The 142,667-nt window shown below is 38.3% G+C and overlaps 15 protein-coding genes and 1 long non-coding RNA gene across 17 annotated transcripts; 9 read left to right on the top strand and 7 right to left on the bottom strand.

The window, feature by feature from the left end:
* The first annotated feature begins 31,361 nt into the window (after positions 1-31,361).
* LOC147859920 (SKP1-like protein 1A) lies at positions 31,362-33,689 on the top strand. Its single transcript, XM_087324961.1, has 2 exons — positions 31,362-31,739; positions 33,332-33,689. Exons 1-2 carry the CDS (start codon positions 31,434-31,436, stop codon positions 33,503-33,505), a joined length of 480 nt encoding a protein of 159 aa, XP_087181087.1. The 5' UTR covers positions 31,362-31,433; the 3' UTR covers positions 33,506-33,689.
* A 10,453-nt stretch (positions 33,690-44,142) lies between these two features.
* LOC147859919 (uncharacterized) lies at positions 44,143-46,825 on the top strand. The gene is made up of 2 exons (XM_087325128.1): positions 44,143-44,522; positions 45,013-46,825. The coding sequence occupies exons 1-2, from the start codon at positions 44,316-44,318 to the stop codon at positions 46,690-46,692; spliced, it is 1,887 nt and encodes a 628-aa protein (XP_087181254.1). The 5' UTR covers positions 44,143-44,315; the 3' UTR covers positions 46,693-46,825.
* A 1,316-nt stretch (positions 46,826-48,141) lies between these two features.
* On the bottom strand, positions 48,142-50,039 carry LOC147859918 (uncharacterized protein At4g28440-like). The gene is made up of 2 exons (XM_087324649.1): positions 49,766-50,039; positions 48,142-48,368 (listed from the first exon to the last, which is right to left on the bottom strand). The coding sequence occupies exons 1-2, from the start codon at positions 49,992-49,994 to the stop codon at positions 48,166-48,168; spliced, it is 432 nt and encodes a 143-aa protein (XP_087180775.1). The 5' UTR covers positions 49,995-50,039; the 3' UTR covers positions 48,142-48,165.
* A 2,606-nt stretch (positions 50,040-52,645) lies between these two features.
* LOC147859917 (uncharacterized) lies at positions 52,646-57,596 on the bottom strand. The gene is made up of 5 exons (XM_087324855.1): positions 57,175-57,596; positions 54,338-54,452; positions 53,551-53,632; positions 53,093-53,144; positions 52,646-53,003 (listed from the first exon to the last, which is right to left on the bottom strand). Exons 1-5 carry the CDS (start codon positions 57,562-57,564, stop codon positions 52,941-52,943), a joined length of 702 nt encoding a protein of 233 aa, XP_087180981.1. The 5' UTR covers positions 57,565-57,596; the 3' UTR covers positions 52,646-52,940.
* Positions 57,597-65,052: 7,456 nt separating this feature from the next.
* LOC147859916 (NAD(P)-binding Rossmann-fold superfamily protein) lies at positions 65,053-80,790 on the top strand. The gene is made up of 12 exons (XM_087324255.1): positions 65,053-65,247; positions 67,090-67,145; positions 67,315-67,423; positions 67,790-67,937; positions 68,033-68,245; positions 69,580-69,714; positions 69,827-69,961; positions 70,422-70,637; positions 70,712-70,836; positions 72,027-72,084; positions 79,289-79,412; positions 79,639-80,790. Exons 1-11 carry the CDS (start codon positions 65,129-65,131, stop codon positions 79,409-79,411), a joined length of 1,437 nt encoding a protein of 478 aa, XP_087180381.1. The 5' UTR covers positions 65,053-65,128; the 3' UTR covers position 79,412; positions 79,639-80,790.
* Positions 80,791-81,534: 744 nt separating this feature from the next.
* Positions 81,535-85,947, bottom strand: LOC147859915 (pentatricopeptide repeat-containing protein At2g33680-like). Its single transcript, XM_087324254.1, has 2 exons — positions 85,484-85,947; positions 81,535-85,372 (listed from the first exon to the last, which is right to left on the bottom strand). The coding sequence occupies exons 1-2, from the start codon at positions 85,716-85,718 to the stop codon at positions 82,452-82,454; spliced, it is 3,156 nt and encodes a 1,051-aa protein (XP_087180380.1). The 5' UTR covers positions 85,719-85,947; the 3' UTR covers positions 81,535-82,451.
* Positions 85,948-86,786: 839 nt separating this feature from the next.
* On the top strand, positions 86,787-89,769 carry LOC147859914 (uncharacterized). Its single transcript, XM_087324258.1, has 6 exons — positions 86,787-86,969; positions 87,408-87,548; positions 87,634-87,700; positions 87,828-87,882; positions 89,195-89,337; positions 89,423-89,769. Exons 1-6 carry the CDS (start codon positions 86,839-86,841, stop codon positions 89,519-89,521), a joined length of 636 nt encoding a protein of 211 aa, XP_087180384.1. The 5' UTR covers positions 86,787-86,838; the 3' UTR covers positions 89,522-89,769.
* A 1,318-nt stretch (positions 89,770-91,087) lies between these two features.
* On the top strand, positions 91,088-94,002 carry LOC147859913 (uncharacterized). Of its 2 annotated transcripts, none has more exons than XM_087324256.1 (8): positions 91,088-91,484; positions 91,727-91,804; positions 92,800-92,849; positions 92,924-92,987; positions 93,063-93,118; positions 93,305-93,385; positions 93,473-93,550; positions 93,632-94,002. In XM_087324256.1, the coding sequence occupies exons 1-8, from the start codon at positions 91,133-91,135 to the stop codon at positions 93,791-93,793; spliced, it is 921 nt and encodes a 306-aa protein (XP_087180382.1). In that variant the 5' UTR covers positions 91,088-91,132; the 3' UTR covers positions 93,794-94,002. The 2 variants fall into 2 exon arrangements, with proteins under 2 accessions (XP_087180382.1, XP_087180383.1); XM_087324257.1 differs by having other exon boundaries at positions 91,337-91,488.
* A 3,464-nt stretch (positions 94,003-97,466) lies between these two features.
* Positions 97,467-102,639, top strand: LOC147859912 (uncharacterized). Its single transcript, XM_087324842.1, has 9 exons — positions 97,467-97,614; positions 98,034-98,410; positions 99,821-99,935; positions 100,046-100,164; positions 100,522-100,592; positions 100,943-101,022; positions 101,193-101,323; positions 101,516-101,662; positions 102,160-102,639. Exons 1-8 carry the CDS (start codon positions 97,572-97,574, stop codon positions 101,654-101,656), a joined length of 1,077 nt encoding a protein of 358 aa, XP_087180968.1. The 5' UTR covers positions 97,467-97,571; the 3' UTR covers positions 101,657-101,662; positions 102,160-102,639.
* Positions 102,640-105,651: 3,012 nt separating this feature from the next.
* LOC147859911 (monooxygenase 2-like) lies at positions 105,652-108,678 on the top strand. The gene is made up of 6 exons (XM_087324407.1): positions 105,652-105,992; positions 106,571-106,717; positions 107,099-107,161; positions 107,242-107,407; positions 107,498-107,723; positions 107,876-108,678. Exons 1-6 carry the CDS (start codon positions 105,667-105,669, stop codon positions 108,406-108,408), a joined length of 1,461 nt encoding a protein of 486 aa, XP_087180533.1. The 5' UTR covers positions 105,652-105,666; the 3' UTR covers positions 108,409-108,678.
* Positions 108,679-110,615: 1,937 nt separating this feature from the next.
* Positions 110,616-113,456, top strand: LOC147859910 (pentatricopeptide repeat-containing protein At1g03540-like). Its single transcript, XM_087324588.1, has one exon. It carries the CDS (start codon positions 110,616-110,618, stop codon positions 113,454-113,456), a length of 2,841 nt encoding a protein of 946 aa, XP_087180714.1.
* Positions 113,457-114,468: 1,012 nt separating this feature from the next.
* On the bottom strand, positions 114,469-117,290 carry LOC147859909 (integrator complex subunit-like protein). The gene is made up of 7 exons (XM_087324674.1): positions 117,131-117,290; positions 116,562-116,759; positions 116,014-116,128; positions 115,377-115,450; positions 115,174-115,254; positions 115,018-115,100; positions 114,469-114,929 (listed from the first exon to the last, which is right to left on the bottom strand). Exons 1-7 carry the CDS (start codon positions 117,283-117,285, stop codon positions 114,763-114,765), a joined length of 873 nt encoding a protein of 290 aa, XP_087180800.1. The 5' UTR covers positions 117,286-117,290; the 3' UTR covers positions 114,469-114,762.
* A 1,952-nt stretch (positions 117,291-119,242) lies between these two features.
* On the bottom strand, positions 119,243-125,161 carry LOC147859908 (uncharacterized). Its single transcript, XM_087324675.1, has 2 exons — positions 124,714-125,161; positions 119,243-119,854 (listed from the first exon to the last, which is right to left on the bottom strand). Exons 1-2 carry the CDS (start codon positions 125,116-125,118, stop codon positions 119,522-119,524), a joined length of 738 nt encoding a protein of 245 aa, XP_087180801.1. The 5' UTR covers positions 125,119-125,161; the 3' UTR covers positions 119,243-119,521.
* A 2,706-nt stretch (positions 125,162-127,867) lies between these two features.
* Positions 127,868-128,895, bottom strand: LOC147859907 (uncharacterized). The gene is made up of 2 exons (XR_015530254.1): positions 128,608-128,895; positions 127,868-127,962 (listed from the first exon to the last, which is right to left on the bottom strand). It is a non-coding gene; the product is annotated as an uncharacterized LOC147859907 (long non-coding RNA).
* A 155-nt stretch (positions 128,896-129,050) lies between these two features.
* Positions 129,051-130,365, bottom strand: LOC147859906 (signaling peptide TAXIMIN 1-like). Its single transcript, XM_087324184.1, has 2 exons — positions 130,201-130,365; positions 129,051-129,400 (listed from the first exon to the last, which is right to left on the bottom strand). Exons 1-2 carry the CDS (start codon positions 130,323-130,325, stop codon positions 129,277-129,279), a joined length of 249 nt encoding a protein of 82 aa, XP_087180310.1. The 5' UTR covers positions 130,326-130,365; the 3' UTR covers positions 129,051-129,276.
* Positions 130,366-133,711: 3,346 nt separating this feature from the next.
* Positions 133,712-135,360, top strand: LOC147859905 (xyloglucan endotransglucosylase protein 7-like). Its single transcript, XM_087324954.1, has 4 exons — positions 133,712-134,022; positions 134,168-134,268; positions 134,394-134,587; positions 134,711-135,360. Exons 1-4 carry the CDS (start codon positions 133,743-133,745, stop codon positions 135,339-135,341), a joined length of 1,206 nt encoding a protein of 401 aa, XP_087181080.1. The 5' UTR covers positions 133,712-133,742; the 3' UTR covers positions 135,342-135,360.
* Positions 135,361-142,667: the final 7,307 nt, after the last annotated feature.

Genomic DNA, 142,667 nt, shown 5'->3' with positions numbered 1-142,667 from the left:
GCAAATAATAGTTATACAAAAGTCAAACCTACTCTTTTCTAGCTATTTATCGAAATATATCAAAATGTAGACCCACTAAAATCATAGTTGTATTTTAAACTGGTTCTTTGAAAGTTCGTGCCATTTTTACTTACAAATGACACATACACACATCCAATGTACCAATATGTTTCTTCTTCGTCATTGTCTTCTTGAAACCCAATATGACCTCATTAGGTCTATCCTTTAGAGAGATAGCTTATTACATATACAATCAAGCAATACCATCATGTCTTCAAGCGTACTTAAGTTTCATCCCCCAAAAACAAATATCATACAACAACATGGTGAATTGACAGTTTTGTTGCAAATGATTTGATAATTTCTTATATTATTTAGTAAAAATCTAAAATTACCGAGGTATTAGTCATTATATAGTAGCTAAAGAATGGGAAACATAGTTGCATTCATCTCCATATAAACACTACAAATGATAACTAAGAAGGATTTAAGATGACAATAAACTTAACCATCGGAAATCACACCATTATCTTAAATGTTCACTAAAAGATTGTAGAAACCATACTACGTAAAATCCGTGTTCGTCTACTATATCATTCGTTTTCCTACATTGGAAAACGAACACGAATGATATTCAAATATTCGTGTTTTTTTTGTTTTGTTTTTTCCCTTTTTTCCCTTTTTTTACCTTTTGTTTTTGGTTTTTTACCTCTTTCCCTCCTTTTTCCTCTGCACATCAACGCTACGCTCTCCTCCCCTTTTCCCCCTTTTCCTTGAACGATCTACTGCTTGCATCATGCACACTAGTCAATAGTGAGTCAATGACCACATCTTCTCCCGGCCATTACTTTATGTAATTTTTCACTAATTTTTGTAAATTTGGTAATTCGTAATTTCTATAATTTCTCTATAAATTCTGTAAATTCTGTAATTTCTGTAATTTCTGTAATTTTGTTGTAATTTCTCTAATTGTTTTGTAATTTCTATAATTTTGTTGTAATTTCTGTAATTGTTTTGTAATTTCTATAATTTCTATAATTTTTGTAATTTCTCTATAATTTCTGTAATTTTGTTGTAATTTCTTTGTAATTTCTGTTATTAAGAAGGTATTTTTTTTTTTGCAATTTTTAAAAAAAAAATTACCTTGAAAAAAATATACCTTATAGTAAATAATTTATCCAAAAGTATGGTATTTATCATTCTTTGAGGGTGTTTACCCTTCTCGAATGATTGAATCATTCTCGAGCACGAATGCACGAATGGTACGCATGGTTCATACTATGGTAGAAACAACAAGATGATATACTATTTTGCACTTACCCATTAACTTGTTGAATATTCTAAGAGGTTATTGGTTGTTTGACAAACATTGTGTAATGTAAATCAAGCACTTATCGTTATAAAGAGATTAGAAAATTATAATAGATAAGGGGGCTTGACCATTGACATTATTGGGTTCACCTCTGAAATGTGTTGCAAATACACACCCAAAAACTCGTGACGAATGCTAACACTTGGGTGGCTTATGTGTATGTGTGTATAGTAGTTATGTGTGGGAGAGACAAGAAGAAAAATAGAGTGGTAGACACACACACACACACACACACAAGAATGTATCAAAGAACAAATATGTATTAGCATATAGGGGAGATTCAAGAATAAACAATGGATGCCCCAACCTTATAAAAGAGGAGAGGGGAACGAGTCTCATTCTCATTAGGTGTCACTTATGATTAATCACTTATGACTAGGAATAACTTGTATAAAAAGAAGGCGGACTTTTAATGTATATGGACACACGTGTTCACACACTGGCCATAGTTTCTTTCTCAACGCTAGTCCATGCATGGAACACTAGGTTTCATGCCAATTGTATGCTACTATAATTTTCACAAGCACTTGATTTGAGCTATTGACCCAAATGTCGGGGTCTTTCAACACCCACTTGAACCATACAACTTCACAAGTGACAGTTGCGCCTCGATACTCTTCTGTGCTCTATAGAGCCACTATAGGTTTCTTTTTGCTACTCCAAGATATGGTGGAACTTCTCAATGAGAATGTGCAAATCTAATGTAAATTGTTGAACGTCGAACATTGACTCACAAAGTTATCAACCTAATTGGTGTCTTTGTGGCCTTCAAGTAAGGTAAGAACCCTTACTTAGTAGAATAAGTTGGCTTCTGCAGTGCCACGCACATATCACATCATATGCGTAGCAATCAAAGTGTCCATCACATGGTGTTTGCAGGAATTGCCTTAGGAGGCCATTTATGTACCTTAGGTTGGGGCAAGTGATTGTTAAGTAGAGATAATCCTTTCCTTTACTTGGAAATACTATGTTGGATTGCTATGATATTGTATTTTAAGATTATGGTTGACCAGCGTCATGATCAACTTGCAATCCTTCATGCCAAATTTGATGAAATAATTTCAAGATGTAATCTCATTGAAAATACATGATTCCACAAGGTTTGTGGATGATATCTCGATATGAAGCAGGTATTGAGCTTGTCCATATCGTTCATTTCAAAAATGGGGGAGAGTGGTGCTTCATTTTCTCCTCCAATGATTAGGTTGTCGATCTGTAAAAGGATAAACTTAATAGTGTCATGAAGACATACACTTTGGCTTACAAGGATTCAAACCCACAACTTCTTGGCCTATGTATTAAACCTTTAACCATTATAATAACATATATGATGTATGGTTATAATAATTATATTATTAGTTATTACAAGATATTTAGAGTATTCTAGAATATTCCATGATTATCTTAAATATCATAAATATTCTAAAACATTCTAAAATACTCCATAAGGACCTATAAATAGGTGTCTATTCATTCATCACAACTCATTCAGTTCAACACTAGTCTTCAGCCCCTTAGCCTACTCTTCGTAACCCTTGTTCTCTTATAATATAAACCCCTTTTCATTTCTAGTTCTCTCTCTCTCTCTCTCTCTCTCTCTCTCTCTCTCTCTCTCTCTATACCTTCTATCATCTTCTTTCCTCTATTCTCTCTCTCCTACTCTGAGTCACGATAGTTTGAACCAAATTCTCTTTTCTTCTTCTCCAACTTCTTCTTATTCTCTTACTTATTCAAGCAAACTATCAATTTTCTTGCATAACTATGGAGTCTGTCAGCAAGCAAGAATATATGCGCGTTCTCTCCGAGCTTGACATGCTAACAACTAAATTCGTGGCATTGGAGCAAGAAAATCAAAGACTATTGGGAGACTTACAACAAGTAAGTGCGGAGAAAGTATAACAATATGAAGAGTTATCTCAACCAATTTATGTCGCGAAGTTTCGCGCACGTGTGTTACTTGGGCAGGACCACGGGGGTCTCGGACTAGGGAGTAGTCAAGGGATAGAGAAGACCCGAGGTTTGCTTTACGACAATACTACTTCCCAACCCCTTCTCGAGCAAGGTCTCGTTGCCCTTTGTTTTGTGAGGCCAGTGGCTCTCATTGATCACAACTCGCGACCTTCCGAGATCACCGTACGAGCCAAGTGACCAAACGGGTACAAGCAAGATGAGCACGCAACATGAACGCACAAGGGGACGATAACACAAACACGAATGTCCGTACGTCTTTATGAGGAGGAGAGGTGCATGGGCGCGCCCGAATGCTCCCTCGTCACAAGACGTCGAACGTACGAGGAAGACACAAAACACATGCACAAAATGCTCATACGCCTTTATGAGGAGGAGAGGTGCATGGGCAAGCCCGAACAGTCCCCTCGTCACAAGACGGCCGAACGTACGAGGAAGACACAAACACACACACAAATGCTTGTACGCCTTTATGAGGAGGAGAGGTGCATGGGCAAGCCCGAACGGTCCCCTCGTCACAAGACAACCGAACGTACAAGAAAGAAACACGAATGATATTGACCAAAGAGATAAATACGTGTTCGATTCTAACGCAAGAGGACCCTTTATAAAATAGGGTTTTGTTTACAATGGCAACTTATAGTTAACCACAAGCTCAATCAAAACATAAATATTAAATGCCCTTAGAGACAAGGCAATACCGAACACGGCGAAGATGAACACACGAGCACCACCAAAATGCCAATCCCAACGAACCACGACCACCCGAACGGCGAGCACACGGGCTCGCAACGACGAACAGGGTGGAGCAACGTCGAACCAACGAAGCTTGGGCTCACAAGCACTTCGAGTGCCGACACGAATAAGACGAGCACGTGGCGATGGGGGGATGAAGGGGTATGAGATGAAGAGAAGTGGTGAATAAGGAGATGAAGAGCTTCGAAAGAAAATTGACGATAGTCTCCTCCTCCCAAAACGTCATCCTCAATGAGCCCCCCTCGACCTCCTTTTATAGGAAAAAAAGAAGGGGGGGTCGCCAAATTTGTCTTCAATGAAAAAGGAATAAAATTCCTTAAATCACGCTACACTGTAAGACTAGATTCGAACCGTACACCTTTAGCTAGTAGTCAATGTAACTATTCATTAGCCCACTAACTCTCTTTTATACAATATATAATTCTATCTCTATAAATTTATAGCATGTCTCCCCTCTACCATTTATCTCTCCTCTCTCTTACTTTTTGCACGAGCTTCTATACCTCCTTTTCACCCTTTCTTTTCCTTTTTATTTTGCATATGCACAATTAATCGCTTTTGTGTGCACACACATTGCACATGCACATTTTTTACCCCCCCCTTTCGCCGGTTTTTCCCACCCTCGAGCACGCCACATCATGACAACGGGTGCATCAATTGGTTCGGCATCAACGGGTGCATCAATATGAAGTACTTTATTGCAACTACATGCGGCAAAAGTTCAAACCTTGCTGAAAGAACCAAAGATTAGTCTTCCGGCCAAGTGTTATGGTACAAGGTCTCAATTTTGTGGATTTTTAAATCAGGTACGACTCATGAAATTACATCCTAGTCGTTACCCAACTGATGTTGTTCGCGGGGAACTAGTTGGTACCTTGTTAACCGGTATCGTGTTAGCATGGTTTACACCACTCCTGGAGAAGCACTCACCATTGTTAGAAGATTTTGAAGGATTTGTAAAAGAATTCCAAGCCAATTTTGGAGACACCGATTGTGTGAAACAACAATAAACAAAATTTGACAATTACGAAAAGGAGATCATCTTGCTTTTGCTTATGCTGTAGATTTTCGTCTCTTAGCATGTGATATTCCATGGGGCGAGGCGGCGTTAATGAACCAATTTTGTCAAGGTCTAGACAATGATGTGAAGGATTCACTTCTTACCTTCCATGATGATCCAAAATCTCTTACTAAAGCAATAAGTTGGGCCGTGTGATGTGACAATCGCTTATTTGAGTGACGTTCTAAATGCCAACAAATGTTACACTTCTGAACAACAGAAACATATGCTTCGGTGGTCACAACTCCACCACAAGTGTTAAAGCCAAGTTTGATGGAAGGCCCTACTCCAATGGAAATCGAGACAACACAACATCGAGGACCATTATCGTATGCTTAAAAACAATGATGTCGAGCGAATAATCTATTCCTATATTGTGGTCGTCTAGGACATATAGCTGTGAATTGTCCACATAAACCACGACGACAATTTAACCAAGTAAGTACCCATGACAACCCCATTTCAATTTCTACCCTGCCTTCTCATAACCTAAGTAGGCCTAGTAGCCCATGTCATAAAAATACATTTGATGTCTTGAGCCAATTACACGATCTGTTAACGAGTAAGTTCGGCCAAAATCGTGGTCATTTGGTTGGACAACCCTAGGCATATAGCGTTCGTCCCTAGTTGTGGTTCCATTTCATCTGATCATGTTAGTCGAGTTTTCTGTGCACAAGTTGAGCTTAACACATCTAGGTGCCATTGAGTCCCAACTTCTACCCTCTTAAACTTTGGAGCCAACTCTTGTTTCATGGATCGTGAGTTCGTTGTAATTAACAATCGGCAACGGTTCGGTAAGAACGAGTCCAAACCGAACTGTTAAAATTTTTTGAAACCTGAACCAAACCAAACCAAACCACGAAACCATTAAAAAACATTCAAACCATTAAGCCATTGAACCGGTGTAGTGGGGAATTCTAGCTACAAGGAGGAAGGGGGCCGGAGAGCGTGGGAATGGGGGTGTGCACGAGTGCCAACAAAGTTGTGTTTATGTACAAACATATGTAAATAACATAGGACTAGTAAGCACTAGGTAGTAAGATCTAATGAGTACTTTAATGTCCCATGAAAAGAGAAGAATAAAGCATGTGTGGGGAAGGAAACCGAGAGAGAATCGCTGACAGAATCGGTTGTCTTAAACATGATGTAATAGCCTAACCTTGGGCTATAAAAAGGGGAGGCTTTGAACTATTTTGGGCATCCACGATTTGGAAGACGAAGTGCTACCGGACCGAGCTCTACAGATTTCCTCTCTCTATTTTGTCCGGTTTTCTGTAGTGTGGTGTTGTGAGGCCCTCCGTTTCGCGTTGGTAGCCCGTGTGCTCCCGATCGGAGGCTCACTAGTTTCTGCATGTGTGAGTGAGGGGAGCTCGAAGCTCCGTTGACGACCGAGTCTGGTTGTAATTCTCTTAGTATAGATTAATAGATTATTTGTTGTTTCCGGATTCTTTGTCTCTATCATGTTCTTATCACCACTTCATCCCGCTTGCGTGGGCATACCTGAGTGTGCGAGCCTGTGAGCTCTTCGTTCGTTGTTCGTCATAGCTCCAGAACCAATAACGCGTGTCGAGCCCGTGTGCTCACCTCACCCTCCAGCATCCAGAGACTGGTCAAGATCGGATATGTGACCGGACCCCGCTCCTACGAAGCTACCCGGAAGCCGATCCGGGTAATCTCCTCCTTCTTACCGGCTCTGGACAGTGTTCCGACAAAGCTACCCGAACGACAATCCGGATAACCTCTCTTCCCTTACCGGCTTCTTGGTCCAAGGCCCCGGTTTCATGGTTCAGTTTCGGTTTTCAGCTTAGGTCAAATTTTACATTTTAAAATTTAAAGATTTTAAAGATTTTCCTGAAATGTGACAATAAGGCATGAAAATGAAAAGTTTGTTTAAAAACAATTTTTAAAATTTTTAAAATGTTTTTTTAAAAAATAAAAAATAAAAAACCGTTAAACCGTTTAAACCACGGTTTTTAACTGTTGAAACCAAACCAAACCATTTAAACCATTAAGTCGTTAAGCCGCAGTTTCGTGGATCGGTTCGGTTCTGCCGATTGTTAGCTATAATACATAATATTTAGTTGCATAAGCTCCCAAGCCTAGTGTCTATCGGAGTCATTGATGAACACCCCATAGCATCAAGTGATATAGTTGAAGAGTCTGAACCAATTCGTGTAGTCCTAGGCAATTTGGCCAGTGTCATCTCATTCCACATCATTCGTAGTCCAGAGCACTCCCTAGTTCTTGGTCTTCCATGGTTTGAGCTACATAACCCAACTATTGATTGGAGAAAAAGAACCATTGAAGAGGTCACAATACAATTGGAGTCTCTTAAAACTCCAACAAGGGATATGAGATTCCAAAATATTTCAACAATCTCTGTACATTAGTTACGTGAGGAAGGACGGAAAGAAGACATGTTTGTGTTCGCAGTTTTAGCAACTCCCACATCAAGCAGAAGTACACAGAATTCTCTAATGTATTTGATAAGGTGAAGGCCAATAAACTACTAGAGCATCGACCAGATGATTGCACGATTGATTTGCAACCCGGAGAAGAGCCTCCATGGGGGCCAATTTATAACCTTTCGCCCACAGATCTAGAGGTTTTTCGGGAATATATTGAATCTGAGAACTTGGCAAATGGGTTTATCCAACATTCAAGATTTCCTACCGGTGCACCCATATTTTTTGTTAAAGTATGATTCGCTTTGTTTGGTTATGGATTATCGGGGATTGAATAAAGTAACTATTCAAAACCGATATGCACTACCATTTATCTCAAGCCTTCTAAAACTCCTCAACGGAGCTAAATATTTTTCAACATATGACGAGTGACATTTTTCGAGATTTCCTCGATATTTTCATCATAATTTACCTGGATGATATCTTGATCTACTCAAAAACTCAGGATGAGCATGATATACATGTTCGACAAGTTTTGCAATGGTTGCATGAATATGGTCTCTATGCAAAATTGGAGAAGTGTAGTTTCGATTAGCGTCAAGTGGAATTTTTGGGGTACATATTCTCTTCACATGGCATCTTTATGGATCCAGCATAGGTTCAAACTGTTTTAGATTGGCAAACACCACAATCTGTGCGAGATGTACGATGTTTTTTGGGGTTTGGAAACTTTTATCACAAGTTCATCAAAGATTATTCAAAGATCGTATTGCCCCTCACTCAACTGACACAAAAGAATCGACCATTTGTATGGAGTACATTTAGTGCAAACTTTGCATTTGAGGGTTTAAAGTAAGCATTTACATTTGCACCAATTTTGATGCATGTTGATCTAATGAAGCGCTTTATACTCAAAGTTGATGCATCCGACTTTGCACTAGGAAGCGTACTATCCCAGATTAGCAATGATAGCCAATTGCACCCTGTGGCTTTTCACTCACAAAAGTTTGAAGTTGCAGAAAATTACTATGTGATTCACGACAAAGAGCTTCTTGCCATTATGGATTCTTTTCAACAATGACGTCATTTTTTGGAGAGTTCTTCTCAACAGATCATTGTCTACAATGATCCCAAAAATCTAACATGCTTCCAAAATGCTCGAGTCTTGAGTCGTCGACAAGCTCGTTGGACACAGTTCTTAACTGGTTTTGATTTTGTAATTCTATATCGCCCTAGGATGCAACAAGGAAAAGCATATGCTTTATCTCGGTGTTCGTATATGGAACTTCAAACAAGAGAGGCCGCATTTGAAAGTCAGAAGCAAATTCTCTTGGGCCCTTACCATCTACGACTAATGGCATTTCATGCTATAGACACACCCGGAGATTCGAGTCTTCTTGATTCCATTCGGGAGCATATTGAGACTAATGAATTCGCCAGTGAAATTTTGAACCATATTATCTTAGATCGAGCTTCTTGTTCACAATCTCAAAATCTTCGTCAAGACTACAACCAATTTAGTTGGCATGATGGTTTACTTTTTTGACAAAATTTATGGTATATGTCATGATATGGCAAGATTCAAACCCATGACCTTATGTTAAATGAGTCAAGCCCTTTTCATTAGACTATACATTGTAATACAAAGATTATTATTTTCATTTATTATTTCACTATAGAAAATTGATGTATATTCCAGATTTCTCTAGAACATTCTAGAAACTTCAAGAGTACTCCTAAAAACACTATATGAGGCACAAGGCATTATTTCGAACCAAATCGGTTCAACGCCAGTCTTAAGCCTCCTAGCTATCCTTGTATATTTTTTCTACATAATATATCTTTTGTCATCATCATTCTCTCTCTCTCTCTCTCTCTCTCTCTCTCTCTCTCTCTCTCTCTCTCTCTCTCTCTCGTGTTCTACACCCTCTTTTCCTCTTAGTACTAATCTCCTCTCTGTCTCAGTACTATTCCTAACAGTTTGAACCGATTTCTCTCCTTCCTCCTCTTCCTTTTATCTTCTTAGTTCTCCCTCCCTTCATACTAATCTCTTATTCCTCTTTTCTCTCATACTATGGCCACTGTTAGTGCTCAAGAATATCAATCCGTTTTCTCGGAGTTGCAATGCTTGAAAGAGAAGTTTCTCGCATTGGAACAAGAAAATCAACAACTGTTGGGGGATCTTCAACAAATCTCCTTAGAAAAGCAGTAGACGCAACAACAACATGGGGAACTATCGTTACGCGTGCAATAGCTCGAAACGACAATTCTAGTGTTGCAACAAGGACCAAGTACGCAAGGGATTCATAAAGAACCTAAGATCGGCCTTCCTATGAAATTCGATGGAATACGATCACAGTTTAGAGGATTCCTTAATCAAGTACGATTAGTCATTCAAATGCATCCTTCCCGATATCCCACCGATGCATCACGAGTGGGTCTAGTAGGCACGTTGTTAAGTGGCTCAACTTTGGCATGGTTTGCTCCATTGTTAGAAAAGGAATCTCCATTACTAAACAATTTTGAAGAGTTTATAAGTGAGTTTAAAGCCTGTTTTGGAGATAGTGATATCATCAGGACAGCAATCAACAAAATCCGATAATCACATCAAGGTGACCGTCCAACCTCTGCATATGTTGTAGATTTCCGTCTACTCGCCTCCGATATCCCCTAGGATGACCAAGCATTAATGGAGCAATTTCGTTATGGCCTACGTAATGATGTCAAGGATTTACTCTTGACCTTCCCCGAAGAACCAAAGTCATTGACAGAAGCAATCAGTCGCGCAGTATGATGCAATAAGCACCTCTTCAAACGACGTTCGAAACATCAATTTCAAATGCCGAGGGCAAGATCGGAGCCCACCTACGCTTCAATTGTAGCAAAGCCTTTCACAAGGGAGAAATTTAATGTCTCCAACAAATACTCCGACTCCAATGGAAATCGACACGACACGTCGTCACGAACCACTAACAGAAGAAGAAAAGCAGCGACGCCGAGAAAATCGATTATGTCTTTATTGCGGTGGACCAGGACATATTGTAGTGAACTGTCCCCATCGGCCAAGAAGGCAAGTAAATCAAATAACTGCTAGTACTAATAGTACTAAACCCGAGTCTATTTCTCTAGGTGTGTCTGATAGTCCTAATAGCCCAAGCCTTTCAAACAAATTTGAAATCCTTAGTCAACTAGTAGAAGAGTTAAACGATTAAGTGCAACCAAAATAGGAGCCGTTTTGTTGGACAACCCTAGATTTTTGCATCCCATTAGTGGTTCCATTTCCTCTAAGCAAGTTAGCAATGTGTTCTTAGCTCAAGTAATGGTTAGTACTAAAAGTACTCCTCCAATACATGTCTTAGCACTCTTAGATTCCGAAGCCAACTCTTGCTTCATGGATAGGAATTTTACCCAAGCTCATCAAATATCCCTAAGAAAACTTTCTTGCCCAGCATCTTCCAGAAAAATCGTAGAGGAGTTAGAACCGATTCAAGTTGTCCTAGATTACTTGATCTGTGTAGTATCATTTAATATAATTAGTGGTCCAGATCATCCAATTGTCTTGGGGTTACCATGGTTCGAATCACATAACCCAGACGTAGATTGGAGAACAAGAGAAATCTAGTATCGACAAATCCGAGGATCTACTCATAATATTGCAACCATTTCTCTATAACAATTGCATGAGGAAGGACGCAAGGAAGCAATGTTTATCTTCGCAGTATCAGTAAAACCTTCCAACACTACTAAAGAGGAATCCATGGTTCAACTTCCATAGAAGTATCTTCAGTAGGCCGATGTGTTCGATAAGGTACAAGCCAATACGTTGTCGCGATGTTTCGCGCGTGCGTGTTGGATAGGACGGGACCTGGGGGGTCTTGGACTAGGAAGTGAGAGAAGGGAAAGAAGCTTGGGAGTTTAACCGGGAAGGGAAAGATTAAGGTTAGAGAGGTTAAGATTGGAGAGATTAAGATTAGATACAAGACAAGACAAGATTCATTGAATGATTATATTACGAAAACACCACATGAATTACAACCATGGTTGCGTAGGCCGAATGTAAACCCTCTAGATGAAACCCAAATTGGATAGGGGGAAAAGAAGAAGAAGAAGAAAATCCTAATGAAAGGAATGATAGAGAGTGGAACCTCGAAGAAATACCCTAAAACAAAAAGGGATAAGAATAACTAAAACCCTAACGGTCTACCTCAAAACGACAAAATGGCTACCCCTCAAAAGTGACCCCTCACTCCCTTTTATAGTAGTAAGGGGTGAGGAACATTACAAAAAGAGAGGCCAAATATCCCCTTCTTTCAATGGGGATATTTGCCTTGATCTTAGGAGGAGAGATTGATGGGGTCGTAACTCCCTCTCCTCAAAACACACTATGCCCACTACCCACTATACTCGTACTTCATGGACTCCCCTTTAGTCTACATGTGCATGTGCACCTAAGTGCACATCACATTTACACTTTATGAATTTTTTTTGTAGTGCACTTTTAACACCCTACATTTTACCCTTCCTTTTTACATTTGGTTTCTTATTCTTATTTTATAATGGTATCAAATGCATGTGCAATGTTGCACACCCCCATTTTATTCATCCCACTCGGTTTTCTCACCATGGCCGAAAATCGTCACGACAACGTTTCCTCACCACCGACCGTATGATTGCCCCATTGATTTACAACCGGGAAAAGAGCCACCATGGAGTCCGATCTACAATTTGTCACCAACCGAGCTAGAAGTCCTTTGAGCCTATATAGAGGAGAATTTGGCAAACGGCTTCATTCGACATTCGAAATCTCTAGCCGCCGCACCCATTTTCTTCGTCAAGAAAAAGGATGGATCACTTCGTCTCGTCGTAGACTACCACGGCTTGAATAAGGTCACCATCAGGAATAAGTATGCACTTCCCCTTATCTCAAGTCTTTTAGAATGGATCAATGGTGCAAGGTTCTTCACAAAGATTGACTTATGAGGAGCATATAACCTCGTCCGGATTTGACCAAGAGATGAATGGAAGAATGCGTTCCGCACCAGATATGAGCGCTTCGAGTATACAGTCATGCCATTCAGTCTCACTAATGCACCAGAAGTCTTCCAGCACATGGCAAATGATATATTCCAAGATCTCTTGGATGTTTGTTTGATCATCTACATATTTGGATGATCTACTAGTTTATTCGAAGACCCAAGAACAACATGATTCTCATGTACTGTTAGTACTAAAACGGCTTCGAGAACATGGTCTTTATGCAAAAGTAGAAAAATGTAGCTTCGAGTGCAACCAGGTGGAATTTCTAGGCTATGGCATCTCCTCAGAAGGCATCTCTATGGATCCAACTAAGGTCAAAATTGTGGTAGAGTGGCAAACTCCATGTTCGTTGCAAGATGTGCAATGCTTTTTACTAGGCTTTGCGAATTTCTACCGCAAGTTTAATCATGATTACTCAGAGCTTATTCTACCTCTCACACAGCTTACCAAGAAGGGGGAGTCGTTTGTTTGGTTTAAAGAAGCAGTGTCGTAGTGTATTTCGTACACTACGTGAAAAACATATAAAATAACTCACACAACGATCCGGCGCCAAAAGGCACGACAACGGACATGGCTTTTGAGAGTCTTACGAAGGCATTTACATCAGCTCCTATTCTAGCTCATGTTGATCCGGCAAAACCATTCATCATTGCGGCAGACGTTGTCGTGAAGAAAACTGTCCCCAGGCGCAAACCGTGTATAGTGTGTGTGAACCGGCCCTTACACGTGGGCACGTCCCTTGTCGTATAGTAAATAGGTAGGCACAAAGGTTAAATCCTAGGTAGCAATATTCTGTAAGGGAAATCGAGGAGTATCTCTATCCGAAAGGACAGAGAATTAATGTGATGTAAACGGGCAAGGCGGCCTCCCTCCTTGAGCTATAAAAAGAGAGGGAGACGGGGGGGAGAAGGTATCGAGCGCTAGAGGGAACGAAGTGTTGTCGGACTGGGACCGAGTTCTTCTTCTCTGTCGTTCTCCATAGCCTTCTTTGCACAGGCTCTCGGGAGGCTGACTCTGTCCTGTGGAACGCCCGTGTGCTTCCGGCAGAATCTCCATCTCGCTCTTCTGTTTGCGTGAGTGAACAGGCTTCGGTGTTCGCCTTGCAATCCTGTTAGTTGTAACCGTCTCGATATTTATACTTGTATTAATATACATACGTGTTCATATGCTCGGACTTCTGGTCGTCTCGTTTTGCTGTGTTGTTGGACTGTGATTTCCTTGAGCTCCCGTGTCAGTGCGTGTGTAAGAGGGTCCGTTGTCTTTCCGCTCTCCTCCTTCTCCTCTACCCCTTAGTCCAAGACCCCCGTGGTCCCGCCCTTTCTCCACGCACACGCGTAGCAACGCGACATATTTGGTGAACCCGACGTGAACAGGCGGCAGAGGAGTAGAAGATGAGGGGGTCGGACCTTGCAGAAGCCATGGCTTCGGCTGTAGACCGTATAGTGAGTGCACGCGAAGGCACTGGCGCCCTTGATAGGGCTATCGAGGCGGTTGTCGGTACGATCGGCCGGTTTAGTGGAAAGGATGCCACGAGCTACTTGGCGTCCTACCGGGCTGAGATGGTAATGAGGGACATTCCGGAAGAGAGGCGTCTAGCCGGATTCCCTCGAGTAGCAATGTCGGGTATCCATACGGAGGTGCTCGAGGTACGGGCCGAGAGCCGGACCTGGGAGGAGTTCGAAGGTCGGCTCCTCGAAAGATACGGGCTTGAAGATGCGCTTCGACTTTCGAAGCGGGACTTCATGGAGTGGGTGGAGACCCCCGACAAAGGAAGGAACGCGTCAGTGCTCCTTCGGGAGTTTGAGGAACGCTTCGCGCGCCTCTCGGTGCTTGACCGAACCATTCTGGACACAAGTCGTGTCCTATTGTTTGTTAAGTAGGTTGACGAGCGGGATCGGGAGCAAGTAGGCCTCCTATTGGAGACTGATGACGGGTTGACGGACGACTGGGCCGTAGTGAAAAGGGTCTGTGGCCGTTTCGACAAACGGCGGGAATGGGCTGACAAAGGATCGACAGGGGCAGGCTCTGTCGCAGCAAGGAAGCTCGAGCCAACACCACCAACGCGAAGGGAAGAGACCCGAGATTGGCTCGAGACCGGGTCGGCTTCAACCAGCATGGTCAAGGGCTCATCCGGGGGAGCACCTCTGGAGGAGCTGACGCGGATGGTAAGGGATCTCCAGATCGCCCAGGCACGGAGGGATGGTGGCGAACAAGCCCGTGACTGACGACCTCTAGCTGAAAACAGATGCATGTGGTGTGACGCGGTTGGGCACATCCGGAAGGACTGCGGGGACTTCTCCGAGGCAATGAGAAGCAACGTGGTGTACCTGTGGAACAGTCGGGTGCACGCCAGCGAGACCCGAAGGGCCCTAAACCTGAACGTCGGGCGAGGGGGTATGAAAAGGCTGATGGAGGAGGAGGCGGCTCGTCACGCAGAGACCGTCCACTACTCGGCGTCAGCTGGTATTCGAGTCGGAGGTGGCGAGGCCCCGAAGACGAACAAAGCCGGGTTCTGGCCGACGATGCTGGAAGGCCTCGCCAGCGCACAGCTGGGGAAAGAAGAGGTGGACCGCGCGGAAAAACGTGACCCGGTGGAGTGACCCGGTGGATGAAAAGACGGGCTTCGTCGAAGCCGCTTGTCAAAACTACGAGGCTCTAGTGGAGGACAAGCGGGTAGGGAAAACCGGAGGGGCCGGGCCCTCGCAGCGATATGAAACTCGATTCGGGCAAAGACAGAATGAGGCCGTTGTAACCGGTGCCCAGGATAATCCCAAGAAGGGCAGGTACCGGCTGGGTACAAAGATCGAAAGATCCACGGACCTGCGAAAGGTCCTGGAAGAACGAATCCTCGATAGCAAGGTGGAACTGTCGTTGAGGGAAGTGCTTGGGATCGCCAAGAAGGAGTTCCACGACTCCATCGTAGACTTGGTGAAGAGGAAGAGGTTGTCGACGGAGGAAGAACCGAAGAAGCCGGTGGAAGTGCGAACGACGCACATAGAGAACATGGCGCTGGAAGACGAGTTCGCGGAGAGCCACTATTCGAGGCCGCACTGGGCCAGAGCGACTACGGAGACACCCGTGAAGATCGGAGATGTTCACGAACCGGTGGTGGCGTTGGTGGACCACGGTTCAGAAATCAATTTGATGTCCATGGACTTCTACAAGAAGGGGAAATGGCCGATCAACACCAAGCACAGGTGGAAGATACGGGCAGCGACGCGCGGCACCGAAGAACTGCATGGAGCCTGCCCGAATGTACGAGTAAAGATCAGCGATGTCGAGATTGACCAGCACTTCTTCGTGCAGGAGACGTCCTCACATCCGGTTATACTAGGAGAACCGTACATCACGGCAGCACGGATGGAGACCAAGGTGCTGGACAACGGCTCGGCCTGTGCGAGGGTCAAGAGCCAGGATGGGCGTCACTCGGTCCGGTTCTTGACGGTGAGACCGAACTATGACAGGAACCGCGAGACCCTCGGGGGCGAAGGCCGGGAGGATTTTTGAAGAGGGCTATCAAGGCGTGGGGCCGCGATAGTCCGGACACTCCGGGAGGACCCCACAAGTGTAAGATAGCGAAGAAACCCTGTACTATAAGTAGGAAATTTTGGTTCTCCGACAATGGAGGGTGTACGATAGTTGACATTGTTGGACGGAAGAAGAAAAGGGCGGAGGAGCGACTTCGGGCATGTGGCGTCCTCGGCCTTGGAGAGGAAATCAACAGAGCCGTGGAGGCGGTCTCTTTCGACGATACCTTGGGGGAGCTACGAGAGGTAGTCGGAGGAGTCCTTAAAGAGGATCGGACGATTCCGGTATGTTCAGAAAGGATGTACGAAGTCATCGCAGACTTCAGTAGAGGGCTCGAGTCGGGTCGGACGGCCCGAGTGGACACGAGGTACAAGACTGTGGACCAGAAGGTGAGGCCAGTCGCGGCTCCCTTGCCGGAGGGCAGCGAATTGCGAATAAAGGGGGTTGCGTCGGACCCGAGTTTACGAAATCCGGCCCGCATAGGACACACGTTCACCGACATAACGCTGCGCGAGCTCAAAATCGGTGGGGGTGGCTTCCTACTGCTGGCAGAAAAGGACCGTTTTCAAGAAATGCTCGGAAGGCACGCGAAGGCTTTCGCATTCTCACCGGAGGAGATCGGGTGTGTAGACCCGATAGTCGTGGAACCAATGGTGATATTCACGGTACCGCATGTGCCGTGGAGTCTCAAACCGATTCCAGTACCCAGAGCTCACATCCCGAAGCTGATGGAGTTGTTAAAGCAGAAGGTCGAGATGGGAATCCTCGAACCGTCGAGTGCCCCATACTCGAATCGGTGGTTTACCGTGCCAAAGAAGGATGGCACGCTACGCTTTATTCAAGACCTGCAGCCAGTCAACAAGGTGACCATTCGAAACACAGGAATCGGACCGACAATAGACGAGTTCACAGAGGCCTTCGCCGGAAGGTCGATTTACTTGGTCGGTGATCTCTACTCAGGGTACGATCAGTTCCAGCTAGCCATAGAGAGCAGAGACATCACGACAATGCAAACTCCTCTCGGCCTAGTACGGATGTGTACCCTACCGCAAGGAGGGACGAACTCGATGGCTCACATGGTGAACGCAATGAACAAGGTGCTGAGGGATTGTATCCCGGACATCACCATGCCGTTTCTGGACGATGTCCCGATCAAGGGATGCCCGGTGGAGGAAAGGGATGAGACGATCGGACCGGACGGGTGCCGGAAATTCGTGGCAACGCACATCCATGACTGCGAGAAGGTGCTACAGGGGTTGGAGGGCGCGAGGCTCACCTTCTCCGGGGGAAAATCGGCCTTCGGGCAAGCAGAGATCATGGTCGTTGGACACCTATGCGAGTTGTACAGCCGGAAGCCGTCTCCGGCTAAGGTAGATGTCATCTCTGCGATGAAGGACGACTGTAGCTCGGTCACGGAGGTTCGGAGGTTCTTAGGAGCGTGCGCGTTCTACCACATATGGATCCCGCATTACGCTCACGTCGCGGAGCCGTTATACGGGTTGCTGAAAAAGGGACGAAGATTCGAGTGGAAAGACGAGCATACGGAGTCTGTCCGGAAGATGAAGGAAGCACTTGCCGCGGCTCCGGCGCTCCGAAAGGCTGTCTACGGAAAGAGCACTCCAATTTACGTAACGGTAGACACGAGTCCAACCGGGATCGGATGGGTTGTCAACCAGAAGGACGAGGACGGCATGTGTTTCCCGATCCGATTCGGCGCGAAGGTCCTCAGCGAGCGACAGCGAGGATACGCCCAGGTTAAACGCGAGCTCTGGGGTATCGTTTCGACGGTAAAGGCCGATAAAGAATACCTGATCGGGGCAGAGGTAATTATCAAGACGGACTGCCTGCCAATTCTTGGCATGGTTTCAGGATGCGCGACGCCGGACCTGGCAATGCTCAGGTTGATAGCGTACATCAAGTCCCTGAATCCGGAAATACGACACATTTCCGGGAAAGACAACGCCATGGCCGACATGCTTTCAAGGGCGAGGTTCGAAAACGACGGCGGCATGGTTTCAGAGGACGAGGAAGTCGGCGTGGACTTCTTCGAGGCGGCTTATGTGACGACCAACGGGGAATGCTCTCCAACGCTTAACGACTTCGACGAGAGCAAGTACAACGGGGAGTGGCTGCAGATCGGCGGGTTCCTGAAAACAATGACACCAGACGCGGCATGGACAACGGACGAGGCCAACCGGATTCGGAAGAAAGCCTGTCGATTCTTTCTCCAGGACGGATACATCTGGAAGCACCCGAAGAAGAGGAACGGCATCCCGCTCCGAGTGGTGGCGAAGAAGGGGGAACAGGAGGATTTGTTGGCGGCGTACCACGATAGCCCGTGGGCTGGACACCGTGGAATGTGGGCCACGTTCGAAAAGCTCAAGGGGAAGTACTGGTGGTCGGGACTATACCGGGACATGCATCGGTTCGTGACGACTTGCGAAAGCTGCCAGGTGCACTCCATGATCCGACACCGGGATGAGCTTCACCCGACCTACCCTCCGACCGTCCACTTCAAGTGGATGGTGGATTTGGTGACGATGCCAATGGGGGTAGGACAGATGCGGTATCTGGTGCTGGCTCGAGAAGATCTAACGAACCAGGTTGAAGGCCGAGCCCTGCAGAACAAGACGACGACAGCCGTATGCCGGTTTTTGATTGAGGACGTGGTATGCCGATATGGGTGCGTAGGGAAGATCGTGGCTGACCGTGGTGAGTTGGACGCAAAAGAGGCCGAAGAGTTGTTCGACCGGCTAGGAGTCAAACTTTCGCTCACCACAGCGTACAATCCGGAGGCGAACGAGAAGGTGGGCGCGGACACGGGCCAATTGTCAAAGCGCTAGTACGGATGAGCGGAGGCCGAGTCGGGGACTGGCCACGGCTGCTACCTTATGCCTTGTGGGCGGACCAGACTACGCACAGTTAGGTAACCGGGTTCATGCCGGCCGAGCTGATGTTCGGACAGAAGCCGATCATGCCAACAGAGCGAACGATCTCCTCGTGGGCCACGGTGGACTGGAGGGATGAGATGAGCCGGGAGGAACTGTTGGCGGCGCGGATTCGACAGCTTGAGTGGAGGCCAAAGGACATAGAACGGGCCGTGGAGAGACTTCGAGTAGTGAGGATAAGGAACAAAGCCCGGTTCGACCGAACACACCGGCTCCGGCCAAGGAAGATCGAGGAAGGCGACTAGGTGCTAGTCCACGACAGCAGCCTCGACAATCAGCACAGGGCCACGCGGAAGTTTGCGAGGAGGTGGTTCGGGCCTTACGTAGTAACAGGCGCCAACGGTAATGGGACGTACCATCTCGCGGAGCTCGACGGTACGAGAATGGCGATACCGGTAGCGGGGAAGAGGATCAAAGCGTTCAAGAAATGACACGAAGGCACGGATAGCAACGACGAGCAGCCCGAGGTGGGGGACGAACTGGTCAACGAGGATTAAAAGCAAGGACCGGTTTTCTCCAAGCAGGAACACAATTTTGGCGCATACCGGTGGTTGCGCGGTTAGGTGGGGGCGGATGTCGTGAAGAAAACCGTCCCTAGGCGCAAACCGTGTATAGTGTGTGTGAACCGGCCCTTACACGTGGGCACGTCCCTTGTCGTATAGTAAATAGGTAGGCACAAAGGTTAAATCCTAGGTAGCAATATTCTGTAAGGGAAATCGAGGATTATCTCTGTCTGAAAGGACAGAGAATTAATGTGATGTAAACGGGCAAGGCGGCCTCCCTCCTTGAGCTATAAAAAGAGAGGGAGACGGGGGGGAGAAGGTATCGGGCGCTAGAGGGAACGAAGTGTTGTCGGACTGGGACCGAGCTCTTCTTCTCTGTCGTTCTCCATAGCCTTCTTAGCGCAGGCTCTCGGGAGGCTGACTCTGTCCTGTGGAACGCCCGTGTGCTTCCGGCAGAATCTCCATCTCGCTCTTCTGTTTGCGTGAGTGAACAGGCTTCGGTGTTCGCCTTGCAGTCCTGTTAGTTGTAACCGTCTCGATATTTATACTTGTATTAAAATACATACGTGTTCATATGCTCGGACTTCTGGTCGTCTCGTTTTGCTGTGTTGTTGGACTGTGATTTCCTTGAGCTCCCGTGTCAGTGCGTGTGTAAGAGGGTCCATTGTCTTTCCGCTCTGCTCCTTCTCCTCTACCCCTTAGTCCAAGACCCCCGTGGTCCCGCCCTTTCTCAACGCACGCGTGTAGCAACGCGACAACGTGTCGGATTTCGCCTTGGGTAGCATTCTTTCACAACAAGACGATGTTGAAAAGCTACATCATGTGGCTTTCCACTCACACAAGTTTAACGCCGCCGAAATCAACTATGAAATTCACGATAAAGAGCTATTAGCAATAGTGGACTTTTTTATGCAATGGAGGCATTTTCTAGAGGGATCTTCTCATCAAGTCACCATATTCAGTGATCACAAAAATCTTGCCTACTTCTAGAATGCTCGTGTATTAAATCAACGTCAAGCTTAGTGGGCCCAATTCCTAAATCGTTTCGACTTCAAAAGTACATATCATCCTGGAAAGCAGCAAGGGAAGGCAGATGCATTATCGCAACGCTCGTATCTAGCACCGCATCCCGGTGAGCCAGCATTCGATAACCAAAAACAAGTAATCCTGGGACTGGCATGATTGCAAGCAACGCGGGTTTTCGATATACCATTGGATTCCCACATTATCGATACCATACGTGAGGACTTGAAGACAAGTGGTTTTGCTCAATCCATTCTAGCACAATTTGACCCCTCTCGGGCATCTTGTTCATAGTCGCAACAACCAGGTACGGATTATCGACAATTCGAATGTCATGATGGATTACTATTCTTTAAGCGGCTCTTGTATGTTCCTAATGGTTCTTGTTGCCTTCGAGTAGTCCAAAATTGTCATGACACATATACACTGGGGCCTTTTGGTAGTACTAAAACATTAGGTTTAGTACAACGATCATTCTGGTGGCCCCATATGCACCAATTTGTCGAAGATTATGTTCGGACATGTGATACATGTTGCAGAGCAAAGATGCCAAGACATCATCCATATGGTTTATTGGAACCATTATCAATTCCAAGAAAGCCGTGGCAATCCATTGCTCTAGATTTCATCACAGGTCTTCTAGTTTCTAAGGGATTCGATGTGATCTTAAATAGTAGATTGATATACGACGATGGCCCATTTCTTGCCATGTACTAAGGAAATCACAAGTGAAGAAACCACTAAAACTGTCATGCATGAGGTATGTCGGCATCATGGTCTCCCCGATAGTATCATCTGCGACCGTGGACCTCGGTTCGTCTCAAAATTCTGGAAGCACCTCTTCAAAATGCTCAAGGTAACTTGTAACCTCTCCTCCGGTTACCACCCACAAACAGACGGAAAAGCAAAACGGACAAATCAAATGTTGGAACAGTATCTTCAGTGTTTCCTAAGCTATCACCAAGATGACTGGGCAGATATTCTCCACTTCGCCGAATTTGTGTATAATAACTTTGTTCACTCATCGACTAAGGTTACACCATTTTATGCTTATACGCGCTATCATCCCTGGTGGTGTGTATTTGAAACTCCGAAGTTACTCACAAATCCTTGTACAGAGGATTGTTTGAAGCAGTTATGCAAGATACGGGTGGATTTATCTACTCATTTACATCAAGCTCAAAAACACACAAGAAGTATGCAGATCGTCATTGGCTTCCATCCAGTTTTAACATTGGAGATCGGGTATGGCTATTACGATGACACATCAAGACTATTCGCCCATGCGATAAATTGGATTATCGGCGATTAGGTCCTTCCCGTATTATCGGAAAAATTAATGATGTCGCTTTTCTTCTCGATCTACCGCCGCAATTACGAATACATCCGGTATTTCATAGTTCTCTTCTAGAACCCTATCAGGACAACACTATCCCAAGTCGTATCAAACCACCTCCACCCCCATCGAACTTGAAGATGGACCTAAGTAAGAAGTTGCCACCATCCTCGATTCCAAGATTGTTTGCAACAAGCCCTACTATTTGGTCGATGTGCTAGGATATAGTCCCAACGAGCGTACTTGGGAACCAATAGAGAATGTGACCAATGCTCCTGCTCTTCTTGAAGACTTCCATTGTCAATATCTAGACAAACTGGGTCCCCAATCCAAAACGACTCGTAGCACTCATCGTTTTAAAAGGGGGATAATGTTATGATATGGCAAGATTCGAACCCATGACCTTATGTTACATGGGTCGAGCTTTTACCATTAGACTATACATTGTAATATAAAAAATATTGTTTTCATCTATTATTTCACTATAGAAAATTGATGTATATTCCAAATTGCTCTGGAACATTCTAGAAACTTCAGGAGTACTCCTAAAAACACTATATAAGGAGGCATGAGGCATTATTTCGAACCAAATTGGTTCAACGCCAGTCTTAAGCCTCTTAGCTATCCTTGTATATTCTTTCTACATAATATATATTTTGTCATCATCATTCTCTCTCTCTCTCTCTCTCTCTCTCTCTCTCTCTCTCTCTCTCTCTCTCTCGTGTTCTACACCCTCTTTTCCTCTTAGTATTAATCTTCATCTCTTAGTAATAATCTCCTCTCTGTCTCAGTACTATTCCTAACAGTATGTGCCTGACGGTCCTTCTCAACACCAAGTCTTGCAACAATGTCATGACATACAAATGGCTAGAAATTTCGGCATCCATGAGACTTTCACGTTAATTTCTCGAAGATATTGGTGGCCACAACTTCACCATTTTGTTACGGATTATGTTCATAGTTGTGATACATGTTTCCGATCAAAAACACCTCGACATCATCCATATGGCTTATTACAGGCAATGCCTATTCCTGACAGTCCATGGAAATCTATTTCATTGGACTTCATTACGGATGTACCACCTTCCAAGGGTTTTGATTTTATTCTTATGGTAGTAGATCGTTTTATGAAGATGGCACATTTTATTCTCCGCATGAAGGCCATTACTAGCCAAGAGACAGCCGAGTTAATCATGCGGGAGGTGTTTCGACATCATGGTCTTCCAGATGATATTATCAATGATCGGGGTCCCTAGTTCATTACATACTCTTACATACTTCTTGCAAACTCTCTTTCGGTGACCATCCAAAAACTAATGGGCAGAGTGAGCGTACCAACCAAACAGTAGAACAATATCTTCATTGTTTTGTCAGTTACTGTCAACAAGATGATTGGGTTGATCTAGTACATTTGGCGGAATTTGCTTACAACAACTCAAAACATTCTTCTACTGGATATTCCCCATTTTTTGGGAACATTGGGTACCATCCTCGTTGGACAATGCTTGAACATCCCCAACTCCCGACAAACCCGGCTGCTGAAGATCGGCTCACCCAACTCCAAGAAATTCAAGATATCCTTTCGCACCATTTATGTGATGTTCAAAACACTCAAAAGAAGGCTGTTGACCATTATCGATGTGATTCATCGACTACGTTTCAAGTGGGAGACCGAGTATAGCTCTTACAAGGTAGCATTAAAACCACCGAACCTTACTGCAAACTGGATTATCAACATTTTGGCCCATATATGATATCTGATAAGATCAATGATGTGGCATTTCTCCTTGATCTTCCTCCTCATATGTGTCTTCACCCGGTCTTCCATGTTTCACATTTGAAGCCCTACATAACCAACTCTATTCTGGGTCGTCTTACATCTCTCCCACCTCCAGTCAAAGTTTCTGATGGCTCTGAATATTAAGTTGTTGCCATTCTCGACTCCAAGATCGTCTGCAACAAACTATGTTATTTGGTTGACTAGTTAGGTTATACACCTCATGATCGAACATGGGAACCTAACGAGAATCTTTCTAATGCCTCTGACATGGTTGTTGCATTTCACAACAAATATTCCCACAAGCCAACTCTGAAATATTATTGTCTTCCGACTCATGGAACTTGTCGTCGAAAAGGGGGGATAATTTCATGAAGACATACACTATGTCTTACGAGGATTCGAACCCACAACTTCTTAGTCTATATATTAAACCTTTAATAATTATAATAACATATATAATATATAGTTATAATCATAGATTGACACATGCGTGATATTCGTCATATTCTCCATGCATGATATTCTCAATATTCGAGAATACAAAATGGCCCTAAGAATATTTAAAAACCATTCGTTTTGTAAAATAAATATACAAACAATTAATTAATTAATTAATTTAAAAATAAATAAATTTAATTCACTAAAAAAAAGAACAATTATTCATTAATAATTTATAAAAATATGATTAGTATAAACTCTCCTTTCTAGTGTCAAATAAAAAAAGAGGAGAGTTTATGAACCTTTATTTTATTTAAATAATTGATTTTTTTATTTAAAAAAAACGAATATTTTTTTATTTACTATGAAAACATGATTAATGTGAAGTCTCAATTTTAATGTCACGTAAAAATATCCATAAATTTTGGAAAAAGAAAAGGTGAAGAATTAATGAACCTTTCTTTTATTTTATTTATTTATTAAAAATAAAGCGAAAATTTATTTTATTTTATTTATTTATTTGGTAAAGAATCAAGATCTCCAATGAAAATTTATTACTATCAAGTCTCTCTGAACTCTCTATTTTATTATCCCCTTTTTATTGGCAAGTCCCCCTTTTTTTCCTAAGAAACTAAAAGGAACTCCCTCCTTTTTTTTCCTTTTTTTTAAAAACGAATACTTGACCACACGAATGTATGCGTATTCGTTTGCATTCGAATGGAAAATCCCACGAATGCGAATATGTCAATCTATGGTTATAATAATTATATTATCAGTTATTATAAGATATTTAGAGTATTTTGGAACATTCTAAAATATTCCATGATTATCTTAAATATCTAAAATATTCTAGAACATTCTAAAATACTCCATAAGGACCTATGAATAGGTGTCTATTCATTCATTACAACTCATTCAATTCAACACCAGTCTTCAACCCCGTAGCCTACTCTTTGTAACCCTTGTTCTCTTATAATATAAACTCCTTTTCATTTCTAGTTTTCTTTCTCTCTCTCCCTCCTGCTCTGAGTCATGATAGTTTGAACCAAATTCTCTTTTCTTTGTCTCCAACTTCTTCTTCTCTTATAATATAAACTCCTTTCCATTTCTAGTTTTTTTTCTCTCTATTATATACTTCATATATATTACCACTGTGGAATGTAGGGGTTGAACCCATGACCACCTAGTCTCCATTGAGCAACCTTACCAACTAAGCTACATCCATCTTGCCTCTCTCTCTCTCTCTCTCTCTCTTTAATGAAAACACACAATTATATTACTGACAATTGGTGTGACCATGAAGTATGGTCACCCACTAACTACACTACACTACATGGGTAATGGAACATGTTGAATTGCCAATAGGCAAGACGAACATTCCACCAAGGAAAGGATTTCCACTTGCTCCAATAAAGAAAATTGCCACATTAGTACTCCCTTCAACTTTCGTAGATATGCTTTCACTCCATGTCTACTATTGAATACAAAAGCGTTGCGCATATTCAAATTATGACGCAATCCCCAATATCTCAAAAATAGAAAAACAATCTCCATCTCTGACTTTGGGTCCACCTGTGTAAATTGTGCAAACACCCACTGTCTAGGTGTCAAATAACACCGTGATAAAACTTGCCAAATTTGAGAAATGTAACTCCAAATCTAAGAAGCAATTGGGCATTGTATAAATCAATGAGTATTATCTTCCATTTGAACAGTGCAAAAAAAGCAATTACCCGTTGCTAGTCCATGACACTTTAGAGCTAATCCCAAAGGCAACCCTCCAATCAAAACTCTCCAAATGAAGACCTTTGCTACAAGTGGCAATTTAGAATGCCAACTACGTTGTAAGATTTGCCACCACCCATCATCAAATTTGTGTAATCTCCATTCTTCTTCAACCTTAGATGATAACCATCCAAGAGACTCAACAGAGTAATGATACAAAAGATTAGTAGTCACTTGTAACAACGATGTTTGACCCTTTAAACACCAATCAATCCACGGTTGTTCTCTTGTTTGTAGAGGTAAGGGACCTTGAATCAATGGAATATTTCGTAGTTGTTGCCAAAACCCATAATTAGGCAGAATGCGTAATAATTGTCATGCTTCAACAAACTCCAAAATTCTTTGAGATGGAGCCTCAACTATATCTCCCACCTCTTTGACCCCCAAATGAAACAAACGATTAAATTCAGAGCGTAATCTCTCCTTTCCTGGCCAACATAATAACCGAGAAGACACAAGTAACTCTTTTTGCAAAGAATTACAATGCTCTCTACTAGATGATGGTTTCCATACACATAACAAGAGTGTTTCTTGCCATGAGGTAACCAAGTGTTGAACAGATGTAGAGCCCGGAATCCTAAGTGAAATACATCCATTTAGTAATTGCCACAATGAAGCCTTAATTGTTGTCCTCCCATGTGTTAAACCATTGTTCTCAATGAAATATTGAACAATAGATATCCATGGTTGTGAGTTTGAACACATGTCTTGTAATAATGAAAATCTACGAGTCATCATATGCTTAGATAAGTTCAATACTCCAACTCCCCCCAAGCGCTTAGGAATTGCTAGATGATTCCATGCAACCCAAGTGATTCCCATCTTATCCCTTTTCTTCCACAACAAATATCGAAGAGGTTGCAAAATAAAATGCAAAGCCTTCTTTCTCCATAATACATTGTACAACCTTCAAAAGTACATGAAATGGCCAAGATTGTGATTTCCAATACATGAACTTATCCCTCAACTTACTAGACATCCATTCAATCAATTGACCATTTGTAACATTCATTCCTAATGGATAGCCCAAGTGTCGAAAAATAGAGCCTTTCTTCACCACGGATCCTTGCCATCCTAAACATTCCAAATCCTTTTCAATACATGATATGAGACTATACTTCCTCCAATTAATATGCAATCCAGAAGCCAATGCAAATTGGTTCCATACAAGCATCCCCTTCTCAAGATTCTCTTGTGAGGCTTGTAGAAACATGAAAGAATCATCAACCAAAGCTTGTGCAACTAGTTGCCCTCCAGAAAGAAGGTGTAGACCCACAATATCACCATTTGTTGCAAGCCTTGATAGCATCACTAATAAGGGATGAGTAACAATAGCAAACAACAACGGGCTAATAGGGCATCCTTGACGAACGGATCTTGTAAGGGCAATATCTGATGTAACTCCTCCATTAAGCATGACTCGAGACACTGTGTCTTGTCCTAATAAAAATATGAGGCGAGACATACAAGGTCCAAAGCCCATTGTATGCATTAACCTAGAAACAAAGGACCAATTAACATGATCATAAGCTTTCTCCAAATTTAATTGCACCATAATCAATTCTTGATGAGTGTTTCGAGCATAATCCATGGCCATTTGAACATTCAACACATTATGAATATATTCCTACCTGCAATAAAACCATATTGGGCGGGATGTATCAACTTTGGCAAATACTTTTGTAATCTATTTGCCAAGACCTTTGTAAATATCTTATACAACCCCCCCATCAAAGAAATAGGTCTTCATTGATGAAATGACTCTGGAGATGCCACCTTTGGAACTAATTTAATTAGACCAACCTTCCAAGCTTGCGGCATACGACCAGAATCCCAAGAATGTTGAAACATCAAAGTTAAGGGCCCCTTTAAAATGTGTGAATATCGCTTAAAAACTTCATTTGTCAAGCCATCCCAATCAGGACTCTTACGACTAGGAAGATGCCTTAAATTTGTGTCCACCTCATCCTCAGTGAAATCTGCATCCAATTCATGACTAATGAGGTCATGCACAATACATCCAACTACATCATAAAACTCATGACGTGCTCCACTCACCTCATTTGTCATTAACAATTGTGGGCCAATCAACTCCTTAAAGTAATGAACACATATGTCAATTATTTTAGTAGGATCCACAATCCATTCATCACCTTGCTTCACATGTACCACATTAGATCGAGTATAAATAGGATGTAACACTTGAAAAAACAAATGGGATTGGCATTGATTATCTATGAGCTCATCCCTCAATTCTCTCTCTCTCTCTCTCTAAGTCACAACAAGTAGTAAGTAATGTGAGAGTTGGCTAGTACATAGAGGGAGTTATCTGACTTGGAAATGTGAAAGCCAAAGTCATGTAAGTACCAAATAATCTAAGTGTTGAGTGCCACATTATTAAGTCGCACTGGAGATCTCCCCTTCTATGAAATGGTATGGGGATACATTCAAGACTTATTATAGAGCATAGAATAGATATTTTATTGTCCATGATGAGGCCAAATTTGACCTACGGGACCAAATCAACATATCATCTTGCACTTAACTCTTTCCTAAGAAGGGGAATTACTACTCTATAGCAAAAACTCTCAATATGAAAATAATGCATGCATTCACATATATGCTCCCCCTTCTTGGTGGAAATTTGAATAGGACACTCACATTATTATGCCCATCTAACATGTCATGATATTCTCATGAATTCGTCTGCCACTAAATTTTCATTGCATACCTTGCATATCTTCATGTTACATGATGATTCCATGATGCTACCTCAACACCTAACTTATGTGAGAGAGTTCAAAGAAGCATTAAGGCGCTTTAAGAGATAAGGCTCATGGAGGTAGTGAGATGTGATTGTATATGTTCTCGCATTTTCCCCTTTGTATCGGAACCAATATTAGGGGTTAATATTTGCAATGTAATATCCAATTTTGACATTTTAGCATCTTGCAACTTCATCCTTAATGCCACTAGCAATCTATCCTCTATCACATACTTCATAGCATCACCTAGGAGCTCCAATAGATCTTTTACTCCCCTATCTCTTAAACCATTTCATAATGTCAAGCACCTAGGCATATGAGAGGATTTTGTTCTTATTAGTTTTTTATACCTTACACATCCTATGTTCCAAGCTTGTTTGGGCAATTTATGATCATGCATAATCTTGACTTTTGCAATATAATTGTATACTCTTTGCATGGATGGTACCTCTATGGGCCAAGCAAGTGTTTCTAACAACATGATAGGATATGATGTTGAGGATTTTATCCCCAATTGTCTATGTAATAGGTCTCAATTTAATAATGGCACCAAAAAACGCCAGAAGACGAGGGTGGTGAAAGGTTTGTATTTTGAGGAAAAGTTTAGTGTCATTTTAGTGGTCGATAATTTCTTGACTTTTGTTGTTTTTGTTAGGTAGGACGTACAAAAGGCGTGTCAGATGTCATAACCAACCGATGGTTGGCACGGCCTCATATCTATAACGTGTAGGATATGATGTTGAGGATTTTATGCCTAATTGCTCCAGGTAATAACGGCACCGGAATGATGCCAAAAGAAGAGGGTGGTGAACGGTTTGTATTTTTGAGGTAAAGTTTAGTGTCATTCAGTGGTCGATAATTTTTTGTCCTATCTTGTTTTTAGTTGGTTAGGACATGCAAAAGGTTTGTTAGATATCATAATTAAACTAACGATTAGCACGACCTTAGATCTACTAGGTGCAAAAATAATACAGACACACTCGCATCTTCTACACAATCATGTGTTGGTTCTTTCAGGGTTGAATATAATCTCAATGAAAACCTTGTGGTGATTTATCTAGGAGGCGGGGTTAGTCGACCTTGTGGATTCATACCTCCCTCAAATGGAGGCCCATTGGTAGTAAGTGTAGATGTTTGTGACATCTTATAGCCACATTGACATAGTCTCGACATAAGTCAAGCCTCCCCTTAGAAGAAGGTAGTAAGGCTTCTTATATAGGCAAAAACGCTAGGCCCAAGGGTGTTCACACTTCATGTGAAGTTGTCCAGTGATGACACACTTAATAGTTTATCTCTCATTGTAGAATTGTAATTCTACTCATAACCTCGTTCATTTCGGAATTAACCCATATGTATTCATCATAAGATTAGGGGAAACTACAAAAAACCTATCTCATGATCAATTATGGTTATGCACATAACACTTTCTCTCTTGTCATTAAAACAATTGATAATTGGAGCGTTGGCAAGGATCAATGATTACTTCATAAAAGGATTATTCGATAATGTAACGAAATCCATGGATCTATGGAATGTATTGGTCGTGGTGATAATGTTAAACATTAATATGCGTAAGTCTACGCTTATGATGTGTTGGAAGGGATCTAGTAGATCTTGGATGGCATAGCCAAATGTCAAAACAAGGTCATGTTTGTCACCACTTAGGTTACCTTATTGGTGTTATTGATATCTTGCCCTCTCAAAATTTTACTTGGACATCAAGTACAAGTAGTTGGATAAATTTTTGGCTATTGAACTTAAATTGGTATAAGTAATAATGATTCAAATGGTTTATTTTTGCCATTGTTACCATGGTCACAAATAAATCATTGGATTGATTGTACCATCCACTAAAATATATATATTGTCTATGATGTGGAGATTGGTCTTGTGGAAATTGTGAGAGTGCATATTGTGTAGTAATTCTCTACCATGTCCTCACAAGTCCTACATAAAGCTTGGGTTTGTAATTGTGCAAAATGCTAATTTAGATATTGTGGCCCAAGTTTAATATATTTATTGGTTATGTTCATATTTGTCAATCATTATCTGAATTTCGTATTCTTATGGATCTGTTTTGTTTAAAGAAGAAGGAGTTTTGATTGTAGTGAAGATAGCAGGACGACATTGATTGTTGGACATAGGATGGACAATGTCATATTTCATCCGTTAAGAGTTTCTTTGCCCTCAAGGAGCTTTCATTTTGAATGAAGGTTGTGTCCAATTATCTTAGAAATTGGGGTCAACGATACATCTATGGTCTGAGAAACGAAGTTCCTCATTCTCTTGCCTCCACGGGGTACCACAAACAAGCACATAGGCAGGAAGGAAGATCGAATGGGCAGTGATTGTCGTTGATCTCTATGGCAGCATATTGTACTCACTGGACGAGCAATGTACGTTTATATGTAAACGAGTCTTAAGAGTTATTGTTTGTGGATGAGTTGCTTAGTTTGCTTATGACATGCTTAGGTTTGTCCTGTGGACGAGTTACATAGTTGACATTCGGAGCTAGGCTTAGGTTTGTTGTTGGTGGAGGAGTTGCCAAACCGTTTAAAAACGGTTTGACGGCTCGGAGTAGGCTTGAGCCGAGCCGAGCCGTGTCTTCATTTTTGTGTGTGTTGTGTTGTTTCGATACACAGACGTTCATTACTTCTACTAAAACAATTAGGCAGAATGTATTAGATATCCCGCAGACCCTAACCCTAACCCTAACCCCATCTCTCGCCATGTCCAAGGACAGCAAAGTGAAGCTGAAAGCCTCCGACGATGAACTCTTCGAGGTCGAGGAAATCGTGGCGTTTGAGTCCCAGACCATCAAAGACATGGTGGAGGACACAGGTACTGAATGCGTTATCCCTCTCCTCAACGTCTCAAGCAAGATCTTGTCCAAAGTCATCGTCTACTGTCGTTTCCACGCCCTCGAGGCTTCTAAGGCTGGAGATGATAAACCTGCTCTCTCTGATGATGAAATAAAGGCATGGGATGCGGGTTTTGTCAAGGTTGATCAAGCCACGCTATTCGACCTTATCCTCGTATGTCCTTCAAAACTTTTTCTTTTATTTTGTTCCCGTATAATCTCCTCTTTCTTTCTTTCTCTTCTTTAACTCTGCTTGTGCTTGATCGTATCCTGGCGTGCCCCATATCTTTTCGCTTAACGTGCTTGCTGTTTGATTTCATCTTTGTATGTCCTAAATTTCCAATCATTACTTTTGATTTTGTTCATTTGTCAAATCGTAAGGTGTCTCCGAATCTTGAATCTTAAGCTCAAACTTCTACTCCTTTGTGATGTCACACTCCGTATATCTCAAAGATTAAATGTTCCTCTTTTGATTACATCCAACCATGCTATTTAAATTTTATTTTGTTCTTGTTTGATATTAGGATGGTGATATGCTATGGTGATATGCTACCATGAGATGTTATTTCGCTTCTTCTTTTATGAAATTATTTAATAATTAGTTTATTCTCTTTAATTTAATTAAATTTTATCACTGCTCCCTGAGATATCTTGTACTCGGGCAAGGCAACATTGTTTGGCCAGAGCATCAGTGGTGCCGAGAACCTCACTGGAGTAAACAAGGTCGGCAGGGCCAGGGATTTGCATGCAATGTGGTCATAAGCATTGCCGTCCTATGTGTGGATTTGGACCGAAACAGAAATTGTAATTTTCAAACTCGTGGAAGTCAACATGACTTCAGAATATGGAGTCTTGTTGCCATATGAGAAGGCTTACTAGGTTTATGAGAAAGAGCTATTGATTGCTATCTCCTAGCTGCTGATTTTATTACGCATATGGATCATTGCATGTGCTATTTTCTTGCACAAGAAAATGTGTCTGAAAATCATGTATGATGCTCAAATTTCTTGCCTACTTTTATTTAATTTCATGCACAATGTGAAAATGGATTATAGCTATGAACTCCATTCGTTATCATCAAAGTTGATGAACCAATGATGGATATGGACTATCATAGGTAGTTTCAATTCGTCTGGTTTTTACATCCTTAAATGCTTCATTTGAGAGCATAATGCAACGTAGATAAACTATTATTATTGGATACTGTGCATACATCAATAGTAGGGTTATTATAGACTTTGCCAATCCCAGATAGACTGTAAGAAAGGATAGCTACGGACTTCAGTTTTTAGCTTCCGAGATCATATATAGGAAATGGTGGATATTGACTATCATGTGCATATTCAATTTTACTGTTGAATAGTAGCTTAATGTTATGATTGAGAGCATAAAGAAATTTAGATCCACTATTTGCTATTTGTAATTATGCCTGTCATAATGTTTAGCATGAATCAATAGGGAAGAGTCCTTCTGGGATAATAGAACAAGGAAACAAAGTTCCATGCATTTGCACACAAAGGATAAGATAGTTTGCTGTTATCTTATCTCTGTATCCAGATCTGTAGAATGATTTCTTTACGAGATGTCGTGGGAGTTGTTTTCTTATGTTCATGTATAAGATGGTATTATTGTAGAAGATTCTACTAGTAAAGTGTACAATCAATAAAGTAGCTTGAGATATTCATTTCAGTGCATTATGGTTTGGGTAATCCTTAAGAGCAGCAGTTGATATTTTTCTGATTTTCTGATTTGAAAATGTTAATTCAGGCTGCCAACTACCTAAACATCAAAAGCCTTCTTGATCTCACTTGTCAGACAGTTGCTGATATGATTAAAGGTAGGACACCTGAAGAGATAAGGAAGACATTCAACATAAAGAATGATTTCACTCCTGAGGAAGAGGAGGAAGTTAGACGTGAAAACCAGTGGGCATTCGAGTGATACTGTCACTGCACTCTGGAAAGACTTGGATGAGATTTTAGCAGAGAAGATTGAGTTTTCAGATCTCTCTTGAGCTTACAGCTATATTTCGATTCACTCTGTTTTTCCGGCTTCTGTTAAATATGTAAATGCTTCTTCATCACTTCGTGTCATGAAATAGAATAGCAGAAATCTGTTAAATGCCTTTTATATTGCATCTACTTCTTCAGCTTTAAACAATCCATCTTGTATGAATAGTGGTCTTTTATTGAATCTGATTGTTAGCCTTGTGTACTTGGTTCTCATTTATACAGTCAGTAGGTAGCTGATTTTATTTTGTAATATATCTAAGGATTATCTACGAACTATATATTGCATGTTCATCCAGTGAGATTTGCTTGTATTGTCTCCATGCACTTCTGAACTTGTCACAACTACATAGTAAGGATATGAATAGAAATGGTGTACTTAAAAAGGAGTTAAAACCACTTGGCATGTTTCTGACTGGGAACCTGTGTGACTTGGATTTGTTCCTGATTTCAATCACATTTCTGGTATGCAGTAGTGAGATTTCTGATGTAAGATCACATGTACATTATAGTCTGTGTTAGATATGTGTGTTGAACTGTGGGTTCTCAGAGGCTACTTCAATCATTTCTATGTTTTTCTATGTGATTTCATGTAAATGTGTATTTTTTCCGGTTCTAACGATTGGAAATTTGTATTTTTGTTTGCTGATTACGTGTCTTTTCGTTCACATTGATGCCTGGCTCCAATTATCATTGGTTTAACAATTTAGTAGTTATTCTACTTATCTTAAATGAGAACATAAAAGAAATATGAAAATGAAATTATGCCACAAAGAAAGATTTTGTTTGTATTTGGGCACTATGGTACACAGCATGTTTTGCTGATAACAATTGTCCAGGTCAAGCTTGATAGCTATTCAAGTGCAGTTGTATTGTGCATCACATCATCATATTGGATAGGCTTTTTCTGAAATCAAGTCAATATCAATTCAAAAAAACTGAATAACAAGTACTATCTTGGAACAATTCATGTTTGGTAAACAGTATCAAAGTGATGTGGGTTGTGCCATGTTGTAGGGAAATTGCTTCTCTCTGAGCCTTTGGGGATTTTTATATAGAATAATTTAGAAAGAATGGTTGGATATTCTTCTAAGGTGATAGAATGTAGTTGGCTTACCATTTGTCCTAAGCCATGGTTGGTTGATGGTGCTACCTCATGAGCTCATTTAATGCTTTAGTCAGCCTATTACTGTTTCATGTGCTAAAACAACCTTCTTTGTAATTCATTAGGATAGTTTGGGTGATTTCTTCCCAAATCGTAATGCATCTTTACATACACTGTTATTAGAGAATACATTATATCATGCAATAAAACAATGTATAAAGCCAAACAAAACAGGAAATAGTCTTCATCCCCATCAATTCTTACAATGTGAACTACTTTGATAAACTGCTCACAATCTCGATCTCTCACTCAACAATTCGAGCAGAATTGAAAAACCAAGGAATGGACAAGAAAACTTTTTACATTTATATCGATTGTGATTAGAAACATGCTCCTCTTGAAAGAGAAGTTTAAACCTCCCATGGTGCTCACTTCATTATGAGATAGGGTGTTGGACCACACGTAATAAAACTAGTCATAAAACTGCTAGACCCAAGTCATGGCTTTGAGACCCGAATTCCTCACTTCTCTATCATTTCATATTTTCTTAATTTATTTGATGTTACATGGAATGTAGGGGTTGAACACTTGAACTTTTGCTTGTTGGACAACATTACCAACTAAGCCTATCACATACTTAAATTACGAGATGCCACCTATGGAATGTGGTCTCCACCAAATAACCACATGGTTGAATGCATGGCATTCTTGTCTCAGCTAGACAACCTTACCAACTAAGCCCCTCAAGTATTTTTTTAATTACTAGATGCCACTGTCAAATGTTGTCTCCACAAAACAACCTGACCAAGTTACCTACATCTCTTACATATTTTCTTAATTTACTAGATGCCATTGTGGAATATAGGGGTTGAATGCACGACCTTTTGGTCTCCACCGAAAAACCTTACCAAGTGAGCATCTCTCTCTCTCTCTCTCTCTCTCTCTCTCTCTCTCTCTCTCTCTACATATATATCTACTTATCTCTAAAGCATAAACTTCCCTTCTTAAGAAGAAGACACATAAAGAATAGTGTACTAGAGGTCAATATTAAAAGCTATCTATCTATCTCCAAAACAACACACATAAAGAAGTTCCATGCATCAAGATTGACCTCTTTGTGGACACTAAACATTTTCGTATTCTACTTATTTGCATTAGAGTTATTGAGGTATAACCTTCACAAATGTTATTTACATGTCATATACATAGTTCAACAAGTTATGATCTTCATTATCTATATTCTCTACAAGTGGATATTTATATGTGAGTAGATATGAACACATTTTGCACCGGTTCACATTGAATTGGCATAGTTCACATTTTGCACCGGTTCACTCAATATATTAGATTGAATTGGCATAACATTGATTTTTGGCAAATTTGAATATCATGAAAGTGTACTTCTAGCACTAAGCCGTCATACATACGTGTCAAAGCATCATTTTTTAACAATGACAAATAGTCACAATGATCCTAAGTGCTATCAAAGATGTATCATTGTTATAACTTATCATACATTATGTTTTCTTTGTCACTAAGTTACTGTTATTCTTTCAAAAGTTTCCACACTTCAGGAAAGGGACATATTTACTATGTTGCTTGTAGAGTGGTCTTATTCAATTAAAGCATTAACAATGTTTTTAAGTTGTAAATGTCAAGATTGAGGCAACAATAAGTGACAAGAATAATGAAGATTTGTCTTCACTACTATAACATTTCCTTGACAATGGCAATCTCTTCTTTTTTCTTCTTTTTTTTTTTTTTATAATTAGCTCACCCTAGTGGTAGATCGTTTACACTACATCTTGGGTTCGAAACCAAAGTTTCTCACCTCTCTCTATTATTCCATAGATATCTCCTATTTCACTAGATGCCACTATGGAATGTAGGGGTTGAACCCATGACCACCTAGTCTTCATTGGGCAACCTTACCAACTGAGCTACATCCATCTAAGGTCTCTCTCTGTCTCTCTCTGTCTCTCTCTCTCATAAATAACAACTTTCATTACGAAAGAAAAAACACCACCATGACTAACTTACTACAAACTATAGAACCCTTCTAGGGAGCTAAATACTACTATGACGACAAACTCGATCCCACCCTACACACCAAGTCAAATGGCAAATATGATGATATGTTACATTGCAGAGTTCTCTCTCTCGTGACTTCTCTAGCATTGTCAATTGCCACAAAAGAAGTCCTTTTACCTCAACAATATATTTTCTCACCCCAACTGCAAATCAAAAGTGATGGCATTCTGGATATTCTAATTGAACCATAGCCCCCAATACCTCAAAAACTCAAAAATAAATGGAAATGAGGCATCGGTTCATTGTTCTCCATATGTGCAAAATCCCAACTGAAGGAAGATAGTCTTACTCCAGTTAGAGACATCCACAGTAAATTGGTACACCTTCAAACCATCCTAGCCATCGGGCATGAAAGAAATAGATGCCTAATGCATCCCCAAATGGTAAAGCTCCAACCATCACTCTCCAAATGAATAGCTTAGCTCGTAGCATCAGTCAAGAACACCAACATGCCTTGATCACATGAAACAACAAGGTGATGGGCTTACAAAAAATTAGACCATCGTCTCTCTCAGCATATACAACTACTTAAAACAAAACGCTCTCTCTTCTATCTTCCAATTAAAGTTTATTTTGGCTTTTTCGCATATCTCGTATGCACAAAATATTGGGGCAAAACAAGAAAGGAGAAGAATTGTTTGCTTCATCCTATGCCCAATGGGATTACAGGTTCCCTAAAATGAGACTTGTGATTGGACAAACACATGATTTATCTATGGGCATAGATTGACACATGCGTGATATTCATGATATTCTCCATGCGCAATATTCTCAATATTCGAGAATACGAAATCGCCCCAAGAATATTAAAAAACCATTCGTTTCGCAAAATAAATATAAAAAAATTATTTATTTATTTAAATAAATTTATTTCACAAAAAAAAGAACAATTATTCATTAATAGATTATAGTGTCAAGAGAGTTTATGAAACTTATTTTAATTAATCAATTAATTCATTAATTTTTAAAAAAACGAATATTTTTATATTTATTATACAAATATGATTAGTATGAACTTTGAAGATATAATTAGTTTGAAGTACTATTTTTAATGTCAAAATAAAATTATCCATAAATTTTGAGGGAATAAAAAGTGAGAAATTAATGAGCCTTTATTTTATTTTGTTTATTTATTCAAAATAAAACGAATACTTATAACTTATAACTATAAGTTATATACATTTATTATAAAAATTTAGTAGTATCAAGTCCCCAAGTCCCTCTTTTATTAATCCCTATTTATTGTGAAGTTCCTTTTTTTTATCCTAGGAAATTAAAAAAGAGAGTTTTTTTTGGGGGGGGGGGGGTTAAACGAATACTTGACCACCCATTCGTATTCGTATTCGTTTGCATTCGAATGGGAAACCCGACGAATGTGAATATGTCAATCTATGTCTATGGGAATGTCGCGAGGTAGTGGCTGTATAGGGAAGGGCACTACGTTTGCTTTGCCATGCCTCTAGTTCATTCACCCTCAACAGGGGATATGCTTGCTGGAATTGTCTTGAGGATGATGTGGCGAAATACGATAGCACATGCAATGCTAAGTACAGAGGGGAGAATGGCATTGTTCGACTGATCACTGACAACAGTGTACCTACAGTTAGTGCACAAAATCAAAAACTTGGAGATCTTTGGACGTTGCTTGCCCCCATTACCATATGGTGTATATGGACAACAAGGTGTACCAGGGTATTTTCAAGACACAAACGCCCTCCAGCTTATTCGATTAAGCTAATCTAGCACACATTAATAACTACACTGAGAGCTCAATATGAGCGGATTGATGGTATTGATGATGTTGCAGAATTAATTAGGCCGAATTTTAGAAAGCGGTGGTGTACTACACTGATGGCCACAACAAATGGAATGGATATACAGTGGTAGTATGTAGTACCCAGATGGTTGTTCCCCCCTCCCATTAGTTGAACGAGGGGCGTGAAAGAGATGTCATGTGGGATAGTGAATGTAGGTAATGTGTGTGAAAGGATGGCTAGAGACACATATAAAAGTGTAAGGTAAATAAGTGAGATTTCTTATGTAGGATAGGATATTCTAGGCAAGGCCTACCTGTGAGAGGGATCGAGTTTGTGTATATTTTAACTAATGGAGTATATTCTTGTTTGAAAAAAAAACACATGATTTATCTATATCCTTTAACTTGATTTAGAAAATGTTGTGTGAAATATTCAATGTAGGTTCAAGATTCCAAGAGGAGGAAGTATATTGGATTATTTTAATGAACATTTCCGTAAAAGAACTATATATTTCTAAAACAAGAAGTACTTACTTTTTAATAATCCAAAAATACGGTCGTAGGTGGCAAACCAAGTCTTACTCGCAACAACATGGTACAACCTATCATGTTGGACAATCTCCAAGGAAACTATACATCATATTCACAAATTGGTATGCAACTACATTTGTTCTTGTAAGGAAGATCATGCAACTCGGGCCAAGGTGGCATGACCTACACTCACATCGCCTAAGTCGAGAGGAGGATTGGGTTTGATTGATTCCCTCTCACAATCCAAAGTCCTACTCACCAAATTTGTGGTGCGAGGAATCCAACCATGGGATGATCGTTGGAAAATGTTACTGCAGTTACTTTTCGCTTACTTTAAGCCATGAAAAAGGGCCAATTGAACCCCCCCCAAACGGAATGGATTCTAAACATGGATCTCACACCAAGTTTCTCACGGCAATTGGAGGATAGATTCAATGCATCCATGTGGAAGGCATGGTGTGACATAAGACGAGGGCTCAAGTGTGATCAACCTAATTCCAAACCTACTTGGCTCAGTCAAAGATGAATATGGGCAACTAATTGGATAAGTAAGGGGTTGTCATGGGGATACATTGCACAAGGTCCAGGAAAGAGTATAGAATGTTAGAGACGGTTTATGTCAATGCCAATACAAGATCAAGCCAATATACTCCATGGAACCAGGGGTGGATGGACTATGAGATATGAAATTATTAACGCTCTATTGCTTGGGGAAGCTGTTAATCGAAGGACAACAATGGAGAAGTGGATAGGCTATGAGGAGGAGGGCTTTGTGATCCCAAGAGGTAGGGAAACACCGGATAAGATCAAAGGCCACGAATTACAAGACAATGAGACACCAACATTGAATATGGCAATTTGAGTACTCCCGTATATTGGTCATAAATGGTTTGTTGATCCCGATCCGATCAAAGTACAACCAAAATGGTACCTATGTACTCATGAAAACGCATCGCTATGTAAGGTCAGTTGGGGACCTTTGCAATGGACGTGGTGTGATTCTTATGTGGGTCAAGGAAGCAAAGTCATCCCTTTCTTCCAATTCACAACTAGATTGGGTCGCCACGTTCTAGTTGTTCAAACCGCCCGAAAGCCAGTTATTGCAAAGGTATGTGGACACATATCATGTTCCTCATGCAACTATCGCTACTTTTTGGCTGAAACTCTAGAAACAACAACACGTTAGGCGAATTACCACATTCCAATGGCTATTAATACATAAGTCAGTATTGGTTTAGGCGTGGCAACATGGGAACCTTAGCTCTCCTAATTGTGTAGCATGCTCAAATGCAACAGAATCAATCCGACACGCCTTGTGGGATTGCCTAAAGATGCATCGATTATGGTGGGGGGTTGGCCGCCTATTGCAATTATGCCAAGTGAAAGGCATAATCAGTGGGGAAATTTATGTTGGTTATCTTGGCAAACCCCATTTGAGAGGTACGAACATTAGGAGGGGAGGACTTTGGTGGTAAAAGCACAAGAGGTTTTTTTTTCCATCATCAACAATATCCACTCAACTTCTATTAATGCCAAATCTCAAGTTGTGTTGGAAGTGGTTAACCCATTAATAACTCTTTGGACTCTATGGAAACAGTGATGTAGACGGGCCTTCTCCAACCAAACCGTGCATCCAGTAATGTTAATGCAAGAGATATGGAGTGAAGTTGAAGTCACTCTAAAGAGCCAATACAATGGCTTCACGGACGGATCCGATGGAGTTGAAAGACAACGACTAGCCTTCATCCAACAATGGGCGTCCTCTCCCTTTATTGAGTCAGTGGGCATCCACATAAGATGGAATTATCGCGCCCCTATAGGCATTTCTATATAACACTCTCATCTATAAAAAATTTATACTAATGGAAGGAGATTTGTTTTGAAAAAAAAATCCAAAAGTACACGTTTACATCTAGAATACAATGACCAAACAATTTAAATATATTTATTTGTGAAGATTTTTCTTCTACCAACATGAATTTTTACATGTTGTAATATGGTGTTCGTTGTCTCCTTACATAAACAACTATACAAAACAAATTGTGATTGTTCTTCCAATTAGAAAGTTTTATGAGATCGCGGGCGTCCCTTTATGCACAAAATGCGAGGCTAGACATTGAAGGGATATCCTACATACAAAACTTCTTATTCAATCATTACTTAATTTCTTTCATCGATAGACCGCACTTAGAATTCTATTATGAAACATTGCAAGGACAGACACACAAACAAGATTTCACAAGGAAGAAAATACTATTTCGGATGTGTATCAGTCAATGTTCATGACCTTTAGAAAAAGAATCATTTTTTATCGTGGCAAGTAGAAGGTCTTCTGCAAGAATCATTGCATATTAATATTTTATTTTGCCTCGTGCTCCTCCAAACATGAAGGCGATATCCATAATGAAAAAGAATCATTTTCCATATCATTTTTTATCAAGGTACATAGGAAGTAGAAGGTCTTCTGAAAGAATCATTGTATATAAATATTTTATTTTGCCTCGTGCTCCTCCAAACATGAACGCGATATCCATTATGTCAAACTTCTTACTAGACCATTATTTATTTCCTTTCATCAATGAAGCAAAACTCGAATCTATCGAAAACATTGCATGAGGGTCTAATCACAAGGTTTCTTAAGGAAGAACCAGAATATCGTAACAAAATCATTTTTTAACAAGCTACAGAGCAAGTACATAGAAGGTTCTATCAAAGAATCATTGCGTATAAATATTTTTCTTTTACAATCAAACTATTTTATAGATTATATAAGACCATCATTTAGGTCATGCTTAAAGGTGACATACAAAATATAGTGCTCTATCTTAACTTCCAATATTCTCAAAAATAACATTGGATGATTGAAGGGTTAAGATTTGATTCATACAACACTTTAAAAACAATCACTTTTGCATTTTCATAAAAAGAGGATGTCTCCTACATCATAAGTCAATACTCAAGATACAATGACAAGTTCAAGTTCATTTGAGAAACCACAAAGATAGTGTACAAAATTGCTACATATTTTAGCACCTCCATTGGGCGAAGGGTGAATTGTGGGACATAATTTATTGTCATGTACCTAAGATAAATTAAATCATCCACATGAGCATTGAGTAGCACATCAATTTGAATGAAGTATGCATGTGTCAAAATCTACATTGCACATATCTCTTGGATCATTGAACCATTTATTACAATATACATGCCATTAATAATGTAAAAGTTTGTGGTAACGTTATGTTACAAATGTGCAATAGATTTTTACAAGAAAATTTTGGCACACTTATCCCTTTCAATGTTGTTCAAAAATGATATATTAAAGTAAAATCTTAATTTGGTGGTTTAATCACAATCACAAAGAGGATAAAACGAGCTTAAGAGCAATTTGATTTTATAGAAATGTCGACCACTCGCCACTATCCCGCCCCTTTCCTCTCGTCAACCATGCAAGATTTAATGATGCTTAAAGGAAACCCCTTACATTTCATTATTGTTATGTATGACACAAACATCCAACTGCCATATCTTCTCCATGGCTACTTTTGGTATTTACGTAAGAGATCTTAATGCATCTTTCTTTCTATCATCATTTCTTCCACTTACATATAAATCATAAGCATTCTAATTTTCAATCTCTTACATATAGCATTGACACACAATTTGATTTTCATTCACATTCTCGCATGGCTGACACTTTCTCTCATGTTTTTGCCCCTCTTTGTTTCTTTTAAACATAGAATTTGTGCACTTCTATTATTTCGCTACACTCTAGGCATTGTATTGGCCTATACAAAAGTTCTCTAAGAATTCCAAATGTGGCCTAGTTCTTCGACTTGTCCAAGAATAGAGTATTAAACCTATTGAGACAATTTAGTTTTTTTTTTTTTGGGGGGGGGGGGGTGGGGCGGGGGGGGGTCAATGATCCCATGCACGAGGAGCCTTATGATTCTTTCTGTATGATTTGTGATTTGTCAAATAAAACATAAGAAGAGTATGTGTTGAATTATGTTGTATGGACATGGTTAACATACAAAGTACATATGTCCTTTCACAATTGACAATTCAAGGGCATGTCGAAATTAATCTTGGTGTGATACCAATGCTCTTCGTCCCTTATCTTTCCATGCTAAAGTAACTTGTGAATATTAAGACCATTTACAAGAAGTGAATATAGTCACTCCATATACATGATTTTGTAATCGTCAATGGTCCATGTTAGGTGTTTGGTCTACTTTGGTTCCATATAGTCTACAATAAAGAAGCTGAATTATCAATTACTCATTTCCTAATAAAAATTAAAAAATGTTTTTCTTTCTCGTTTATATTATCCCTATTTGGAGTTGATGTTATAGACGTGGTCTCATGGAAGCTTCCAAAGCTAGGATGTTTTCTTTGAAGCTAGAAGAAAATGCCTGGATAATTCAACCCACCCTTAGCCTTCAAGAAACATTCAAAATGATTGATTAAACTAAAGACATATGTAGTTGCATATATAGTTTACGTAGTTTGTGGGTTTGCTTTGTGCCACATGCACATGGCTTTGTTGATTAAAAATATGCAACTTGTGTATGGGTCAGCCATATGCCTAAACAAAAGCCATGTTGCAAAAATTGAAGTAATACATCAATTTTACAATTGATCCACGAGATAGGCTCCAGAGCATTTCGGAACGCGTGGTTCTCTCGTGGATCTCGAAAACCAACACAGATACTCAACTATAGGGGAATGGAAAATGGGGTGTGTGCAGAGAGCAAAGAGTGCACACTACTACAAATCGTGTGTCAAAATGATGTGACATTTGGAATCCAATCACATGTATCTTCTTGAGGTTTTCTTGGCTTGAGAGAGACATATACTAAACAAAGAACATTGTACTCTTACAAGTGTCAAAGGGAATGAATGAGTGACCACCACTTTGCCCTTTTGTGACCCCCATTGCTATTCTATTTTGTTTCCTTCCTTTTCCCACACAAAGAAAGAAAATGAAAGGTTCCAAAACCCCTATTTCATTTTCCATATATGTATTACACACACATATTAATATATACATATATGCTTGACGAGGCAAAGAAAAAGAGTAGAAGAGGAAGGCAAAAGCATCAAAAGCAGAGATTTGTAGTTTGTTTGTTTTTTGCATTTCTCTTTGTATCATTGGGTCTTGTGAAGAGGAAAAGAAAACACAGAGTTTAGATTCGATATTAAGAGCTTTAGGGTAATTTGATTAGTGGAGCATTTTGTTTATCTAGCTGAGGAAGCATGGGTGGGTGTTCTAGTAAGCCTCTGACAAATGAGCATGATCACAAGGAGCCACCACCCATCTCTAAGCCAGAAGAAGAAGAAGGTGGTGATGACGATTATGGTGAAGAAGAAAAAGGAGCTGAAGGCAAGGCTGAAGTAGCCTTCTCTGACAAGAACAAGATGAAACAAAATAGAAGCAGGAGTCTGAAAAGCTTATTTGTTCAGGTTTGCAATCTCTCTCTCACACACACAAACACATGCATACGCGCCCACAAAACAACTAAAATTTAAACAGACTGTAAACCCTAACCCTTAATAGAAAACCTTGGTGTTTTCATTCATTCTTGGGTGTGCTTACATTAAAAACCCTAATCCTAAATGTAAAACCTTCGCTTTCCGTCAGTTTCTTCATTTTGCTGAAGTACACACTAAAAGTCTTCCCTAAAATGCAAGGCGAGTTACTTGCAAATGCAGGTGCTTTAAAAAACTGTACCTTCTCATTGAATTTTGCAGAACCACCTTTAAAACTTCAGTTCTTCGTTAATGTTTGTATGTTTTTATGTCCATTCTAAACTGTAACCCTCAAGTTAGAAGCCCAGACTTTTCCTCAACGTTTGCATATGCCTGAGCACACACTCAACTTTCATGCTCTCTCTAATTAATTTAGCTTGAGGATGTTTGTGTCTTTATAACTACATTTACTTTGTTTCTGTAGCATGCAAGAGAAGAGCGTGAAATCATCAGCAATGTGGGAACTCTGCAACAATTAATGCAACATCCACTTGACTGGAAAGATGTTCAAGAATTCAATAATCTCGATATCAAAGGACTCAAATCCTTGAAAGAAGAAGAAAAAGAGAAACCAGAGCAATTTTCAAATAGTAACACAGTGATGGAGGAGGCTGATCACAATCCAGAGAAGTTTAGAACACTCCAAGGTACTATCTATGAGTCAGAAAAGGAGAAAATACAACATGTTTCAATGGTAAAGACAGATATGGAGAACCCTGAGAAGGTCGCAACAGTCGAGCCCAAGAGAGAGCAGCTTGGAGATGTTCAAAGTGAAAACACAGATATGGAGGAGGCTTCTGATGACCAAAAGAACCTTAAGACACACCCACATACTATCTCTGAGCCCAAGAAAGATACACCAGACCAATTTACAAGTATCATGAATGTTCCACGCGTAACAATAGATACGGGGAATATTTTTAATAATCCAGAGAAGGATAAAATGTTCCAAGCTGTTACCTCTGAGCAGCTGCCCATATCCGTCACTGAGTCCAAACCAAGAAAAGTTTCTGAAACCATCGTTTCTTCATTTGTTCAACCTTCTGAACCAAATGGCTCAGACCCAAAGTTTATTGAAGTGTCATCAGAATTCCATTTTGATGTTAAACAAGAGGATGTGAAAGATGTTCCTCCTCTTGTAGAAGATCATCCCGAAGCATATGCTGATGATATCTCTGCTATTCATCTGGGGATGAAGCACATGTTTACAGAAGCTTCTATTCAGTTATCCAATGTTGAAAATGGGAATGTAAAAGGTGTCTCACCTCCTGTAGAGTATCACATGACAGAGTATGCTGAAGATATTGCTGTTAATGATGTGATGAAAAACATCCAGCATGCTGAATACGTTAATACTAGCTATTTCTCCGAGACAGAACAGAGTGTCACTCTTTCTGGATCAGACTGTCTTAATATGCTAGGAGCTTATAAGAAAGATTCAGGTGAGAAGCCAATATATGATGGGTCTGACAAATCTATTGATGATAGTGGCATTATTGCACCTGGTCAGGCAATTTCTCATGCCATGAATACTAATGAACTTGGCTCTGAACCCTTGATTGCTGATGGACTTGAATCTCAAAAGATCGTCAATTTGGTTCAGTGTCAGAAGATTGAAAAAGAATTCGAATCTTCTAAATTGTGTCATGAGTCTCAAAGTGATCTGGTGCGAACTGATAATGACCTTGAATCTGATCAGAAGATGACTGAACCGCACAATACTGAAGAAAAGGCTATGACTTCTGAAACTCAAAATCATGATAGAATTGTTTCTGAGACAGCAACAAATTTCAGACACTCTGAATGGATTTTAAATGAGGCTAATGTTACTAAAGAAATCGAGTTTGGCAAATCAATAGATGAAATAAAGTCTGTGAATATTGACTCTACTAAGACTCTTGGTAAAAAAGAGGTTTGGCATGACATCAATGTATCTGGAAGGCTTGATACTGACCAATGTTTCAGTGTACAAAATGAGAAGTTAGAAAACTTTGGTGGAGGCTGTGGAGCTAAGAATCAAACTGAGATAAAGTGTGATCAGAAGGCTGATGGACATATTGTTGAAGAGCATGATGATATTTTCCTTAAGAGTGAGCAGCACTGAACTGTGATTCCTTCTGATGGTAATGAATGCGATCCACAGTTGCTGCATCAGTAGCTCCCATTTCAACGCTCATTGATTGTACCGAGCATAACCTTAGATGAATTGAGAATGATGCTACCATAGTCACAAACCAAAGAACATTTTACCAGCAATGTTGTTAAAGTCGCTATTTTAAAAAAATTGTATACATAGTTATTTAAACTTATTCTTCTTAACTTCACCACCTCACTAGCCATCTCCACTAACATGCAGATGCTGACACATCACATTTGATTGGACCTTGCAGATTTATCATCAACATATTGTAATGAAAATCAACATTGTAGGTGTCAATTCTTAATGTTTTATTCTTCTATCATTAGTGAACATATATAGACCAAGTTGAAAAAATTGGGGATTCATGATTATCCACATAGAGGGTAAGAGATTGTGCAAATAAGCAAGATTATTCCATTTTGTGCACGCAAAATGTGCATACTTCCATTACTATACTCAGCAGTGATCCTGTTACTAGATTTCTATTTCAAATGTATACCTCCATCTACTCTTCATTTGAATCAACACAACCATATTAGTGAAATGACTGTTGAGGGAAAGGATGAAGTAATAATGCGTTATTGGCATTTCGTTCACTTGAATTTTCTTTTTCTTCAACTATTCACATTTACTCTAACAAAAGGATCCAGCTGAACGGCTGAACTACCGTTCTGTTACGCTGATACCTTCAAAAACGTGACATTTTCTTAAAGTTTGTTAGAAGAAAAGGAAAAAATCAAGTTGTATCAAACTCTACGCAAGAACTTGATGGCTTTAACAGAAGTTTGAGAGTAATTATTGTATGATGAGAACTTCCTTGATAGCTTTAACAGAAGTTTGAGAGTAAAATGAGAACTCTCTGCTCAAACGTTTTGCATAATAGATATAGCGAAACAAATAAATCCCTCAATTCCAAGAACTCGGATTACACGTACATAGATAGATATAGCTAGGCCAAAAAACCAGTCAATCCCTTGAGGCAGAGGTATATGCACATCTATCTATACAGCATAACGAGAGCTATGTCTATAGCAACGCATAGTGCTAAAGTTTGTCAGCAGAGCCTCTTCGACGTGATTTAGAGCTATGATCGACACTTTCTCCAAAATTTCCAATAATCTACTAAGGTGCTGACCTTTCGCCAGGACTGATTTTGATTTCTGCACAGTTTTGCAAGATATACACAGCATGAAGACCACAGTTCTTGGTCGCAGTTGAGTGTGAAGACACTTTACTCACAAAAAGAAGTTCATTTGTCGGTAATATTTCTCCTTCTCTTGAGGAGAGAACCGCCTGTCGCACAATAAAATCAATGGTTTTTAACTACAAACGGTTGCTCTAAAATCTAATCATACAGAAAGAATTGGAAGGAAAACAGGATAGAATAATAAAGAGCATAAAATTTACCAAAAATCCTATTTTCTTGTGCTATGGAATTCAGCGATGGACATCCACAACACTGACCAACTCATATTCAACCAAGGAGAGATTACTAGCATCCTCATTTTTCACAGCAAAAGTAGCCGATTCTGTTTCTTCCACTCGTCCCCATTTGTCCACCGCCAGACGCATGCATCCCTTGAACATATCAATTTTAGCATTTCGAAGAATAACCGTCACCCCAGTCTTCATCATATCCACTAGCAAAGAGGCAATCTTACAGAAGTTTGTTAAGAGATCGCAGCTGTTTTACACATTGTAACAATAGTCCAAACATAACATGCATACATGTAATGTGAGTGCACATGTAAACATATCATCCATAAACCAACAACACTGTAACACTAATTATAAGAGATTACTTGACTGACAATCATCATTAATTCACAAATACTGCTACAATCATACCGATATGGAAATTTCAGTATGATAGTAATCGTAGGTTTCAACCTATCCTCTAGCAATGATAAAAAAAATGCCAGAATTTAGTAGCTGTGGTAAACTTATACATTCTAGCTTTCCAATCTCAACATTACAAATCAGAATTCAGAATTCATGGAGAATTCCTTCAGGCATTCTTATATATTACAGATCATTTTGAGATATCAATAAACAACAAATCCTCACTAGTTTCTTCAGTAGTTTAAAGATTATTTAAGCTGTCATATGTTGACGCCGTAGCAGGCATTAACATCAATTTGAACAATAATGCAGCACAAGGTCTTCCTCATATTGCTTTCACATTGATAGACAGACACAACAGCAAACGGTCATTCTTATAAAATAACAGTCATTTTGCAATTTCAATCAACAACCATTTCTCACTAGCTTCTTCAAACTTCCATAGTTTGAAGATTGTTTCAACAGCCATTCTTTAACGCAACAGCAAGAATCCACATCAATTTAAACATTACGGTGACACAAGGCCTTCCTCATACCTTTTAGCATTTATAGACTTATACAACAAAAGGCTCTGTATTCTTTTTGCTTTCATACACAGAAAGAATAGCAAACATTACCATCAGTTACATAATAAACCTTCACACATTGGTGCAAAATCATGTGTCAACACCAGGCAAACAATAGCAGGCTCTCTTCAAGTTACAGTGTTAGCCACAGATAATGATCTATCTGTGCTTAGCACTCGCACAATAATTCCGAGACTTATGATTTACTAGAAATAAACCAAAGAAAGAACAATCTCTAACTTCAGTCAAACAGTTAAAGTTTCCTTACTAATTATAGATCATTTTGACGAACAATTCCGACAAATTTCCTTCCCAGTTACATAATTTATCACATTTGCACAACGATTCCTCCCAAGATTTGTTTGTTCTTTAAGACAATTCTGGATTTCACACACGATGCAACAGCGAGTGCCGAAACCAGAAAGGGTTTTCTCAAGATTTCACAATACCGGTATAGATCATCTCGACATTTATAATAATAATTCTCATAGGCGATCCTACTCTTAAGCTCACAAACCTTTCCATGAGGAAGACACTACATTCACACAACGGAAGTTGTATTCCAATGCCGATGTGAAATTAAAATTCATGCACTTGGTTCGTTAGAAGCGGCGAACTAAAAGCATTACCTTGTTGATTTCGAGCCGTGAATATAATAGCCCCCGTTTCATCCCCAACCAAACACTCTGCAATACGCGCACTCCTGGCGTAATTTACATCATTCCTTTTTCTTTGTGTAATAGGATTTGAACTCACGACCTTTACGACAAGTGTGTGACCAGATGTGCCAGGTTGCAACTGCTCAACTTTCACAAACACTGGCTTTCTGAGCTTGGTCGAAGTATTCTGGGTAGCCATGAAAGCGTAGAGAAGGTATGCTACTGAATGAGATGTAGCAAAACTTTAATTTACCACCGTTAGTTATTTTGTCTGTGATGAGCAAAACTCGAGATACCTGTCGAAGACATCAATTTGCGCATGAGAATTAAAGGCTATGTTATCAAAAACAAAATAGAATTAGCAAACAGGAAACTGCGAGATCAAACGCTTCCTGCCGATGAAAGCTCGTGGTTCTTCCTAAGTGCATGCAAGATTATTTAGTGGAAGTATGAGGAACTGATGTAAGAGAGTACAAAGGATACATATGTCTGGGGATGAAAACAGACCATTAGCGAAGAGAAATGACAAGACTTCCACATGGAAAGAGCATGTAATTTCGGTACAGAAAGAAAGATGAGGGTATATCCAAAACCTCCTTAAGAACATGCTACTGAGAGAGAACATGTCAATACTAGGAAAGAAGAAGAAAACTAAGTACATGAGGTTAAGAGTGATAATCGCTACAAAACCATGTCTTATGACCGTATCAAGCGCTTCCAGTCAATAACAAAACAAAATGAAGGCTGGATATAGCAGCTCTGGGTTATACAAATCTGGCAAGATTTTCTTCTGTGGAAAGGATCAACTTCTGTGGAAAGCATCGAACGACAGCCGATCGACTAAGGCATACACGCTCGCTCTATCAAAGAAATTCAAAAGAAAAAAGAAACTAAACTAAAAAACCGCTGGATGGAAAGCGCAATGATACCTGGGGAGTGGATGGTTGGGGATTACGCAGATGATGTGAGAGCATACGCTCGCTCTATCAAAGAAATTCAAAAGAAAAAAGAAACTAATCTAAAAAAATCGCTGGATGCAAAGCGCAATGATACCTGGGGAGTGGATGGATGGGGATTACGCAGATAAGGTGAACAATGGCAGGCAGGCGAGGAGGAGGTCGAAGAAGGAATTTGGGGGGGGGGGGGAAGCAGTTATTTCAGCGCCTGCAGTAGCAGTGAGTGAGAGGCCCACATCGCCATGAATGATCCATCCATCCAATCATTCCGAATGGTGGTGGTGGTGGTGATGGCGATGGCCGGCCATATTATTACGCATTCATCACCATCATCATTTGATTTTATGCCACCCTAGCCTATATACATACATAGTACATAACATAACATTACCTATAGAGATTATTACAGGAGTGTATTAGCCAAACTATTTGGTTAGCTCAACTGTTTAATGAATTTGTTCTGAAGGTTGCCAATTCAAATGTGACTTAAGACCAAACATTACATGGGGTTTGAATTGCTCCTTGTAACCACATGAGCATGTCTCGAACCTAGATTGTATCCTCTCTATTGCGAGTTCAAATGTGACCAAGACGGAACAATGGGGAGGAATGACATGGGATTTGAATCCTTGTACACCACATGAGCATGTCTCGAACCATTGTATCCTCTCTATTGCGAGTTCAAATGTGACCAAGACCCAACAATGAAGAGGAATGACATGGGGTTTGAATCCTTGTACACCACATGAGCATGTCTCGATCCATTGTATCCTCTCTATTGGGAGTTCAAATGTGACCAAGACCGAACAATAAGGAGGAATGACATGGGGTTTGAATCCTTGTAACCACATGAGAGACATAATAAGGAGGAATGACATGGGGTTTGAATCCTTGTAACCACATGAGTATGTCTCGAACCACTGTAGCCTAACCTAGATCATTTGTATCTTGAATAAAGTCACTTGTTGAGCAATGTTGGTATATACCTAGTTTTAGTGAATTCCTATGAAAAAAATGTCGCAAAGCTAGTGACACAATTGTTCAATTCACAATCATTTGTATCTTGAATAAGGTCACTTGTTGACATTGTATCTTGAATAAAGTTACTTGTTGAATCTAATTTTAGTGAATTCCTAAAAAAAAATTGCCACAAAGCTAGTGGCACAATTGTTCAATTCACAATGATTCTGAATAGGATTAAAGCAAGTCCCCAACTCCTTTATAAATGTTGGATCATCATCCTGAATGGGTGAGCTCACATGCATAATCTTAGTAGTAAAAGAGTTCAAGAGGATGTTATAAACTTTCAATATCTTTGACATTTGGACTACAACTTTGATTGTCCCTAGGCCTCATCAAACATTTTTATTAGAGATGATAACTTAGCAAACACACATTGTGAGCAACCAATTGACAAAGTTTGGTAGAGTTGATGCTCGTATCCCATAGAAATTAAGATTAAACCTTCAAATATTTGTGTTACATTAACAAGATTATTTACAATCATTAGGAAAATATTTTGACAATTATAAGCTTCATTTCTAGCTACTCTTTAATTAGACAATGACCTTGCCCTAGTTGTTCAGATTAGGACTAATCTATTGATTATGCTTCCAAAGGGAAAACAATCATGTCCTAATTGAGGGAAAAAAGTTATATTATCTATTTTCCATCTTGAATTAGAATCTTAATTTGCTGGCCCAAATCAAGGGAATTGCATGAGTGGTGATAATAAACAGTTCATTACAATGACCTATAGAGAAATTTTGATTCATCAATTCATTATAACAATTAAAATCTTTGAAATTCTCTAATAGGAAGACAATGGTCTGCAAATGCTTGGATTCAACTGCCTGCAAATGTCGTCAGATTGGTGTACTTGATAGGACGGCACTAGGTGGGTAACAAACTGTTTAAAACATAGTAGATTGGTACAAATGTTTGAATCTCTGATTCAATGGTCTGAAAGAGTTTTCCTTCTTTACAAAGGCATTTCAATGTTTCTTTCGAACATAATATGTTCATGTAGCAACACGTGCCCTGGCCAAACATGGTGTAGTAGCGCTTCAATCTATATATACAGCTTTAAATTATTCAATCTGGATTTCAATCTTTTTTTCCATTCATGCCAGCATCGAAACATCAAAATGAAAAATTTAACTGGATTCCCTCAACAAGTCTTCTCAACCTCAGAAACGGTCCACCAATCCCGGGAATATCTTAAAAAGTGCACCTATAGCTTCAATGGCAACCTGTTCAACCTCAAAAAATGAGGATATTATACAATAAGATACCTGAGATAAAATAAAAAGTTTAAAACTCATTAATACTCACTACATACCAAAGCAGCATTGCCTGGCTTAATTGTTGGCTCCACACTATCCCTTCCATAGCTGCATTTCCAAAATAATTCACAAATAAATGTGAATCTACTAGAAAATGTTTAACTATCTATTTATTCCTCATAGTGCAGAACTAATTCTTCCAGAGGAAAAGAACCCATATATTCTTTTATAAGATCCCAAAATCATCTGGGTTTATAAAATTAAGTGTACATGCATGCAAATAAGTGAGGCCAAACTTACAAACTAGATAACTCCCTTTAAATAAGATTAACTTCACAAGAAACGTTTAGAACTTGTAAGTATGAATATTATATATCTACATGTCTGAATAATCACATTAGGTGGTCTCCAAGCAAACTTGATCTCAACATTCACACAATTCACACTGTTTTTCAAGGGAAGAAAATTCATTTTAAAAAACAGCCAAAAACGAACTATATCAATTTCTTCTTACACTATTTGTTGCTTTCCATTAGAGGTTGTAAGGCGGTAAAAACTACATCCTTTGCTGAATGGGAACGGCTTCCCCTTCCACTCTACAAATTTGACACATCAGCATGGAAATATTGCCAAGAACAATTCTTCAAAACTATAATAAAAGCTAAATTCAGCATACAGATGCACTTGGATGATTCAGAATCAATGGTCTGTAGAATTCTGATCAACCACCAACTAATCGTCATCATGGTTCTGATGCAAAGGTAACTTTGATGCCCAAAGAGACTATCATAAGGAAGTCATTGGGGTCTTAAATGATACATAGCACTGTAACACTGTGACACAGTGAAACCATATCATTCATATCCAGCATAAACTTAGGATCCATATAGGAACTCTATGTAGATTCATTCTTGGAACCCAAGATGCTATATGAGCTCACTTATCCATCATTCCTGGGCTACTTTACCCTCTTAAGTGGCGTCAATATGATATTTATCTTCATTGTCTACATGTTAAGATTGTTATGTGAGCACCCCTAGCTCAACATTTCCTGGACTATATGGCATATATGAAATTCACTCAAATACTAGCATATTATCTGCAAAAGCCTTAACTATCTACAAATGAGGCCCATGCCTTATTATTTATAACATGCCACAAGTCCCCAACTTCACAAAATTCCAAAAAGTGTGGCATTTGCAAATATCCTGAAGTTGAGTGGTTTTTTGGGAATAATAGCATACTTAAGTGGCAACTTGATAATGTGCTATAAAATATACATCAAGGTTATGACTACGCACCAAGATGCCAAGTTACACCAATACATAAAGGATCGTTTTTGCTTATTTCATCAATTGCAAATTGTAACTCTGAGCCAATAGCTCCAGTAAATTTACTGAAAAATTCAAGAATTGCCTGCAAAAAAAAGCGCAATTTGTTCTTTAGGGTTACATGAATCTAATAAGAGGAATAAAAATAGTGAAGATGAAAATTCTCGATGTATTTTTGAAATTATAAACTCTCACACAAATCTAGATTAAGCATCACATTTATTTTTTCTTCATGGCTTGTTGGCTGTCTATGTGGAATGTATATCAATAATCAAGAAAGATAGAATACTTTTATGTTTTTATAAAATAGACAGATTTAGATTTCCACAGAATTTTAAATAATGCACTGAATTCCAGTGAAGCCAGTGAAGCTTGTTGGAAACATAGAATTGATGTTTACATCATTAATATCAACTTCATTGAACTAAAAAGATTTTTCACGCAAATAGCAGAACCTCTGGATAACCGAACTCCAAACAAAATTCACAATACTTTACAAAGGGTTTAGCCAATATACATCATAGGCAGTGGCACTATTACGGGCATTATTGATAACATACAAATAACTCACGGAATGGATTCATATTTCTTGGAAACCAATGAAGACGCTCAAGGACACTAATCGAGGTCCTAGAATCATTTAATATGACGTTTCCCGAATGATTGAGCATCATAGTCAAGTTAAATTTAACTCTATACCTATATCTAGAGTTATTTACCATATATTGAAACAGAAATAGTAGAATTATTGTTAAGTATTTGCCATCCAGGACAAGAACCAGGAAGACATCTGCACCGGAATACGTAGGAAGCTCAAAAGGAACACTAGAAAAAAGGGGGATAGCATAACTCTTACCCAAAACTAGAAGGCAAATGGCCACTCTAATGCGAAAGCGGCCCAAGCCCATTGTAAGAAGTTATAAAAGTCGCCTTCTGGTGATTTTGGTAGCTCTTCTTCCTTCTTGGGTTTTCTCCTTTCACATAGTCTTGCTTAGAGCCAGAAGCACCGGAATACATAGGAAGTTCAAAAGGAGCACTAGAAAAATGGGGATAGAGTAAATCTCACCCAAAACTAGAAGGCAAATGGCCACTCTAATGTGAAAGAGGCCCAACCCCATTGTAAAAAATTATAAAAGTCACCTTTTGGTGACTTTGGTAACTCTTTATCCTTCTTGGGTTTTCTCCTTTCACATAGTCTTATTTAGAGCTTTACGCCATCTCCGCAATGTTTCACTTGAGCTTAAGATTGATTAAGGTTAAGCTCTAATTAACCAAACCCTAATCACTCTACCTCTAGTATATGTGCCGTATACTTTCTTTTTAGTACAAGCGGTCATCTCTTTTCTTCTCTATTCGTCTTTGAGATTAGAGGCTCGAGAGCGATTGACGACCACTCTCACCCGGTTCATTACTGATAGGGTAAACAGAGGTCCGGATCCTTTGGCTAACGATATCAACGTGGAGGCAGAACTCCATGGATACATAGAAGTGTTCTGGTGTCATGTACACAGAACCCATACAATTACTCGACGATGTCAAATGATAATCATGATCCTAAATTTTTTTGCAACAAGCTTAAATCTATAGTGATACCTATTTCAAGAGTTATTGGCCATGACTGAAACACAAATATTGGAATCCTCGGTTACTTGCATGATGAGAGTCATAAGTACCCATTAAATTTTCAAGATTATGAATTATATAACAAAATTTAGATCCATGCCTGCTTGAAGGCAATAGATCCAAGTTGGACATAAGGGATGACCAAGTCCTCCTTTGATATAGCAGGACTACTTATTACACTTCAGAGCTAACCAAAAATATAGTGCACTGACTGCTCAGGACACTGTCAAGTGACCGTGTCCTCTCACAAGAGTGATATTTCACAAAACTGCAAATAAATTCTTGATCATCCCAGTCAATAAACCTAAAATTTGAAGGGTAATATTAACTACATTCCCTTTTGCATGTCAGGGCTCCTGTCAACTAGTTTGATGTAACGATCATTATCATATTCCCTACTCCCACACATATGGGGCACATTCTCATAATTACCAATAGACTGCCAATTTATCAAATAGTCTTTCAGAAAACTATGCAATTTGGCGCTCAAGTGTGTGTTCCGCATTGAAGTTAATAGTATTTAGCTCTCTGTAACTTGACCTCGTGCACTGATGAATGATGCTGGCTAATATAATTAATTCCAGGATATAGATTGTATATCAAAAAAGTATATTGCGTCACTAGATAGTCATATTTTCTATGAGAGAATATATATACTGCTTCAATTCATAAACTCCCTAGTTCTCTAATGATGCTTAAGTAATTCTAGGCTATTTTGAAACGGTATACATGCCTGAAGATCAATCCTAGGAATCTATGGGAATTCGTTAGAGACTTTTACATGCCCCTGCCTGTATCTTTACAAGCATTTGCAAATATGCAAGTCAAAGATTCACATACATTAGAGAAATGAAAATAAATAGTTTGTCAACTGTTCCTTTACAATCATTTGCAATATGCAAGTCAAAGATTCACATACATTAGAGAAATGAAAATAAATAGTTTGTCAACTGTTCCTTTACAATCATTTGCAATATGCAAGTCGAAAATTCACATACATTAGAGAAACGAAAATAAATAGTATGTCACATCAAAATCTTCAAAAGGCCAATTGACCTATGACACTAAAGAAATTACATCCCAATGGCATATCATCTAATGCCTGATTTATGAGAAGACGAAGAAAATAACAAACAATAAATGAAGTACAAATAGCTAACTGAAAGAGACAGAGAGGATAGAACCTGTCGTCCAACAAAAGGTTGTGGAAATATGAGGTCTTCATAGACACAATCTTCTGCTATCAGGTCACGGACAGCATCGAGGTCACGACGGTTTATACCTGCATAAAACTCCTCGATAATAGTGAAGCCTGGCCGTTGATCAGAGGCCAGATAAAAGAGGTCAGAACGATCGGAGGAGGGAGTGGGAGGAGGAGTTGAGAGAGGAGATGCAGAGAAACGAAAGAAGCGATGGTGGTGGTGATGTCTTGACGGGGGGGGGTTGTGACGATGGTGGCTATGGCGATGGCGATGGCGACAGTGTGAGGTCTGATGAAGAGCGACAGGGGAACATGGCAATGTTATCTGAGGAATGGCCCATGTGGGCATGGTCATGGTCATGGCCATGGCCATGGATTCTTAGGGACGATTCACGAACAAATAATCAATAACGCTCTCCTAGCTTATACATACATTATTACATACATATATGTAGTTGAGGTATCATGAATGAAAGAAACAAAAATGTGAGCAATTTGTTCCCTGAAATATAACTTATCCGAAACATATCATGGTTATATATAATAACATCCTTTAAGAGGCTAACATGGCCTTATAAGACCAAACAAGAGATTACGTGTCGAGAGAGAGAGAGAGGAAGAGAGCTTTACATCGTTGATTGACTGCTCACATGTGATAACATGGGTACGTCTAATGTCATGCAATATGAAGTTGATTGTACATACGCTGAAATAACTCTCTCTCTTTCTGTGTGTGTGCACACTTTGCCCTAAACAAGTTTAGGAGTATGAGTATCACACTTTGATACACACTTCGCCTTTGATTAGTTGTATAATTGTCATATCATGGTTCAATTTTGCTGTTTTATATTTCATTGATGTCAAAAAAGTGAATCCAACTCGATAATTGGATATTGTTGTCATTGATGTTCTTTGAATAAATTACTCTTGGGTTGTTTATAGCTTATGTTCATCGATGTAGTTTATCATTAGTTGAATAAAAACTATTGTCACCTATAAATTTAGCAATGGAAACATCACAACATGTGTAGATGACATTGTGAAAGATATTCCTCCAAATAGATGTTGCGCACACAACACACATTTTGTGTGGAAAAGGCAATCCTATAAATTTCATTGTTCATATAGTAGAAAAATGACACCTTGAATGTTTTTTTTCCTTTGTTTTAGGACCACCTTCTTGTGCACATGATCTAAAACTTCTAAAGAAACCAAATGCCATTCGAGAATACTTTGCAGATCAAGACTCTCTGCGCGTCATCCACCATCGCCATACTGTCTACAACTGAGAATAAGAACTTGGAAGACCCCCAAATGGTGGAAATGTTGATGATGACAATGTATTTGTTCTAAAGAGAAAAAGGAAGAAGAGCATGGCTGAGGAAATGGCAAAGGCCCAGGCAGCTACGACAGTGGGAGGATCCCGTGAATCACTTCCCGATTTTCAACCTGTTGCGGGGCTGATGGTTGAGCTTCAGCTATCAGAGCAAGAACAAGTACTAATGAGAGAAGAGATCTACCGTTTGCAACAAAATTCTTTAATTATACAAGTTTTAGGTCTTCGGCCAAATCGTCAAGAGTTGAGGCACTTGCTACAGGCTCGATTACAGGCTGAAATTGGACGTATTGAAGATGTGCAATTTTTAGGAAGAGGCTATTATCATGTCGAGTTTCAAGACGAGGCATCTGTCCAGGTATTACTTGCAATGAAATTTGTTGATATAAGAGGAGCATGGGTTAAATTTCAGGAATGGAAACATGGTTTTGATCCTATGAGAGAGACCCAACATGTTTTTTTAGTTATAACTGCGAGTTTTCCGGGATTGCCTAAGGAATGTCATCATCTGTTGCATCAGTTAGGGGCTTTAATTGGAGTTGTATTAGATGCTTATATACATAATAAAGATGGGAAAATATTTGGAATACCAACAGTTAAGTTATTATGTACTAGAGGAAAACCGTTGCCGGAATATGTGAAATTACCATGTTTGGAAATTGGGGGATGTGGAAAGAGACAAAAAATTTTATATGCCGGGTTACCAAATCAATGTTTTGTATGTAGAAGAATGGGACATTTAGCTAAGGAATGTTCCTTGTCAAGAAAGGAGCCAAGACATGTTGTAAATGATGTGCCACAAACAAGTGTTGGCGGCACTTGGGTTCAAGTTGCCAAAAGACACATGATAAAAAAAACAAGTCAAGATAAAATCAAATGGAAACCTAAGGATAATATATACAATTTGTTAACCAACGTAGAAGACGGACAAACACAAATGATTGAAGATGTAGGAAATATGGATGTACCTAGTAATAGGCGTCCTGGCAAGGAGATTGTGGATGGAATACAATCAAGGCCAGATGATCCTAAACTTGACATTCAAGTATATAATAAAGAACATCATGAAGGATGTAGTCATGAAATGGTTTTATATGATGAGAATGTTATTGTTCCGATCAGTGCATCAGAAACAATGGATGGACAAGAGATTGTAGGAGAATTACAAAATAAAAATCAGATAGTTGACATTGGGTTCTTGCCTTCTTTTGAAGGGAGGTGGACAAGATCCATGTCCAAGAATTTGTCAAAGGATCATAATCCTTTCATGAGGGATGCTAATGATTGGAGAACTTTCACGAAATCATTAGTTCAACATTTTCAAGGAAGTGATAGTAGGATTTCCTCTCAAAGAGTACATAAGCAGACTAATGCATTTAGTAAAGATCACATCTCTTTTAGAAGAATGATTAAGTCTCAAGACATGTCTCAAGAAGATAGGAATCGATATTTGAAAGAAAGAAGATTATTATCTAAATTTGTGTAAATATGAAGATTATTTCTTGGAATGTTCAAGGTCTTGGGGGATCTTTATGTAAACAATATAAAAGGAGATTTCGGCAAGAGCTACATAAATGTATAATTGGGCAAGTGGACATAGTGATGTTACAAGAACATCACCTAAATGAAAGGCGTACTAAAGTCTATGGTTCATTATTGCCTGGAAAATGGGAAATGGTGTGGGTTCCAGCATATGGATCAACACAACTTAAAGGTGGATTATGTATGGCTATTCGGGATATATGGCAAGTGAAGATGTTGGAGGTAGGAAATTTGTTCTTGGGAAGAGCACAATATGTTATCATGGAATTTCATAATAAAAAGGTTGGCGTTTTGAATTTATATGCTCCTAATTCTTCTAGAGAACGATTAAAGATGTGGATTGAATTGGATAGATCATTGCCAACTATAGATCATTGGTGTATAGCAGGAGACTTTAATATGATTGAGGACCCTGAGGATAGGAGTGGTGAGGGTGGAGTAACAGTGCATGGTCTAGAATTATCTGCATGGGAAAGATTTACTATAAGTAGAAGGTTGGTGGATGTTTGGCATTTACCATCATTTGGAAAACTACATAATTCATTACGGTTTTCTAGATCTGATAGAAGAGTAAACGGGGCAAACCTGTCAAGAATTGATAGGATTTATGTTGATGATTTATTTGCGGAGATAGGAGGGAGTGTTGGCATTTATCCAGGTACGACTTTCTCCGATCATGCCCCAGTTGTAATACAACTTAAGGTTGGGAAAAAACATAAGCAGCAAGGGAGAATAAGAATTCCACCAGAATTGTTTACAAAGTCTATAATTACTGAACAAGTTATGTATATATGGAGACAAACTTTATTGCAAATTGGAAATGTGGAAGACAATGTGACCTTGGCAATATCTCATATTAGTAGTTTTTTAATCTCTTGGGTACAGGGGAAAAAGGAAACATATACACAGAAAATTAATAGTATGCATCGTGCCTTGGCATCGTTGCAACATTTTCAAGAAAGGGATCCATTGTGTGAATGGACAGCAAATGCTTTACATAATGCGAAATGGGAATTAAGAAAGATTGAGGACAACATTTTAAATTTTCAATATCAAGCTTCCGCTTCAAAATGGACACAAGTAGGTGACAAAGTAAACAAGATGTTTTTTTCCCAAGTTGCACCGAAATGGTCGACAATAGGAATTAAACAATTAAGGAGGGAAGATGGATCCTTAACAGTAGATGAGTCAGAAATTGTACAAATTGCTACTACGTATTATGCTAAATTGTTGACTGCTGATGTGGCTACAGATTCTGTCCACATAAGTAGGAAACGGGTGTGGGATCAAATTAAGCCAAAAGTTACAAATGAAATGAAGGTTGCATTAGTTAAGCCCTTTGACATTATGGAAATACATAATGCACTTAGAGCTTTAAGTCTTATGTCTTGTCCAGGGGAGGATGGAATTACTCCACATTTTTTCCTCAATTATTGGGAATATATTGGGGAAGATTTAACAAAAGCTTATCAAAGAATTTTTGACACTGGGTATATGCCTCGTAGTATGGCAGTTGGTTTGATTTATTTAATACCTAAGGGTGAAGGTATATCAGATGATATTAGAAAATGGAGACCAATAACTTTGTTAAATACAATATATAAAGTCTTTGCAAAAACATTGGCTTTGAGAGTGCAACCTTTTTTGCATGATTTGATTCATATCACCCAAACAGGTTTTATTCAGGAAAGAAGTATACTGGATAATTTGTTCTTTTTTTGGGACGCCATTGCCTTGGCTAGGAAGAAAAAAGAGAATTTAGTGATTTTGTTACTTGACTTTGAAAAAGCATATGATCGTGTTGATTGGGAATTCCTTCAGGGTACTCTTGTAAGATTGGGTTTTCCGGAGAAATGGGTGATAGGAGTGTCTTCTTTGTATAATTCAGCATGCAGTTCTGTTTTGGCTGGAGGGGTTAAAGGTGACGAGTTTCAAATTTCCCGAAGTGTAAGACAAGGCTGTCCACTTGCACCATATCTATTTCTGTTTTTTGCTGAAGCAATGAGTTTGTTTTTGACTGCTGAAGATGTTGGATTAAAAGGAATAGCAATGCCCATTGATGGGACAAATGTGGTTGATGTAGAATTTGCTGATGACACAAGTTTGTATCTGGATTGTCACAATAATAATCTGCAGAAAATGTACACAGCAATGCAAACATTTTGTATAGCTGCAGGTGCAGCAATTAATTGGAATAAATCAGTGGGTTTTTGGGTGTCGTCCGATTCCACAACTCCACAATGGAGTCCTCATCCAGATTTCAGATGGGTTCCCGAGGGCACTTCAGTTAGATATTTGGGATGTCAAGTAGGGTTGAATATTTCTTCAGAAATTCAGGTTGCTTCTTTGTTATTGAAAATTAGGAAAAAACTTATGTTTTGGAGTAAAGCTAAACTATCATTTGCGGGTAGAGTGATAGTCGTTAATCATGTTTTGTTGTCTAGTCTCTGGTATATTATGTCATGTTGGAGTTTTTCGAGATCATGTATGGGACAATTGCAAAGATTGATTCGAAATTATTTGTGGTCTGGTAATGATGGAAGCCATGCTAGGGCAAAAGTCTCTTGGTCCACAATTGTTAAGCCATTGGATCAAGGAGGATTAGGGATTGTGGATCCATTACAACAATCGAAAGCTTTAATGGCAAAATTGGTGATTCGAGGATTATTGCCAGGATCGGAACCTTGGAAACAATTGTTGTTTTATGAATTGCAAAGGTTTTGTCCCAAGACGGGTGGAGATTGGACGCCTAGTGCTAGATGGGCTTTTATGGAACATAATAAATTGGCTATTGCTACAAGTTGGGAAGATAGATTTGCTCGATGTGTTCTTAAAGCATGGAAAGATATTTCTCGTGATTTAGTTAAGACATTGACAAAAACAGAATCTGAATTCTGTAGGCAACCGCTGATTTGGAATTCATGGTTGACTGACCTAAGAGGACAAATGTTGGGAAAGCGTACTAAACGTGCATGGGCAGAACTAGATCGTGGGCCAGCACAGTCTATAGGTGCATGGATAACTTTTTTGTCTAAATCTATAGATCAACAAATGCTATTAATTAGTAATATAAGGGGTGGGAAGATAATGTATTCTGCGATCCAGAATGCCCTTGTTAATGTTCAAATGCAAATTGGATATACTACACACAAGTGGATGGGTTTATTTACTCCATTGGATGTTTTAATTGGAGTGAAAGCCTATATTGGGGAACAAGAATGCATGACTTTTGATGTACAGGATGATGGTAGGTTAATCTGTACATCTATGGAACATGATTTGTTTAGTTTTTGTTTACATAAAGAAGTGAGGGTGATTGCAAATGATGGATCAAATTGGGTATTAGACCCGGATCCTCAAAAGGTGAATTGTTTGTGGAGGATTTGGATTTTGGAAAGGAGATCAATATCTACACTAACTTGGGATCCTGGAGAACTGTATTGGAAGGTGAGGATGCAAGATAACATCAAATATGTGCCGTTTTTTCAGTATTCTGTGAGGATTGGTAGGAAAGTTTTAGCTGCTAGATCATGGAAAGAACCAACTGCAAATATTGTTTGGAGACGAAATGAACTTTCTCCACAACATCTTAAACAATTTTGGAAATGGTTATGGGGTATAAATATGAGTAGGAAAATTGTTGGTTTTCGATGGTTGTTGGTTCATAATGCTATACCAGTTAATGGGTGGTGAAAAGGAAATGTAGACAAGATGTGTCCTTTTTGTACAGGTGTAATAGAGACTGCTAAACATTGTTTGTGGAGTTGTGGTTTTGCTATGGATATATGGAAACAAATTATAAAATTTTTAATTCCTATATATCCTAGAGCAGTGTACACATGGGGTGCAGTATTATGGGCAGCGGTACATGATAAACCGATGGAATATGAACATGAGGAGGTTGCGGATGCTATTATGGTGAGGCATGGTATGATGGAAAAAATTTTGATCCCTCCGAATCCACAAATACAAACTGATAAACCTCAAATATGGCAATTGGTAAGCAGTATTACAATTTGGTATATTTGGAAGGCTCGATGTTTGAAGGTATTTCAAAATATGACTGAAAGACCTGCTCAAATAATCTCCGGAATTTGGATAGAGATTGTACATAATCTTAGAGGGATTTTGGATGGTATAAAAGGTAATACGCATCAAGCGGAGCTTAGGCGGGTGGAGTTTCATGCCATTTGGGACATAGGTATATTTTATAGACGGTATTTTGGTAAGGTGGAGTGGTTCTACTCAACACCAAAGTGTTTATTCAAGCCAATGGTTAGACTTTAGAAAAATATAGGGGATCGGTATAGCTTGTATGTTTAGCCTTATGGCGGTTTTCTAATACTAATGTAGTATCTTTTTTTTGGAAAAAAAAAAAGAAACCAAATGCCCAAGACTTGAACCCACAATCTTAACATGGTTGTCCAATCGAATGACATTTAGAGCTTCATGACATACATGCTATCATATCATATATTTATGCTCAAACGTTTCATTTATTCCCCTTCTTTTGAAGCTCAAAAACAAAATGGTCGGAGCTATGATGTTATTATGTATAACCATCATTGTACACTGTGCTAGAAGGTTTCCAACATTAACATCACGAGATCCCTTTAGTTGTACTTACACAATTCCCATAGTTGCACAAACCCTTCCACCGATGAGCATTCAGATTCAATTGTTTCTTCCCCAAGTAGAAATTGTGTCAATCGAATCACGTCCGAAGGGATTCTGACACAGAGGGATCAAGACTCAAAAGGTCGAGCATAATGCGATGAGCATGAGAGTGTGTATCTTAACCCCATCCATAGCTCCTTTCATTCATTGGATTATTCATTAAATCATAGCTCCTTTCACTCATTGGATTATTAATTAAATCATAACTCCTTTCATTCATTTGGATTATTTATTAAATCATACCTCCTTTCATTCATTGGATTATTCATTATATCATAGCTCCTTTTCAGTCTTTGGGTCTTTTACATGACACAGCTACTGTTTTAGAGGGAGAGTGAGGGTTTATAGAACGGATTTGGAAAGCTCCGTGGACTGTAGAAGCATGGTCTGCAGCAGAGGAGCGTGGTCGGCCCTTCTCATTGCTTCAGGTGGAGCAATCCTCGGCTCTTGCATCACCATCGCCCTGGTCAAGCTCAATTACTCAGTGAAGTTGAAAACGAGGTACTGTACTCATCACGGAAGCAAACGTTCTTGTCAATGAATTCCTTTCAGACATCCCAAATTCAAGTCTGTCCCTCTCTCTACCTATATATGTTAATTCTGTTTGTTTGGACGGAGAGATACCTGTGCATTTTCACACTATACATACTTCCAGAAACTCCCAGCCAGTGTTTGGGAAAGTAGTTTTGCCAACAAGCGCAAAACCTTCATTTATAATTTTAAATCTCGTTCGTGGATTTTTTATTATCAAAAGCTACAGATGTTCTGCCATCAACTTTACAATTCAAAGGTCTGTCCAAGTTTTGGTTTTTTGTTTTAAATGCGGTTGTGGAGTATATTAATCTGAATTGGTGAGAATCCAATGCCCCGAAAACCTAAGGGTTCCTCCGCAAGGTTCGTCCACGGAGGGTGAGTCAGGGCCTAAGATCAGGCCGAAAGGCGTAGTCGATGGACAACGGGTTAATATTCCTGTACTGCCCCTTGTTGGTCCCGAGGGACGGAGGAGGCTAGGTTAGCCGAAAGATGGTTATCATAGTTCCCAAAGTAGTTTAGAATAAGGTCAAAATCATCGGGGATATCTAAGGTAAATCATCTTATGGTGTTATTTGTTCAATTATAGATTAACAAGGGATTACATGTAATGTATGAACATTGCATAGATACAAAAATAAAAAGAGGCAATAGGAAAATAGGAATGACACATTTTTTGCAACCATGCAGAACCAAATTGAGGATTTCGTATTGCAGTAAAAATCAGACGAATTTTCCCATTGTTAAAACATGAGAAGTAGCTACCATTCTCTAAACTTTAGGGAGGTGATTTGGGAAATTTGTGACAAACGATGGTGGCAATATTTTGGGATATGGCGATATGTTAGTCCATAATGAGCTTGCCCATTCAATGGTAATATTTTGTTGAAAGGTGCTTTGGATAGAGCCAATTCGGACAAAGTCAGGAAAAGAAGCTCCTGGGGAAATCATAATTTCAGTTAACATTCCAATTTCATGAGTGAAAGCTTATATATCTACATAGCTAGGATGATAAAATCCTACCTCCTAGTTACCTTTTGGGCTGAAACCTACGTAGAACTATATAATTATGATTGTACACCAAAATCACATTTGCCATAGGGCAGAATAAGCTGGGATCTTATTGTATTTCAGTGTTCAACTCATGGAGAAATAAACTAGCAAGCTGGAAAGGGTAGGTTTCACTGGTGGAACAGCACCTTGAAAGTATAGGTTACATATACCTGCTGGGCTGAAACATACTTACAATTATATAATTATAGTTATACACCAACATCACATCGGCCAGAGTGTAGAATAAGATGGAATTTCATTATATGGCAGTTTTCTTTTTCTCCTGCATTCCCATTTCTTTTATTAAAGTGAAATCTCATTGCAAATGTAAATCTGAGAGATCCAAATACGTTACTATAAGATAGAAATTTGGAAGAGAACTAGTGTTACCATCTCTGATCTTGTAGGTTATGAACTACTGGATGGTTTGCAGTCATAAACTCAATTTCCATTGGAAGATCTTGCTTGCAAAGAGCCTAATTAGTTTAGGAAAAATCCTTAGCATATATGTGAAGGGTGTTAATATCACCAAATCCTTGATTCTAGATGCCTATACTGCATATGCACATGATGATGCTTAAGTTATCTATCCATTGATTGATTTAAATTCTTCCTTTTTTGGCTCAAGAACTTGATCTTACTTTTTGTTTGTATATATGGTGCTAGATTTTCTACACTTTATTCCTATATATATTTCTATCCTCAAGAATATTTGAAAAATTTGTTTTGCCTGCTATCTGAAAAGCATATTATCTGCAGGAAAAAAGTAGAAGATAAAAAACAGAGCTCCTATCTATATGACCAGATGCATCCTGGTATGACTATTTAAGAAATGTTTCAATTTCAGATTTGAACTTCATTCCTATGATACTGTTGCATTTATAATCGGTAGATTCTGCAGCAAGTTAAGACAATGGTTCTATTGTTATGGTAGATTTATGAATGAATTGATTAGAACATAGGGTTTTATGCTTTTCCATGCAGATAATGCTAGCAATCATCTAGAGGCGAGCATTACAATAGGACATAATAATGGGTCTATTACGACGTGTGATTTTCGCCAGGACGAGATTATCAATGAACAATTCACAAGGTGCTTTTTGTGCTTTATTGTTGTATCTATTTCCATAATTGTAGGATTGCTATATTTAAATTCTGATTCTTTTCTCTAACTTTCATAATGCTGAACAATAACATATTATCATGCAAAGCTTACTTTTATCATTTTAATGGACTTTTATCTTTTTATAGAAGTTCCCTCTCATACAGCAACAATTTGGCTGGAAGCCTCTTTCTTGAACTGGAATTATGAATATTTCTTCATGCAAATGATTTAGAAACAATATGCATTGCCTATCTTTATGTGTTGGATTTAGGACAAACAGCTTGTTATTTATTTCTCTCAAACTGTTTATCTGGAAACCTACAAAAGACTACTTAATAATTTCTGGTGCTACAGGAATATCCAGTTCTTTGGTGCTGATTCTCAAATGCAGGTTCATAATGCATTTGTGGTAGTTGTGGGGCTTGGTGGTGTAGGCAGCCATGCAGCTGTGATGTTGGCTCGATCAGGCATAGGCAAACTAAGACTTGTGGACTTTGATCAGGTTGACAATGAAACTCTCCATAAAATGTTCTCTGCTCCTATATTGAACTAGTCAATACCAAATTTCTGTTGAATTTGGTTATCTTATTTATGTAGGTTTCTTTATCATCATTGAATCGACATGCAGTTGCCACACGAGCTGATGTAGGCTTGCCAAAAGCCATTTGCTTGCGTGATCATATACAGAGAATTTTTCCAGAATGTCAAGTGGATGCTTGTGTACAAATGTATGAGAGCTCAAGTGAGGAGGATATCTTAGAGGGTGAACCAAACTTTGTTCTTGATTGCATTGATAACATAGATACAAAGGTACATTACAATATCCAGTTAGCCCCCTTTTACTAATCACAAGTGAATCCAGTTATTGCAAATTTTGAGACAGGCTTTATTATGAATCTTCCTGCAACTGCACCTTTGAATCTGAGGTGCCCGAAGTAAAGAAAGAGAAGATGGGTATACTGTTGAACTTGCATTGGTTGTCTGCTACAGGTCTATATGTAAGATTAAATCTACATATGATGTGGAATTAGCACAACTTATAAGCTTAAATGACACAAAGGGCTAGCATGGCCTGTATGTAGTAGGCATTGTGTATCATGGAGAGAAGGCTCCCCCAATAGCAACGCAGTGCCTAATAAGTACCACAAACTTTCCCAATACTTACTAGATTACCCATGAACCAACCACATCACCAGGACCCAATGTCTAAGGTGCACCATTAAATTAACTCCTGGTGATGTGTTTAATTCTTGGATAACCCAATAAGTATTAGGTTGGTCAAATAATGGCACTAATACTGTTTGATTTATGTAGATAAAAGCCCCTCTCTTTTCTTATACGAGTGCATCTACAATATCATATCCAGGGAAATGGTGTTTCCACATAGCTTGAAAATAATGCATCATTTCCCACCTATTCCTAGATTGTGGAAACACTGGTTTGACATGACTTGTTCGTAGAAAAATGAAGGAATTTTTAGTTGGGTTTCTTAAAGTAAAATGGGTTCTCTGTTGCCTTCATATTTGACCATCGCAAACCTCTGCATCTTTTCTAAGCCTTAAACATTTCTTTTCAGCAGTCTTATCCCTGTTATTGACTTTCAACTCAGCTGACAACACAACTGCCATCCATTTTATCTTTAGTGTGTAGTTCTTTTGCAGATTCTTTGCAGCGTTCAGGGCTTAGGCTATAAGATATCCTTAAAGTCAAGAACCTAATTGGTTCCATTTGTCATGCAGTGAGAAGATAGGATAGGCCTTTTTATGCTTTTAGCTTTAAGTTTCCCTTGCGTTTCCCTTCAACATCTCTATGGATTAAAATTAGAAAGAATACCAAGGCATACAAATATGTTTTATGTGTTTTCTACTGTGCTAGATCAATGTTCTATTTGCCTCCATCTCCAACTTGTTGTAGAGTTGGATACCAGCTCCTAACTTGGAAACATTTCAAGGCCATGCGGTCTGCTAGTTTGACATCTTTATATGTATATATCACAGGTCACGTTTTTGCTCTAATTAGGAGCTTAATGTGGTTTCCATTTTTCAAGAAAAACGAAGATATTGATTTGGCCTATGCAGGCCATTGGATGTTAATCTTTTTTGGTTTCTGTACGGTTTGATGATATTATGTTCTTTGCATGATAGGTGTCACTACTTGCAGCAGCTGTAAGAAGAGGTCTGAAGATATTATCAGCAACAGGAGCTGGTGCAAGGGCAGATCCTACGCGTATTCGTATAGCGGATCTGAGTGAATCTTCAAATGATCCTCTTTCTCGCTCAGTGAGTACTGAAAATTTTGCTATTTTATTGCAAGTAAAGATTGGCCATAAAAATGACTTGAGTGCTAACTTATTAAAACAATTTTCTAATTTGACTGGACATTGTCATTTAGGTGAGACATCGACTCAGGAGACAGTACGGAATAGAGTCAGGAGTACCTGTCGTGTTTTCAACAGAAAAACCAAAAGTGAAATTGCTTCCTTTCAGAGCACCTAATGGGGAGGATGTAGATCCTTCTGATTACCAAGTAGGGAAATAGTGCTCTATTCATGATTATCAGCTGAGAATGGGCGATATTCTTTATTGTCTCTCAGATGCTCTTTTACACATAGATGTACTTCCCTTCTTTCTTTGAACAGTTTAGGGTATAGTAATGGAATCTGTTAGCCACTGTAGTCTTTGATTAACCAAGGTAATAAGCTGAAAAATAAGATGTCCTAAAGTTTTGAACTTTGTCACTGCATGGATGGTGATACTACTGCTTAATGCTTACTGATCCTTGGATGAAACAGTGGTTTGAATCTTGGTAAACGTACACATTCGTGCTTCTTGCTTTGTAGGGAGTGAAAAGATTACGGACATTCAGTTCCCAAAGTTTGTTGAATTTGGAAACTGTTTGTCTTAAATTATTTGAGCCATACTTCATTGAGACCTTATTAATGCTATCATTTTCTGGGTCTAATGTTATTTCGTTTGATTTCTGACAGGTGATACCTGGCTTTCGTGTGCGTATAATTCCTGTCATGGGCACTATTCCTGCAATATTTGGTCAAGTAATGGCATCCTATGTTGTGACAAAGATTGCAAACTTCTCGGTGGACTATGAACCTCTATTACACTTGGACACTGAACTTTATCAAATTCTTCATCAGAGATTAATTGAGAGAGAAGAGATAAGGTTTGGTTCTGTTGCTGGTGTTGAGGTATGGTGGCTGGAATTTGTGTTCACATCACCTTCTCTGCGAGATATATTAATTAACATAGAGAAGAATTTCAGGTGGATTTGGAAGAAGTTGTTTATGTTGTACGTGAGCTTTGGCATGGCCATAGTGCCAGAGATCAGATGTCAAGGTCGGCTGCAAAAGGAATGTGGCGTCATGTGAAGAACATGACATTGACCAGGTTATGATACTTTTTTGGCATTAACACAATTTCTTTATTTCCATGTGACATTCTTACCCTTGCAGTCTGCACCCTTAGTTGTCTCTAGGTCCTTTTGCACATGTTATGCCTCAAAATTGCTCTTTTCTTCAATGAAATTGTTCACACATCGATGTAATTTATCTACATATTCTTTCCGAGATACTTGTTGCTTTTGCATATCATTGTCTACTATGTCTGTAGTGCCTATACTAAATGAATGTTGGGTGAATTCCTTCTGGAGTTTAGCCATTTGACTGTTTTTAATGACAACCTTGCATCTTGTTCAATATTTCTTTCTTTCCTCTTCACCTGCATGTTGCTTGAGTCTTTCTATTGCATACATATCAGTCCGTGGGGATTGTGTTTAGGCTTTGACTTATTTTTTGCTTACTACCTCTTGAGCCTTCACCATGAACTCAAAAAATTGGATCTCTCCTTGGTTCCAAAGTTTCTTCTTCAGGCAAAACTCCTGTTGCTGAGTATGTTTAACTGTCATAGCCTTCATGAGGTATCCCATAGTAAACTCAATTCTACATGTTGTTTAAAGCTGGCCCATATACATCTTGATGGAAAAACATATTTCATGGCAAGCATTAGATGACACTCCATGAGTAACGATCTTGTTAAGTTTTTGCTTTGGTAGGACATTCTTTATATTGAGTATTTTGTACTAGCATCCCTCAAAATAGTGGGAAACCTAAGGCAATTGGTAGTAGTATTGGAGAGATAAGTACCTTGATCTTTCCTTGCAAGCTGCAATATTCCTTACTACACCCTCTTGATTACTCGCCTTTTAGTCTTCCCATAGTAAACATGCAAATCGTGAAGCGTGTATTCTTGCAGCCATGCCACCATCGGTTTTGTAAGGCATGAAGGTTAAGGTTTCTTGACCGTTCCTTTTTTGGATTGAGGTGGCATTTCACTGTCCGAAACTTCATGAGATGATTTGAGAAACATTTAACGTGGAATAGTTGTACTACACGTTAGTGAAATGAATGGTGTGGAACCGTTTGGTGCACATTTACTTATGTTTTTGGTGAACAATAGCGTAGTCTATAACCTCTTGATATACTGTCAATACATATACTTGTTATCTTTGGAAGTTAGTGCTAGTGGATCTAAGCTATTTTATGCTAAATATTTCTATCTAATTCTCTCTTTTTTTGCAGATGGGATTCATCAAAGGTGGCTTCACCAAGCAATCTTATTCTTTTTACTTTTGAAGAGGTAAGCATATGCAAAATGCTTGTTAAATAATAAATTTTACAGGTGTAAAGGTAGTTTTTGAGATAATTAGATTGATGTACTAATTGTTCATTTTCTTTTCTTATGTTTACAATGACATCAATGTCATTTTCAAGTATCCTACTATGTGTGTGAGAAAGAAAGAAAGATATAATAATGTGTTTTAAGAGGCCAAAATGGCCTATAAGACCAAACAAGAGAACAAGAAATCAAAATAAAATAAATATTACTTGGTAAATATAAAAGAAAATAAGATAAAAGAGACTAAAGAATCAGGTTTTCGACATATGTGACATTCTCAAGTTAGATATATGGAGACCAAGAGGTCATGGGTTCAACCCCAAATTCCATAGTGGCATCTAATAAATTAAGAGATATGTTTGATGTAATAGAGAGGTGAGAAAATTGGGTTAAACTGAAGACATAGTGGTTGAAGTGTAAGAACTTACCACTAGGGTAAGCTAATTACAAAAAGAGAGAGAAAGAGGTTTCGCGTTTCAGTTTTAGTATTCAATAATATTTTTGAAGTATCTTTTTGCTTTGATCCCCATTCCCTCCATTCTTGGGCTTACTTTGAAGCTTATTTGGAGAGCTTTCCAACGAATCATTGTACGAGACATTTGGTGCTTGTTGGTATGAGCAAAATCATCACTCAATTGTCTTCAACCCTTGGTTGCTTGCTTCACCTCCTTCTTTGACTAAATTGCATGTAAGTGATAACTCACATATTTGTGACCTTATGGATGTTAATATTGCTATGCATGTGGATGCTTTACCAAATTCCATTAAGGATGCATGCATGGTTGACTTAAAGATGCCATCGATAGGGATGAGGAATATTTACGATGCATAACAAATGTTTTGATAGAGGGTTTTTTAAGGGACAATGTGAAAGTTGTCGAGGAGTTTGTTAATAATGGAGTTGCGAAAGTAGGAATGGACAATAAGGATTTATTGAGATCAATTTCTAATTTCTTTGATAAAGGTTCATAATGTTATTTCATGGGGGAGATACCATTCTTTAGAGGGTTAAACAACGATTACGTGAGATTTTACAAGATAATTGTGTTCAAGAAGTTTAAGCCAGTCCTCATGGTTTATGAGGTTGTTTTGGAAATATTTCTCAATAAATTGCATGTTTTTTATGAAATAAGAGTAGTTTATATTATTCCTTAAGAGGCCACTTGTGGAGTATTAGGATATATTGAAGCAAGATTGCCCTATATGGGTTGAGGTATAGTGCAAATATTTAGTGGTAGTATATATCAACCAATCGTGAAACGGGGAAAGATCATGGTACCTTTTGATGTTAACATGCAAAATTGATATTGGATGCGTATTCTTAAGAATACAACTATTAAGAGACCAAACTGTTTGCAAGTTGAGTGCTTTGTATGCCTCCTATGTGCTCTAGGATAAATTGTGGTACATTTGTAGGACATTGTTTCCATTATAGACTCAAAAAAGGAATGATGTAGTGAAAGTAGTAAATGAAGAGTCCACAAACTGTGATCAGATTTTGGATTTAACAATCTTAGAGGAAATAAAGGAACAACAAATTGTGAATGACAAGTATGGGAAGACTATAGAAGAGAAAGGGCAACGATTGATAGGTTCTGGAACGATTAAGAAAGTTAATAAGAATGTTGAACATAGTTTATTTGTTGAGAAGGTAAATATAATGTCTCCAAGTGCTTTCAATGAAATAATTAGTCCACCTTCGTGAACTCTCTATTGACTATCCTCTTAGATTATCGTATATAATGCATAAAGAATAGTTTTTATAAAAAATCTTGGATATTTTGATTTCATTGAAAGTGCTTCATGATTGTTCATACAAACTGCCATTAAATATTTGCACTTTACCTCAACCCATACAGGGCAATCTTGCTTCAATATATCCTAACACTCACAATTGGCCTCCAAGGAACAATATAAACTACTCTTATTTTATAAAAAACATGCAATTTTGTTGGGAATAAAGGGCCATCATGCCTTTTATTACTACATGGGTGTGAATGCACTCGTAACACATTGTGACTTATATATACATATATATATATATCTAAAAACCAAAAAAAGTGGTACACTCTTTGTACCCAAGACAACCTGCATCTCTCTCTCTTTTTGTCTCTCACTCAGACTCTCTCTCGCTCTCTGGTTGACCTAAACCTTAATCCTCGTGTTGCCCTTCAAACTGGTATCAGAGCAAGTAGGTTAGAGCAGGTCAATGTGTTTTTTTCGCAAAATGTCTTTTTTTTTTGTAAAGCAGATCACGTTTTTTTCCTGCAAAGTAGGTCATTTTTTTTGTAGAGCAGATCACGTTTTTTGCAAAGCAAGTTTTTTTTTTCTGCAGAGCAAGTCACATTTTTTACTGTGTACATCAAAAACATCTTGTACGCTTTGATTGTGGATTAAATTTGTTTTTGCTCGTGGGTGTTGTACAATGCATGTACAACAAATATTGCCTCTAAAATTTTATCCGTAGATCTAAAAAAATTTGTTTTCAGTGTGGCTATATATCGTTGGTTGGTATTTATTTGTACCTCAGTTCACTTGTGTGAGAGTTTAGGCTTTGATTTTCTTTTTGCTTAAGTTTTGGTCATCCTTTTGGGCTAAGAAATCATGACTAGCAGCAGTGATAATAACCATCTTATGCACATCAAGAAGCTTGAGGGTGCACATAATTTTGCTGTATGGAAAAAGCAATGTTACAATATCTTGTTGCAGAAGAAGCATGCAAAGCCTATTAAAGTCAAAGGGGTAAAGCCTACAGATATAGACCAAGATGATTGACAAGAGTTGAACGAGCTTGTACGCTCGACTATTGAGTTGTTAATTTTTTATGCAAGCTCGTTCTACTCTTGCCAATCATCTTGGTCTATATCTGTAGGCTTTACCCTTTTGACTTTAATAGGCTTTGCATGCTTCTTCTGCAACAAGATATTGTAACATTGCTTTTTCCATACAGCAAAATTATGTGCACCCTCAAGCTTCTTGATGTGCATAAGATGGTTATTATCACTGCTGCTAGTCATGATTTCTTAGCCCAAAAGGAGAACCAAAACTTAAGCAAAAAGAAAACCAAAGCCTAAACTCTCACACAAGTGAATTGAGGTACAAATAAGTACCAACCAACGATATATAACCACACTGAATTTTTTTTTTTAGATTTACGGATAAAATTTTAGAGGCAATATTTGTTGTACATGCATTGTATAACACCCACGAGCAAAAACAAATTTGATCCACATTGTCAAAGTGTACTGATGTTTTTGATGTACACGGTAAAAAATGTGACCTACTCTGTAGAAAAAAAAACTTGCTCTGCAAAAAACATGACCTAATCTATAGAAAAAAGGATCGAATCTGCAGAAAAAAACATGATCTATTCTACAGAAAAAAAAGACCTGTTCTACAAAAAAAAAATGTGACCTGCTTTAACTTGCTCTGCTCTGATACTAGTTTGAAGGGCAACACGAGGATTAGGGTTTAGGTCAACCAGAGAGTTTGAGTGAGAGACAAAAGGAGAGAGAGATGCAGGTTGTCTTGGGTGCAAAGAGTGTACCACTTTTTTTGGTTTTTAGATATATATATATATATATATATATGTATATATAAGTCAAAATGTGCTACGAGTGCGTTCACACCCGTACATTAATAAAAGGCACGATGACCCTTTATTCCTAATAGAACACAATCATCTTGTAAAATCCCACGTAATCATTGTGTAACTCTCTAAAGAATGATATTTTCCTCGTGACATAATATTATGAACCTTTATTATAGAAATTAGAAATGATTCCAATAAAACCTTATTGTCTATTTCTACTTTTGCAACTCCATCATCAACAAACTCCCCAACAACTTTCACATTGTCCCTTAAAAAATCCTCTATCAAAACATTTGTAATGCATAACAAATGTTCGTCATTTCTATTGATGGCATCTTTTCGCATAACATGATTAGGAGACATTATTAACATCACCTCCAATGCATCATCTTTACCATCAGTTCTTGCACTAGTTACTAACTCAACCATGCATGAATCCTTTAAGGAATTTGGTGAAGCATCCACATGCATAGTGACGGTAATATCCATATGATGACAAATATGCGAGTTTTCATGTGCAAACAATTTTGTTGAATGAGTTAAACAAGCAATTGCGGGTTGCAAACAACCGAGCAACGATTTTGGTTGTACCTTTTTTGTAGCAAGATCCAAATAGAACTTGTGATTTCTTGAAAAGCTCTTTAAAAAGCTTTGAAACCTACCCAAGAACGGAGGAAAGGGATATCGGAGCAAAAAGATACATCAAAAACACTTTTGGGTAGTAAAACTTAAACGTAAAACTTCAAGTTTATGATCTCTCTCTTTCTCTCTATCATTCATAATCCTTAATATGGGTTCTTGGCATGAAGTATATTTTACATAATATTTTAAATGTACATGGTAATGTGGATTGGTTATTTATAAGACAGTTCATGTCTTGAATGGGTTTTGGAGATCATATGTCTAACTTAAGATGTACATTAAGGGAGGGTTTTGTTTCATATGTGATGTTTAACAGAGGAGTAACACAATCTATATCTATTCGAAGATCAATTGGAAAAGGATGCCTCGTTAGTCCATCACTATTCGCTATTGTGACATATACTATTCTTGTTTAATTACATAATATGGTAGTGGAGCAAGAATTGGTTGGATTGAGGTTGGCATTAGGGAGGCCATTATTGTTCAAGCTCTTGCAAATGACAATAGAATATTTTTGGCACCTAATTGTGAAAATATTAGTAAGGCAAAAGATGTGTGGAAAGTGTTTTTGAGTGTGTTAGGGTGGTTGATTAATAAGCATAAATATGTCCGTATTTCATGTACGCGAAAAGATGGCATTGCCCATTTCTCCTCCCACCAAAACAAGGGTCGCCATCTAATCACACCCATATCTTTTGTTTTTCCTATGGCATCTCATCCTTTGCTATCGTGGTTGACGAAAGCCCTAAAATGGCGGATGTTGCTGTAAAAGTGAAAGGGAAAAGTGCAATGTCATGGTTGGCATGGGATCATGTTTGTATTCTGAAGTGTCTTGGTGGGGCAAATAATATTTTGAATTTATATGAGTATATTATAGTTCGTGGTTTGCCTTCACTTGATTTATGTTTGAGGTTATACATACACCCTTGGCAGAAATAGTGTATTGAGAAGATGAGAATTAAGCTTGGAAACATGAAGGTTGAAACTAATTTGCGGAAGGTCATCAATTCTAGAAAGCATGCCAATTGTGCAACTTTTGTGATAGTTAATCATTTGTTGACATCTTGGTAGAGTATGTTGGATTTTGTGGAATGGTATACTTCACAAGAAAGGGGATGTGCCAATTCCTTACAAATGCAAGTTTTGGTGACATCAAGGTTGTTGGGGTGGGAAGGTAAACATCTTCTTAATCTTTAATTTGATTGGATGGCTTTATTGGGTTTGGTAACATTGAAGGATGCTATGTTGGTTTCACAAAAAAGATTAATGGCCTTTTGAACAACAAGATCAACATTCCGTATTCCAAGAGGTTATAGCTTTATTTGGGATAATTTGCGAGGATTATTATTATCATTGCATGACCCAATTCCTGATTTAGATGGTGTTTTTGAAGAACTTGATTGGGCATTTGTTGGCAATAGGAGATTGTCTATGATATCAACAAATGATGTTTGCCACAAGTTTATTGACAAACATAAGTGGATGCATGAAAGGGTTAAAAAGTTATGGAGTTCCGAGTCATGTTGGAGCTTTAGGGTAGTACCACGTGACCACGACAGGTTTTCCATTGATGCTATGGCTAAGGTATTCCTTTGCAGGGTCATGCTGGAGCTTTAGGGATGCATCAAACAAAAGAAAGAATGCTAATGGAATGTGCTTCTTTTGTTCAATGGAATAGGAGCATAGTAGACATCGGTTTGTTTCATTCTTGATGGTTAGAATGGTTTGGAGGTGTACCAATTTAGTGTGGATGTCTATGACTGGCGTAAGCATAGCTTCATTCAATGGGGGTTTTGCACATGTGGGGAATAATGATGCCCCATTAACAAATTATTGTTGAGTTCTCGAGGCATTGGGGGCTATGCTTCAACTGGAATAAGTAGAATGCCTTTATTTTTTAGTCACAAGTCAGGCTGAAGAAATATATAGCAAAGTAAAAGGACTGCGTTTGTGACAATCGACAATGTTAGAGAAGTAATGAAATCTAAACCATGAAGAGAGACAATTGTGCAAAGTGACTATATTGTCATCTGAATTTATGTGTAGGATGGGGTTGAGTTCATACTATTTAGATTCCTAGAGCTCTAAAGTTTCTTGTAAGTTAGTCATGGTGGTGTTTTCTTTTGCAATGAAAGGCATTATTTATGAGAAAAAACTATGCCTTCTTTTCTTTTAGTGAGCTTGTTGGATTGATCAGGTCAATACCCAAGTAGGTCATATCCAAACTACATTTTACAGGGACACAAATGCAAACAGGTCATTAAAATTACATGAGCATCATTCAATATTCTCAGCTGGGTGAAATCCTCCTAATTTAGAATTCTAATGCTAGGACATAGGATAGACAGTGAGACATCCATGACCTAGGGGACACAGATGATGCAGATAATTTCAAAGTCCCTAGGATCCCTGATCACAGCCAACGTGAAGGTGGATAGTACATGATATAGCAGACACCCACAGAGATGTCATCACGATGCAGTCTTGTCAATATAATACTGATAATATTGAGGACGTATCATCAATAAACTCCTGAGTATACTGCATTCCTCTGACATTACCACCTTCTCTGTGATGACATGAAAGTTTCAAACAGCTCCACACATACATGAGAATTGGAGAATACCACAGATTGTGATGCATGAAGATCCTTACACATTGAAAATGGTGGTTATATGAGGAGGCCCAAATTACAATTTTGGGATCTATAGTCAGTACCAGCTAATCAGGAGAGAGATGTAGTAATGATAATATATCCTTTACCAGTCGTACAAGGAAGTACTTTCACAACGATCTCTGCCTTCATGATAGACTCGAACATGAACTGTTTGCGCAATAATTCAACCAGGCTTTTTGTGAATACAAATATTTTAATAACCTTGATAGTAGTTGTGGTATAGCACTGTAAAACTATAATATGGGGCTTTGCAGGCAGAGCAACATGAGTCTAGGACTATCGAGGAAGTTAAACAGGCTGAACCTGAATTTTACCATATGGTCTGTTGTGTTCTGCATAAAGCAGAACAACATTTCAAGTATGGTTATATGGTTTGAGGTATGGATTCAAATTATTAAATATAACCTTTTTCCTGCTTTTCCAGTTGTTAGAAGTAGAATAATAATTTCCCAGTTAGTGTTGATAAGGTACTATTCTTTGATATGCAACAATGCTCTTCTTGTTTCAGGAGGATGATCTCTGATAAACAATAAGAATGCATGAGGATTAATAACTGATGTTGAAATCATAATGCAAAATTTGCTCATATTTTAAGTCAATGCAGGGTCTTGAAAATTGCTTGTTTGGAAGATGCAGTTTTTGTTGGAGCTCAGACTCTGGACTGCTGCGTCATTTCTGTATATTGTTGGAAACACTCAAACCTAACTGCCAAATGAGTGTCTTTCTTCCTCAAAACAGGTTTTGTAACAACATTCACCAACCGTACTCCAGTTTTGTACCCATGAGGCACTCAGGACCCAAGAGTTTAGATATAACATTAGGCCACATCAAAGAATAATATTATGTGTGCATAGCTGGTGATTACCTGCTAACACATGTTCAACATCATTTAAATCTAACCATTCCATAATGGTGAGTGAAGTACTGCTTAATGGGAAAGTATAAGACCCTCTTGCATTAGCTCATCTTATTTAGTAGTGTTCTAGCTACTTTTTCCTTGGACACAGTAAGTACAGAGAAGGTAGATGTTAAACAATATTGGCACCACGGTACTCCAAACATGCTGGGGCTGAAACGAGTGAACAGGGCCAAATGTTATTGATTAAAACTAGGGAAAGAATAGAAGCTAAGTGGGAGAGACAACAGCTGGGAACCGCAAAATTGAAGAGTAAAGAGAAACAGGTATTTAAGAAGAAGAAAGGGATGAGTCATTAGGAAGAATAGGTAGGGAGAATCTGTAGAGATGGTGATATGAAGGGAAGTGGTGATATGATGCTAACATGATCTCTCTCGCATTTTCTACTTTCTACAGTACATTTGTTTTGTGCTTTCTTCAATTTCCCTTATAAAAATGTGTAAGGTAATGTATAGAGATGGTGATATAAAAGAAAGTAGTGATCACACCAATGATGCTAACGTGATCTCTCTCGCATTCTCTACTTTCTACGGTACATTTGTTGTGCGTTTTCTTCAATTTCCACTTATACAATGTGAAAGGTAATGAGGGAATAAACTTGCTAAAATCTGCAATGTACATGAACAAGAATTAGTTTATATTTTGTGTGGGTTCACTTCCATACATTGGGTGCTCTAATTGCCAGCCATTTGGTGACTTTGAAGTTATGAATTTATCAGTGGTGGATGATGGAATGTTATCAACAAAAGCAAAGCGGCAATTAGAGTTTACAAAAGCAAACCTCACTACATTATTAGATGTTAACTATTGCGTAGTTATCTTTTTTTGGAGAGCTACTTCACATGAGATGCTGGAAGACAGGAGATTGAACATTCATGAAATTCATAAAAATTCCTTTGCCTTGTTTGGTTTGTATATTATTCCTTTTCATTGCTTTAATGATGAATGTTCTATATTTTACTTATTGTGCCTTGTTTGGCTTGCAAATCATTCATTTTCATTGCTTTAATGATGAATATTTCATAGTTCAAGAAGGAAGGGTAATTAGAAGGATGAAACTGATTCCCTGAATGTGCCCATGTGGAAATGGGAAATTTGGTGTTACAATTTACACTGTCAACATCCCCGTTACATATATTGATTTGATTATGTAAGAGTGCCATTCAATCAAATATGGGAAATTATTGGAGTTGACTTAATATGGTGATACAATAAAAAAACTTATAAGAATATAAGATACACTTTTGGCAAGACAATCACTTGCATTTTAGGTTACTTTATGAATGATTTCATACCTTCGTTGTTTATGACATCAAGAATAGATTGAGGTTGCAAGTGGCAATGAGAATGATCTACCTTGTGGGTTGTGAATAGTTTGAACTAACTATCAGAGCATGATAGCAGGTAATTTTGGGACATATGTATAATTGAAGATGAACAATAATAATAGATCATGATATATGCTTAAAATAATTGACATAATTTGGGAGTGCATTTTTTGAACAAGATTTGTTTGTTTGCATTCAGTTACTTGGTGTATCTTGTAATATCCTGGACATGGACCAGTGTAATAACTTGTCTCAATACGCTGATCCAGTTTCTAGTATAGATTAGTCTTTTTTTACATGCTGACAGCATCATCAAACATGTGAAGTGACTGGATCACTGAGAGCTCAACAATATTGCCTCAAAATCTTTCCAACAAATCAGTGGCATGAATAGGTCCATATGAGAGTTTCAGTGTCCAGAGCTAAGCTGCCTTTGAGAGACATGACAAGAGTAAATCATTACTGGTAACTTAAAGTACTACTATTACAATGCAGTACAGTAATGTTGGGGCCCAGCATTGGTTGTTCTATCCACCCCATCAATATTATCCATCAGCATCACTGCTATCACAGTAGCATTTGACGTTCACAGATGTTAGCATCATTTATGATAAATAGTGACTCATCCCACCACTGCAAACACTTCAACCAGTGATGTCCACCATATCAAGTGCCAACCTCCATGAACCACAAAGGCCACTCTTCCTGATGTTTCCTTCAGTTTTCTCCGTTTTCTGCCTTTGCTAATGCTACTCGGGTAGCACAGCTATGCTTGATATCAATCACCTATGTCCACTTGGGTCAAGTGCCAATACCCATGGCCCACATCACTGTAGTACAGAAAGACCACTCATTTTGCACCCATCACTTCACTCTTTCTGATGTTTTCTCCAGTTTACTGTGTTTTCTGCCATCACAAATGCTGCTAGAATAGCTGCACAGCTATGCTTGATATCAAATCTAGAATATCAAGTGGCCCTCTTATTGTCCTTGTACAGAAAAGGTTCCATCATCCCACATGAAGGAGAAAGGGAGAGATATTCTTCTTCTCCCAATTCACCAGCACTCCTGGTGAAAGAAATGCTTCATCCCTATCAGCTGCTGCCTGATCTTCACATGACTTCTGGTATCATTCATTCAAAGCCCTTGTGTCATGAAATAGTTGAATGGTATTCATGAGCTCCCAATTCTAATATCATGACTATTTTCATACATTCCTGCTCCTAAATAGATTTGGGACATCAAGACATATGATGCACAATCTTTTTCATCCAAACTCAGTGCATTCTCAAAGGCTTGTTTACCAAGTGTCACATTTCCTGAATTTTTACAAGCACCTAATACTGCATGCCATGCAACAAGGTTGGAAAAGAAAGGTGTCTTATTGATCATCGCTACAGCTTTATCTAGTTGGCTTGAGCGGCAAAGGAAGTTAATCATGCAGTTATGGTGCTCAACCGTTGGAAGGATGCCATAGACTTTTTTCATGGCATTGAAGTATGTCTCACTTTGTTCAAATAGACCTGCTCGATTGCATGCATTGAAAATAATGATGAAGGTAAAAGGATCGGGCTTTATCCCTTCTCCTGACATTCTATCAAAGATAGAGAAAATGCTTTCAATTTTTCCAGCTTGGGCATATCCTGCAATTAATGAATTCCATGACACAACATCCCTAATAGGAAGCTTTTCAAATACTTTGCTCGCTATAGCTTGCATACCACATTTACTGTACATTTCAACCAAGCTGCTACCAATGACAATATCCCTTTCCAAAAAACCTCTCCTTTCAATCTCTGCATGTATTTCTTGGCCTTTCTCTGTGGCCCCTACTGTGCTACAAGCTTTCAGGATGAATGAAAGTGTGACAGCATTTGGCATGATGCCTTGCAACTGCATCTTTTCAAAACACTCTAATGCATCGTCACCATGTCCATGTTCAGCATATCCTCCGATGAGCGAATTCCATGAGACAATGTCTCTAACTATAATCTTGTCAAAAACTTGGCGTGCTGAATTAAGTGAACCACATTTGAGGTACATATCAACCAAGGCAGTACCAATAAGGAGATCCCTATCCAGAAATCCCTTTCTATCAATTTCTTCATGTATTTCTTGACCTTTATCTATGGCCCCTATACTACCACAAGCTCTCAAGCTGCATACATAAGTCACGACATCTGGAGTCACACCCTCCCATTGCATTTGTTTAAAGCATTCAACAGCCTCTTCCCCATAACCATGATCAATATACCCCACTATTAGTGCATTCCATAAGATGACACTTCTGGTTTGTAGCATTTCAAAAACATCTTTTGCTTTTGCAAGTAGACCACATTTAGTATACATATAAACTAAAGCAGTGCCAAGTACAATGTCTTCCTCTAGTAAGCCTCTTCTGTCAATCTCTTGATGTATTTTCCTGCCTTTATCTGTTGCCCTTATGCTGCCACAAGCTTTCAAGCTGTAAATAAATGTTTGAGAATCTGGCTTAATACCCTCTAGCTTCATCCTTTCAAATAACTCCAGTGCTTCCTCACCATGTCCATGTTCAGTGTATGCACATATAAGCGAATTCCATGCCATTAAATCCCGAACTGGAAGCTTGTCAAATACTTCCTGTGCCTGGTCAAACAATCCACATTTTCCATACATATCAACTAGTGCAGAGCTAATATTAAGACCCCTTTCCAATAATCCTCTTCGCCCAGCCTCAATATGTATACTTATGCCCTTTTCTATCGCTCCTATGCTACCACAAGCTCTCAAGGCAGAAATGTATGTGACAATGTCTGGAGCAATCCCCTCAGATTGCATCTTTTCAAAGCATTGAAGTGCCTGCTCACCAAGTTTATGTTCAACATATCCTACGATAAGTGAGTTCCAAGAGACCACGTTCTGGATGGGAAGGCTATCAAATACATCCTGTGCTTTTGTAAGCAGGCCAAACTTCACATACATATCAACCAAAGATGTTCCAACAGCAATATCCGTATGCAATAATCCCTTTCTATCAACCTCCGCGTGAATTTTCTGGCCTTCATCTACAGCTCCTATGATTGTGCAAGCTTTCAAGGCACATATGTATGTTACAGAATTGGGGGAGGCACCTTCAAATTGCATTTGATGAAAAAATTCCAGTGCTTCCTCACCACAGCTATTTGTAATAAATCCAGAAATCAATGTGTTCCATGATACAATGTTCCGAACAGGAAGTTCTCCGAAGGTTTCTTGGGCTTTTTCTAGCATGCCACATTGGGCATACATACCAATCAAGCTGGTGCCAAGAGGGATATCTTTTTCCAATAACACGTTTCTTTTGATTTCATTATGTATGGCTTCTCCTTTTCCTATCTCACCAGTGTTACCACAAGCTTTCAAGCTGCAAATAAATGTGACAGAGTTCGGAGAAACACCTTCAAGTTGCATATGCTCAAAACACTTCAGTGCCTCTCCTCCATTCCCATGTGTTGCATATCCTGCAATTAAAGAATTCCATGAGATAACATCTCGAACTACAAGTTTGTCAAACATTTCTTGTGCTCGTGAAACAAAACCACATTTAGCGTACATATCCACTATGGCTGTTGCAAGAACAATGTCTTTCTCCAGAAAGCCTCGTCGTTCAACCTCTGAATGAACTTCTCTGCCTTTCTCCGTGGCACCTATGTTACCGCAAGCTTTCAAGACACATGAATATGTGATAGCGTTTGGGAAGACCCCTGCTACTTGCATTTTCTCAAAGCATTGAAGTGCCTCCTCACCATGTCCTTGCCCAACATATCCTGTGATAAGGGAATTCCATGATACAACGTCCCGAGAATCAAGTGTATCAAACACATTCTGTGCTTTATCAAGAGAACCGCATTTAGCATACATGTAAACCAAACTGCTCCCAATGAAGGGGTCTCTATTAATCCATCCAAATTTATCAACTTCAGCATGCAGACAAAGGCCTTGCTCTAGGTCTTTAAGCTTGGCACATGCATTTATGAGAGCAACAAATGTGTACACATTGAGATGCAAAGAGTCCTCTTTTGGCATCTTATGATAAAGGGCTAGAGCTTGTTTTGGCCTGCCATGCTTGACATAGCCTGAAATAAGGGAATTCCACGAGCGTGAATTGCGGTGAACTAAGTCGTCAAATATTTGGTGTGCATCATGTAGGCTTCCGAGCTCTGCAAGCGTCGAAACAAGATTATTACCTAGAGATCTGTGCCTCTCAAGACCAGCTTCACGAATAGAAGCAAGTAATTGCTGAGCATTGCCTCTAGACTTTTCTTCTTTACACTTGTGGAGTAACTTTGCAAATCGATCCATTGATGATTGCTCTCCATTGGAGCAATCATGGATACTGTCTTTCCCACGTGCTTGTACTCTGTTAGACTGACTGTGGAACGCATTGGATGGCGCCGACCATTTAACCATGGTATCTCTCATTTTGGGTTATGCTGGATATGGAAGCGCAGAACATGGTGTGGTGCATCTCTGCTTCGGATATGGATTGATGTATCTATCATCTTCTGTTGCTTGCTGCTTCTCCATCTTCCAAACATCCATAGATCCTTGCCATGATTTCTATCACTTATGCCAACAGAGAGTGGATGGATCTGTGTAATAGCTTCTCTGGAGGAGGAGAAGCGTTTGAACATTTTGTTTATGTAGAGGAACACCAACCATGCGAGGAAAGCCCAGATCCATGTCCTCTCTCTCTCTCTCTCTCTCTCTCTCTCCAAAGCAATCTTTTACCCTTCACACTTATGTGCACAGTGCGACATTGAGAGAAAGAAAGATATACTAAAGTAAAATACTAAGGTCTTTTAAGAGGCCAAAAATGGCCTTATAAGAGCAAGCAAGAGAGAGAAAGGTATTCTTATGTGGAATTTCCGGATGTTAGAGCATGTGGGAATGATTTCCTGGTTTTGTAGTGGCATTACAAGACATCCCTCTCCCTACATAGGCATAGGATCGATAGGTAGAGGAGACTAAGAAGTGTTGTAACAAGTGGATTTTAACATACAATTAGTATAATTGTGTGCTTTTACCGAGAGAGAGAGAGAGAGAGAGCAAGAATTGTGCTCTTAGTAAAGTGCATGTATGTCTTCATATCCATAAATATGGGGAGCATTTCTGTTTTGCATCCTTATGCATCCCCACAAATATACGGTGATGATGCATATGTGTATAGACTTGGTTCAATATACATGTTACTTTGGTCCGCAAAACATATACTTATTCCTCGATCGAACCCACATGCATTCTTGAGGCCGACAACCATCCCAATGCCTCTTGCATCGAATGGCACATGACAGATTATTGGTGAGCACATCTAGACTTAGCAAAAATCTAGTTATAGATAGATAGTAGTAGTTAGTAATGGTGGTGGTGGGTCTTCTAATGGAGGTAGTGGGAAGAATCTGCATATGACTTAATAGTCTATGATTACTGCTACCATAGTCCTGCTATGAAATGTTAAGAGTGGCGCTATTTTTGGCTTCAATCCGAGCGAACCTGATCATTTCGGTGCAGGGGCAGGAGCAGAGAAGCTATCAGTATAGCCATGGCCCTCTCATTCTCCACCCGTTCCCTTTCCCTATGGAATCGGGAAACATATTCCATTCCCTCATCTCAAAACAGCAGGACTCATCCGGTCTTCACAACCTCTCATGTGGCTCAGTCTAGCTGTTCCCGGTACGTTCTTCTTCTCTGGGTTCTGATTTCTGATTAAATGTTGTTCTTTTTTTTTGAAAACTACTTTTGTTTTCCCCATCCACGAGCTTTCAACGTACTCAGAAAATTTATGATAGCTTCAGTAGCTGTGTCTGCTATTGATGACCGCATAACATATGCGTAGATTCTTTTCAATGTAGGATATCCTGGAAGATGCGTCAGATCTGGAAAAATTATTGTTGTCTGTGATGCATGTTGGACCTTTGGTAAAACAAATCGTTAGCAAGTTGATTTACACCTTTGGTGCATGTCCAGATCTTGGAAATATTTGTTCCTATGATGCATGAAGCTTCATTGATAGATTGGAAATTATATAGCTATCACTACATCTATGATAATATGCAAAATATATTTCATATTAATTTCCTTATCCTTTGTTCTTTCATTTTCCCCTGCCAGATGCAGCATATCTTCAAAAGTCTCAACATGCATTGAAGTTTCAATGAATGTAGAGAAGGATGCAAAGTCTCCTAATATTATGCCTTTCCATCTAGCTATTCCTGTTCATGATATACGAGCCGCAAGGGAATTCTATGGAGGGTAAATATGAATGTTAAAGGAAGGCTTACTATGGTGTTTAGATCTAAAAGAGGGTTGTATCAATGCATTTTTGGTGGTAAATTAGGGTCTTAGGTTTGCCTGAAGGCCGCTCGTCCAAGAGTTGGGTAGATTTCAATCTTTATGGGCATCAGGTAAAACGAAGGGAAAATTTCTGTTTGTCCACCACCTACTTTGTCTTTGTATAGCTAGTTTTCCTGATGTATTTTATGTGATAGATTTAGTTTGACATAACTAAAAATACACTATGGGCTAGTGCAGTTAGTTTGTCATCATGTAGCTGACTACAATGCTGAAAGTGCAGAAAATGCTGTGGGTAAGTGGCATCTTAATTATTCATTCTCCATAACTTCTGCTTCCAGGGTAACAATCAAGTAAAAAGTGAAGCCTATGATACATCTAAATGATTCTTTGTTGAAGTCACTCGCAATATATGTTCATGTTTTGATGTTTGATAGTGATAGAATTGCATTCAATGTACTTTATCATGATAGCTGTCAAGATTCTGTGGAAAAATCAGGTGTTTTGTAAACTTACTAACATTAGCGATTTCATTCTCTGACAACTGCAACACATGTGAATCACCAAAGCAATATAAATCCCCTGAGAACCTCGTTTGAACTAGTGTTAGTAGTTGACTTAACTTGTAGAAATTGAATATTAGATGAAGCATAGAAGATTTTAGTCAAACAAGTTTCTAATAGGTGCATAATTGTTGGCCATCAGAAATATAGGTGATCAACTTGGAACGACCGGAAACAAAGTAGTCATGCAGAACCATAAACTATATTTTCTGAAACTAGGAAAGGGGATCCAAACGAGAAGTCTTCGAAGTTAATAGTGAGGTGTTTACTTGTTTTATGCTATCAGTGAGCTGTTCATTTTGTTTTGGTGCTTCTCATGGGGCTTTATTTACGTCATTTCTTCTTTCATTCCTATGATGGTTCTTATTAAAGACTTACAGCTGTATGTCTGCTGATATTGAGGGGCAGACAAATACATTATTTGTGCCATATTTTCATTGATTTTATGCTTAAATATGGTTTTATATCAATTTTCCAGTTTAGTGGACTTCATATGCTTCTTGTGTATTTGTGTATATTGTTTTTCTTTTATTACTCTTTACTCTCTTCCTGCATTCCTGTGCAGATTCTTAATATAGACTTATGATTATATGTCTACTGGTTTTGGGAGGCAGTTGAATGCCTAATTTTGTACCATGTTTTCATTGATGTTAGGAGATAAACATCAATGTTTACAGGTCAAATATAATTTATATATAGATTTCCTAGTTTAGTAGATTTTGTATGCTTCTCGTGTATTCATTTATATTGTGTTTATTTTTCTTTTTATTACTCTTTAGCTTACAGCTATACCAGCCTTGAACATGTATATATCATAACATAAGGGGCAAATAAATGTTTACTTTTGCCCAGTTCCTAAAATGCAGTTACATATTTTGGGTAGACTAAGATTACTAAAGAAAAAAGAAAGTAACCGGAACTGGGTTATTTTGTGTGTTAAGATAATTTGTAAATCGTATTTTGGTGGACTTCTCATTCTTATCTAGCATGCACATTGCAGATGTTTGTTCACTACTAATGTGGGTTCTTGGCGTGTTAGAACAGATGGTGATTCGGTTCCGGTGCCTCATTTTGGACTTGCTATGTCAGTGCCAGATTTCCTTGACCTAGCTGAACAAGTAAAAACTAGAGGTATCAAGTTCATAATTGAACCACACATTCGATTCACTGGCCAGCCTGGTGAGCAGGTATTTAAAACTTCTGAAGAATACCTATGTGAAGTGATGCTTCAAGTTTCTACACCTCTGCTGAACTTGATTAATGAAAATGCAGTGGACCATGTTCTTCAAAGACCAGAGTGGAAATTCCTTGGAATTCAAGGCCATGACAAACCCAAATAATCTCTTTGCGAAATATGTGGTTGGGGATTAACTACACCGCCTGTGATGCAATTGATAGTCAGAGTCATAAAACTGGACTCCCAGACATTGATCACCAATATTGGATTTCCAAGTGTACACCTTGGAATTGAACATTAAATGTAGCAAATTACAGCTCTATGTGTATGTATTGGACATAAGGCCTTACAAGGACAAGGCATTCCTGCCTCAGTTAATTTGAGGAAAACTAGAGTAGGATTGAAAAAATTAGCTTAATATTGAAAAGCTTAAAGATTTTTCCTAACATGGGTGTTTGCTAGCTGGCCCGAGTGCTTATTCTGGATTATGCGTTTTCATATGCATCTATGCATGCATAATTTGCATTTAAATGGAAAAAGAAAAAAGCAAATTTATCCCAATGGCCATTATCAGTATAGGATGTGGATGTGATATGATTGAGTTAGTCTCTTTGAATGAAAGCATTACCATGGTGTTAGATGAACAAATCTCCATGCTGATATATATCTGTGAGATTGCATAGCAAATAACAATGCCTTCGAAATATTAAACTTGCCTTTCATCTTATGTTATTTCCAATATTGGTTATTTGCAGCCACATTTTTACCTTAAATATTACTGAAGGAGTTGTCAGCAATGGACAGTATAAACTGATCAATATAACTTGTAACATACACCAATTACATGTGAAGATTGTGTTATGTAGGCCATAAGTTCAAGCTTACAATATGAATATGAAGATCATTGCATAAATGTACTTTAGTTTGGAAAGTGGTTAGAAATGCATAGAAGTATAGGACAATAGAAACAAATACCAACATATTCTTTCTCTTACCTTTGAGTGTACAATGTGAAGAGGTGATTGATTTACTTTTGTCCATGTGTAAGTGTAATACATGATTGTGTGGGATTCTGATCGTTAAATGACAAAAACCCTTGATACTTTTTGAAGATTGTTCTAGAAAATGTCACGAAGCTCTCATGGGTGCCATGAACTTGTGTATAAACATTATCATATTTATAAATTTAGTGCGTGCATGTGGGAGTGAAGCTGATAGTAGCCTATGATAAAATGGATCGGTTGCATTGGGAGTCGCTTTATCAAAAGGATAGATAAACGAAAAGTTTTCGGTAGTCACGAGGGACAAACTTCTTATTCAGTTTACACAGTTTACAAGCGACGCGGGTCAAGGTTTTTTCTTTTTGTGTGTGTGGCCGGGCAAAGGCCAGAGTCAATACACGGGTTCCCTGCCCGATACATTTCTAGCGGACCGGTTAATCTAGAAGACATTTCTTTCAGGCCATACGAGCTCGGCTCGGTTCTTCCCAGCCATATGAGCTCCGGAATGGTCTCCGAGGAAGGCTCTTGTTTCTAGTTTATCTCCTTTCACATATATGTATATGTATCACATTGATATATGTATGTATGTATGTATCAGATGCTATACATACATTGTTTGTTCTCCACAGGAGGACAAAGGTATCATCTACAATGTACATATCTGAAAGGGGATAATAGATCAACAGGAAACAGATGATGAACGCATCATCATCATCATCATCATCTCTCTGAAAGGAGATAGATCAACAGGAAACAGACATTGTTCATCCATTCCCTTCCATCAATCCGTTCATCTTCGTGCCGATGGCGTTGCAGCTCGCTACGGCGACAGCTAGGGTGAAAGCAGAAATGGATCAGGGCTTCGGTGGGAACCCCAACCCCAACCCCAACTCTCCTCCACAGCGCACCTTGAAGAGCATTCTACAGAGCAAGCAGCGGTTCCTTCAATCTCAGCTAAGCTCACTGCAGCTGCAGCAGCCAGAAGAGCTTCAAGCCAGGCTTATCTCCACTTCCCCTTCCTCGGACCCTAATGCCCTTGTCCGGGCTATCCGCATGAACTGGCCCCGGATCTCCATAATTGCGGAAGTTGCTCGGATTGACCCCGAAGAGTCGCCTACTTCTCTTGCCCACCGATGCAAGGGCTATGTGCAATCAGGCAAGTAAATCTCCTTCTTTTTCCTTTTTCTTTGTTCAGAGTTCTCCATTTTGTGAGCCCTTTTCTTTTTCTGGTGGTTCTAAAATGGATTCTTTAATTGCATTTTTCTTGTGATACCATGGACCATTCATTTTAGGATTCCTTTTTATGTCATTTAAATGGATTCTTCATTTTGTGAAGGTTTTTCTTGTGGTTTTATGGATTGTATATCGTAGATGTTTCATTATGTAAAGATGTTTCAGGTGTTGATGTAATTGCTGTCTGCACTGATGAGGAGATGTCTCCTGATGGCTTGTCTGATCTTGTGGCAGTTAGCAATGGTATTTCTTCCCACTTATCCACAACATATGAGTGTACTATCTAATCGCATGCTCATGTATGTGTGTGTGTGTGTGTGTGTGTGTGTGTGTGAGAGAGAGAGAGAGAGAGAGAGAGAGAGAGATTTTATTATTGTCTTCAGAGTTCAAATATATCTTATGAGACCAAAATATAACATTTTCACGTATTACATATGTGTGTGTGTGAGAGAGAGAGAGATATACAGATAACTTTTATTATTGTCGTCGGAGTTCAAATATAACCTATGAGACCAAATATATAACATTTTCATGTTCTACATGTGGAAATAGTAACAACTCTCGATGTTCAAGAACTTTACTAATGTTGCAATCCAAAGTGCACATTGTGATAGAAATTCATGCAAGGATTGGGTTTGACCAAAGATGTGTGGAAAGCATAGTTCAATGTGATCAAGGCAAAGCATTGTATTAAAGTATGATGCTTAGACTCTTGAACTTGTTTAGAGGAAAGTGTGCATAATTGACTATTCTCATCACTTGTGCCCCAATGTCCTATCTCACATTGAAGCAATGGTTCAAACAACAGGATGGGAACATGTAGTGATTTGTGCAGTTTCCCCGTGCGGAAGAGAATACGGTTTTGTAGTTAGGTGCAACGTATATAGTATAATGTGTGAAGCGAGAACCTCCACATTTTTTCCATGTCATGATACATTGGCATTGCAAATGGCCTCATTCACAGAGGAATCTATTGATGCAATATGAAGCAAGTGTGTTGCATACCTCTATGTTTGTACGACCATCAATGATGTAGTCTATTTCAAAATCTGTGGATGCATCAACTATTGCATATATTTTAGTTTCAGTACAACTCTGTATTGTATTAGGCATTGAATCTGTTATTTTGTTGCACATTTATTGCATATGCATTCATCCTCCAAAATTTTGAATATGCTTTTTGCCTATCTGCATGATAGTCACTATCTCTATTCATTGAGGTCAAGTGAACCATGCAGCTTTTCAAATACCGGTTGTTCGAGCCGATTGGATTCTCCATCCATTACAGGTGTCTTTCTTCTCCAATATGTATTCAGATTGCTCTACTGCAGAATGGGTTGCTTATATCCACCAGTGGTACAGGTTGCTGAGACAAGGGAGGCTGGGGCAGCTGCTCTAACTACCATATACGCAGTGCTCCAAAATGGTACTAACTTAGATTCATGTTTAAAGTTTACATTTATCAATAGTGGGCAATAACCTTTTTTATGGAAGGGTACAGGTTTACCAGGGATACTTAGCTATGCCATGTCTTTGGGGTTGGACCCAATTGTTGAGGTGTGTGCCTTGATATTCTTTTTGTGACTGTAATATAATTATAGTGTCAATATATATGCTTTATGTACTGAGGATGATAAATTTCACAGCCCAAACCCTTAATTTCGCTAGATCCTGGTGTTGATTTTTTACTTGTAATACTTTGCAAGTGCCTTTTAAAAAAAATTAAAGTTGAATGTGTGGCAGATTGTGAACCTTAAGGAGCTGGAAGCAGTGTCGAAGATGGGAGTTTTGGTCTATGGGATAAATTTATCTGTCAAATTATCGGTAATCTTTTAGTTATGAGACTTAATATATTACAGCTTGTGTATTGGTGTTTTTTACTCCCCTGACTCTTCAAGCATTATATTGCAGCTATCTCTACCAGGTTTTAGGCAAGATGTGGCCAGATCTCTACTTAAAGAGATTCCAAATGATGTTGAAGCTATTGTGGTATGGAGTGTTTGAAAACAAAATAGATATATTGGAGCTCATATGATGGATAGAGTTCTCATTTTATCTGTTGAGTTTCAGGGTATAATGTCTATAGAAGAAGCACTAGATATGAAGATGGCTGGAGCGAGTGCTTTGTATGTTAGGCATGAAGTTTGGCAAGGTTCAGGAGAGTTGAGGGGTGAAGAATTCATAAGAAGATTGCGTGATGAACTTTCAGTCAACCGAGATTTCTTAATTTAAGGTGTGTGTCATTGTGAATGAATGGAAATCTTGATATTATGCTTGCAAGGAAGAACCTTGCTCACCACCAGAGAAGTGATATAAACTCCATCTGTGAGTTCTCTTTGTCTTTTTGGCAATGCTTTCACTATTGGAAAGGTTTATCCAAAAGAAACATGTAGAAGCATTTTTCAGTAACTTGATTTCCACTACAAAAGATCTTCCTATAACTATAAGTATAATCCTCATCTGCATGTCATGGTATAAGAAAAGGACATGTCTTATACCATCAGCCTACACATGTAGATGAGAAACTAGAACTCACATTTTACCCTTGTGTTCAATCCTTGTTCTAGTAGTTCTTTGCGAAGATGATGGATGAGAAGAGAATATTATAAAAAAAAACTAATTGAAACTTGTGGTTGCCAATAACAATATTGTTAGTCTTAACAAAATTAAATTAATTTTGCAAAAGTTCATTTTGTAGTGTGGACTTCAACTCTTGAGTTTGTGGAAAGTGCTTTGTTAAACGATATTTATAGAAGCAAACAATTTTTTGTTATACCACAAGTGACTGAAAGTTTGTGTACTAGTTCTTGCTTTAGCCAACAAGCAACAATGTGGAGGCATATTGGTACTGAATTGGAATAGATTGCAAATTGCATGGTTTCAAAGTAAAGTCATGGAGAACTTTTATATTGAATGCAACACCAAACAAGACTACAACCCATAACTTTCAGGCCATAAAGCATAACTTTGCTATTCACCACCATGCCATGATTTAAAAACTTAAGTCAAGCTTCTAGATCTATAGGCAATAACTAATTGAAACTTTCCATGTATAAATACAATGGCTGCAAAATGTTATTAAGAATATCTCTCATTCTAGCTTTTCTAGTAGTATAAAAGCAATCTCTATCCAATGATCTTGTTTCTTTCTTTAAAAGTGTCAAAATATATTTTAGTACATTGTATTTATTTGGTAACATTCCTTAATAACGCGACACCACTTTTGGCCTAACCCAATGGACTAGTTAGGACATTGTTTATTGCAAAACTTCACAATTTGCCATCCAAAAGTAGTTTATATAGAGTACAATTTTTCAAAGCCTTTCATTCATTCTTCCCTCAAAATGTTGTGCATTTGGAGAATTTTATGCAAATATCAAGTTTATTTTATTTATTTATTCCAACAAAATACAAGTTAATTTTAATTCTTGAATTCATTGAAGTATAGTGGAAAAACATGCAAACATAATGGATTGAGAACCATGTCATGTGAACATGGGTACCATCTAGTGATTGATGAGTTAAGACAAGCCATTTGGTGTGCATGACCATCAAATATGGTGAATAAAGGCAAAGTGTGGGTACCAATTGATGTTGACATTGTGCACCAAATCCATTATGTTGTGAAATGGGAAGTCCGTTATCTTTGAAATTATAAAGAAATATGCACATGCATCCCCAAGTTTATTGGCTTCACCAATTGAACAATGGTTAGAAAGATTATGTGGAATTCGTAAAGGTGATCATGTTGTTGTACACATTAGAGCTCTTTGAGGGTTGAAGGTGAGACCATAGTTGTTTTTAGGAAATAGGAAACAACATCCATGAGACAAACTAAATTTCTTGTTAGTTACAAATCAAAATTCATCCAGTTCATGATCATAAAAGAAATTAGACAAGGAGCTAGAGATGATTAGCTAACAAAGGAAGCATAAAATGAGGTGCTCGAGAGCTAAAAGCAAAGCTTATTTATTGTTTATTATATCAATTCTGCAATGATGTGGAGAGAATTTAATTGAGGTCAAGATGGATGTAGCTCAGTTGGTAAGGTTGCCCAATGGAGACCAGGTAGTCATGGGTTCAATCCTTACATTCCACATTGGCATCTAGTGAAATAGAGAGATATATGAAGTATATAATAAAGAGGCAAGGAAATTGGGTTTCAAACCCAAGACACAGTGCTTGTAGTGTTATCGACTTACCACTAGGGTAAGCTAATTATGATAAAAAAGAAGAAGAGAGAGGAATAGGGATGAATCGCAGTTGGTGGGTTAAACCCTTGCATTCCACAATGACATCTAGTAAATTAAGATATATCTATGGAGTACATAATAATAGACAGAGATAGATAGATAGATTATATTATCGTCTTCGGAGATCAAATATGACCTATGAGACCAAAGATATTATATTTCACGTGTATGTGTGAAAAGTGAGTAGTTACTCTCGATGTTCAAGAACTTTACCAATGAATGTTGCAATCAAGAGTGCACATTGTGGTTGTGAGAGGAATTCATGCAAGGATTGGGCTCGGTCGAAGAGATGTGGAAAGCATGATCAAAGGTAGAGCATTGTATCAAAGTGTGATACTTAGACTCACGAACTTGTTTAGGGCAAAGTGTGCATAGCTGACCAGTCTCATCACTTGTGCCCCAATGCCCTGTCTCACATCGCAATGCATGTGAGCTAAGTCGCATGGAAGCAATGGTTCGAATGGCAGATAACTGTATGGGCTTTGACATGTATCGATGTGTATGGTTCCCCCGTTCTGCAAAGAATATGGTTTTGTAGTTAGGTGCAACATGTGTAGTATAATGTGTGACGCGTGAGCCTCCAAATTTGTCCCATGTCATGATACATTGGCGTTGCAAAAAGGCCTCATTTACAGAGGAATCTAGTGATGCATCATGAAGCAAGTGTCTCGCGCCCCATCTACCAAACCATTTTTTCTATATCTTGCATCCAACTGGAACACAAAAATTTGCTTTTATGCGTCTTCTGGATCTTTCTGCTTGCTTGCCATGCAATTCTAGGAAGTCAATGGAGAGAGAGAAAGAGAGAGCCGAGATCGGAGATTACCAACTTAACACGAGGGCAAGCTAATAAATAAGAAGATATGTATGAAAGGCACTACAGATGCTTGGTTGGAGGTGAAGAGGGGCAGGGGCATTTCCATAAATACGCTAATTAATTTGTATCTTCCAAACAAGAAAAACAGGGGGGGGGGGAGGGCATTTCCATAAATATGTTATTTTTGAATCTTCCAAAGAAGAAAAACAGGGGAACAAAATCCGGATAAATCCACAGAAAGAGAGAGAGAGAGAGAGAGAGAGAGAGAGAGAAATTACATACACAGACAGACACAAAACCCTCCAAAATCATATCATATCAGAGTTTTGGATGAGGAGGAGGAAGAGGAGGAGAAGGGTGTCAGAAGATAGCCATTAGGTGGGTGATAGATTTAATTGTACTTAAGAGCAGAGGCTATCTATCTTCCTTAATTGTACTTAATTGCCCCTCATGGAGACCATGCTCTGCAGGCGAGTGCTTTTTCCTTCCAAGTTTTATTCATTTCTCGTTTTATTCTACCCACAATACACATGAAACTCATCCATATTAATGCTCTCATAGATCTTCATGGACCACACTGTCGTTCTGTTCTGCTGCCCAAAGCCTTACGTCGATGGAGACCTTACCCCTATACTCATGTTCACCATCTTCTCGGAGCTATGGCCATCGTTGTTTATCAGTCTATCATGCCCTCCAACATTCATACGGCAATACATTTTTTAACACTTTCTCTCTTTAAATTTGCATTCTTTTCAGTGGGTTTGGGTTCAGTTTGTGTTTTTCTCAACTGGTTTTATGGGGGAAATTTGTTGTTATTGGATGAAAATTCTACCACAATTTTTTGTTGAAAGGACGGAGTGGATTATCATTTTTCCTGAGATAATGAAAATACTTGGTTTCAGTGCAAGATTCGGAAGCTCTTGGAGGTATAGTTGGAGGGATGACCTCCCAGTCTAAGACGTGGAATATCAGTGGGATTCCTGGTGAGTTCACTCCTTGACTCGGCTATTCTCTCTGTTATGTTACTGCCATGTTCTATTATGGGTTCTATGTTAAAGGTTTGTTCTTTTGATGGACGATTGTCTGTCCTTTACCACAATTCATGTCCTCTGGATGTGAAAAGAGTTTCAATACAAAAGTCAAGTATATTATTTGACATGTATACAGAAATTGACGTGATTTATAATGTTAAGAGTTAACACTAAAGTAAAGGCAATATTCATATTACAATTTGATAACGTTTTCCAAAATAGCCCTATTAAACTAAGATAAGAGTCCTCTGGAATTGCCGTTGTTTAATATTATTAAGGAAAAGAAAACCATTTTTAATCAGGAGATTATATATTCGTGCTATTTCCAAATCATGCTTATAGAGAATCTCTCTGTGATTGGACTTGTGCAGGACAACGCTTGCAATGTAAGGATGGAAAAACATACATGGCAAGAGATATTGCATTGAGACACCTTTATGTGTTTGGATGGAGTGTAGAGGTTGATGGAAAAGTTGTTGGAAATGTGGATGAAATCATTCACATTGGAAAAATAGATGAAGATATTGACATAGATATTCCCTATGAGTACATTTTAAAGGTAGTCGGTTCAGCAACCACTGAAGGTGCATCTGAATCCTTGGAAGGAGCAAAGTTGAATTCGGTGCTTCAGCATCGTGTAACCATTGGTAGTGGTGGAAAGCAAATGCCTGGAATAAAGATCCTCATTCCTATAGTAGACGAGTTCATTAAAAACATTGATGTGAAGAAAAGACGTCTCTTAGTTAAGGTAAGCTTTTAGATTATTGATGAATAAAGTTTCCGTTCTGCTGCGAGCATAGTTCTTTCATTGGATCATCATCCTCTTCAGTAGGATTTCTTTCAAGTCATTCATCTGTTGTTCATGTCGCCCTTTCACAGAGTCTAGAACTGGTCTCTGGTTATGATATCCCATCTTCTATTGATTTGTCCATGTCTATGGTTATTGTATCCATATTTCATTAACCACTGACGCCCATGTAGAATAGAATAGAATTTATTTTTATTGTCCACAAGGAGGCCAATTTTGACCTGACCAAATCAACATATCATCTCATATATGACTTTTTCCTGAGAAGTGGGGTTACTACTTTGTAGTAAAAACTGTGTGAAATAATGTACTTACATATGTGCTTACCCTTCTTGGTGGAGAATTGTGTTGACATTTAAGTCATTATGCCTGTCTAAAAAATTGTTATACTTATCGTGAATTACCTTATTCTGTAGAAACACTGAGGTGGACTGTCATAACTTCAGCTCTGCTCTTTGTTATGTAGGAACACAGACACCCTTCAAGGTGCTCAGGATTGTGTTCCCTATGTTAACTTATCCTAATATCCATTAGCCTTCTTGTTGAAATAATGTCGTGTCTTCTTATTCGGAACATTGTTTTACCTCAAAGAACTCAAATTTTATATTCATGTATCTATTTATCATTTATGTAATACTGCCCCTCTCAAAATTGTGACTTTGCACTGGGGGAGTATTCAAAGGAATCTAATGAACATTGTTTTACCTCAAAGAGCTCAAATTTTATATCCATGTATCTATTTATCATTTACGTAATACTGCCCCTCTCAAAATTGCGACTTTGCACTGGGGGAGTATTCAAAGGATATGGTCAGGAGAGGATAAATTTTTATGGGCACAAACATTAGGTGCTTTGAGAGGTTGAAATCCTATCCAAAGCTGGAGGTGAGGATCTCATCCTCCACTCAGCATGAGGAGACAAGTGGTTTGACAGTCAGAAAATGAGAGAAATCCTAATGGCATTACGAAATATTGGCCTCACAAATGTGCCAAATATCCAAGTAATGGAGCTGTAGCTGGAGAGAGTCAGACTCCAATGGAGGGTTATTGAAGTCTGAATACCATTTACTTTGCCTTGGTTCGCCCCATGGTTTCTCTCTGTGCAAACTTCCATAAATGTGTTTGGTGTTAATGTTGTTGCTATTGTTCTCTCTTTGACATCTAGATTTTGTGAGTTTGGCAAGTGTTATGCTGAATGTGATCAGTGAATATTTGCTTGACAGTCTCTGAGTGGGAGTCCAGTAGTCTCATCTATCAATAAATGAATTAACATTTGTCTAATTGCTTTGCCGTCAACTACACTAAGTTTTTCCTTCAAAATTTGTTATTGATTGATTTTGTTTTATTTCAGCCTCCTGCTGGGCTTTTGGAGCTCGCAACAAGACCTCAAGCTATTCAGAGACTGCAGCCAGAATTACAATTGTTTTGCAAACGATATTCACATTTACTACAGGAGAGATTTTGTGGTGAGGCATTGCTTATTCTGTATCACACACATGTTGAAATCAATGACTTCGCTGAAATTTCATGAATACTTTGTAATATGATCTTCACATGGTTTAATTCTTCACTCCAGGAAACAAAAAGATAAAGGCTAATGGAAACCTAGATCTGCAACAACTGGTAAATTCCTATATGCCAACTCGTGAGCAGTTATTAGAAGCTGGAAGGTCTGACCTTGTCCGGAAGATCCGAGTGAGTTCCTAGCATTTTTTATCCATGTAATGTTCATTCATGTACTCTTAGTTAAATTAACATACTAGCATGGGCACATTTCGTGCGACTTATGGATACATGGTATAATTTTTATGTATACAGATTTTTAATTCCACAAACAGATGTGTAGAAACATTGGTCTGAAAGTCTCCTGCTCAAGAGGATCATATATTATGCAAATAGCTTAATTAACATGCTGGATTTGTGCTGATAAATGTTAAATATGTGCAAAAATAAGTATCTGATATCTAGAACTGCTCTGTTTTTGCAGTGTATTTTGCTGGTTTATATGCAAAACCATTTGTTTTAAGTAACATTTACTTCTACAAATTTCAGGCTGCAGGTGGATTCTTGTATGTAGCTCATGTATTAGGTTTGAGAACGACTCGTCGTCCGAATGGATTTTGGTATGTTTTTTATATCTATATTACATTGACTCAGTATCACTAGCGTTATGAGTATGTAGGAAATATATCAAGAAGAAGGTCCAATAAGGAACCGTACTGCAAGTAGGACATTGACTGTCCATCTGCAGAATGTTTGCATGTATTTTTTTATCATGTATTCTTGCTTTACTTCCCAATAAAGCATCCAAGATTTTTTACATTGAATGGCTATATCTAGTGACTTGCTCATATAATGCTCATTGGAGTGTGAAAATATTTCATTAATAAATACAGTCTCATCCTCAATGGGCAATAGGATTGTTTGTTTATCAATTACAATGTAAACAGTATTTGACCGCTTCATTAAATAGGGACGATTTAGAAAAGCTGGATTTTGAAATTGAATGTTTTCTGTTGGAGAACTGGAGGAAGCAGGTTCACAATGAAACAGGTAAGGAATTATTATACTTGTTCTTCGCATCTTTAGAGAATAAATTTATACACTCAATTATAACCATTGAAGATAATAATTGGACATTGATTCAGCTCATGCGAGTTAGGATTTTACAGCTGAAGGGTTTAGAACATCTGACAGAAAATATTGTGTGTTTATATTTCCAGGCATTATTTATTTTGAAAACCTTGTTACAAGGCAAGTTACAGTAGAGAAGCCACCAGCAAAGACCCGTTTAAGGGCAATGCCGCAGCAGACTCTAGTTTGTCGAGCTCGAAGATGGGATCTGCATCATGCGGTATGTTTTGTCTTTCTTTCTTTTGGGAGGATTTCTGATTTTAAATTTTAACCTTTTCTTTTTTTAGCGTCAGTATCATACTATATACATTTGTACATAGGCAGTTAATGACACTTTTCTAGTTGGAAAATATATCTCAAGATGAATCATCAATTAAAGAGTTTAAGTTTCATTATGTGTGTCCTTTTGCAGATTATGTGGAATGGAGGTTACAGGGAAGTTGCACACAATTTGGGAAGGTGTGTTGTTAGGCAAACAAAAAAGCGACACCAACAGCAAATGGACATGCTTAATCACCTTCTTACAGATCACATTTCATCTATAAAGCAATAAAGCAAGGTAGTAAAGTCCTATCTCTGCATGTAGTGTAGTATTATTTTGGAAGTTTGGATTGTTCCTGAAAGTTTTATCAGGGCTTTTGTCCAAGATATTTTAAGTTTATCTAATTCCCATGAAAGAGAGAGAGAGAGAGAGAGAGAGAGAGAGAGAGAGAGAGAGAGAGAGAGAGAGAGAGAGAGAGAGAGAGAGAGAGATCTTTTTAACTTCCACGGGAAACCGATTGTGATCTATGAGATGGGGACTAGCCCATGGTGAGGATCGAACTTGCAACAAATGTGTTTGTGTTTGGGGTTGGGGGTGATGTCTCACCACTATATTTTACTCTAGTAAAAAATCCAGAGTTGTGGTTGTCCAGTATACTCTGATGGATGCCCTACGTCCTGTTGATAGCTGCAGATAATTTTTTCTTTTTAGCCTGTACTTTTTGCTCTCTTTTAAGAAAATATTGATTTCTCTCTCCCTTCCATGATCAGTAACTTGTTTCATGTTTCCTGCAGTATATCTGCTAGTCGTTCCGTGCAGATGACCTTTTTGAAAGCAATCAACAAAAGCATAAATAACCAAATCAAAAAGGAACTTTTTGTGAACTTGGGGTACTTGCTTCTAAAACCTCAGGCCAGAGGGCCTCACTCTGTTGTTGGTCCAACCTCCGACATCCAGAGGAATCAACAGCGGTGAGTTGTGCTACTAGTGGACGGTTTCTCTGCACACTTAACATTAATATTGCAGTTATCAAAGAGAAGTTGCAGGAGAATCTGTCTGTGTATATAAATGGAATACAAGGAATGAATATGGTATCGAAAAGGTTTTGATCTTATATAGCATGTACAGTCAAAAGAAAGCGGCGTGATTAGTTTAGTGAGGTCTTTTTAATGCAGACAATGAGAAAAACAAAGCATTGTTATGTGGGCGGGATATTTTATGCAATCAAATTTATTGTAAAATCTCATTATATTTGCAAACATGAAGTGCCATTACATCTTGTTTTCCAAGTAATCTCTTGTTAACGATAAAGCATTGAATGTTTTCTGTCATGTGAATGCACAGTAGATTTAGATGAACTACATAATGGCAAGCAAACAGGCTGCTGCCCCACCACTAAAATCTCATCATATTTCTTGCCCCCATCTTTTACGGGTCATTTCAAATGTTTTTGACTGAAGTAAGAGAACAAAATGCCCAATGTCATTGTATGTTTCGCTTTTTGTCAGAAGCAAAAGTATCACAACATCTTAGGTTGATGTTTGTCATAATTGCCCCAAATTTTTTGATTGATATTGCCTTGTACTACTATTCCCTGTTCTTTTTATTCCACAGTTTTGGCCGAAGAAGTTTGCGTTGAATGCATATGCCATGTTCGTACATCTGTGTGTTTTTGCAGAATATCACCATGCTTTTGCACCTAATCTGATTGTCATTAGCAGGCATGAGTTTCTCTTTGAATGGCTGATAGCAAATTGTTTCAAATATATTTGACACGATCACCATTCAATGTGAAAGCCTACCTTGTAGACATTGCATTTGTAGGTCAAAGTTAACTGATGAGTTTGAATCTTGCCCAAGTCTTAAGTATGACCATCCATAGGTCTATAATTTTGTTGTAGCCTAGAAAATTTGAAAAGTCACCTCCTCTTAGGAGTTTTTTAAAATAATTGTGTTGCTTGCAATGTGTATATTTCTTGAGTCCAGCAATGCCTTTTTCTCATGTTTCATCTTGTTTTCATATGTTGTGCTTGTGTAGAGCATGTGCTTATTATAGATGAGCTCTTATGTTATGGAATGTTTGATGGCCATTAGCATCAAGACACTCAAGCTAGCAACAATTCTCTTAAGATAGATAATTATGTCCACTTTTGTCCTATTGATTTCAGAGAGATAAATAATATCCATCGTCACAATCCTTTGATTATCTTCATGTTCGATGTTCCATATCCTTCAATAAACTTTTGAAGTGCAACTGTCAATTGGACACTTCGGACATGTTATCCATTGGCTTTTGTCATGTACATCTGGAGACTCCATTGAGGTAAAATCAAGGCCTTTGGCTTCATTGTGTTTGGAAAGATACATTGCAAAATTGAATTCGTTCGAAAGTTGTGGCTCAAAGGTCTCATGGCTTATCAAATCAAGTGAGAGAGAGAATTGGAATGTAGTGTTTTTATGGACATATCAAAGGATGTACATTTGGTTGAAATATTCTAAAAATTTAGAAGTATTGTAATGTGTAAATGACAAGGAAGAAACTCCTAATTAGAGAACTCTTTGAGTTTTAAGAGTTTACATTGCATGCTATATTTCCAAAGCTTTTTGTATCGAAGATGGTACTAAAGTCCATTGACGATGTCATAAATGAAGTAATTTATAACCGTTCAATGACATGAAATGTTAGAGTTTTGAGCCAATCAAAGATGGTACTAAAGTCCATTGACAATGTCATAAATGAAGTCATTTATAACAATTCAATGACATGACATGTTAGAGTTTTGATATTTTTTGTGCTTTCAAGATTGTGAAAATGCAAGCTTACAGGTATATGGAGGTTTGATCTTCTTGCGGTTAAGCAAAGGGTTTTGGTATAGAGAAGGTTATTTGAAATGATTTCAAGTGACCTATCAAGCAATGCCTCCTCCTTATGATTGGGCAAGGTTTTGGGTGCTTTGGACCATTGGGATGGCTTTTAACTATATGGATGGTGGTCAAAACCAACTATATGGATAGTTGACATTCTAATTTGTCATTTCTAGCCAATATCTTCATTTGGAGAGCATTAATTGGAGGTTTATCTATGGGATTAGCTCTAAAGAGAAGTGGATTAATAACTTCCAGTTATTTCTTGTGCATCGATCAAGTGGAAAGACAATACTCATCGTTTCATACAATGTCCCATTGCTCATAAGACTTAGGGTTACATTTCTCAACTTTGGCAAGTTTCTTTACCTTGTTATTTGACATCAAGACAACAGGGTGCATGCACAAGTTACACATGTTGATTTGAGGTCAAAGATGGTGATAATTTTCCTCTTTGTGAGATACTCTGGATTACGTCACGGTTGAGATATGGGATATGATTTTGTATTCGATGGTAGGGATAGAGTTTGGAATATATCTACTAAAGTTAAAGGGTGCATTGATGGGGCAAATGCTTTTTTTATGAGAACAAGTTGGAACTTCTTTCCTCAGTAGAGTATTGGATTGGTCTTGTCTATTACGTGACAATTCAACAAGTCCCATTGCACCTTCCATTGTAGTGTTGAAACTTAGTACTTACAATGGTAGTGTTTTTATATGTTTTCAAAGACTACTTACATACAATGGTAGTGTTTTATATGTTTTTAAACTTTTATATATTTTGAAACACTACTTACTTACAATGGTAGTGTTTTTATATGTTTTCAAAGAGTACTTACATAATATGGTAGTGTTTTATATGTTTTCAAACTTTTATATGGTTTGAAACACTACTTACAATGGCAGTGTTTTTATATGTGTTCAAAGACTGCTTAGAATGGTAGCGTTTTATACACGTTTTCAAACTTTTATATGTTTTCAAACACTACTTACAATGGTAGTGTTTTATACATATGCACATTGCATATACATATACATACATACATACATACATACATACATATACATACATACATACATACATACATACATATACATACATACATACATACATACATACATACATACATACATACACACATACATACATATACATACATACATACATACATACATACATACATACATACATACATACATACATACATACATACATATACATACATACATACATACATACATATACATACATACATACATACATACATACATACATACATACATACATACATACATATATACAGTACATATGCATAGACATAAATATAGTAAGTGTGTCAGTATATATCCACGTAGAGGATAAAGAGTTGTAGCACGCCTTGGGGGAGACAGAGACAGAGACAGAGACAGAGAAGAGACAGAAGCAGAAAGAGATAATGCAGGGTTTAACTTCCACCCTGCGTCATCATCATCATCATGTCCACCTGCAGCAGCCTGTTGCTCCAATCAGCAGTAGTAGCAGCAGCAGCAGCAATAATAGTTGCAGAGGAGCAGTGGGAAGAAGAAGAAGTAGTAGTAGAAGAGCAGTGGGATGTTGTTCATGTGCTGTTACCTCCATCTCAGCTTCATCATCATCATCATCATCATCATCATCTTATTCTGCCCCTTCATCATTGAGGGAACCAGGAAATCAAGGGCAGGAGGATATTGTCATCGTTGGGGGTGGCATCGCTGGCCTCTCCACTGCTTTGGCCCTTCACAGGTTTGAGCCATCCTGTTTATTGATTAATCGTTTCTTACCCAAGCTATTGTTTTAATTCGTACATATAAGACTCAGATTGTATTGTAGATCCCCTCCCATTTCAGGGACCCCGATGATATGACCCTAAAATGAGATCGCTCTGTGTATGAGCCTGCTCACATGTCCATCTATCTAATGTCATATAACGGACTGAGGAATAGTTTTATGGATATTTATATACCCCACATTGCTATGCTAATTACACTGAATGTTTATTTTCTTGAGGTTAATCCTCCTCAGAGCTCCATCCATCTTCAATTTGAAAGAGAAAAGCCATTCAATCAATAAATGTTTGCTTGTTTCAAACTTTTTATTACTGTGACACTCTGTTATTTATATAGGAGTTGCTGACAAATACTTTTTTCCATATATTCTAATCAAATATGTATACCTAACTGACTAAAACAAAAATGTGTTTAGCATCTCCCACAGACACACACACACACACACACACACACACACACACACACACACACACAGTCACGCATATATATAAATATATACATATATAGATACTAACTATTTGATAAGTACTGCAGATTAGGGTTGAAGCCTTTGGTCTTAGAGCAATCGAAAGAACTTAAGACAGCCGGTTCAAGTATAGGCATTTGGACCAATGGATGGAAGGCACTGGAGGCCCTCAGGGTTGCAGATGGTTTGCGTGAGAAGTTCAACAAAATGACTGGGTAAGTGAATATTTTATCCATTTTGGCTCTTTAATGGAGACAGATGCGCACCACATTTACACATATACCTTGATTGGGAACTGAGGCATGGTATTCAGGAACATAAAAGGGAAAATTATGATGTCATTAGCAAGAAATTAAAATTCCTTGATTTCTGCTTGAGTTTGATGAACGAGTGTCCATACTAGAGCACTATTCGTGTTTAAGTACAGTGTTTGGTTGGTTCTCCACTGTTAATTAAGGTCAGAGAGTATACTGCATGAAAAGTCTATGATTTTAGCTGGGATGAATTGCTTGATTCGTCCACCTTATCGTAAGAATATCAAAATTTAAGTTTACTCGCCAATCTTAATCTTTCATACTTGTTTCTGCTTATTACAGTCTAGGGTTGTATGATTCAAATGGTAACTGCCTTCTAAATATGGAGATGAAGACCACATCAAGGTGCGTTACACAAATTTTTAATTGATGTTTCTTATATCTGATGAGCAATGCTCTACAGTGTGCAATATTGAACTACGTAGGGATGTTGAGGTTCGTGCTGTGGATAGGAAGGCATTGCTTGAAGCTCTACGTGAACCCTTGCCAGAGAGCATGCTTTCTTATGGTGCAGATGTGGTTGGAATCAGAAGGCTCGACAGTGATTACACAGAAGTTGAATGCAAAAATGGATGGAGAATAAAGACAAAGGTTCTTTCATTCACCTTTCCCCTATATTTTAAAAGAATATCTTGGCTATAGAGTAGAGAGTAGGATTTATTTTCTCGCTTGATTGAACAGGTTCTCATTGGATGTGATGGTTCTAGTTCAGTTGTGGCTAGGTGGATGGGATTTAAAGAACCTCGCTTTGTTGGGTACACTGCAACTCGTGGGCTAGCAGAGTTTCCTGATGGCCATAACTTGAAGCAGACAGGCAGGCAAATAACTGGTCAAGGTGTTCGGGCAGGCCTTATACCCATGGACGCTAATAGATTGTATTGGTTTGTCTGCTTCAACGATGCTTCAGGTGAAGTGCTACCTTTTTTTTCAAGCTCCCACTTCTATTTAAAATCTTGTTTTGTGTGGGTTTTTTCGTTGTCTTTCTCCTTCATCTTCTCTCCATCAACGTTAGTGGACTGTGTTTTGTCAAACGCAAAAATGCTCACTTTAAATTGACAGGTCAAAGAATCAATGACCCTGAGCTTGTGCGGAAGGAGACATTATCATTTATCAGAGGATGGTCTGATGAAACTATATCTGAGGCAGTAAAGAGGACTTCATCTGAGAATCTGAGCCGGAGGAGGATAGCAGACAGATGGATGTGGCCCATTGGAGGTCCTCCTTTATATCAAGGAGGAATTACATTAGCAGGTGATGCAATGCACCCCATCACGCCGAACTTAGGGCAAGGAGGGTGTTGTGCGCTTGAAGATGCTGTGGTGCTTGCTCGAGCTCTGTCCAAAGCAACAAATGTTGAACCAATGGATGGCCGCCAACATGAAATGGACAAACTAGAGCAGGCTCTGGAGTTTTACACCAGAGAACGGAGGCAAAGGATGTTACCCATAGCTATACGGTCATATGCCATTGGTAATTTGTTGCAGAATGACAACAAGTTCTTTTGTCATGCTCGCAACCTCTTGATACCCAAGCTTATAAATGCAAACGCCTACCTCAACCATACGTTCTATGATTGTGGTTCACTTGATTGAGTTTCTTTGAAATGTATGGAAATATAGATGTATGTATGTGTTAGATTTATAACCAGCATGATGTAGAATTCATATTATACTGTTATAAGGAATAAGCATTGTTGTTTAACTTTGAGTTAGGGGGGTTGTAGTGTTATCTAGAATAATCGTGCACAAAACATTGGTAAAGCTTGGGATAGTGCTGTGAAAACTACCTCCCTCAATTGTACGTTTTCAGATTTAAGAGCCTTTTGTGTTTGCTCAGATTTAAAAGCTGGTGTCCCAAATTTTGCTTTGGCAAGATGGAGATGAATAATAGTCGCAGTCTGTGGTCATTTTCATATCATGGCATTATGTTTATGGAACTTGTTCTTTCCACAGACAGATTCATGATCTTGAAAGAAATCATAATAGCTCTGGTCAAACCAATGGTTGTAAATCTTGGTTCATGTTGTGGTCATTCAAAAGTTCTGGGTTTGGAGACACGTTTGACCCAATGAACAGGTGTGAAGCAGCTTTTGTATGACGTTATGAACTTCCTGACGAGCAACCCATTTTCCATAATTTGGTGTTTGCTTTTTTGCTTAAAGAACAAGATTATATTAGAAGATGAGTGACATCGATACAGTGCAAAGATTGGTGCGTGGGTTGTAGTGACCAGTGAGAGAGAGTAGGGCCAGGATTTTGTTCACACCTCTTGGTACACTTGTGAACTTGATCCTTCTACAATAGCTTGAAATCAACAAAGCATATATGGGAAGATAAATATTAATGTCTGTTTTATACCACTGCTATAGTGTGAGGAACCAATAGCACTGAAGCAAGCAAGAGGACAAATGAATGTGATAGGTAAATGAAGTAGTGAAAGGGGATGATATCTAGGGAGAAAAAATGACCCATAAAGACCCATGATGGAAGATGATGCAACTTGGCCAACAAAGGTAAAGAGTAAGGATTATGGATGCACTTTGATCGGAAGGAATTAGAATTAGAATTAGAATTTTTATCGTCCATAAAGAGGCCAATTTTGACCTATGGGACCAGAGTATACATGTGTTCTTGATAATATGTCTCCTTCCTAAGAAGGGGTATTCATATGTTGAAGCACAAAGTCTCTATGTGTTAATAAGTAAGGAAGGCGACTCTGGTTGGCAAAATATTTCTCTATAAGTAATGATGAGAGGAGCTAGATGTAATAATCAAACAACTTTTAGAAGAGGTTGGAATTTGCCCATTTTGTTCCTTAAGAGATTCAAGGAGGACACCTCATTTAAGGTAGTCTTTTGTATTGTCTGCGTTTACAAGTTGTGGTCCAAAGGCTATGACTTGTCACCACTTCTGTTTGGAGTAATGGGCAATGCAATGCACTCAACCATACGCAAACTATTGAGTAGGTGTATACATATTGCAATCCCCAAATACTATATAAGGTGGGCAAATAGCTAGGTAAGAGATGTTGCTCATGAAGGGTTTAGGGTTTTAATGAGGAGAAAGGAAGAAGCAAAATATTGAAGGATTTATATTCCCTCAAAGTAGTCTACCCACATATCTTTAGCTCATTAGTAGCGAAGTAAAGAGATCCCATCAATGGTTGTCACACACTCCTTTATATAGAGATGGGAAGGAATTTTATTTGTTAAGATTTGAAATAAAGAAAATTTGTGAGAAAAAGAGTGACCAAAGTTCAGATTTTGGCAAGCACCAGTATGGGGTAGTGGGTGGGTTGGAGAGATGGAGAACCCCATGAATGAATGAAGTACATATATGTCAAACTTAAATCCGTTATATTTCGAATGGTAAGAAGAGCCAGAAAATGGCAAGGAAATTTAGGAATTTTACAAGCTGGATGTGTATGCTTATATAATATATTTATCAAAAAAATCAAGGAAGAAAGCATGAAATCCTCAAGTAATCATGTGACAAGAAAATTGTTTCTTCAGTGAGCTCTTTTTTGTCTGGATCTGCAGTCAAATCATGTGTTCTATCTAGATTGCTAGGTATGTAACTCATGGAAGACTGTATGGGATCGGGAATTAGGATTGTCTGGTTGCTCCTTCATCGCTATCAAATGAGATTGTCGATAGTTACGGACCAGAGGATCTTGTAAGAGCTTAGGACAAGGAAGGTTTTGTATGTCCAAATAATCCATCCATCTACGAGGAGCAGCAGCAGGTAATGGGTAGGGCTGTTTAGAACATGAATATTTATGCAGCAACAGGTAATGGGCGATGATCATATCAACTCTGCGTATCAGTCATGGAAGACGTCATCATTGTTGCATTGCTGATGCTGAGAGTATCAGATATGGAAGGCCTCTCTTGTCCAATCTCTCCCATGTTTGTCTAACTGCCAATGCTTCCTCAACAGTTTCCGGACAGGATTACTGCCAAAGCTTCTTTACTGTGCCAGAGAACCCTGTAATATCAGTTGATTCTTTATCTCCCAAGAAACCAGGAACTTATTTGTTAAAGCCATTGAAAACACTTCTTCAGAGAACTAAAGTGCATGTGGACTTGATTAATACATCAATTAATCATGACAGATCAGATGCTGCTAATAATGGTAAGACTCAAATGTATGGTTGCAGTGCTCAACTAGCTTTCAACAAGATTCAACAACCTAACCAGGCATCGTGGTCCAAACTGTTCAAAGATTATAGAGCAAATGGGAATTTAATGGGTGCGAGATCTGTGTTTGATTTAATGCCAGCTAAAGATGTAGTGGTATGGACATGCATGATGAGCGCATATACTGAGCAGAAGAAAGGAAAGGAAGCACTTGAACTTTTTTATCAAATGCACAATGAGGGCATGATCATTCCGGACATATGTAACTATGCTTGTGCCCTCAATGCATGTACTATTGCAGGCACTCTTGACGATGGAAGGATAATACACTCTGCCATAGTCAATAGTGGTGATATTCTATACATGGTAGTAGAAACTGCTCTCATAGGCTTATATGGGAAGTGCGGTTATATCTCTGATGCAAAAAAAGTGTTTGAGGGTCTTCAATTTAAAGATGCCATATGTTGGAACACAATGATTGCAGTTCTTGTGCAAAATGGTCATGAAACAGAAGCCCTATTACTAATCCGTCAAATGCACTGTGAAGGCATTGAGCCAAACAGCATGACATATGTATACGTTTTGCATGCTTGTACCAACACAAGTACGCTAAAAGAGGGGCAGGTAATCCATACAACCATTTTAGGAGCAGGATGTGAACATCACAAGGTTTTGAACACTCCGTTAATAAATATGTACACACGGTGTGGGAGTGTTTCACATGCAATGAGGGTTTTCAGCAGATTGTCTTTCCATGACAACATCTCCTGGACTGCCATGATTGCTGCATTCTCACGACATGGATATTTCAGAGACGCACTTCTTTGCTTTTTCCGTATGCAAAATGAATGCATTATACCGGATAATATAACCTTTGTCTGTATAGTAGATGCATGTGCAGGCTTGAAAGATGCAAAAGATGGCTTGCTGGTGCATGCTGCTGTTGTTGATAGTGACCATGCAGAGGATGGCATGCTAGGAAATGCTCTTCTTAGTATGTACATCAAATGTGGATATATCCATGATGCATGGAGAATCTTTGACAGACTAAGTGCTCATGATGATCTTTCTTGGAATATAATGCTTGGAGCACTCTCTGACCATGGATACCACAAAGAGATACTGTGTTTCTTTCTTCAACTTGTGCAAAGAGACCTCAAACCAAATGATTCCAGTTATGCATGTATTATCAATGCATGTACAAAACTGATGGCATTTGAGCAAGGAAATTTGCTTCATGGTGCCATACTGGAAAGTGGTGATGATGGCCAACTTGTCATTGTTAGTGCCTTAATCAATATGTATGGCAAGAATGGAAGAGCGCAAGATGCAAGAAAGGTTTTTGAAATGACACCTTCTTATGATGTTGTGTGCTGGAATGCAATGATGACAACATTGGTGCAAACTGGAGACTTTAGGGATGCTTTAAATCGTTTTTATAAGATGGAATACATGGGCATAAAATTAAGTAACATTTCATTTCTATGTGCCCTGGACGCATGCAATGGTTTGATTTCCCTTGAAGATGGGCAGCAAATCCATGGTGCCATTGCTAAGAGGGGGAGAATACATGACATAATGGTGGCTAGTGCCCTAATCAATATGTATGGGAAATGTGGCTCCCTGTCTGATGCAAAGAAAATTTTTGAAAATATTCCTCGTAAAGATGCTATATCTTGTACTTCCATGGTTGTTGCCCTCACTGAGAATCAACTTCACGAGGAGGCTCTGAATCAATTCTCTGATATGTTGTGCAATGGCATCAATCCTGACACTATTACCTTTGTTTGCATCCTTAATGCTTGTGCATGTCTAACAGCAGTAGAAGTTGGCTTCATCATTCATGCTGCTGTGGTTGAGATGAAATTGGAACAAGATACATTGATAGGAACTGGCATTATGGACGTATATGGAAAAGGTGGGACCATAGAGGATGCTTCCAAGGTATTTTCAACTCTCACTTGTTGTGATATTGGCATGTGGAATGCCATGCTTAGTGTATATGCACATAATGGAAATGAAAACGAAATTAAAAGACTTTTCAAACAATTTGAGATGAATATGGCTAAACCGAGTTGCATCACTTTCATCTCCATGCTAGTTGCATTTGATCATGCTGGCATGGTTGACGATGGCTGGTACTTCTTTCATTACATGAGAAATAAATACGACTTTCTTCCTGAATCAGAACATTATGTATGCATGGTTGACCTTTTAGGACGTGCGGGCCAGCTAAATGAGGCAAAAGTTTTGATAAGCTCTATGCCCTTTCAGAGGGTTACTCTTGCATGTCGATCCATGTTTAGTGCATGCATTATGCATGGAAATTTGGAATATGGAGAACATATTTCGAAGTTCTGTTTTGAATCAAATGGAGATACTGATTCACCTTATGTGATGCTATCAAATATGTATGCAATCTTGGGAAGGGCAGATGATGAACTTAATTTAATATCTATAACAGAAGAAAGGAATGGGCATGAACGTCTCTTACATACATAAATGTACACAAGCCAAGATTAGGCTATTTATCATATTGGGAAGATAAGGGTACTCTAATATATGGATTTAGTAAAGCGATTCTAAGGACAAGTGATCCTGCCTGTTTTGGTGACTTGGTGAATTACTCTTTCCACAGGAAGCATCTTCTTGATCAATGCAAGGCTTTTGTGGTAGCAAGCTAGAACTGGTCCAAATGCAAATCCATGGAATCAAAGCAGAGTTCATTAATGCCAAGGAAGAGATGGAGTAACATCTTATCGGAGACCATGTTGGAAGAAAAAAGTTAGTTCTCCCAGTAAATGTGCTCCACTGTTGGAATGGGCAGAGCTTCACCTATTATGACAAGCTGGAAATGGTCCAAATGCAAATCCATGGAATCAAAGCAGAGTTCATTAATGCCAAGGAAGAGATGGAGTAACATCTTATTGGAGACCATGTTGGACGAGAATCGTTAGTTCTCCCAGTAAATGTACACCACTGTTGGAATGGGCAGATCTTGACCTATTATGACAAGCTAGAACTGGTCCAAATGCAAATCCATGGAATCAAAGCAGAGTTCATTAATGCCAAGGAAGAGATGCAGTAACATCTTATTGGAGACCATGTTGGAAGAAAAACGTTAGTTCTCCAAATAAATCCATTCCACTGTTGGAATGCGCAGAACCTCTCACATATTATGATGACGAGGCTCAGTAATCTAGAATACAGTCAATAAGAAAGGAGAATATGTATATCAAAATATGACAAAGTATATGAAAATAATAAATTAAAGTCATGCAACCCTTTAACTTTATGCTGTTTTTAGTTTAATGATAATCCTCAAAACCAAAGTTAACCTGAAGACACTGTTCCAGCCAATATACAAGACATACTATCTTATGTTGTATAAATGGGCAGCGGTATTTTATTTTAGAAATCAGTTTCATGAAAATGTTCATTGGCCTATGGAATCAAGAGCAAGACCAATATTTATAGTATAAATTTTGAACAAACTTGGAATGGCAAAATAATCAAGAGGGGAAAGAATTGTAAATTATATGCAAAACAGGTCTGTTTCAAGAGATCATGCAGAGAATTCAAGTTACATCATACATGGAAACTCATAACACATGAGAAATTGATCTTTACATCTCCTGTCACGCTTGATTTGCATGAAAGACTCCTCCAGCTTTCATATCTATTTTGGAAGCTAGGCTTTGCCATACTGCTTCCAATAATGTGCTCTAACTCACAACTCGCATTAAATAGATGATGACCCAGGCAGATACAAGGAAGTTTTGTGCATCTATTCTCCATATCAAACTTCTCAACGCCTCATCAATCGGCTCCTTTCTCTCTTCCGGAAACGTTCCAGCATGATTTCATCAGTTGCAGCTTGTCGTCTGTTTCCACTATTACCTTCTGTAGAGTTCTCTCCTTTGTGTCGTTCACTATCTTGTGTATCTCCTCTCTCCTTGTACAATTGAGGATGATCTGAAATATTCAAAGGATGACCTTCTTAACATTGCCTAGAAATAGAATGTCTGTGATTATAAAAGTATCATTTCCATCTCAAACTTGCCTCTTCTTAGTTTTTCTGCATATTCTTGACCCCGTTGGAAATAATCAGCACTATAACTTGCTGGTATACCCGACTGGGCAGCCCTGTTAAAAAGATAATGAGAATGTGTAATGAAAAGTTTCCTTCAGAAGTTTGGAAGAAATGAAGTTCCATTACCTTCCTCTGCCTACAAAAGGCCTCTTGTCTTGCAATTGCTTTTTTGCAGCTTCAGTTTCCTCAATATTTTTCAATTTGAATCTACATACGAGATACAACTTATTCATTCTTATCTAATTGCACCCAGAGATGTGCAAGCCTATAATCCTACAGAGAAATAACCTAAACCAGATGAATTATTCAATTAGAATCGGATCTCTTACTCTATTGGGAGTTGAACTTCTGCAATGCCAGTGGTCCATTGGGTCGAGCTTTCTTCAGAATTTCTTCTGCGAACCTGATAAATTTTGAAGTTATTTTCAAATGGACAGCCCCTCTTCATTCATGCTCACATGGATAACATATTGAAAGGGGAAGATGGACAGTTGAACTAAAAGAATACATAATGCATACTCGCACATATCAAGAACAACTTTCCTGGGCTGCTCCAGAGATATGAGAACCTACAAAATGTTTTACCAGACTTTTGCAGCATTATTAAATAAGCTGTCCCTATTATCCACGTATAATTTGAAATCACACACGTGAGGACATTTGCAGAGCATATCAATTTGAGAATATAAATGCACCATTCAGCATCCATTATTACTTAAGCTGTCCCTATTATCCACGTATAATTTGAAATCACACATGTGATGTATTCTAAACCACTGCAATATTGTATTTGAGTTCCTCTAATACAATACTGCAGTGGTTTCGTTGACAATATTGTAGCCACATGATTGAAGGTACCAGAAATAATATTGAAGCCCTTTCTCAGAAATAATATTCCATGTATTTGTTTAGGTTTCACAATGGTCACATTCTATTATTTTTCTCCTACAAAAAAAACATCCTTACCTTGAGATGCTCAGGAATAACATATAAATCATCTTCAATGGGTTTAATTTCTTCTGTTTTGATTCCCAAATCCTTGCCTTGCCTCTTGGCTAGTTCTTGCTCAACATAAGTTAACCTGTCCAGGTTACAACAATCAGATCTCAATATATATTAGAAACACCTCATAGTTAAAACATGTTATAAGCATCCAGATGTTGATCTGATCATTGGCCCTGAAATCAGCATTCTAGCAGAATCACACGGCTCTAATACCAACGTTAACAACTTGATCACAACCCAATGTTTATTCCCCCAACCAATGACCTGCACCTTGTCCACCGGTGAAGCTTGCTGCCACTCGGCATATGCATATCCTATGCTCTAGACCCTTTCCTAATCCCCCTGAACAAGTGTGCCTATACTATGCACATAGATACAAGTAACTAGCTTGTCATACAACTTGTGATGTCTCTACCAACAGGCATTCCAACATACTTCAGGCCTCAAACTCATGCTTCAGGCACACATAAAATATACAAATTATAGATATGAATAGTATGAAATTATACATATTCGGATCTTCAATAGTAACTGCCGTTTCTTGTGCAAATGTGTCTTGCAAAACAAGCTCTTCCTTCTTGCCTTCACCATCAACCTTGTCTTGTGGTTTGATTAGTCCACCCACTGGCGGAATCAATTGTCCGCTTGGAACTCCAAATCTTCGCTCTCGTTGCTTTTGTAGAAACTTGACTTCCTCTAATGTAAGCCTGACCATAATATCAAAGAAATGAAGAAAACTTGAAATTCCAGAATATTTACCAAATTTATAAGCAACTAGATATCAAGTTGTGCAGATAATTCTTAAAAATTCAAGAAATGAAGAACTCCTAAATTAGTTCAATGTTTGTTCAAGAAAAGGATTTGAGTCTCTTTGGCCTTTGCCTTCAGCTAATCTCCAGGATCTATGCAGCTGGTTCATGATTCTTAGTATTTTACTGTGGTTCTAAGGCAAATATAGCTTTAGAATATGTTAGTAGATGTTAGATGGCATGGAAGCGGTGTAGAGCCAAATAACATATTCTAAGATTTTCAGCATAAAACTAGCCTGATGTTTGAAAACAGGAAGCGGTGTACGTACCTCCTCTCGTCTTCGTCTTCAGAGACTCCATTCTCGTCTGATACTCTCTTCCGAAAACGCTTCTGCTTGTCAGACGGCATCCTGGAAACAGTGAAGGGATTCAGGGAGGAGACAGAGACTCCTCTGTTGCATACAGCAGACCAATACATACACATACACATACACATACACATACATACGTACATACATACATACATACATCCTGAGCCCAAAAATCACTTGTAAATTTTGAAAATTTAATATTGACTATTAATTCATAACCCCTGAAAATCAAAACAATTCATGAACAAATTGGTAAGCCAAATGATAAGTTGTTAGATGGAATGAGTTCGGCTAACTTTGTTAAAAGATCAACAACTAACCATATCAAGCAATCACCTCTTTGTGTACGAGATAGACCAACAATAACTATAGATTTTGGCCTCTTTCAACCATAATTCGCCGAATTCTTTTGGCAAATTTTGGCTATCACTAGTACTAAACCAAACCAAGTTGTTTAATGATATTTGAACACCAAACCAAATTAAATGCAAATGATAAACAATTAAACCGTGGCTTAATGGTTTGGTTCAGTTTGAGTCGAAGTAGGACCCATAGGTAACTGGTTTTCATAAATGGTAATCTTGGTGCCCAAAAAACTAGACTGGAAAGAGGATTTTGTCATAAAAGGGTATTCCCAAACACAATAAAAAGACCATAAAGAGCTTGAAGCATTTTGCTCACCTAGGTTTCCCCTTACAAATCATCGCCATCAAGAGAGATTATATAATTGGCATTGCCAACACACCTTATATTTCTAACATTAGGCATATATTTTTCATCCTCTGCCAAAGTTGTGGAGTTAATTAGAGTTAGAACTCACAAGAAAGATGGTTTATCTTAACAGAATTATGGTCATAAATCAAACAAAACATTAACTGAATACTAATTTTACTTATGATGAATTCGAGATACAAATGGTAGATGGTATTTGTTCTATCACGTTTGATAAAGGACTACAATGTTTTTTTTATTGGGTCAAGTTGCAAAGACAAAACATGTCTATTAAACTAGAGGTCTTGACAACAAGGCCACAAAGACTGAAGAGTAGGTTTACGTCTATGTAGGGGATAACCCTACAAAAAGTGGTTGTGACACTTCAAATGATTACAATGGCACGAAACCAAGAAGTAGCATCAAGTTTTTCTTCCAAAACCTCTAAAGGTGGGTTGCACGTAATAGTTTAGAGGTTTTGGTTCAAAGTTGACGTACAAAATCAAGGTGACCATTACGTGTAAGGTAGTCATGCACTCTCATCTTTCAAAAAGAAGAGGGTGAGAGATTCGGGCTTTTGGTGCAACCCACCTATTTGAGAGGCATCCTCTATTTCATCCAATGAGAGATTAGTTTGTTAATGAATTGTTGAAATATGAGGAACTCATCATTGGTGTACATATTTACACCTATTAAGTATTCCCATGGAGCACGATGCAAGCTAGATGGTAATGTATTTTCTCTTTTTTGGCATTTTTCCTATGACCTTGTTGACAAATAAAGCAAGATTCAAAGTTGCACACAACCAATCAAGCCTTTACCTTTTCTACTTCACAACTTTGGTTTTCACCATGTGAACATGGAGCTTATTTTTTAAGAGCAATGAGCCCTTGTTCAATAACAAATTCTCTAAATAGATGTAGGTATGTGTCCATTCTTTGCGCACTCCTTACGATATTTGTTCTATCATTACCTTCACTAAAATCACTATCACTAAGTTTAATATATTATCCATGTTGGAATTGTTACCTGTCTTAAACACAAAAGCAAACAACTTAATCTTGCTAAAATAGATTATGTAACATTTACTCACACCATCATGTAACAATTCCATCAATGCCTAATCTCATTACTACATTGAGACAAAGCAATCAAATATTGACCTTGCCCATTGACCACCATATATCTTAATAGCATTATGAAGGAAGACAAGGAAATCTCAAATAATTACATATAATTACAATGTTCACATATTCTTATATCAACAAGATGAATTGAGAATTGTGGCAGGACATAATTGGCATAGTCAAAGAGAAAAATCATACATGATATGATCTGATAAATTTAAGTAAAGATATTAAAAAAAACAATTTCTAATAATAATACTCTATAAACTTGAGTTCAAAAAGTGAATGGGCTTCTCCTTTGTGTACCACCCAGTCTTGCGCCTCCCTATCAATGTATGTATGCATCTACATACCTCTTTAATGTATGTGTATATATATGTTTATGTATTCAAAATGTCTGCATTCAGTACAATTAACTGAAATGAATATAGTAAATGGTACAATAACATTGCAACCTGTACTCGGTATTCCAGCACACATTGCCAGTATACAAAGATATTATATACAAAATTCAAAACATGCTGGTTCTATGGCCCCCTCTTTGCCCACCACCAAATTTGCTTCCTCTTCCTTTATTGTCATGCCATACATTCTGTTGTTTAAGGTTACGTAAGTTGAGGTCACCTGATCGTGCTCGAAATTCTTCTGGCAATGCTGAAATATTATCCACACATTTCCTATAGCTAAAATCTGTGATTGATCCATCCGTTCTAATAATGTAATAGCACCGACTATAGAAAAGCGAGTTCATCTGCACTTGAAATGCCTTTATTCCTGCACCAATTTTCTTTTCTGCTTCTCTATGACCTTTGTTAATCAGATCTTCCAGCATTGAATGTTCAAACTGCCAGACACTCAGGAAAATTTTGGATAAATTCAACAATTAATATTTTTGTACAAATAAATAAGTTATTTATGATGGATATTTCTTTTGCTGTGCTTGGAACATTTTCCTGACAGAGGAGAAGTTAAAGAAACAGGGGGCAGATGTTCCACATCACTAACAATTGATGTGTCACAAAGTACTAAAATCCAGTATATATCACATTGCTAAAGGCCTCTTCCTAATATCATAGAGGGCAAAGAGAATACCCCATTATATTTATCTGAGTTTAGAAATTATATACATGACCGAATGTGAGAGCAAGCTAAAAGATGTTAACAAATTAATTAGCATACAACAGAAGTCGATCTCAGTAAGTACAGCTTGTTTCTGACCACTTGATGCACTGATGGATGCCGTTCAATGTATCAATAGAAAAAAAAATCTGTTGATCTCATCCATTCTCTCAGTCTAGAAGAAGGCACCATAGCCAAAGACAAATAATTGAGATTCAAAAAAGCTTGAAAAGAGTCTTGGGAAAAATATCCACATCCGCTGAAAAGTCACCAACCTCAATTGAATAATTTGAGATCTACCCTCCCTGATGTTGAGGTATTAAAACATAAATATCATTCTTGCCACTCCCAAAAGACAAATTTTAGGGACTGGATGAGTTTTTTGCTAACTCTTCAAAATCTTACACTCTCTGCACCTACACGTTCCTCCTTGGCAGCCATTTGGGAAAGCCAAGTTTCCAAACTCATTCATAATGAAGGATTCTGAGGAAATCACAAATTACAGATTTCTACAATTCCCATCACTTCTTACAAGAACTTCTCCAGGGATATCACACTTCTACCATGAAAATTTGGCAAGCTAGCTCGTGAACAGGAGTCCCATATGTTAGAAATATTGTTGTTGTGAACATGTAGAATGCATACAGAACATATTTGTACATTAAAATTTATAGTTGCTGTACATCTTCTGCTTTGGTGTTCCACTCCAGTTATCCACAATATCAGCAGGGATGGTTTGGGGCATGGCCCATTCCAGACCCTAGCTTAAGAGTAAAATGGGCTTTAATTTTATCAGCATCACAACTACCACAATAATTGCACTGGTTATGGTCCCGTCTTTCTGGCCCATAAAGCCCAAACTTGCTATGGCAAGTCACAATCCGCCTACAACTTGGTTTCAATTCTAGGCACTTAAAGAGAGAATGGATATGGATGAGAAAGAGAGAATTGGTCACTGCAGAAGAAGCATTCTAGAAGTCTCCACAAAACAGTAATTTCCTAAAAAAGGGAATTAATATGAACTTTAATCAACATTTACTGTAATATTACAATTTTAACAATATACAGCGCACATGAGACTATGCAAAATTTGTTGCATCATTGTTGTTGTGTTCCTCAAGTTGCAATGCCCAAGGGGAATGGGAAACTTATTGTAGCTACTCTAGTACATGCAGAAAAAGGGTTTATAGGACTCGATTAGAGATACATTCGATGCTAGCAAAGCTCTTTGGAAGAAGTCAAGCTTCGCTAAAAGAACCGTAAACAAGATCCTCCACTTTGAGATCGACGTTCACAAAGCCTACGACAGACAAGAATGGAACTTTTCACTCCAAAATCTACATGACATTGATTTCAGAAGGCCTTTCATAGAATGGTGAATGTATCTTCACAAATGCCACAACTCTTATCAAATAGCCCTAGGCTTTTTAAATCTGAGGGTCAGAAGCCTCTGATAGAATCCCTCCTCTCCACCCACCACAAACAGTGGAAAGATAACCAGTGTGAACTCCAGCTGGAACTTCATATAGAACGATAGCAGCTGATAGTCTTCCATGAAGTCGGGATGTTCAATCTCGCTCAAAAAAACCTCCATAGAGATGTGGCTCATATTACATCAACTTTTATGGACAGGTTAAAAAACTCTCAGATTTCATAAAGAAGATGGTATGTGTTGCAATGGAAGAATTGGGACTCTTAAGTCTCTTGTTTATGAATGCCAGACAATCTGCATGCCCTACTAGCCTTATACTCCTGGCAAGATCATTGTGTCACATGATCTTCAAGGAAATCCTAGTTGGAGAGTCCACACATGACATTAATCACACATTTAGAACTTCATATAAGGACAGGAGTAACAAGAAATCAAAGACTTAATCATTCTAAAACGCCATGTTCTCACTACACTCAACACAGGATACCAAATACATTGACAAGAGACAGACAGACAGACAGAACAAGCTAATGAAAAATAAAGCACAGAATTGAGTCAAAGCTCTTCAAAGAAAGCATTGTTTCATAGACTTGCACAAAAAATTCATGTAGAAGTTGACATGGAGAACCTTCATCCAGGTATGCGAAAATTAATACAATGCCAACCAATCTCTCTCATCTTGAAGAGAAAGCAAAAAAGTTTACATTGACATCTTTAAAAGAGGCCAAAATCGCCTGTATGATGAACTACATAATCATCTATCTATGTGGCTCTCTCAAACACCACACCTTGAGCTTGTTTTTTTATTCCCAATGGCTGTTTTACAGGAATTTGAGAATACTAGGAGTGGTATCTGCAAGTCTTGGAAATTTGAAAGTAATCAGTGAATTAATCCTGTAACTTGCACAAACTAGAAATCTATCAGTCGTCAATTCAGGAAATGTTCCTATAGGCTTTGCTGGTTATTCCCAAAGTTCTGTAGCTGTCCTGGCTAATCACTTTGTTCCGTTGATGATGGGAAGCGAGTAAGAGGGGGATATCATGTTATACTGGAATAATGATAGTGCTAGCAGCCAAGCTCATGTAAACTGAACCTTACTAGTACTAACTCCTTGCATCCCTTGAGCTGCCAGCTGCCAAGACAAATCGAAATGCAATTCTGCTATACCTATCATGTGGCAAATTCCACATCAAATGAATCAAACAAATTGTCACAAACAAGGACTCAATTAGTGTTGGTGCAGCTCGCTTTGCTCAAATCATTGCATATGGTTTCAGACTTCATTCCAAAACACAAGGAATATCATCAACACATGTGATATGTATTTCTAATGCACTATCACCTTTCTCAGATCCACCTCATCTCCATATCTGCTGCTGAATCAAAACAGGTTCCCATATTTGGGCGCCATAAACTATTGCAGGTGTGACCAATATAGCTAACAAAATTTGTGCACCATAAATCAAAGATTTGTCCTCGGTTCTTGGAGCTGAATATGAATGCATTTTCTTTCCAAAAATCCTAAAAACGCATCTCTCTTTTTCCAACTATCCTCAAAGATTTGTCCTCATTCTTGGAGCTGAATATGAGTGCATTTTCTTTCCAAAAATCCTAAAAAAGCATCTCTCTTTTTCCAACTATCTTCAATTGTCATCCTCAATCAGCCTCTGCCACCTGGTAACCCCTTTCCACAGTCTCTTTCACTGTGATCTGTTTCCATTCTGTTTACCGGGGCACGCTGCATGTTCAGCGTATTGCATACATAGGTTTCTGTTATGTGATGCTACATCCGAAAATTTGAGCATCATTGTTTATTAATCTCATGTGAAAGCCTCCACGTATTCTGAATTCCTCCCCGAATCCCCTTTTCATAAATTGTTTGTTACAGCTCCATGAGGTTTCTGTAATGTGATGCTACATCCAAAAATTTGAGCACCATTGTTTATTAATCTCATGTGAAAGCCTCCACTTATTCTGAATTCCTCCCCAAATCCCCTTTTCATAAAGGGTTTGTTACAGCTCCATGAGTCTTCCCTGTGATACTGTGTTAAATCTTTGCAAAAGTCGACCAAGTAGAATCTGATATGTTTTCCACTTGTTTTGCAACATTCAATGATGTCTTGAATTATGAGGACATCATCTAAGGTAGATGGTCTACTTCAGAAACTTGTCTTGCCTCTCGTTCACACGCAGTGCTCCTCCACTGATCCATTGCGCTTCTGCTCTAGGAGTGACTCATACAACTTGGTTCGACAATTATAGTCATGTAGAGGATCTGTCGATAACATACCTTATGTATTGCTGAAGATATTTCACAAAATTCAATACTTCAGCACTTTCTTTTTATAAAGAGAAGTATTCCCATATAAGGCTCGCCGATTTGTCAGTTCTTTATTACCAGAGAGTTTTTCGCCAATAGTTTCCACGGTTCATATAATTTTTAACAAAGTTTCTGTTTTTAATGGGATCTACTGACGTCCAAATCTAAAGGTGTGATTTTTTTAACGTATCCACTTATTTCAAAACTTGTACACTCTCAACCCCTTTGAAACCCTATAGGCCCCACTTTTGTTGCAAAATTTGATCATTTTTCACCACACAAGCTCCTCTTCTTGACCAGATAGCCATTGGAACTTAGCCTACGTATGCACTAAGAAAAATGAGGGAGTAAAGGTACAACTATTACATGCACTCACAATGCTCAACAAGGTTCAACATGCGAAGCTGTCTAGCTATGCATACCTTCTGGTCTGATGTTCTCTGACGTGTGTTTTTAGAGTAGTAAATTTTCCTTTAGAAAGAGAATGCTCTCTAGAACATGCACTTCAGTCATGCTTACATGCTCTGATGTTCTCTGACGTGTGTTTTTAGAGTAGTAAATTTTCCTTTAGAAAGAGAATGCTCTCTAGAGCATGCACTTCAGTCATGCTTACATGCTTACTTCACTTTCTGCAGAAAGAAAATTAAAAAACATAAACGGCATCTCCTACCAAGTGTTCTTAAATTGTTACTTTTACCCTAATGATGGTAAAATAAGATATTTTATCACAAGATAAAGAAAGTGCAGAATAAATGAAACTTTGAGAGAGAGAGAAAGAGAGGGGATGAGTTTATTAGCTACCTTGTTGAGATTTAGGCCAATCGGCCATACCTGAAGCAAGTCATAGAAGAAGTTAAACATGTGTAGGGAGGACTCGAAGCGCATAGGGCCAAGCTTCAAATCAGGAGGGGATTTTCCTGAAACTTCCCCTTCTTTATTGCTGCAGGCTCTTGACGTTATAGATTTATCTTCTTCTTCTTCTTCATCATCTTCTTCTTCTTCTTCTTCTTCTTCTTCATCTCCTTCTCCTTCTCCTTCTTGTCCTTCTTGGAGCTCCCGACTCTCATCTGCAGAACATTCGGGACTAATCTCGCAGCCATTAAGAGCAACTAATTCCGACCCTCCTTCACGACGACCATCTTCTTCGAGCTTTCGGAGCTTCTTCGCTCCATTCTCTGGGATTCCAGAAGATTCTCTAGCCCTCTTCTTCTCCATGATTGATGAGCAGGTCACCATTAGACCAGAGACACAAAGAGAGAGAGAGAGAGAGAGACACACACACACACACACACAGTCCTAAATAAATAAATACCCTTCTTATTTAAACACAACACCATCAGTCCACGGTATTATGCATGGCCAGCAATCGACAACGGTTCGGTTTGAACCGAACCGAACCGCGAAACCATTTGCCGATTGCTATGCATGGGTGGCCGGAAAACATATTTTTCCGTTGCTCACAATTTCTCCAGCCCCTGAAAGTTATATATGCGACAAGTGTTGCACGAAGGATTAACTGGGCACTAACGGGTTAACCTCCGAGGGGCAAAAGAAGGCACACTTGCATGTGGCTAAATAAATAAACAACTACATGGAAGTTAATGATTGTACTCATGAGAAGAACACTAAAAGCAAATAGAGGACATGCCAATTATGTGTCTCAGCATTCAAGAGAAGGCATACAAACTAACAAACGGTAAGGATTTGATCACCACACATCATCGCATGAGGACCTAACTTAGTTCCTTGTACAATGAGAGAAACGGGAAACAATAAAGAGAAAGGAAATATGCGTTGAAGACATGCTAGGATAGAGCATAATCATTTGCACTTAGAGAGAGTCCACATAAGGAGCATGGTATAATATTTTGTAGTTAGACATGGTGGAAGTCTAAGGGGTATGAGAGTCGAGAGAGTTTACAATGTCTTCAAGAGCTCAAGATAGAGGCAGTATCTTTATTTTATGTAGTACACATATTTCTTGGGGAGCTTCATATTTGGGTGTCATTGCTGAGGAAAGATAGACAATGGCTCATGATGAGATATGGTATGGAGGTCATCTATAAGAACCGAATTGTAGGCATTGAACCATATCCACAATTGTGAGATAACCTATTCTTGTCAATTCTACTTTGCGAAGAGCAAGATCAAGTACTAATTAGAGAAAGAAATTGGTTTTGTGCATAAGATACATAGTATGTGGAAGTACTTTGCAAAATCAATGTGATGTATTGGGGGCAATGATTAATAAGTATCATGTTAATTAAGTCAGTATATTCTTTTCAACATGATAAGTTAATGGATGAAAAGGGAGCGGTTACAAGGTTCAATCCAGGAAATAGAAATTTGTTATAAGAACTAAGCCATATATTAAAGGTCAATGGACAAAAAGGGGAGTGTGGTTACTAGATAGGACTGCCAAAGTTGAAACTTCTGGAAAAAAATGGGCCATAAGGGGTTAATGGATGAAAAGTGAGTGGTGTGGTTACTAAATAAGATCAACAAAGTGGAATCTTGTGACATTAAATGAGCCACAGGAAAAGGGAGTAGTTACTAAACAGGACCCACAAAGCAAAATCTTGAGACACAAAGTAAGCCAAAATGGTGAATGAATAATTGTCGTAAAGCCTTTTTCTCTTAAACAAATGAGAGACGGTGTAAAAGTTGATGACATATTGAGATTTTGACCACTCTTGTAAATAGAGTTTTACATATCGCTACTTGTCCTTTCTGTTAATGATGAGCTCTTAATGTCTAGTTTAGTTTTTATTCTGAATTTCTAGTGAATTGGAAAACAATAGTTTATCATTTCTCTTACAAGAAGCATGTGCTAATTAATTTCCTTAGTAAACCCAACCGTTCTCTAGAAAACATTGTAATTTGTAGCTTACAATGTGTATAATTGTGTGTGTGACATACCAATGCTAATTATACAAATATTATGAATGTGGGACAAGGCACATATAAACATTTAAAATTCAAAAGTTTGATACAAGAATAACATATCTGGCTTTTAAATCACCTCATACTTTTCTTTTCTTTTTTGGTGGGATATCATTTCTTAGATACTTTACTAATTTGAAGCTCACTTAAATGATTATGCTTGTAGTAGATATTGGGCTTGTAATTATTCGGGAAATTAGAAATGACTTCAATCAATTATAAATTACGAACCTTAGATGATTTGGTTATCAATATTGTTTGATGGATTAAACTAAAAGTTTGTCATTAAATATGATTCTTTAAGTAAAGTGTGCTAATAGACACTCTAAACATTTCATGATATGTAACAATTAGTTTAAACTTAAATCCATATGATCAAGGAACATTGTCAAGATTGACCAAGCATAAGTCTTGAAAAATAAACAAGGACACATTTGTTATTTCTCTAACTTTGACCATATTTTGATTGATAAATTTTCCCTTTACAATATTGTTTTTGTGTTTGTACCAAGTGAGTGACTCATGGTTGATACTCATACATGAGAACGGAGGAGATATGTACTGGCAATAAGTTGTGGTTGCCCCAATGAGCGTGCATTGATTCAAGAGTAGTAAAATAGAGGATGCTTTGAGATGCTAGAATAGGGGGGGAAACTATGGGTTTGTGTTAAGCCAAGCTGAAAAAATAATAATTCAAGAGAGGATAAACCATAGCTCTTGATCTACATTTATTTTCAATATTTAGACCATCTTCAATTAGCAATTACTCAAAGGTCTCGACTCTCTAACCACCTCTACTCATCCAAGGTTATGACAAGAAATGCCTTGCCAATGAAGGCATTAGTTTTTCTAAAAATTAAATATTTGTTTCTCATGAGTGGGGGGCAAGATATAATATGTCCTGCTTCACACAAACAGATTTCCAAAAATTATGTTATGTTTGAAAAAGACGCATTCAGTACGTATAATATTTTAAAATGACTTGGCAGATATTGGAATGAAGTTACAACATAATGCAATTATAAGGAAGAAGCCATAATGCATATAGGCCATAAATCGAAGCTTGTATATATTAATCGATGGTCTACATTGTTACAACATTCAAGCTCCCGTTTTGCAAATGCCCAATATTTTCCACTGGTTCTATTGAGCTCTAGTTTTCTTACATGGGTTTCTTGTAGTTGAAATCTCATCCAAACTTTTAACAAGCATTGGTGAAGGAAGCAAATTGCGCTTGGAGTAGAAACCATACTCAACTCCAATGTCGAAGTCCATATAGCATCCATTTCTACCAAGAAAAATTGTTTGGTGAGATGTTCAAAACCACCTTTGTTCTCAACGAGGCCAAAACAACTTAATGAATCATCCTACACATAAAAAGGACGCTTAAGCCTCGATTTTGATAGGATCAACACCACTAGATAGAGTGTAATTGAGCATTGGAGAGTCTATGATAGCATGAGGTCCCTCCATAGGGGTGAGGCAAGTGGTGTGGGATGCATAATTTTTACAGTTGTTATATCCTCTCCTTCAATGTTGGCCCCAACATGTGGGATTCATTGGTCCGTCATTATAGTTGGGAGCTTTCCTTGACTTAAGTTTCATGGTGATCCCTCGTAGTTCTGTTTCATGGTATCATGAGAATATGTGGGCATAATGTGTAGAGACCCTTGCCTACATCTCCACTTTTTCGTGGACTTGATTCTTATAGAAAGTTGGTCATATTCACTCACACTGGGCAGAACTAGATTAGTTCCTCATTCAGGTCAAATAGTGGTGAACATGGTATGCAGGGTAAACGGATATGTCCTTCAAACAAGCCTCGGATAGTTTGTTGGATTGTTCCGCAAGACAATGCACAAGGGGCTAAACTTTAAACTTTTGGTTACGAAGCTCATGCCTTGACCCCGGTTTTTTCACCTCATTCGTGCATAGAGGTCATATACACGAAAGTGCATACAAAAACCATAAACTGAAAGCTGATAATCTCTTGGTTTTCTTCACTGACGGTAGGAACAAAATTCCTGGAAAATAAGTTTTAGAATGGGTGGTAATGCAGAGACATCTTTGCATATGACCATTGCTACTTGTGCACAATGTGGGTGGTGTAATCCATATCTTTGAAGACAATGGGTAAAAATAAAACTCCCTGTGGAAGATAACCTGTGTGTAGAATAAATCATTTTCTTTTAAAATTCAGAAATATACACAAATACCTGCACAACTTTATCCAAGACAATTCACTATAAAATAAAGAGTCCAAAGTTGCTTGCATATTGTATGAATTGTATGTATGGCTTCACAGCATGAGTTTTTTCATGACATACAAATAGAGAGGAACCTAATGGATGAAGCCAACAGATGTTGGCTCATATAAAGGACACCGCACAACAATCATTAAATGACGAGAAACATATCATTGCTCAAACACTTGGGGTTATGATGGTTTTACTAGCATGGAATTTGTGACGTAAACCATTCCATGACATGAAGAGGTGCTCGGATGAGTGCTAGAGCTACGTTGATAATGACCGCCACACAGATGCAACAGGGGCATAGGCAAGTCAAGATTATCCTGAAAAATGAAAGGAAAAACAACATATTAAGGAAATGGTCATTTAACAAATAGTGGCATATTGTGGCATGATTTTACAGCACAAGAAGACACACTCTCGCTGTCTTTGTTCAATCACTTTTCATTAGGACCTAAAATTAAGATAATTCTGTAAGGGAGGCACTGGACATATAGCTAGATGTATGTGTGTATATGGAAGAGATTGTATGTGTATGTGTATGTGGAAGTGGTCGTATGCATACGCGTATGTGGTATGTGTGGCATTGGCATATGTGTGTTAAACTTGATATCATCTAGCTGAGTAGACAATAGCCATGACAATTGATGTAACATTGTGTATGATAGACCATAAAATCATAACAAAATTTAACCACGTTGAAAAACAGATGAAGAACCTCAGATATTTGATATCATCTACAACCAATTCACAATTCTCTCCTTGCGTGTGGTCTTGTTTTTTTTTTTTTTTTTTTTGGGGGGGGGGGGGGGGGGACACATAAGACCTTTGCCTAACTAACATACACATAATTAGGTTAGGGTAACCAAATTTGTGTCTAGAAACTAGACCAGATCCACAGAGCAGGGATGTCAGGGGAATCAGGGCAGGGCACATTTTTGTGTGAAATCAATCAATCACAAATGGGAGTTCAAAAGAAGCTATTAGAAAGACAGGGGAAGATGATTTTGCAAGAGAGAACCAGACTCTCATGCAGAGGGAAAACTTAGCAAAAAAAATCAAACGAATGAATGAAAGAACGAAAAAAGTAAGGGATTCTGAGAAGCCCTAGAGATATACCCACCCGACCACCCAGACGATGGCGCCGAGGAGGGAGAGGAGAGTGGCAAGGAGGGCGAAGGGGAGGCCGAGCAGGAAGCCCAAAGGCCTGCACTCGCACTCGCACTCGCAGCAGCAGCAGCAGGCCATTCATTCAGCTTCTTCTCTTTCTCTCTTCTCTTTTCTCTCTTTGTATTAAAAAACATAAGAATGTTCTGATAACATACGCATTCTGTTGCATTCGTATGGAAAAAGAATGTTTGCCTATTCATTCGAGTACATTGCGTACTATGCATTACATACATACATACATACATACATACATTATATACATACATTATATACGTACGTACATACATATGTGAAGTGTCGTGAGTCATGACCACACCACTCTTCGAGCCCTCGCCCAATGCATAGGCCTCGGTGGCTGCACTTTTCTTTTTGAGGATTTTCCTTTTGGTATGCCACCCCCGCTGGAAATACCTTCAATATGCACTATGCATCTTTGAGTCGGCCCGATTCACCTCCCTCCCTCCACGTGAAACCCACGGCCAAGCTCCTCCCGCTAGAAACACCTTCAATATTCACTATGCATCTTTGAGTCGATCTAATTCCTCCCTCTACTTGAAATCCATATCCATCATGCCCCCCTTTCCTTAAATGCATGATATAGATATATATATATTATTACATGTGTGTGGGCAAGTTGCTTCTCCTTTGGTTTTTCCTTTTTCGGCTACTCCCTCGTGAGTTCCTGCACTTTCAGGACTCTCCAAAGTGTGGGCCATCTTGAATGGTTCAAGTATTCCTTCAAACACACCAAGCATGTGATATAAGGAAGGTAGGAGAATGATCAAACTTGTTTTGTCCTCTTTTGGTCAAATCTCCCCTCCGTACTTTTCTTCCTCTCTCATGTACTTTTCTTCCTCTCTCATGTGATTGTACAATTGAGCTAGTAAAATCATATGCTAAGTGTATATGTTGATAAATCAATATAAATGAAAGTGCATGAACTCAGATGAGAAACTTACACACACATTAACCATTTGAAGTGTCAAGAGGCAAAGTTTACAAGGGCACAGAGATAAGAGAGAGAGAGAGAGAGAGAGAGAGATCGAAAATGGTTAAGTCTATTGTTGGGATAATGTGAAAACAATATTGTAGGAATTATGTATGTATAGCTGACACAAACGTGCGTCAGGGAGTTGTAGAGTCGGGGTAAAATAGGGTTTAATTCAATTTTGCTTGAGTTAAGGATCGATTGAGTTTTTTTGTTGTTTTTGGTTGATAGTTTTGGAGTTGTTTCTCCAAGTTGTATATGTTGATCCCATTGTGGATTTGGATAAACTTTGTTGTATTCTATTTGCTAACTAATGCGAAGTAGTGGTTTTTTGGAAAAAAAAAACAATTTTGTAGGAAGGTGGGGAATCAATATACCTATCAAAAGGAGAATTTGATTGTTGTTGTTGTAAGTTTGATCGATATACCTACCAAGTTATATTTCTAGAATTTTAAATCCACGATATTACGTATTTGCAATAATAAATTGATCCAGTTGTACAGACACTTGCGTTTCAACCTAGGCCTCATATACATGCTTCCACATTTCAATGTTTTCCTCCTTAAATACGATCTCTCTCTCTCTCTCTCTCTCTGTGAAAACACACAATTATATTAATAAATGTGTGTGAAAAACGATACTTACAATGCGTGTGACAATGGAGTATGGTCACCCGCTAACTACACTACACTATATGGGTAGTGGAACAACATGAAAGTATTGCACTTATATATTGCTGGCAAGACTTTAGACGTTGTGACACTTGTCTATAGATCCAAGATATTAATTTATTATCCGCAATAGAACCTAAAATATATGAACAAAGTTATGCAGTGGTAACCGTGTCTCTTTAACCATTAAGGTTGTGGTTTGAACTATGTACTGAACAACGGGTTTGATGTTGCTTTTTATTATGAAAATAAATCACGGTTTCATTTGGAATCGTACATACTAATAGTTTACTCCTAAAAATGGCTTTACAACGTTGACATTGGCATATTTCCATAATACTAAATTGCTCCTAAATAATAGCTTCACAAAATTCATTTTGGCCTATTGTCCACTATATACACCAAATGAACACTAGCATGCCACATGCCCCTTAAAAGGAAATGCTCATAAAAACATAGAAATAGAAAAGAGAGATTAATTAAATTCCTACGAAACTAGAAATGCTTTGTGGTTACTCTACGACTACAAGTGTTATGTGTCTTTCATTATACATATCCTTGGCTACATATGGGGATATGTGGGTGTATACCCCCATTGCTGCTCTAATGGTTTGTTAATACCTCATGAGCAAATTCACGATCTACATGAGCTTCTACATTGTCTTGGATTTTTCATGAAAGAACAATTTATCTTTCTTGTAATTGATGGGCTATATCTATCGTTAGCATCATCCATTTATTTCAAAATGAAACGGTAAAAATGTCACTCCCATTTTGATTATTGTATATGAAATCAAATTTGTTGATTTCTAGAAAGATGATTAGTATCGCACACAAATTTAGAATGTTTTATTTAAAGAGAATTGTTGTTCACCTAAATGCAATTGAAATTGACATGGATAGAAGGCAAATGTCTACGAACAAATAAATTTCACAAATATAGCCTTTGTTTGTAAATGCACTCCACAAGAAATTACACTTTTCCAAAGCCATGTTTTAGGGCAAGATCATGCTAACACTACCAATTACTTCTAAAAGAATTGACTTTATGAATCCACTTCTAAGAACCAACTCTAAGGGTTGAAAATGATATCATTGCCTTACAAAAGACAAAGCTTTATTGATAAAAAAACATGAATATGTCGTTTCCTATAACTTGAGTATAAGTGAAGACCATAGAAGGGAGAGCAACAAGTGTCGAGGTGGCTCAATCGTAGGGAAACAACATTAGTTTGTAACTTTCAACTAAAATGCACCACATTATGAACTACCATTATAATATGAACAAAATAATGAGAAATGAGCTTGTCTTAATCCTTGCTTGTTAATGCTCAAGAGGTAGCCCCAACCTAAAAAGTTTACATCTTGAAGGGACATAATCCTTATTATGTTTGTTAAAATGATTACATGCAAAACATGGTGAGAATAGCTTTGGTGCAAGATTCCTTAAATTAGGCTAGGGAGGTACACTTTAAGTTGATGCTTAACAATCGATTAAAATGAACATGATCATCAGTTTGATGAAAGTTTCTAATACACACATACACACACAACTTTGAATTAGGAATGCCGAGAGTGAGACCATTACATTAAGATGAGTTGTTTTGGAACAAAGTCCAAGGCATTCATATTCATAGGGATTTGCAAAAAGAACTAGAAGAGTATTCTAAAGTGTCCAACTAACCATGCATGATGATCATGTGGTAATGAAATGATTAAATATGTACAACTTGGACAACACCTTTTAAAGCATTTTCATAATAATATATGGGAAAGTTCCTTGTGATATATATGAGACCCTGCACACAATGACTATACTAATTACTTAAGAGTGTTATGATTACCGATTATGTGCATGAAATGTTGTTTGACTTCATGCTTATTATTAAGAGCAATCTGTTGTATAACTCAATGTTACTCCTCATGGTCTTTGTAGGAGTGTCTAATGTCATAATGCAAGGCACGATGGTGGCAACGGATGGGATCAACACCACAATTGTTGAACTAGTAGACCTTATGCCTCACTTTGAATTGCAAAGCTCAACAGATGGAGTAGTGGAAGCCCAATTCCGGAATAATGGACAAGAGATTTTGCTCTCACTCGATGAGTCAGCAGGTAGAAAACTTATTATTTGTGACTCATTTAGATTTGATATTCCTAATCACTTAGACCACAATATTAATTATTCCCTAATTTGATGTACAATCATAATCAATGGGCTAGTTATTTATGTGCATGTGCGTGCTTTCATCTCACTTAGGTTCTGGGTTCAAATCCTATGATGAGTACTTGTTCGGGATGTTCAACATGAAAATTAAGCTACAAGCAGGCAATTCCGCAGGGGTAGTGACGACTTTTTACGTGAGTAGTTTTCTAAGACCTAATTACTATGATATGCGATATGTGATGTATAATATTTGACTTATACGGATGAGCAAGGGACTTTGTGATGCCATGAGAAATAATAAATTGAAAATAAAGTGCAGTTTTCATCATTAGGGCTGGATCATGACGAATTGGATTTTGAGTTTTTGGGTAATGTGACGGGGGAGCCAATCATCATGCAAACAAATCACTTTGTGAATGGCATTGGTGGCCATGAGCAACGCATCTTCCTTTGGTTTGACCCCACATCGGACTTCCATGACTACTCTTTCCTTTGGAACCAATACCACATTGTGTGAGTTGTCTCATATAATTGAAAACTTACATTTCTCTTCTTTGAGTACTAATTGTATTCTATAAAATGATGCATCCCTAATTGCACCCCACTAAGGTGTTGATCATCTCAATGTGTGCCCAGGTTTCTCATTGATGAAGTTCCCATCAGGGTGTTTCCAAACATAGAAGCCACGACCGGGGTGCCTTACATGAGAAGTCGACCAATGAGTTTGTATGGTACTATATGGAATGGTGATAGTTGGGCTACAGAGGGAGGCAGAGTAAAGATCAATTGGATGTATGCACCTTTCACAGCTTCGTACACCGACTTCTCGTTTGATGCATGTAGTGGTGGTGCTACCTCAACATGTGCATCGACAAGGTGGTGGAATCAAGGTTCTTACATGGCCTTAAATGCAAACCAAATCTCTCAATTGAAATGGGTTAGAGAGAATTGGATGATATACGATTATTGTTGGGATAAAACAAGGTACAATGTGACGCCAACTGAGTGTTTTTATATAACTACAACTGCAACTTTGCCAGAATCACCTCTTGCTCCTACTTCTAGTCCCTCTAGCAGCCCCTCATCCTCCGATGGCTCTCCCAATACAATTGGAACAATGCCTCCAAATTTTAGCAATCTACCACCAACAACTACAAACTCATTAAATGACCTTTCTTCAAGTAAACTACAAGTATCCATGTCACCATGTTACTCTCCCCTTAGGTCGATCGTGATATTATTTGTTTTTCAATATTTATTCAATTAACTCACATACCACAATTTTTTTGTCCCATGTGCGACAACTACAAACTCATTGAATGACCTTTCTTCAAGTAAACTACAAGTATCCATGTCACCATGTTACTTGCCTGTTAGGTTGATTGTTATATTATTTGTTTTTCAACATTTATTCAATTATTCACATAGTACCACAATTTTGCAATCCCATGTGTAATTTATCCTTCTCATATGGTGACTCCACATTTTCATCCATAAATTATTATTACAAGTAATGTATTCCAAAGCCATTGTTACTAGGATTTATGTCACCAAATGTATTGATCTTGTAACCATGTGGAGCAAATATGAGGATGTTTCATTAATATCACTTATTTAAAGAAAATGATCATTGACATAAGTAAAGTTTGCTCTAATGTTACAATGCCTCCAATTAGTTTTGTATGACATCGAACAAGTAGATGCTCCATATAATTATAGATATTTAGGAATACAATTAACATTGTGTCGTAGAAAAAGATAAGAGACACCCCACAATAGATATCTTCCTTTAAATGTTTGCTCCCAAAAAATGGCTCAACTTCAGCATAATTTAGTTTGTGATAGTGTACATCAACAACTTGCTCTAGTAGAAACATAACTTTATAATATTTAGATTGATATGTTTCCCAAAACACAATGACTCATAATGGTACCTTTGCATTATAAAAGACAACTTGAGTATTAGTTTGAGATCATGCAATATAGAGTGTGCACATTTGGCATATTGTAACTACAATATTCGTTTAATAAAATTAGGATTGACACTTTTACCACAACATGAGGTCGTGAAAATGATAACATTTTCCTTGCCCATAATTACAAGCATGTACCATTCGGGGGGGATGATCAACATATGGAAATGAATATGGCCTAATCATTAAAATGAAATTTACAACAAGTAATGTTCAGGGTACGTTGCATTAAAATGAAAAGCAAAATATTTGCCATATTTTGCATGCTATAGCTCCATCATGCATTGGCCATATTTTGTGGTGCATGAAATTCTACAACAAAGCTACTCCATGTAAATTCTATGGATATCATAAGAAATTAATGTTCGACTAATAGGAAAAAGACAAAAACCTCTACATATTTTACAATAACAGACTTGACTTCTATGGTGCAAAACTTGCTCTCCCATAATCTAGTTTAGATATATTATTATATATATGACACTTAACTAACCCACCATGCCTCTTTTGGTTATTTGTCTTGAATTCACCATAGGCATCAATGAGCAAGGAAGAAATGATCATGTAAGTCCCACACGTTTTTAGAGTGTAATGTGAAAATGTAGCACATGCAAGAATATGTAATATATATATATTAATGACAAATTTCAGCTTCAAACACCCTTTACTTTACGATCGGGTATAAAATGTGCCCTTGCTCTTCATTTGAAAACGATGACAATGATAAAGTTATGTAGAAATGAAGCACAATGTATAAATGAAGCACAATATGGAAAGGAGGTATATTTTTATTTTGCAAAAAGGGGATCACAACTTAGCCCAACTCATCAATGGATCCTGAAAATTGTAGCATAGGAAGCCCAATGTGTCAGGATTTCCATATCATGACACGATAAGAACAAGGCATTACATTATTCGCCAAAGTGTGAAGAAAGCTCATGAGATAATTCATAGATCTAGGGAAGGTACTGCATGAACGTTGTAGGAGATGGATCTTGTGCTTCTTCCTTGAGACGAGGAGAAGGATATCCATGCCACATCCTAGGAGTCATTGTTTTACACCTACTTGCTCTTGAGACACCAACCTAGCTTTTTTGTGCTCACACTCGTAGGCATTTAACAACGTTGAAGTAGGTTAACTAGAAATAATCTAGCATAAGTTAAGGCAAAAGTCTAATATATTGGAGATTTGATTGAAAAGGAGATAATTTGTATTTCTCTCTTTTATATAGTATATAACTAGATTCTTTGATAAGATATTGAGTTCATGTAATTTAACATTCTTTTTTTTCCGTAAAATTGGTTTGATGATGGCTTCTTCATATAAAACCTCTTCATAATTTATAGTTTGAAGTTTGAACTCATCTAGATCACAAACAAATGGTTTTATTCCTTTAAAGTGGCGTTTAATTTTTACCGTGAGATATGTATACTCTAAATATAACATCACATGTGAACACACCTTTTTTTATCTAGAAGTATTTGATCAACTCTAATAGTGCCATGTGAATGATCACTTTATATATGTGTAATTTATATAATCAATTCATCTTTGTCATCCACGTTCAATAATCAATTACATAATTCATGTCACCATTGTAGGTATCTAAAATCAAATAGAAAATAACAATCACGATTAATCTTTATAGTAGTTATTTTTAATTCCAAATTCTTGGAATTGTGTCCAATCTCTTTGAAAGGAAGCATTGCTTCATGGTATTTGCGGGTGAAATTCACCACGAGCTTGAAATAGGGAGCTTTAGGAGGTCAAACAAAATACTTTACTATGTTAACCAATCTCTCTCATCTTGATTCTTGATGAAGAAAGAATGATTGTCTAACTGTCACGTAAAATAGTTGTCCTACTTATTTAATTATAAAGATGGGTATTTCTTCGAAGGTTCATTGCCAAAGTGGTTTGGGTGAAAATTAGCCCTATTGTTGGCAGACGAGTGAAAGTGTATGTCACACACCTTCAAGTGTATTGATGGAGTGACTAGTTTACTTTGGCAAACCCTACGTACTTATCTACTCAAATACTTTTAATTAATTGGTTAAAGCATGATAATGTTGTTGGGAAAATGTGTATATGTGTGTGAAAGTGTGGTCACGAAACCATGAGGGATTTGAACTAGAATAAATGTTTGATATTCCTTGTTCAATCTTATTCTATCGAATAGCCTCACGTTTCACTATAGGCACTCCTTTTTTTTCCTTGCTCAATTCACTCCTAACTCACTTCTCTCCTATAATCTCATCTCAGTACCAGATCTCTTCGCACCTAGGTATTTTTTCACCAATTGGTCACATCACACCTTCACTTCTCACCACTAGGTCTCTTTGCTCATAGCCAACATCTCATTACTAGGTCTCTTCGTATGTTGAACACAATTCATCAAAGGAGAAGTTTCATTAATCAAGTTTGTAATTCAAATTAGTGAGGTCTCTCTCTTCCTTACTCCTTTAATTCCTTAGACCATGCAAACAATGAGCTAAAAACGACCTTTTATAGCTCAAGAGTTACTAAAATTGGGTTGATGTGCATTAAACAAAATATATTACTATAAACATTGATTTCTACCCTATATGTTACCAATGAAAAGTATTCGAAGTTCGGTTATTGTCTTCAATGAGTTGACAAACTTCAATAAGTAACTTTTGTCGATCCAATTACTCTCAACAGCCTTTGTTAACGCACTCAATTATGGGTGAAAGCATGGGAATGGGAACAATAAGCTATGTCCTTAACATAACTAATTAACTATGTAAAAAGCTTAATGCAATTCAATTGTTTGACAATTTTTGGGATGATAAAAATCTGATCTTAAATAAAGTTAGAATTAAATGTGTACCACAAATAGTAATACTAGAGGGTTTAATTTATGGCAAATTCCTAGGTGGATTCAATGCCCCATTATGCATGATCAATCACATTGGCAACGTGTTGGGTATTGTTCCTCACTCATTATTCCTCTGTAACAGTCCTTCACTCATACATGTTTCTATCCACCTTTGTAAGTATTGTTGTTGGAATCGCGCCTGACCGCCTCTGTAAGTATTTTTGCCGCAATCGCCCCTTATTGCCTCTGTTTGTACCGTCGCTACAATCGGTCATTACTGCTTGTTAAACTAAAAGGTCATACTCCATCCTGATCATTATATGTCTATGTGTGTACTCACCTTGGAGTTAGGGTAAAGCCCATTCATGTATTAATTGGAGAAACTTCCTCGTACACATGATGCAAAATAATGAACGTCGCTTTGACCTAACTACCTATGTAATTGTGTCTCTCTCTTTCTTTATGAATGCTCTTTGTGCATACTGTATTCTAGATACTACATAGGTTCGCACGCTTACTCTATGCTTGATGTTCCTCAACAAGATCAACATACACATTTCACATAAGACTACACAATAGTAGTAGATTAGACACCATACTAGCACCAACAAGTGGTATAAGAGGGATCTTGGAATATACAACGTTGGTATAAGAAGAGGAAGAAATCTGAAGGAAAAGGCCGAAACATCGAGTCATTTAGAATAGGTAATATGTCACATTCCTTTATTGATAAATACATGAGATGTCAAGAATTATATTTTTGAACAAACTTTCAAGAATGTATCACGCATGCGCACACGACTTTTAAAAACATCACTAAAAAATACAGTTACTATTATCAAGATTTCAAATTTAACCTATATTTTCTCAATTCATACACATATTTATGCGACTCTTAGGTTAGATTATGGGAATGCATCCCCACCATAATTGCAATATGCTTCATTGTACATAATGTTGCATTCAAATCCACCTTAACAAAATTAGAAATGCAATTTTGTTGCTATATTTGTCTCTAAAGCCTATAAAGATTGTTATATTGAATTAGTAAATAAGATTTTTGGATATAATTAGAAACATATTCACAAATGAATATCGCATGATATACCACACATGCCCAAAAACTACTACGAACATTATATCCTGATCATACATTAACAACGTGAATGTATTATCAAGTGAGCATCAACGTTGACTTAATATTATTGTGTTTACTAGAAACTCAATAACCAAGATTAAAGACAACATAGATCATACAATAAAGCTAAATTCAATTATATTAATCAAGAAACAATCAGAACCAACATTTGTCATACTATGGATAGTTCATCATCTTCTATCAATGAAAATTATACTTAATCACATACTTTACAAGTCAACCTTTGCAAACATATAATAGACACTTAAAGTTCGAGACACCAATCGAATAGTGTAAAGAAATGGTACTCAAACAAAAAAAATCTTATAGTACAAAAAAGTTTAGGGTTACAAGTTTTTAGTTACAAATACAAAGTATTATACAATCTGTTAATAATTAGGTGATTAACTACGGGTTAATTAGTACCTAATTATGTGATTAAGTTAAGCGTGGAAGATTATATGATATGTGTGTGTGTGTGTGAGAGGAAGAGAGAGAGGAAGATACGCTTATGAACAACACAAGATGGGGGATGATTAACTCTATATTAAATTAGCATTATCATCATCAAATACAAAAATACCCACAATGAGGTATATATAGATCTCATGTGCAAGGGTGCACATGTGTGAGGAGAATATAGGTACAAGGGTGTAAGTCCTATATTAAATGTACTTGGGAGTGGAGGATCTAGAATATCCCACTTAAGTACAATGTCCTATTTAAGGCGTTATAGTCAATACTTCTAACTAGATTCTATCTAGGTAACTACGAAATTACATGGTTGACTAACTAACTAAACTAAGTTGAGCTTGATCTCTCAACATGGATATTTGGATAAGTTAGGAACACTTGAGGCCTTATTGTCTGACAATAGAGAAGACATCCTACTAAGTGCATATGCACTAGCCATTCATCTCCAACATCCTTGGGCAACCTTCGAAAATGCGGCAAACAAGTTTCTTGTGGTCCATCCCATCTATAATCAAGCACATATATCTTTCTGGGTTGACTATTTCAGGCGTTATAGTCAACACTTCTAACTAGATTCTATCTAGGTGACACGAAGTTACATTGTTGATTAACTAACTAAACTAAGTTGAGCTTGATCTCTCAATACGTCCCCTCAAGCTCAAGTGTGAGGCGTTTGACATCTGGTTCTGCTTTCGGCGTTGTCTGGCTTTCGATGTCAGTTTCCACGCCTCTTTCGGTGTCGCTTCTGCATCGTTTTGGTTCCTCCCCCTCAAGCCTATGACGAAGGCTTGGGTTGACTGCTTTCACCCATCGTGGGTCACGAGCCACTTCTGTAGAGCTCTCGGGCTCTTGTTCGGCCGCTACCTTCATTGCGAAGGCATAATGATGGGCCATGTACTCGTTGTAGCCGAGCCGAGTGACATGATTCTTTTCTCTAGAAGAACGTTGAAGTTTTTCGCTCACCGATGTGAGCGCCTTCTTTACTCCGAGTGTCTGCATGATGGGTACACCAAACTCAATGTCTAGTGAAGGAGCTGACACATCCGAATCACTGTCGTTGGGGTGGTCAACTTCGTATTCGGGCATCTTACCTTTGCCTTTGTCCAAGTTCGTACTTAGCCGCGACGTGCTTGGGTCGCGCGCGGGTTCTTGTGGCCCACTAGGTCTTGTCGTAATCAGACTTTCTTCGAACATGTGTTCAAAGCGATCTCCATCTTCTACCTCTTGTTCAGTGGATTCCGGGTCGAGCGGAGTCGGAGTCGAAGTTGTATCTGGTGCGTACTAGGATGTGGACTCGTCAAAGACTACGTCTTGACTTACCCGAACCGCTTGGGTAGAAGGGTTGTAGCACTTGTATGCCTTCTTCTCAGACGAGTATCCTATGAGGATACATTCCTCCGACTTCGCGTCGGGCTTCTGTCGTTGTTCATTCGGGATGCGTACATTCACAATGCTTTCAAACACCTTGAGGTGTGATAGGATCGACTTCCTTCCAACGAGGAGCTCATATGGAGTTAGCTCATGCACTCCATTAGTGTTGCACCTGTTCATGAGATAGACGACCGTGGATGTCGCTTCGGCCCATAGAAATTCGGCATGTGCTATCTCGAGTATTTGCCGATTTTTCCTTTCGGCTACTCCATTTTGTTGGGGTGTGTGTCGGCACAAGAATTCTCTCTGAATGCCTTCACTTTGGAGGTAGGAGGTGAATTCATCGAAGAAGCACTCATTTCCTCCGTCCGATTGTAGGCATCGAATGTGTTGACCAGTTTCTTTTTCGACTTGGCCCTTGAGCTTTTGGAACTGGGAGAACACTTTGCTCTTCTTCTTCATCGGGAAGATCCACGTGTAGTGCGAGTAGTCGTCGATGAAGGTGACGTAGATGTCGATCATCGGCGTTTGAGCCGGTCCCCATATATCTGAATGTATGTTGTCGAGGAGGCCTTTGCTTGCGTAGCTCTCCTTCGGGAGTGGGAGTCAATGTTGTTTGCCGAGTTGGCATGCTTCGCATACTCGGTCGACTCGAATGCCAGAAGTTCGATGACAATTCATGTTAATTGCATTGCTCGAACCCGTTGGATGTTTATGTGGCCGATTCTTTTGTGCCACAACTTGATGCTTGTCTCGGTTTTGAGACCTTTAGCGTATATTGCCGATTTCACATCGTT

The sequence above is a fragment of the Azolla caroliniana genome, unplaced genomic scaffold, assembly GCF_043228905.1.
Source record: "Azolla caroliniana isolate FFs.n. ecotype wild unplaced genomic scaffold, voAzoCaro1.0.p SCAF_9, whole genome shotgun sequence".
Lineage (NCBI taxonomy): Eukaryota > Viridiplantae > Streptophyta > Polypodiopsida > Salviniales > Salviniaceae > Azolla > Azolla caroliniana.
Note: the sequence above shows the minus strand (reverse complement) of the source record. Positions and strands in the feature narration are given on the sequence as shown.

Coding starts and splice junctions, on each gene's coding strand:
- LOC147859908 (XM_087324675.1), bottom strand. CDS start 125,118: ATGGTGACCTGCTCATCAATCATGGAGAAGAAGAGGGCTAGAGAATCT. Junction 119,855..124,713: donor TCTTCTATGACTTGCTTCAG/GTATGGCCGATT, acceptor AGTGTCTGGCAG/TTTGAACATTCAATGCTGGA.
- LOC147859910 (XM_087324588.1), top strand. CDS start 110,616: ATGATCATATCAACTCTGCGTATCAGTCATGGAAGACGTCATCATTGT.
- LOC147859919 (XM_087325128.1), top strand. CDS start 44,316: ATGGGTGGGTGTTCTAGTAAGCCTCTGACAAATGAGCATGATCACAAG. Junction 44,523..45,012: donor TGAAAAGCTTATTTGTTCAG/GTTTGCAATCTC, acceptor TTGTTTCTGTAG/CATGCAAGAGAAGAGCGTGA.
- LOC147859913 (XM_087324256.1), top strand. CDS start 91,133: ATGGCGTTGCAGCTCGCTACGGCGACAGCTAGGGTGAAAGCAGAAATG. Junction 91,485..91,726: donor CAAGGGCTATGTGCAATCAG/GCAAGTAAATCT, acceptor AAGATGTTTCAG/GTGTTGATGTAATTGCTGTC. Junction 91,805..92,799: donor TCTTGTGGCAGTTAGCAATG/GTATTTCTTCCC, acceptor TGAACCATGCAG/CTTTTCAAATACCGGTTGTT.
- LOC147859911 (XM_087324407.1), top strand. CDS start 105,667: ATGCAGGGTTTAACTTCCACCCTGCGTCATCATCATCATCATGTCCAC. Junction 105,993..106,570: donor ACTGCTTTGGCCCTTCACAG/GTTTGAGCCATC, acceptor TAAGTACTGCAG/ATTAGGGTTGAAGCCTTTGG. Junction 107,162..107,241: donor GAGATGAAGACCACATCAAG/GTGCGTTACACA, acceptor TGAACTACGTAG/GGATGTTGAGGTTCGTGCTG.
- LOC147859905 (XM_087324954.1), top strand. CDS start 133,743: ATGATTACCGATTATGTGCATGAAATGTTGTTTGACTTCATGCTTATT. Junction 134,023..134,167: donor CTCACTCGATGAGTCAGCAG/GTAGAAAACTTA, acceptor CATCTCACTTAG/GTTCTGGGTTCAAATCCTAT. Junction 134,588..134,710: donor TGGAACCAATACCACATTGT/GTGAGTTGTCTC, acceptor ATGTGTGCCCAG/GTTTCTCATTGATGAAGTTC.
- LOC147859918 (XM_087324649.1), bottom strand. CDS start 49,994: ATGGCTACCCAGAATACTTCGACCAAGCTCAGAAAGCCAGTGTTTGTG. Junction 48,369..49,765: donor CACGGCTCGAAATCAACAAG/GTAATGCTTTTA, acceptor CCTCTTTGCTAG/TGGATATGATGAAGACTGGG.
- LOC147859914 (XM_087324258.1), top strand. CDS start 86,839: ATGGCCCTCTCATTCTCCACCCGTTCCCTTTCCCTATGGAATCGGGAA. Junction 86,970..87,407: donor GCTCAGTCTAGCTGTTCCCG/GTACGTTCTTCT, acceptor TTCCCCTGCCAG/ATGCAGCATATCTTCAAAAG. Junction 87,701..87,827: donor TCAATCTTTATGGGCATCAG/GTAAAACGAAGG, acceptor GGGCTAGTGCAG/TTAGTTTGTCATCATGTAGC.
- LOC147859906 (XM_087324184.1), bottom strand. CDS start 130,325: ATGGCCTGCTGCTGCTGCTGCGAGTGCGAGTGCGAGTGCAGGCCTTTG. Junction 129,401..130,200: donor GCCATCGTCTGGGTGGTCGG/GTGGGTATATCT, acceptor TTCATTTTTCAG/GATAATCTTGACTTGCCTAT.
- LOC147859909 (XM_087324674.1), bottom strand. CDS start 117,285: ATGTGTATGTATTGGTCTGCTGTATGCAACAGAGGAGTCTCTGTCTCC. Junction 116,760..117,130: donor GAAGACGAAGACGAGAGGAG/GTACGTACACCG, acceptor TATTATGGTCAG/GCTTACATTAGAGGAAGTCA. Junction 115,255..115,376: donor GAAGTTCAACTCCCAATAGA/GTAAGAGATCCG, acceptor TCTCGTATGTAG/ATTCAAATTGAAAAATATTG.
- LOC147859912 (XM_087324842.1), top strand. CDS start 97,572: ATGACCTCCCAGTCTAAGACGTGGAATATCAGTGGGATTCCTG. Junction 101,023..101,192: donor GCAGGTTCACAATGAAACAG/GTAAGGAATTAT, acceptor TTATATTTCCAG/GCATTATTTATTTTGAAAAC. Junction 101,324..101,515: donor GATGGGATCTGCATCATGCG/GTATGTTTTGTC, acceptor GTCCTTTTGCAG/ATTATGTGGAATGGAGGTTA.
- LOC147859915 (XM_087324254.1), bottom strand. CDS start 85,718: ATGAGAGATACCATGGTTAAATGGTCGGCGCCATCCAATGCGTTCCAC. Junction 85,373..85,483: donor TGAGAGGCACAGATCTCTAG/GTAATAATCTTG, acceptor CCCTTATTTCAG/GCTATGTCAAGCATGGCAGG.
- LOC147859917 (XM_087324855.1), bottom strand. CDS start 57,564: ATGGCCATGGCCATGACCATGACCATGCCCACATGGGCCATTCCTCAG. Junction 53,145..53,550: donor AATGGAAAGCAACAAATAGT/GTAAGAAGAAAT, acceptor TTGGAAATGCAG/CTATGGAAGGGATAGTGTGG. Junction 53,004..53,092: donor AGCCAGGCAATGCTGCTTTG/GTATGTAGTGAG, acceptor GAGGTTGAACAG/GTTGCCATTGAAGCTATAGG.
- LOC147859920 (XM_087324961.1), top strand. CDS start 31,434: ATGTCCAAGGACAGCAAAGTGAAGCTGAAAGCCTCCGACGATGAACTC. Junction 31,740..33,331: donor CGCTATTCGACCTTATCCTC/GTATGTCCTTCA, acceptor ATGTTAATTCAG/GCTGCCAACTACCTAAACAT.
- LOC147859916 (XM_087324255.1), top strand. CDS start 65,129: ATGGTCTGCAGCAGAGGAGCGTGGTCGGCCCTTCTCATTGCTTCAGGT. Junction 67,938..68,032: donor GACTTGTGGACTTTGATCAG/GTTGACAATGAA, acceptor TTATTTATGTAG/GTTTCTTTATCATCATTGAA. Junction 70,638..70,711: donor GTTCTGTTGCTGGTGTTGAG/GTATGGTGGCTG, acceptor GAAGAATTTCAG/GTGGATTTGGAAGAAGTTGT.